The sequence below is a fragment of the Muscardinus avellanarius genome, assembly GCF_963383645.1.
Source record: "Muscardinus avellanarius genome assembly, chromosome: 1".
Taxonomy (NCBI): domain Eukaryota; kingdom Metazoa; phylum Chordata; class Mammalia; order Rodentia; family Gliridae; genus Muscardinus; species Muscardinus avellanarius.
Genome location: NC_137786.1, coordinates 62,488,233 through 62,610,128, shown reverse-complemented (window position 1 = coordinate 62,610,128; position 121,896 = coordinate 62,488,233). Strand labels below are relative to the sequence as shown.

At 36.7% G+C, this 121,896-nt stretch overlaps 1 protein-coding gene across 3 annotated transcripts; it reads left to right on the top strand.

The window, feature by feature from the left end:
- Positions 1 to 1,461: 1,461 nt before the first annotated feature.
- Positions 1,462 to 118,704, top strand: CERT1 (ceramide transporter 1; the record flags this gene model as incomplete). Of its 3 annotated transcripts, XM_080698203.1 has the most annotated exons (17): positions 1,462 to 1,815; positions 7,331 to 7,465; positions 39,849 to 39,965; positions 58,918 to 59,025; positions 60,036 to 60,174; positions 66,191 to 66,274; positions 73,324 to 73,481; positions 75,455 to 75,547; positions 82,577 to 82,663; positions 85,798 to 85,890; positions 86,420 to 86,497; positions 95,735 to 95,830; positions 99,392 to 99,524; positions 100,465 to 100,535; positions 102,529 to 102,657; positions 103,215 to 103,344; positions 104,369 to 104,496. In XM_080698203.1, the coding sequence occupies 17 exons, from the start codon at positions 1,720 to 1,722 to the stop codon at positions 104,494 to 104,496; spliced, it is 1,875 nt and encodes a 624-aa protein (XP_080554329.1). The 3 variants fall into 3 exon arrangements, with proteins under 3 accessions (XP_080554329.1, XP_080554327.1, XP_080554328.1); XM_080698201.1 differs by lacking the exons at positions 86,420 to 86,497; positions 104,369 to 104,496 and adding an exon at positions 118,565 to 118,704 and having other exon boundaries at positions 1,720 to 1,815; XM_080698202.1 differs by lacking the exon at positions 86,420 to 86,497 and having other exon boundaries at positions 1,720 to 1,815.
- Positions 118,705 to 121,896: the final 3,192 nt, after the last annotated feature.

Below are 121,896 nucleotides of genomic sequence, written 5' to 3'. Positions count from 1 at the left end.
CCATAATTCCTGATTTTTCCTAAAAGAGACCAGTAAAGTTGACGTCTCTCCATTGCTAACAGAGTTATTTCTGGCCACTGTACATTTTCCTTCAAACTTAAATTTTACTCTTATCCTCCATCCCCATAGGAAGCAGGTAGAATCATGGAACGAATGGTTGAATAAGGAATTCTCCTTTTGATGATTATCAGGAATTTTATGGTATAAAAGCAATAACTAGATGAAAGGACTGAAGCTACAAAATCAAAGGTCTCAACAATAAGATACTCTTATAATGTACACAAAAAATCATTTATCTTCACTCTTTCCAGTAATTCCAGCCTTAAGACAAACCCCATCCCTTATTATCCAATACAACTATTACACTTTAGTCTTTCTTATGCTAAAAAGTTTCCTATCTTTCATGGAGAGGTAAATAGGTGAAGATGGTTAACAGGTCTCAAGAAGATACTAATTTACAGCTAAGAGAAAACTCTAAGTTATGGTCTGACCTCACTTTACTTAAAAAAAAAAAAAAACCTCTAACGTCATTTACTGACAACCTTAAAATGACTTCTCACGAAACAAAAACTCTAGGAATCTGTGAAGTGCTTGCTTGTGAGAATGAGGGAATTCTTCCTTCAAAGGCGGGAAATGTCAAATATGAAGTTTAACTTGTAAAGGGCAAGAGCAAAAATCCGTGAGGTTTATACTGATAGTTTGGGAGAAAGAAAGTCTCCTTGTTCCTAGAGAAGTCTCAAACCCCTGCCACCTAGTCCATGGTTGAAGCGAAAGGCTGATACTTTCTTGCCCAGGCAAGCCCCAAGATGTTCCCGGGCTTTCCGGAAAGCCGCCATGGCTTTCAGGCAACCTCGACATTCTCACAGAAGAGTCATCTCACGTCCGGCCTGCAAGCCAGGTTCGTCATAAATACGCTGGGCAGAGGCAGAAGCGAAGCCGAGGGGACTGGCCACGCAACTGTCAAACGAAGCCCACCCGCTGCTAAACCGTCCCCAAGGCTACGAGCCTTCCGCACGCCTGACACTCACCAGTTGCCTAGGATCGCGACTACAACTCCCAGGAGGCCGCGCGGCTGCCGGGGCAGCGTCCTTCCCAGAATGCAGCGCGGCGGCGTCCCTACCCCACCCTCCCCGCTCTCCGCTCCTCCTACTTTTCTACCGTCGTCCCCCGCGAGGGCCGGAGGTAGGGTGTGGGCGGGGGACCCCGAGCTCGCGGCGTGTCGCGTCAGACGCCGGGAGGGGGACGGGGCGGGGAGTCGGGGTAGAATGGGAGGACGCAGGGGAGGGGAGCGGGAAGGGGAGGGGAGGGTAAATAGTGGGCCAGGCAGGAAGATGGCGGCCGCAGCGGGGGTGTGAGTGGACCTGGGTCTCTGCAGCTGGATTTTTCCCCCCTTCTGCCTCCTTTTCCCTCCGCTCACTGAGGTTGGCACCGAGAGGGGTCAGTTGGGGCAGCGGCGCGGGGGTCACGGCGACGGCGGCTGACGGCTGGAAGGGCAGACTTCCTTCGCCGCTCGCCCTCCTCCCCGGGTCCGCTCGGCGTCAGGCGCGGCGGCGGCGGCGCGGCGGCGACCGGACTCCGTCCCTGCGCCGGCTCCCTCCAGCCCCGGCGCGGGCACTCTGGGCTTCGCCATCCCCCGAGCCTTCGCCCCCCGGACCGGGCGCCGCCTCCGGCGCAGCTCACGGAGCGGGGGCCGGGCTCCTGCTTGGCTGTCGCGCCTCCATGTCGGATAACCAGAGCTGGAACTCGTCGGGCTCGGAGGAGGACCCGGAGACCGAGTCCGGGCCGCCTGTGGAGCGCTGCGGGGTCCTGAGCAAGGTGAGCCACCGCGGCGCCCGGGGCCGGCTGCGGACTCACCTGCCGCCACCGCGGCGGGGCGAGCGGAGCCCAGGGCTCGGGGTGGGGCTGCGCTCCCGGGCTCGGCGCCCCGGCCCGGGCGGGGGCTGCGGCGGCAGAGCCGCTGAGTACCTGGGGCCGGGGCGGGGAGGCGGGGGAAAGGGGTAGCCCTGCCCGTCTGCCCTGGGACTGAGCGGCGGCCCGCGACCTGGGGAACACGTAGGAACCCGAGATCCGGTTTCGGAGGCGAGATGCGCACCGTGACGACGCGGGACCCCGGGCGCAGCTGTCCCGGGTATAGGAATCTGGGTTGGGCCACTGTGGTGTCAGTACTACTGGGCGTGGGGGCGGTTCAGATTAGACCTTTCAGAGGAGATTACTCTGGAGGTTCCCAGTAGAAGGAGGCTGAGGGCTCTGTTGACTGGACTGTTCTAACAAGCCATTTGAGTCGGAATTGTTCCCGGAATTTAAGGTAGTAAAGTTATTAGGTGGCAGTAATCCTCGGTGTCGAGAGAGATGTAAATGTGGAGCACTTAACGTACTTTCCCCCCCTTACTCCAAATTTAGAAAAGAGCTATTGAATTGGCATGTGATGAGTATAAGAAATAGTAACTTGGAACATGTCAGAATGGAGACCGACCTTTAAGTCCAGGAGAAATTGCATTTTATTATAAAATATTTTTGGCCGTGATGAGTAAGGAATAGGCATTTTACTTTTTTTTAGCAAAGTGGATAGTCATTTGTCAAACTGAAGGTGGGTGATCTTTTGATAGTATATGGTGTTTTGTTTTTTAAAAGCATTTTTGCTATGAGAAGACTCACGTAGCTTTTTCACTTCCTCTCCTTTTCCTGTTAAACTTTTAGAAATGGCTGGAGCTAGCAGTTAACTGGAAGAGGGGGAGTTGAAGCCAGTCCTTCAACAAGCTGGTCATAAGATACCAGGTCATGTGCAACCACTGGCTATTAAGAAATCACTCTGCTTCCGGTGTTCACATGAGAGGCATTTGGATATCGTTTGTGGAATTGATTTGTATTAGGCTTTTATAATGTCTTTAGAAGACTACTGAGAAAGGGCCTAGGACAGGCAGGGATATGTCAGATGTAAAGCTTAACTTTTATTTTTGTAGCAGAAAAATCATAGTGTGTTGGTACTGTGATCCTTTTTGGAATTTCAATACAGTATTTTCAGAAAAGTGAAACTCTCCAGGGTTTCTTTATATTAATGCATCTTATAATTCAGGCATTTGTATAAAATACAGTGTGTAATACTCATTTTGTGATAGAGATTGTTATCAAATGGATTCTTTGCTTAGTGATTCTCATCGTTTCCTCACTTTTCTATCAGATGAGAAACATATTGCCATATTAGTATTGTGATGTTAAGTATTTTATAAAACAAGCTGTACCTTTTGACCTATTGATCATCACTTGTTAGGAGGTAGGGGAACAAGAGTAGGTAGTGGGAAAAAGTCATGTGTTCAGAGTACTTACTGTTTACAGTGTACTGTAGTAGGTCTACTATAGATCAAAACGTGGAAGGCTATCTCTAATATTTAAATAGAAATGCAGTATTTGCCCACTTGTGTGGAAAGGGAGTAATGTCAATTTTGACTGTTGCTACATATGTAGAATCAACAGGAGTAATACTTTTGATGTTATTCTTAATAGCTATGTAGGAAATCTCCCTGAAATTTAACAATTAATGGTGACATATAATATTTTCTGGAAGCTTTTATTCAAGGATTTTTGGTTTGGTTTGGTGGTAGTGATGATACTGGAGATCCAACCCTGGACTTGGTGCATACTAGGCAAGTGCTCTACCATAGAGCTATAACCGCAATCCCATCAAGGGTGTTTTATATTGAATATATATTATTATCATGCTGAGGGTGGTACATGTTTTTAAGTTTAAAGTACATGTTATATATTTCAAGTCCTTTTTGCTTACCTGATAGTTTAAGCAAAAGTTAGATCTTAGCATCTGTTCTTTTCCTTCTATTAAGTAATAGTAGATGCATTCCAATACTAATTTGTTTTACTTTTTTCTCCCTTACAATGGAGTGGCTCTGGAATGGTGTGTGAATTTACATAAAAAATATACCAGTCCAAAAGTTTTTTCCCCCTCCTATATGCTAATCTGAAATACAGGGAAATATGTATGAAGCATATTTTTTAGAGTCACTTCTTAAGAGACTAGGCTCTAGAAATAATGGATAGACAATAATTCTAGATGGTTAAAACAAATATCAGGGTGGCTTATGGCTAGGAAGAGATTCATGCTTTTGTAGAACTTGAAAGTAACCAAACCTGGATTAAATAAATATTACCCACCTTTTTCTGAATGTCCTCTATTCTTAATAGATTACCTTACCTTTCCACATACCTATTGGCTGAAATTCTTTTGATTCCATCATAAATGCCCTCCTTACTGTTACACCTTTTCTTATTTCACCAATCATTTAAGATTTCCTTCTGAATTCATGTAGTATTTTGTTTGAAACTTGCTTTTGACTCTTATCCTAAATATATTTCGTTTTTCTGAATTTGTCTTGTGGGACCGTAGGTGACAGTTCTTTGATTCTCCTGCAGTGTCTAACATACTGCCTTGTTGGTATTTGTTAAAAGGGGAAGTGAGGAAGCAAACATAAGAGAGCAGAGCGAAGGCAAAAACCTGTCTTCCAGGTGTAATAATAGCAGGTAACATTTACTGAGTAAACAGTCCTAAAGCTTATGTTATTTGTCAGTTCCTCTTTAGGAAAATAATACACAGTTATAATGAACACTTGCTGGGGCCCCTCCTCTCACTTTGAAAGGAGTCTGTTCTAGTGAGATTGAAGCTTAAGCTTCATTAGCTGTGTATAACTCTGCCTCAAACTGAGAAAATAATATGTGCCTACCACTGTTCTCATTCTATACTTGTTTAATCTTAATTCTGAGAAAGAACTAACAAAAAGAAATAAACACATAGGATGATAAGAAGCTTGACCACAGTCACAGTTACTAGCCTCATGAAAAGGGAAGCAAGGGAGGGTTAATCTATATAATCTCTTCAGTGCCAATCTTTGCAAAGTGGAAAGTTGTTCAGGTAAGTTTTGGAGCCGGATTCTCTGTAAGATGAGCTTGTAAGATAAGTAACTAAATGTGCTTAACAAGTAAATAAGATTATGTAGGTTGTGACAAAGCAGAAAAAGTAAGGAGTCCAGGAACCTCATAATTTGATTAGAATAATTGAAAATTGGGAAGAGAAGGCAAATTTAAGGGTTTAATATGAAGAAAAAGATGAGTAGGATTTGGTGATAGCTATATGGAATAAGAAGGAACAGTCATATTGAGTATCTTCGGTGACTTTGCTAAGCATTTTCATTGTTTTTTTAGTCACTCAGGCAACAGGCAAAGAAACAGAAGCTCACAAAAGTTAAATAACTTGTCAAAACTCACGCAACTAATAGAATAGTTGAGTCTGTTTAATTCTATATCCATTACCTTCTTCATGTATGTACTAATTCTGAGCTAGATTTGAGTTTGAATAACTGCAAAAGTAGTTAATACAACCAAAAAAATAGAATATGGAGAAGGAAGTACAGGGTAGGTGAATTGAGTTTTGTTACTATCGTTTATTTTAAATTGGTATCTAAATGATAGAAACTCATAGGCAGTTAGAAATAAGGAAATAGTAATTAGGGAGCCCATAGAAAAAATGAGTTAAATTGTGGGCGTGGGTGAACTCTCAGGCTGGGGTGATAATAATAGGACTTAGAAAATTTAAGAGTTAAACCAATCTCAGATATGTTAAATTAGGGAATAGGAAAATAAAGATTTCTCAGTGGATAAAATGCCAGAGCCAGGGTATTAGTTTTTAACAATCCACTTGGAATTAGTTTTTGGAATTAGCAAATAGTTTTGGAATTGTTTGTACTTAAAACCTTGGAGCATAATAAAAACATGTAAATATATTTCCACAAAAAGTTACATTTCCCTTTTCTAGTTTATGAAAAGTTGTAACCTTTATGTACATTAAAACTTTAATATCATGGAAGCCACTTTTAAATATAGTACAAGAGACAGATAATCTTAGTATGGTTTTGTTTTGTTTTGTTTTGTTTTGTTTTGTGGGACTGGGGTTCCTGGAAGCCCTTCTACCTCCAGGCTATGCTCCCAGACCCATTTTTTTTTTTTAATATTTTTTATTTGGAAACAGGGTCTCTTAAGCCAGCGTGGCTGGCTTCGAACCTGCGAGATCCTCCTGTCTCTGCCTCCCAAGCGCGGGGATTACAAGCGTGCGCCACCACGCCCAGCAATCTTAGTATGTTTTTGAAATCCAACTTTGTATTATTACTCCTGGGTTAAAAATATATATTCTCAAGTTGGACATGGTACACACTATAATGCTAGTACCTGGGAGACTGAGACAGGAAGATCTTAGGTTCCAGGCTAGTGTGTAGTAACTTTAGTGAGACCCTGTTTCAAAATAAAAAATAAAACATAGCTGGGGTGTAGCCTAGAGGTAGAGCCATTCCTGAATTCAATCATTAAATCCCCAGTATCCCCTCACACACACTATGCATGTATGTATTTGTGTGTGTATATATATATATATATATATATACACATACATACATACATATATGTGTGTGTGTGTGTGTGTGTGTGTCTTCATGTGTGTGTGTATACATGAAATTTGAAAAATGAATTAACTTTTTTTGGGGGATAGGGATTGAGCCCTGGAAAGTTCTACCTCTGAACTACACCTCCAGCCCTATTTTATTTATTTTTTATTTTGAAACAGGGTCTCACTAAGTTGTGGAGGACCTTACTTAAATTACTGAGGTTGGCTGTGAGCCAGCAATCCTCCCTGTCTCAGCTTCCCAAGTACTGGGATTACAAAGTATGCATAACTACACCCAGCTATTTAACCATTTTAAATGTGTGGTGTTGAGTTCTGTAGGGAAAGATTAAAACTGATGTGAAATTACTAAAGATTAATAATCTAGTATTTTTACTTTGATACAGTTATTACCATAAATTTCCATATGAGTATAATGTACAGTAAAAGTAGAATTTTGTTATTCATATCAAACTACTATTGATTTAGAAGACTGTATGCAGTACTTAGTATAGGAGAAAGGCTATATAACTGAACTTACATTTCTATAGATTATGTTAATTATGACAGACCAGAACGATGTAAATGTCATGAGGTGATAAGGGGAGGATACAAAGCACAACTTTTAACTGAAATCCTGCTATAGTTTTATTCTTTAAATGTTAGAAGAAAATGTTATATTGCATTTCTTATGTATGTATTTAAAATATTATAAAATTACTGAAGATCATACAATCTAGAAAATTTCTACTTCTAATCATTTTACTTTTGTGCGTATCATTAAGTGAAGACTTTTCATATTGGTTTTAAAATTTGATTGCTGTTTCAAAAAGTTTGGATTTCTTAAATACTGACTTGTTATTTTTTGTTTTTTTCTCTCTTTTCCATCTTTAGTGGACAAACTACATTCATGGGTGGCAGGATCGTTGGGTAGTTTTGAAAAATAATACTCTGAGTTACTACAAATCTGAAGATGAGACAGAATATGGTTGCAGGGGGTCCATCTGTCTTAGCAAGGCTGTGATCACGGTAAGTTGCAATTCTTCAGTAAGTATTCATTGAGCTTCATCTATATACCAGGAACTTTTTATGTTCTTGGTATATATTTGTGAACAAAATAAAGATTCTGATCCTTGTAGAGCATATATTCTAATACTATTCTCATAAAGTTGTTTTGAAGTGCTTATTACTCATGCTATTATTTTAGATAGACATGTAGGATTTCCTGTCAAATGAGATGGGACAGCTACTTGGTAGGTTATTGAAAGTATTAAATCAGGAAAATCATAAAAGTATACATATCTTTTACAGAATTTTAACTCAAAATATATTCATTTGCCAACATTTCATGTAGAGCTAATTCCATCTCTTTGTGTTGAGAGACGTTATTCCTATGTTAACTATATTTCTAATGCATGATCTGCCATCTCCAGCCTAATTTCTCTAAAATATAATAAAAGCTTAATGATACTTTTGAAAAATCTTTAGTATAGGCTCTTTCTGAATTTTTATTCATTTATTTTTGATGGTACTGGACTTGAACCCAAGGGTGATCTACCTTTGAACCACACTCCCAGCCTGATTTTATTTCTTATGTTGAAACAGAGTCTTGCTAAATTGCTGAAGCTGGTCTCAAACCTGCAGTCTTAACTGTCTCAGCCTCCCAAATATTGAGATTATAAGCGTGGACTACCACACCTGGTACTCTTACTGAATTTTTAAAAATTTTATTTGTAATTTTGTCACTTTTATTTAACTTAACACCTTTTAAAAAGAATCACTCATTTTTATGAGTCATCCTACTTAATTTCTAGTCAACTTAGTTTACCTAGAAATATTTTTTCTTTTGTTCTCTAGTCCGTAGGCTTAAATAATGTTATATAAGGACTATTACAAATAAAATAGCATAAATAGGTTTGGGAACAAACAATTGACTGGTTAAGCATATAACTACTAGGTCAGAAGTGCTTGATTATAATAAAGGACAACAAAAGTATAGACTAAGGCAGGAAAGTTAAATGTAGGTCAGTTAAAGGAGCTTTTATAGTAAAAATCTAAAAATGGCCAGGCATGGTGGCGCACACTTGTAATCCCCACACTTGGGAGGCGGAGACAGGAGGATCACACTGATTTGGAGCCAGCCTCGCTGGCTTAAGAGACCCTGTTTCCAAATTTAAAAAATATAAATTAGGTTGGGAGTGTAGCCTGGAGGTAGAAGGGCATCTAGGAACCCCAGTACCACCACCAAAAAAAAAAAAAAAAAAATCTAAAAATGGGTATGATATAACAAAAATAAATATTTTCTGGACTCATTCAAAGAGAAGTCACATTTTCTTCTGAGAGAATTTATATTGCCTACAAAAGTGAAAAGTATGCTTTGTATTTCTGTTATTTAAATCTTATTTACATGTTGTTTATGTTAAACATTTCAGGAAAATCTTACTGTATTTGTATGTATATCAGGGGAATGGTACTGGAGATTGAACCCAGGGGCATTCTACCTTAGAACTACAAGCCCTTTTTAATTTTGGTTTTGAAACAGTGTCTCACTAGATTTCTGGGAGTCTCACTGTGTTGCTGAGCCTATCCTTGAACCTGCTATCCTCCTGTCTTGGCCTTCCAAATACTGAAATTATAGGTGTGCCCACAGTGCCCAGTGTTACTGTATTTTTTTTTTTAATATATTCTGCCCCAATCTTATATTCAATGTTTAAAAGCAGAAGCTGGGTTCCGTATCAATCAAGTTGGAAAACAGATGAATTATTTGTAAGTGTTAATGAACTACTGTTCCCCATTCTAGAGACAGTTTTAAAGAAATATTTTGAACATAAAGGCTTAGTGTTTACTTTGACTGGCATGTGGTACACTATAATGTATGATGAAATTGTATTTAGTTGAGTATGTTGATTGTTTTTTCTCTTTTGATATAGATCATTATTCATGTCAGAGGATAGAATAATGAATGGAAATATACTTTATGATCCTTTTTGTGTGTGTGTGTGGTACTGGGGCTAGAACTAAGGGGCCTTCCACTTCTGGGCTACACTCCCAGACCTATTTTATATTTTTATTTGGAAACAGGGTCTCACTGAATTGCTAAGAGCCTCACTAAGTAGCTGAGGTTGGCTTCAAACCTGTGTGATCCTCCTGTCTCAGCCTTCCAATAACTGGGATTACAAGCATGCACCACCATGCCCAGCTTTACTTTATGATCTTGAAGTATCTTTTCCCGTTCCTTCCCAGCTCTCCTTCTTTTGCATATTAATTGCAATATTTGACTTTTTAAAAACAATACAATGATTGTTGATAATAGAAAAGATAAAAAGATGGATAAGGCAACAGAATAGAAAGAGTGGCGCACGCTTGTAATGCCCACGCTTGGGAGGTGGAGACAGGAGGATCGTGCAGGTTCGAAGCCAACCTCGCTGGCTTAAGAGACCCTGTTTCCAAATAAAAAAAAAATATAAAAATAGGTCTGGGAGTGTAGCCCGGAGGAGAAGGGCTTCCAGGAACCCCAGTACCACCAAAAAAGAAGAAGAAAGAGAGGGTAGTTTTTGGACAATGAAACAGATGATAGGTGAAACACAAGTATTTATTTTCATCCATTTCATCAACTTTTGTTCTGTTCCACAGTTGTAGTTTCACAGGCTCCATATTACTTATTTCAAAGAAATCACAAAATATACACAAAAACTGAACTTTTGAGGATGTAATTTATAAATAGAATGTGTTTCAGTTAAATTTAAAAAGTGATGGTAGTTTTTATATACTTTATTGGTTTATTGTATTCTCACATCATAATGTAGTTGAGAGTGATAGTGACATACAGCACTTAGTGCATAGTAATGGTTTTTGTTAAATAGGTATGCTTTGCCTTAAGTATGGGCTCTTACTCTTATTTACTTCTGAAAACAAAGAAAAATATTAGTTGAATTTGTTTACATGGCATCTTTATGAAATTGATAGTATTTATATGTGAAGAAACCTGGGCTTGAAGATTTTGCTGTGACCTTTTACTAAATATTATTTGTTGTTGGATCTAGTATCTAAGGCCATCTTTTCTGATAGTCTAATTCTTTATAGCCTAAATCACTCCTATTTTAGTTTAACAATTCATTCTTATAAGAATTTATTATATAAAAAATAAGGAAAAAGGCTGACTTTTTAGATTTCTCTTAATTAGAGTTGATTATTGATGGTACTAATCATCTCTGGTGATATAAAAATTATTTCAAAGAATTACAAAGTACCAATGAAAATAGTGAACTTCTAAAATTATGTTATTTAGCTATTTGTCAAAAATTAGATGAAACAATTTCAAGGAAGAAAGTATTTCCTGAGAGAATTTACTCTTTACTGTGAAGACATTGGGGATATGTGAGTGAGAAGAAAAATAGTACTCCTTCACTATATGAAATGAAGTGCTTTGTGTATAATGTATGTTTGAAAAAAAAATTGGGTTTCTCAATTATCAGTTTAGTAATTACTTGCTTAAGACCCAGCCCCTGCTACAAAACTCAGCTTATAGTGGATATGCACAGTATGTTGGCTGTAATTATTTCAGTCAAAAGCAAATGTTCATGGAGCATTTAAATTGTCCTTTATTGGTGGAGAAAACTGTCACCCTGAATGAAGTGCCACTAAAGGTGTTTGTTTTTTTTGTTTTGGTATCATTGGGGTTGACCCCAGTGACATTCTACTTCTGAACTACACCTTCAGCCCTATATTTTATTTGGAAACAGGGTCTCGTGAGTTTGATGAGAGTCTTACTACTTACTGAGGTAGTCTTAAAACCTGTGATCCTCCTGAATCAGCCTCCCAAATACTGGGATTACATGCATGCACCACCACATCCAGCTAATGAAAACTTCTAAGTAGGGGGACTAGAGGGCAAAGAAAGATTTTTTTTTTTTACTTCATTCCACAATGTCCAATTTTTTTGTGAACGCATTCTGTCTACACTGGTGTATCAATTTGTATGCAAGGAGCTGCAGGTAGCCAAGCAATTGCAAATTAAATTTATTCAAACAAAAAAATTAATTGTCCTTTATTTTTAAATTGTTTTTCAAATAAAAATGCTTATGATAAAAATATAATTCTTGGCTCTTGGGAGGCAGAGACAGGAAGATCGCACTGGTTTGGAGCCAGCCTCGCTGGCTTAAGAGACCCTGTTTCCAAACAAGAAAAAAATAAATAGGTCTGGGACTGTAGCCCGGAGGTAGAAGGGCTTCCAGGAACCCCAGTACCAAAAAAATACACACACACACACACACACACACACACACACACACACATTTCTTGTCATTTAAAAGTTACAAAGTGAACACTTTTTAGTTCTGTACTCAAGAAGCAACCAAAGATAAATTTATGGTTGTGCTTCCTGAACATATATATGCCTACATAAATATTTATTTGTTTATATCCTTTACTTTCACTTACACAAGTAGTATTATACTAAGCCTATTGTTTTCAATACATCTTAGGCCTTATCTACTACATTCTGTTTGAATTTTGTGATTTGCTCTATATCTTACTTATTTTCCTCTTCTGTATTCTTAGACATTTAGATGATATCTAATTTTGTTTTACTACAAACATGGTTGAAACAAATAAATGTACTTTAACATTTGTTTTTAATTACTGTCAAATGTCCTTTCAAGAATATCACTTTCTATTCCTACAAGCAGTACATGAGTGCCCATATTTCCCCATATCCTCAAGTACTAAGAGTTGAGTTTTAGCAAATGTTAAAATATTTGTCAAATTATGTCTTATTATTTTGAATTGCATATTTTATTCATGAGATCGTATGTTTATAGCCCATTTATATTTCTTCTAGTTACTTCATTTATTTCGCTATTCATACTGATTTCTAGAAGCTTTGATATGTAATCTGATATTTGTCATATTTATTGCAAATTTTTCCTCCGTGTTGTCACTTGTCTATTCTTCTTATAGTTCTTCTTAGGCCTTTTAGGAATTTAAAAGTTTTATATACCTTTAGTGCCCTTTTCATTTATGGTTTCTGTATTCCATTACATTTATATAGGTGTTTCCCCTCAAAGACTGTGTGTCCATGTAAATGTAGCTGTATTTTCATTCAGAATTTACACTTACATTTTGCTTCCTGTTATTTTAGTTTAAGGAGTGATGTGAGATATAATTTTTTAATTTAAAAATTATTATCCATGTATTCCAATACCATTAATTGAATAATTCACACAACTTCTCCTTTCTTTGAAATGCTCTTTTTATCGTAAATGGTAAAATGTGTATTGAAGGTTTTTTCTTCACTTTTTCTGTTCATTTAGTTTGTATGTGCTTTCTTCCTGTATCATGTTTAAATTTACATTGCTAGTATTTCATCAGCCAGTTCCTTAAACTAATAATCTATTAGTGAATGAAAGATGTGATTTGTTGGCATTTACTGAAAACAGATGTTTTGTGTAATAAATGTAAGAGATTTTTTATGTAATGGAAACATTAGTGTCTTACCCAAGTTCTATAGTCCAAGTGTCACTTTAGGCATCTGAATTTATATATCTAGTGATCTTGAAGACCTTTTAGAATTATCAGATAAGCAGAATTTTTATTAATATTATCATGGATTGGTTATAGGGAAATTTATTCACTAATTTCATGTTTTGGTATTTTCAGAAGGAAACCTGAGTAGTAGTAAAAAAAATTTTTTTTACTGTTGGATTAAATCAAAACATTAAAGCCTAATAAAAAGGGTTAGAAGTGTAGCTTAGAGGCAGAATGCCCCTGTATTTAATTCTCAGTACCAAATTAAAATGAAATTGTAGAGAACTGTAAAAATAAACACATTTTAGAAGTGTCATGTGAAGGGTAGTCAGCTCTAAAGAGTTTTTAATATACAATTGTAAAGTAAGAAATGGTACTGTAGACATGATCAACAAAATGGATATCACCAAGCATGATTAGTGCCATCAGTAGTCATTATACAAAGAACTTTGATTAAGAGAAATCCAAAAAGTAGGCCTTTTCTCGAATAGTTTTTTAAAATATAGTTTTTCTAGCCGGGCGTGGTGGCGCTTACTTGTAATCCCAGCACTTGGGAGGTTGAGACAGGAGGTTTGCATAGGTTCAAAGCCAGCCTCAGCTACTTAGTGAGTCTCTCAGCAACTTAGTGAGATCCTGTTTCCAAATAAAACAGAAAATAGGTCTGGAAGTGTAGTCAGGAGGTAGAAAGCCCCTGGGTTCCATCCCCAGCACCTCATACAAAATAAATAAAATAATATATATATAGTTTTTCTGTATTGAACTGCACTAGTAAGAACTAAAGGAAAAGGTTCACACAAAAGTAAAAGACACTAGATAAAAAATTATTTGTAATATTCATTTGAGAAGAATTTACCAATGAATTTTCTTTTCTTTTTTTAAATTTTATTATAATTATTTATTTTGAGATGGACGTCACACTATGCTGCCCAGGCTGATCTTGAACTCCTGGGCTCAACAGATGGTTCCACTTCTGCTTCCTGCATAGCTAGGATTTTTGATTCCTAGTTCTTTGTTAGTACATTTTTAAGGAAATCAGAATCTTACTTGAGTAAGATTTATACCTTGAGAAACTAATAATACCTGTTTAACTGTTGACTTGGAAATAATATCTTTTATTTTTGATGGTTTTGTTACTCAAATAATCTAAAGCAAATGTCATGAATTTATAGGAACTATTTAAGGTATTTGGTAACTTGTCTTGGAAGAGAAATAATACATAAAAGGATACCTATTGAAATGTAGAGTGCAGAGTGTTGAAACAGTTTGCTGCAAATTATATGATTCCAAAATGTGTTAGATTTCTAGGTCTGCCATAGCAAAGTAAGCTAAGTGGCATAAACAGTGGAAATTTATTCCCTCACAGTTCAGGATGCCAGAAGTCCTTATTAAAGTGTGGGCAGGGTATGTTCCTTGTGTTGGCTGTGAGTGGAGAACCTGTTTCATGCCTCTCTATTTCTAGTGGTTTGCTGGCAGTTTTTAGCATTCCTTGGTTTGTAGATTCATCACTCTAATTGCTGCTGTCTTCATGTTTACATGACATTCTCACTGTGTATGTATGTGTAAACAAATTTCCCCTTTTTATAAAGGACCCCAGTCTTAATGGACTAGATGGTTACTAGATGGTATCATCTGAATTATATCTGCGTGGCTCTATATCTAGATAAAGTCACATTTTGAGATTCTAGGTGTTAAGACTTGAACACAGGCATTTGAGGGGACACAGTTAAATTATCATTTAAGACTAGGACCCAAATCTCATTCCCATCTGGTATTATTTTGCCACATGCCATGGACATAGGAAAATTTCATATATGATGTGTTTTATTTTGCATAGGACTTGCAGGAACATGACTGTTAAATATTTATAAAGCAGTTCTTTAAAATTTGAGACTTACTGTTAATGCCTTCTGTTAAGTCTTCTGTAATCTGTTAAGTCTCTGTTTTAGCATTCAAGTTTTCTTAAAACAAGGGATACATGTTATCTTCAAGGTTTGCCTGCTTGAATTAGCTAGCAAGAGACTTGCTTTTTTTTATTTTTTCTTTTATGCTTTCTTTTAAGCTTCTCAAACATCAGTTGTTACTATTTTAAAATTTAGCATTTTATATTAATTTATAAAGTACTTGAAATATCATGCATGGACTCTGAAGTCAAACCTGGGTTCAGATCTTGGCTCTGTTTCTTATGGCCAGATAGTACCTTTGGGCAGGTTACTAAATTTCTCTGAGCTTCAGCATATTTAAGTGATTAAAATGGGAGCTAAGATTCCAGTATGGAATGATTATGTGACTAAAAGAGATAGCATATAAAGATGCTTTGTACAGTTCTCAGCACATAGTATGGGGTCAGCTATCTTTATTTTTGTAAGAAGTTTATATTGGAACAAACCCTTAGTTCAAGAAAGATGATGATAAAAGATAAGAGTGTCTGGCTTTAACTAGGCTCAGTGGTACAAGTCCTAGTACTTGTGAAGCTGAGAGGAGAATTCCAAGTTCAAGGTCAGCCTCAACAATTTAGCAAGACACTGTTTCAAATTATAAATAAAAGGGTAGTGCCTGTGAGTTCAGTCCTCAGTAACACCCACATACATACATACACACATACACATGTGCATTTGCATACACACACAGAATCAGACTTATCAAAGGGTAATAAAAGATGCAGTTGATTCATTATAGAGTAAGGATATATGGCATGTCCTGTTTCATAGATTTCCATGTGTTTCCTGTAAGATTTCTTTAGTTCTACTTCACAACTTTAAGAAAAACATAGGTGTATATAGTTAGCTCTTTATATGTTTTGTACATATTTTTCTAGGTGCTAGGGATGGAACCTAAGGGCACTCTGCCACTGAACTACAATTTCTGTCCCTTCTGTTTTTCATTTTGAGATGGAGTGTCATTGAGTTGCCCCGGTTGGCCTAGTCCTTGGGATCCTCCTGCCTCAGCCTCCTGTATAGCTAGGATTTGAGATGTTTCCACCATGCCTGACTACTTTTTGCATATTCTTGACAGACTTTTTTTGTTTCATCGTTTTATTGTTCTACTTATTTTTAGTTTTGATTTTGCTCTGGTATTTTTTAAAGCATGCTGTATCTTTTTAAAAATCAGATTTATTAAGGTACAATTTGTGTACAGTAGAATTTACCCTTATTTACTTTTATTTGCAAATTATAATTATACATCATAATGAGGTTCAGAGTTAGAAACATACATGTACACAGCACTTGGTGTGTTTCCCTCCAAATCCCACCCCCTCTTCCTCCCCCTTCCTGTACATGCTACTGAGACTAATAGCGATAATTTTTTTTATGTATGTAGCATTATTTAAACTGTTTCTTTCATTTGTTCTCTTCCCTACATCCTCCCAATCCTCCCCCATAGTATAGTTCCACTGTACTATCTCAATCCCTTTTGTTTCCCAGGTTCTCTCTAGCTTTTTCATATAAGAGAAACCATACAACCCTTCACTTTCTGAGGCTAGCTGATCTGATTTAGCATAATATTCTCTAGTTCTATGTACTTTCCTTTATTTTTTTTTTTTTTTTGTTTCACAGCAGTTATTTTTATTTATTTTTTTTAATGTTTTTTTTTTAATTTTTATTTTATTGGTGCACTGTATTCATACATCATAGTGGGATACAAACTTTTGTAGTCATACATGCACACATCGCCCAGTCAGCCCCCACCCAATCCCCACCCCATTCTCTCCCCATCCCTCCCTCCCATGTTTGGCTTAGTGGTTGACATCTAGTATTATAGCAATTTATCCAAAATTAAAAATGATAATCTCACATAACAGTTTCATTTGTCTGATACCAAGCTTTTGATGACTTAAAGATAACATTTCAATATTTCTTTTTGCTTTCTTTCTTACCAGAGAATATTTTTTTCTTTTTTTTAGGTGAAACCATCATATATTTATTTTTCAGAAAAAAATCTATCCTGATATGGAATATGGACTCTAGATACCCAAAACAATCTCGAAGCAAAAACAAAGCTAGAAGATGTATATTTTCTGATTTCAAACCATATAAAGCTACAATAATTGAAACAGTGTAATACTGTTCTAAAGGCAGATATATAGACCATTGGAGTTAAATACAAGCCTAGAGCTAACTTCTTCCCTATATTGTCAAGTTATTTTTGACAAGGTTTCCACGAACATTTGGTGGTGGAAATAATAATCTTTTAACTAAATATTGTTGAAAAATAATAATTACATGGAAAAGAATAAAATTGGACCCTTACCTAATCCCACATACAAGTATTAACTCAAACTAGATAAAAGACCTAAATATAAATCTTAAGACTATAAACTTTTAGGAGAAAATCTGGGTCATAAAACCTCACAACACTGAAATTGGCAGTGATTTCTTGGATATGATTTCAATGGCACAGGCAACAGAAGAATATACAAACTCCCTAAAAAATAAAAGAAAATATTGTATATCCAAAGACAATGTAAACAGAGTTAAAAGTTACTAATAGAATTGGATAAAATATTTCCAAATGCTATATCTGAAGGTATATTAGTATTCCAACTAGAAATCCTAAAAATTAACAACAATAAAGGCAAACAATACAATTTAGAGATAGGTAAAAGACTAACATAAATAATGAATCTCCACAGATAACCAATCTTAGTTGTCTGTTGGATGGAAAGTCTTGTTTCTCTGGTTCTGGTGAGTGTTACCTATTTCTTCTTTGTAGTTAATCTCTTTGAGTATTTTCTCTAGCGCTGGTTTTGAAGACACAAATTCCTTCAGTTTCTGTTTGTCATGGAAGCTTCTTATTTCTCCATCTAATTTGATAGAAAGTTTTGCTGGATAGGAAATTTTTGGCTGGAAGTTGTTTTCTTTCAGAGTTTGGAATATGTTACTCCAAGCCCTTCTGGCTCTCATGACTTGGTTTGGGAAGTCTGGAGTGATTCTAATTGGTTTGCCTCTGAATGTCACTTGGCCCTTTGTTTTTGTTGCCTTTAAGATTCTCTGCTTGGCTTCCACATTGGTCATTTTGACAATTATATGGCGTGGGGATCCTCTTCTCGGATCCTGTCTAAAGGGAGTTCTATAAGTTTCCTGGATCTGTGTATCAACCTCTTGCTCTATATTTGGAAAATTTTCTGCTATTACTTCCTTGAAGAGATTGTTGATCCCTTTGGTATCACTTTCTTTTCCCTCCTCTATTCCAATTATTCTTAGGTTAGCTCTCTTAAGATGGGCCCATATTTCTTCAATGTCAGATTCCTGCTGTTGGATATCTTTTTCTAGATTAGAAACTATGCATTCATTTTTGGATTGCTCATCTTCTAAGAGCGAGATTCTGTTCTCCATGTGGTCTAATCTGTTGTTTGTGCTTTGAATTGAGGCCTTTACTTCATTAATTGCATCCTTTATCTCTTTTTTGCTCTCTCTGAGTTCTTTTCGAAGCACCTCTATTATTTCTACAGTTATTTTCCTGATTTGATCTTCTAGAAATCTCTGATTTTCTGTTTTATCAGGTTCTGATGCTGTGGGGTTGTGCACATTCATTACTTCAGTGTTATTCCTCTTTCCCATGATTTCGGAGGTTTGTGCCTTCTCTGGGTTCTTCCCTTGGGTCACTATGGCTTCACTTAAGGTGCTCTGGATCTCGAGTCTGTATTATCTCAGACCCTACTACTCCTTTACTGGGTTGTATCACAGAGTCTCCGACCCAGGGAGTCGATAGAGGCTGCTTTAAACTATGGGGGGGTGCCAGGTTGCACGCTCTCCTATGGTGTGATATCTCTGCCACCACCACTCCCTCACTGGGTCAAGTCCCAGGAGGCACAATACTGGGATTTCTCCTCTGTGGCCCGCAATTTGACTCACTGTTCTTGAGTACGTAGATGTAGCTGTACTGGACTCGGTGAATTCACTGCTGCTGCCGCCGCCGGTGGCAATATGGCGCCGCTGCCACGCCCTCGGCCATGAGGCTGGCGTATTTTTTCTTCTCTGGTTTTGATTTCCACTCTGAATCCCTGCAGCGTGTGCTGAGCTCAGCCACTGGGAGCTTTAAATGCTGTCTTCGCTGAAAGATCCCGCCTGGCTGTTCCGCATCGGCTCACCTCGGCTTGCTGTAGCCGTCCGCTGAGTTCGCCGCTGCCGCCGGCAGTATGGTGCTGCTGCCGCGTCCTCGGGCGCGTGTCTCCTCTGTGGCCCTGAGCTCTGTTCTCAGTCCGCTTTCTCTCTGGAGCCTGGTGGTTTTTTTGTTTTTCTGGTGATGGTGTTTTCTGGCTATGAAAGGCGCTCTTTTTGTGGTAATGGAGATTGGTTGTTAGCGGGACTCTTAAGCCCCGCTTTTCTCGGTCGCCATCTTCCCGGAAGTCCTGTACTTTCCTTTAAATGACATAATATTGCTCTTTATGGCTAAGTAAAATTCCATTGTGTAGATATACCAGTTTTATAATCCATTCATCTGTTGATGAATATCTCAGCTGGTGTCATAATGTGGATGTTGTGAAAATTTCGCCCTTTTTAAAATGTACAGCTGTAGTTTTTACAGATGCAAACAGTATACTGTTATATAATCATTACCATATTAGCATATAAATATCTTTATTGCCCAGAGTGTTCTCCTCTGTCCACTTGAAGTTATTTACTCCTTGCTGTAGTTTGAATGTTGAGTGTTGTAATGTGAATGTGTTAAAGGCTTAGTTCCCTTTGGAAGGTAGTGGAGCCTTTATGAGGTGGTTCCTAGTGGGAAGGCCTTAGGTCATGGACGGTGTACCCTTGATGTGGCTTGTTGGGCCCATTCCTGTCTAGCTCTTTGCTTCCTGGTATATGAGATAAGTGAACATTTTGGTCTGCCATGTGTTCCTTCCATGATGCACTGCCATTGCCAAAGGCCTAAAGCAGTGGGGGGGGACACTTGATCCTGGACTGGAAGCTCCAGAACCATGAATTAAAATAAATTTGCAAGACCTAACAGCAGAGCTTTTCTCAAGAGCAGAGCTTTTTTCTAACTCAACTAGATTTTTCTGTAGCCAAAACCATCTTTGATAAACTTCACCTGTCACCTTAAGGTTTCCAGTCAGCTTTGTAGATTTCCCACTTTTTGTTTTGTTTTCTTTTGTTTTTTTGATGGTACTGGGGTTCCTGGAAGCCCTTCTACCTCCGGGCTACACTCCCAGACCTATTTTTACATTTTTATTTGGAAACAGGGTCTCCTAAGCCAGTGTGCACGGCTGGCTTCGAACCTGCGCGATCCTCCTGTCTCTGCCTCCCAAGCACAGGGATTACAAGTGTGCGCCACCACGCCCGGCTAGATTTCCCACTCTTAAAATGACATGATATGTGGGGAGCCATTAAGGCTTTCCCCTAGATTAATGTTTCTGATTGATCTATCTTTCTCCCAGAGTCAACAAGGTTTGGGGTTATGGAAAGTTCAAAAAAGTCTGAGAGAAGATCAGGTGGTGATGGCATGAGGGTATTGATTACCTGTAATGTATGTGCTTTGAATTGGTCTGTATTGTATTCCGGTGGTGATGGCACGAGAATGTTGATTGACCTGTAACTGTGTATAAGTACTTCTGGAAAAACAAACCCAGCGTCGGCGCAATAGAGATGACATTGACCCAGAAGTAGGCGTTGGCCAGTAGGTCTTCGGCGCTATAGAGAATACTGACCCAGAAGTAGTCATCGACCTGTAGGAAATGACCCAGAAACGGGGGTCGGCCAGTAGAGATAGTAGGCTGGCGGCTCCCCCACATTAGAATTAAAAATTCTTAATCCTCACGCCGCTCTTGAGAACCTGTACTTTTGCCGGCTGGCTCTGGCACTGATAACCAAAAGCTGCTAATCAGATTAAGGAAGTTTCAAATATGAAAGTGATTGAGAGAATAAATGCAATACTATGCAACAAATTGGTCATTCAAGAAAAATATAGAAGAAAATATTAAAGTATTCTTAAATACAAGTATTTAGAGTCATGAACCCCAAAATATATAGCATTAAAAAAGGAAGAGGATGAAAAAGAGCTCTTGGAAATTATAAAATACAATTATATTTATGGAGGAAAAAGTAAAAAGGTAAGAAGATGAAATTATAGACATTCCCCAGAATGGAGAGAAAAGATTTTTTAAAAGGTGGTATATAGGAAATAATTTTTTTTAATTTTTTTATTGGTGAACTGTATTCATACATCATAATGGGATAAAAAAAAAAAAACATGTGTAGACATACATGCATACATCGCCCAGTTAGCTCCTACCCAATCCCCATCCCATTCCCTCCCCATCCCTCCTTCTCATGCTTGGCTTAGTGGTTGACATCTAATATTATAGCAATTTATCCAGAATTAACAATGGTAATCTCATATAACAGATTCATTTGTCTGATATCAAGCTTTTGATGACCTAGAGGTAACACTTCAATATTTCTCTTTGCGTTCTTTCTTACCAGAGAATTTTTTAAAAATTTTTTGAGGTGAAAACTATCATACATTTATTTTTCAGAAAAAAAAAAATCTATCCTAACATGAAATATAAACTCTAAATACCAAAAAAAAAATCTCGAAAAAGAACAAAGCTAGAAGATGTACATTTTCTGATTTCAAACCTTATAAAGCTAGAATAATTGAAACAGTGTAGTACTGCTATAAAGGCAGATATATAAACCAGTGGAGTAAAATTAAAAGCCTAGAAATAAATTTTTCCATATATGGTCAAATTATTTTTGACAAGGTTTTCAAGAACATTTGGTGAAGGAAATAATCTTTTCACTAAATATTGTTGAAAAATACTAATTACATGAAAAAGAATAAAATTGGACCCTTACCTAACACCATATACAAATATTAAACTAGATAAAAGACCTAAATGTAAATCTTAAGACTATAAACTTTTAGAAGAAAATCCAGGTCATAAACCTTCAAACATTGAAATTGGCAGTGATTTCTTGGATATGATTTCAAAGGCACAGACAACAAAAGAATAAACAAACTTCCTAAAAAATAAAAAAATTGTACATCCAAAGACAATGTAAACAGAGTTAAAAGTTTCTGATAGAATGGGATAAAATATTTCCAAATGCTGTATCTGAAGGTATATTAATATTCCAAATAGAAATCCTAAAAATTAGCAACAATAAAAGCAAACAGTACAATTTAGAAATAGGTAAAAGACTGAAATAAATAATGAATCTCCAAACATAACCAATCTTAGTTGTGTGCTGGATGGAAAATCTTGTTTCTCTGGTTCTGGTGTGTATTACCTATTTCTTCTTTGTAATTAATCTCTTTGAGTATTTTCTCTAGCGCTGGTTTTGAAGACATAAATTTCTTCAGTTTCTGTTTGTCGTGGAGGCTTCTTATTTCCCCATTTAATTTGATAAATAGTGTTGCTGGGTAGGAAATTTTTGGCTGGAAGTTGTTTTCTTTCAGAGTTTAGAATATGTTACTCCAAGCCCTTCTGGCTTTCATGACTTGGTTTGAGAAGTCTGGAGTCATTCTGATTGGTTTGCCTCTGAATGTCACTTGGCCTTTTGTTTTTGTTGCCTTTAAGATTCTCTGCTTGGCTTCCACATTGGTCATTTTGACAATTATGTGGTGTGGGGATCCTCTTCTCTGATCCTGTCTAAAGGGAGTTATATAAGTTTCCTGGACCTGTGTATGGACCTCTTGCTCTATGTTTGAAAATTTTTCTGCTATTATTTCTTTGAAGAGATTATTGATCCCTTGGGTTTCACCTTATTTTCCCTCCTCTATTCCGATTATTCTTAGGTTAGCTCTCTTAAAATGGGCCCATATTTCTTTAATGTCAGATTCCTGCTGTCAGATATTTTTTCTGTTATAAATTATGAGTTCGTTTTTGGAGTTATCATCTTCTAGGAGCGAGATTCATATTCTCCATGTGGTCTGATCGATTGTTTATACTTTGAATAGAGGCCTTTACCTCAGTGATTGCATCCTTTATCTCTTTTTGACTCTCTCTGAATTCTTTTCGAAAGTCCTCTATTATTTCTACAGTTATTTTCCTGATTTGATCTTCTAGAGATCTCTGAATTTCTGTGTTATCAGGTTCTGATGTTGTGGGGTTGTGGGCATTCATTGCTCTATTGTTCTTCTTTCCCATGATTTCAGAATTTTGTGCCTTCCCTGGGTCACTATGACTTCACTTAGGGTGCTCTGTATCTCGAGTCTGTTGTAATCTCAGCCGCCACTACTCCTTTACTGGGTTGTATCTCAAAGACTCATACCCAGGAAGTTAATTGAGGTTGCGCGAGACCATGGGGGTGCCGGGCTGGGCGTTTTCCCACAGGGAGCTTCGGCTAGGGTGTGGTATCTCTGCCACTGCTACTCCTTCACTGGGTTGGACTGCAGAATATCCAACCCAATGAGATTATCAAAGCTACACAAGTCCCTGGGAGTGCAGTACAGGGATTTCTCCTTTAGGGGCCGCAATTACACTCCTGATTATTGTGCACGCAGTGGGGTGTGTTGAACTCGCTATAGCTGCTGGCAATATGGCGCCGCTGCCACGCCCTCGGCCTTTAGGCTGTAGCTGCTGGCAATATGGCGCCGCTGCCACGCCCTTGGCCATGAGACTGGCATATTTCTTTTCTTGTTTTGAGCTCTGTACTGAGTCCCTGGAAGGCGTGATGAGCTTGACCACTAGGACTTTTAGGCGTTCTTTGCGCTGAAAGAACTGCTGAATTACACCCGAATGATCCCCAGCTGCTCACTTCAGCTCCTTGTTTACCTTTCCTCTCTGGAGCCTGGTGCTGTGAGGGAAGATGGTGCCGGCTTGCTCTGCTGCCACATTGCAGGCTTGATTTCTGGTCTCTGGTTGTTCTTCTAGTCTTTTTTTCTCTGTCCCTTGTGTTTACATTTTTTATTTCTCTGCTAATGGTGTTTTCTGGCTATGAAAAGTGCTGATTTTATGGCAACAGAGATCAAGTTTTAGCAGGACTCTAAAACGCTGCTTTTCTCAGTCGCCATCATCCAGGAAGTTAAAATTATTTTAAAAGTAAAATTAAACTAGATGTGATGGCACATGATTGTAATCCCAGTACTTGGGAGGCTGAGGCAGGAGGATCACAGGTTCCTGGCCAGCCTCAGCTACCTATTGAGGCCCTCTGCAACTTAGACCCTGTATCAAAATAAAGAATAAAATAAGGCTAGGGGTATAGCGCAGAGGCAGAATGCCCAAGTTCAGTCCCTAGTCACACATGCGCGCGCGCACACACACACTCACATAAAGATAAAATTAAAGGAATTATTCCAGCATTCTAGTATAGTAGGAATTTTGGGATGAGAGAATTGAAGAGAATTATCAGTGAAAGGATACTAGAAAAATTTATAGAAATAACGGACAGGAGCTGGGCATGCCGGCACGCACTTGTAATCCCAGAATTTGGGAGGCTGAAACAGGAGGATGGCGGCTCGTGGGCAGCTTCAGCTACTTGGTGAGGCCCTTTGCAACTCAGCGAGACCTTGTTTCAAAATAAAGAATAAAAAATGTTGCTGGAGTGTAGCTCATAGGTAGATAAAAATCTCTTATTTTGGAAATATATATATATATATCTATCTGCTTATGCTTTTTATAAATTACTTGTGAAGAGATATGCTTTGAACTAGGCTTGGAGTAATCCTTTTGGGAGGGTATGAGTTGAGGATATAGATGAAACATTATGCCATGAGTAAATAGTAGAAACTGAGCTAGGTGTGTGGTACATACTAGTAATCCCAGCACTTGAGAGGCCGAGACAAGAGGATCACAGGTTTGTGGTCAGCTTCAACAATTTGTGAGGCCCTCTGCAACTTAGTGAAATCCTATTTCAAAAGAAAGATTAAAAAATAGGGCTTGGGGTATAACTCAAAGGTAGAATGCCCCTTAGTTACATCCCCAGTACCACATAAAAAAAGTAGAAGCTGAATAGTGATAATGGAATTTATTATCCTGGTCTTTAATTGTGTGTGTGTGTGTGTGTGTGTGTGTGTGTGTGTTTGCGGTACTGGGGTTGAAACCTAGGGGTATTCTACCTCTGAGCTACATCCCCAGACTATTTTTTATTCTTTTATTTTGAATAGGATCTCATTGAGTTGCAAAGGGCCTCACTAAGTAGCTGAGGCTGTCCTTGAACCTAGATCCTTCTGTCTCAGGCTGCCAAATGCTGGGATTACAAGTGTGCCCCCCCCAACCCCTGCCGCTCCAGTACATCATCTTTAAAGTCAGCCTCTTGCAGTTTCAGAACAGGCAAAATACAGATCAAGTTTGTGGCCAAAATGTAACACGTGTAGCCTGGATCCCATTTTTCTTTCTTTCTCCCCCTCTCCCTGCCCCGGGTCTGGGATGGAACCCAGGGGCATTCGACCTCCAAACTATACCCTCTTCCCCCTTTTTTTTTATTCTTTATTTTGAAACAGGGTCTCACTAAGTTGTGGAGGGCCTCATTAAGTAACGGAGGCTTTCCGCAAACCACGATCCTCCTGTCTCAGCCTCCAGAATGCTGGGATTACAAGTGTGGGCCGCCACGCCCGGCTTGGATTCTATTTTTCTATGGAGTCCTCTGCATTCTGACATATCCTGAGCAGAGTCTTTCCCATCTGCTTTTCTAGCCACATTCTAGCCTTTCCAACTTCTCATAAACCAGTTCCAAAAACTCATAAAACACACAGTCAGACTTAGGTACAGCAGTGACCTCATTTTTCTGATACTGATTTCTCAGTTAACATTCTCATTGCCACAATCCAAAAGAACTGACCACACAATTTAGAAGAAGGAAGGTTTATTTACTCAGAGTTTGGGGTTTTTGTTTTGTTTGTTTTGAGATTGAGAAGTTCACACCATGTTAGGCCGGGGTTCAAAGCTTAGGGCATGGTGTTGGGAAGCAGAGAGAAAGAGAGCAAAGGGTCCTGCTTTTCATATGGAGGCCAGAAGCAGAGAGGGGGTGGGGGGAATGGAGACCTTATATAGTGCCCAAGGCCACACCCCCAGGGATCTCCTTAGCAACCAAACTCTGTTTCCAACCTTGCTACCTTGCTTCTGCAAGGGCTATAGGGACATTGAATACAAACTATTATAAAGAGTTTGCAAGGCAGTACTGATTAGAAGAACTGTTTATCCCCAAATAAAAATATCAGTATTTAAAGAGGAAAAATTATATTTTAGGATATACAGCTAGTTTCTTCATAGAAAATCAGTTTTTGATGTTTTTCAAATCTTCAGAGGTCTTCCTTCAGATACTATTTTTGATGAAGTGAAGAGTAAAAATAAAGAGGTATTTCTTCCCTCCTTTTATTTTTCAGTATAGGGGTGTTCTACCACTGAGCTATCTTCACTACTTTTATTTTAAGACAGGGACTCTAAGGCACCAAGCCTGCCCTTGAACTTGAGATCCTCCTGCTTCAGCCTCCCAAGTAGCTAGATTACAGGCATGTTCTACAACACTGGGCAAGAATAAAATAGTTTTTAATGAATCAGTAGTTACAGGAAAAGCTCAAGGTTTTAACTGGGAGAGTTAGAACCAAATAGGATGATTCTGTTTTGTGCCCCCCCACCCCCGTCTTTGGGTGAAAAGTATTTTTCTCGCTGTCTTTTGGATATGATGTACAGACTTACCAATAATGACACCAAACAAAGGCATAAATTGTGCCTCCCAGAAAGAATATGACACACACAAAAGGGACAAAGTTTTTATTATCTCCAGTGTTGTTTATGGAAGGGACTCCCCTTATCATTGGATGAATTTCAGTATTCCAGTCCTTCCTGTTTTGGTATACAAAACAGACTGTCATTTTGATAACCTATCTTTGCTCCAGTTCCTTATTTTCATGTAACTAAATTGAGTGGGAAGTATGTGTGAAAAGGTGATAGTAGAAGTAGAGGTTGAAATTTTAGAAATGTTAGCAAAGGAAAGGAAGTAACAGATAAGCAGTAAATGTCTTTGGAGAATGATCTTCGAAGTGGAAAGAGGAAATGCAAAAGCTTAGAGGTAGCTAGAGGCATAGAGTTATATGATGGAAAGATATCATCGAAGGGCTTTGAACAGAAAAGAGATGTGATTATGATTTTCCTTTTAATAATCATTCTGTTCTAAATATATGATAGTAGATAATGATAGATACAGTGAAGGAAGCAATACCAAGATTTCTGTGCTCTACTTAAGTCTAGTAGAGTTGGGATACATTACCTAAAGCTCCATGTTAAAATTTGGAATCAAGAAGCTGGACGTGGTGGCGCACAATTGTAATCCCCGCACTTGGGAGGCAGAGACAGGAGGAGCCGCACACACTGGCTTAGGAGACCCTGTTTCCAAATAAAAATGTAAAAAAATAGGTCTGGGAGTGTAGCCCGGAGGTAGAAGGGCTTCCAGGAACCCCAGTACCACCAAAAAAAAAAAAAAAAATTTGGAATCAAGAAAAGTTTCACTTAATATATAGTTCATATACAATTTAAAATGCTTTCCACTGCCAGATTATCTAAAATATATTAGCCGGGCGTGGTGGCGCACGCATGCTTGTAATCCCTGAGTTTGGGAGGCTGAGACAGGAGGGTCGCACAGGTTTGAAACCAGCCTCAGCTACTGAGAGAGGCTCTCAGCAATTTAGTGAGACCTTGTTTCCAAATAAAGTACAAAAAAATAGGTCCGGAGCCGGGTGTGGTGGCGCACGCTTGTAATCCCTGCACTTGGGAGGCTGAGACAGGAGGATCACACGGGTTCGAAGCCAGCCTCAGCTACTTAGTGAGGCTTTAAGCAACTTAGTGAGACCCTGTTTCCAAATAAAATATATATTTTTTTAAAAGGGTCTGGGAGTATAGCCTGGAGGTAGAAAGCCTCTGGGTTCCGCCCCCAGTACCACACACACACACACACACACACACACACACACACAAAAATAGGTCTGGGAGTATAGCCCAGAGGTAGAATGCCCCTGGGTTCCACCCCCAGTACCACACACACACACACAAAATACATATATTCCACATGTATTTGTATTTTTAGGTTATACATTTAAATAATCCCTATTGATGAAGTTAAGTAGATATTTTAGAGAAGGTTATACTGTTTTAGAACTGTATTCGCGGGGGGGGGGGAGTCCTGATTTTATTTTCCCATTGAAAAAATTACTAGTAGCTGGGCATGGTGGCGTATGCTTGTAATCCCAGCATTCAGGAGGCTGAGACCTGAGGATCATAGTTCGCGGACAACCTCAGCTACTTAGTGAGGCCCTTGGCAACTCAGTGAGACCCTGTTTCAAAATAAAGAATAAAAAATAGGACACGGGGTGTAGCTTGGAGGTCAAATGCCCCTGGGTTTCATCCCCAAACCCGCAAAAAAAAGAAAAAAAATTACTGTTTATATGTGTGCATCTGTACAGGTGTACATGCACACACATACTGTTATATATGTACATATATAAAACATTCAAATGTTTTTACTACACCACAGAATGTTCAGAATGTTTTTCATGTTTCTACATACAAAATGTGTATTGCATTTAATCCCGTGGACAACATTGTAAAATAAATACTGTTACCTCCACTTTAGTAGATAAAAGAATTAAGACTTGAGAGTTTAAGTAACTTGCACAAGGTCACAATACACCATTCTTGGATCTTTATAAGTTTGAAATTATATAATAGAAAGGAATTCTGTGTAGGGGTATATTTTATATTTAATACTATCCAGGAAGGGATCAATTGAACATAGGTAACTGCTAAAAGAAAATTAGCTAATAGCCCTCAGACCAAAAAACAGATAATTTGAAAGAACAACCCTTTTTTTAACTTTTATTTATAAGTGGAACATAATGAAAATGGTATACATTTAGACTGTGATTGGTGCCCTCTCCTCCCCACCCCGGTTCTCCTTCCCCCCTCCCAACACTGAATGTCCACATTAACCATGCTATGTTCATACTTTTACACATATTTGGATGTAGCTCCTCCATTAATCAACCTCGGCCTTCTTAAAGCATGTTCAGGAAAAGGTAACTATGGAAAGTGTTTCTCACTCTGTTTTATGAAATTGCCTCAGAAGCAATTTCATAAAACAGAGTGAGAATGACAATGATCTTGTGGCAGGGCGTGAGGGTGAGAGTGGGGGAAATGTAAAAAGCTAGCAACTCTTTTTTTCTTCACCCATCCAAATTTTTTTGTTTGGTTGGTTGGTTTTGATTTTAAGATAGAAGGAGTAGTGGACACGGTTATTTTACCTGAAAGGAAAGTTGTGAAAATGTCACATTATGTTTCTGCCACTGCCTACTAAAAGTCTTCTAACTCCCCTATTTTGATTCCATGCTGAAACTTTCATGTCTGGATAGAATTCTTAAAAGAGACTCCAGAATTTGTCTAATTATGGTATTTGTTCCTCACTGTAAATCATTAAATTGACAATATGATATACTTGTTGAAACATGACTAAATATTTTAGCAGTGTGGTTGTTTAGACTTAAGTCTTCTTGTATCTGGGACACTGGGAAAGACCTAATTTTTATATTTGCAAAGTAATCTTTTCATTCCCTGGAATGTGAGTACTTTCCCACACCTGTGTTGGTTCTCAGTATAGTCGAGTTGGCCTTTTTAACATCTCTGTCCTCACTGATGTTAGCCTGCACAGTGATGATAATCTCTTGTAGTCCATTACAAGGAGTGGCTCAACCATAGTGAGACTAAATTCAGTATTTTTCAGATTGGACAAATACCTGGAATCATTTATTTTTAACTAACTTTTATGATGTACTACTAAATGAACAAATATTTTACTTGATTAAGCTACACATTCCACTGTGAAATATTTTCATTGTCATTTTATTTGACCAAGTAATAAGATTGAAAGCCATCCCTTATTTCTTTTAATCTTTTTTTTATTACAAAAGTAATATCTACTCAGTATCAAACACTTAGGAAATATATATATAGTCTACACTCCAGGTGAAGCAGCACACACCTGCAAAATCCCAGTACTTGGGAGGCTGAGAGGGGCAGAGCTCATGTTCAAGACTAATGTGGTAACTTAGCAAGACTTTGTTTCAAAATAAAATAGGGTTGGGGGTTTAGTTCAGTAGTAGAATGCTCCTAGGCTCAGTCTCCAGTACCCACTTCCCCCATACAGAAAGAATTATAGAAGAAAATAATTTATAATTCCAACACTAAGGGACAGCCACTTTTTTTTTTTTTTTTTTTTTTTTTTTTTTTTGTGGTACTGGGGTTCCTGGAAGCCCTTCTGCCTCCGGGCTACACTCCCAGACCTATTTTATACTTTTTATTTGGAAGCAGAGTCTCTTAAGCCAGCACAGCTGGCTTCAAACCAGAGCGGCTGGCTTCAAACCAGAGCGATCCTCTGGTCTCCACCTCCCAAGCAGGGGGATTACAAGCACGTGCCACCACGCCCAGCAGAGACAGCCACTTTTTATATTTTGATTAATTTTCTCATTTTTTACTTTGAAAATCTTTAAAATTTTTTCAAATAATTATATATGCATGGAAACTTGGCAAAAATAGTAGAGATTCTCTACTCTTCCTCCAGTTTCCCTCAGACCTTAATTCAAATTTTACCAATTTTATATGCTCTTTGTGTGATTCTGCGCAGTTTTATTGTTTGCTTGGATTTGTGTAACCACTGTCAGAGTCAAAATACAAAACTGTTTTAATACCACGAAGATACTTTGATGATGCTTAATCCTATCTTTTTATTATCACATTCTTCAATCCTTCTAGTTTACCCTCTAATCCTTAACCTCTGGAAACCACGAATCTATCTACACTTGCAAATTGTGTTATTTTGTGGGTGTTATAAAAGTAGATGAATACACTATAAAGGATTTGGAAGTTGGCTTTTTTTCTACTATCATAATTTTCTTGAGATCTACCAAATTGTTGAGTAAATCAATAATTTGTTCATTTTATTACTGAGTAGCATTCTGTGTGTGTTTAGTCATTTACAAATTAAAAGCATTTGAGTTGTTTACAATTCTGGGTTGTTATCAATAAAGCTGTTATGAACATTTGTTTGCATGTTTCTGTACAAACATTAGTTTTTACATTTTATTCTCATTGTTTGATAAACACTTTTTCAGTGGTAGTCGTTGTGCTCACACAATGGCCTCAGTTATCTTGGGCTTCTAGTCTAGTGGGATTGATATGTAAGTGCAAACTAAAGTACTACTGGGACAATAGCATGATGGGTTCACATTGTACATATACTTTGGGTAACCTTATTTTTTCCTAAGTTTTTAAATCCCTAAACTTGGAAAGCACCATTTTTAATGTTTATGTAATATTTTGTTATAAGATCAACACTTGGCATTTTAGGACTGCTTATTGTTTAAGTCAGAGTTCTACTTGAGACCAGAAACTACTTTAGATATTTTAGCAGAAAGTGCTTAGTATAGGAAATCATTGTTAAGTAGACAGGAGAAAACTGATGGAATAAGGGAGAACATTGAGGTAATACAGAGGCAGTAATTCTAAGGATCAGCTGGTGTGTGTGTGTGTGTGTGTGTGTGTGTGTGTGTGTGTGTGTGTGTGTGTGTGTGTGACAGACAGACTGACTGACTGAGTGACTGAGACTGACTGACTGACTGACTGACGTATTGAACCCAGAGGCATTCTACCTCTGAGCAGCACTCCCAGCCTATTTTATTTTTAGTTTGAAAGAGGATCTCACTAGGTTGATGGAGTCTCACTATTTGCTGGGACTATCCTCAAAACTGTGATCTTCCCATCTCAGCCTCTCAGGTACTAGGATTACAAGTGTACTGCTACTTTTTACGATTGGAGAATAAAGGGAAAAAGTTGTCTTCTTAACCTAGTGGACTGGAGGACAGCCCTACAGAATTGAAACTCAGTACACTGAAGGAACGGGGTGCAATCCACTGGTACTAGGTTACCTCAGAAGCCTTCCGGAATGAGGCTGAGTTGAAAGGGCTCCCTGGTTTGTGAACACTTCTGGAACTCAGAGAAAGGAACCCTGAGGAGCTGAGACTCAGAGAGGGGCACCATTCTTTCATCTTTAGCTGTGATTCCAAAACTTTAAAGAAAATGTCATATGCTTCTGGGTCTCAGAAATCTAGAAGGCAGATTATACCTGGTGTGACTAGAACTAATATACCTCAGTACTCTGAAAGCAGGAATATTGTGGAGTTAAGTGGCCCTTTGAATAGCTGGTACCTCCCAGGTAGGTAGATGAATCTTTTCCAAGAGTTCTAAAAGAGGCTAAAGAATAGAACTGATTTCTGCTGCCAGAATTAAAAACTTTTGCTGGGTAAATGCTGAGTAAGACAGTATGAAAACAAGAAAGCACAGGTTCTGTCTATCTTCATGGCTTCTGATCTCTCTCTAGTGCCCGATATTGGCAGAACCTAGCAAAAGGTTACTAGCAAAGGAGAATGTAGTCATCAGGATCTTTGTTCCAGTAGCACAAAACCGAGTGGAAGGGCATATTTAAGACAGATAATAGGTTGATACGTGGCAAACTCATTGTCAAAATCCCCTTGCTTTTGAGGCTTTCCATACTGTATCTCCCACATGTAATCTTTAAAAGTCAGATACTTAATTTCTCTCCCATCCCACATCACTGTATGGTCAACTTCCCTTAGTTACATATGGGCATATGGACTAGCCATTTAGATTGCTGCTATGCTACCCTCCTCCACTCCCCCTGTTTTTCTCTCTAGCCTTACTTTCATTCTGGAACTGTCCCATACAAAGAAGCACAGACAGGAAGTCCAGCAGCATCTAGTTTCCTTTAGCAGTAGTGACTTACAAGGTCCAAAGGGGGAAGTGTCCTTATCCATACAAATGGTACCTGTGGTGCAATCTCAGCAGGGGTTTTGTTGCCTAACTTACCTTGGCTTCTTTCCATTTTCTAATTTTAACTCTTCATATTTCTTAGCAATGTAAACTTCTAGATACCATCTAAATAAATTCCTTAGTTAAGCAAGTCAGTTTTTATTGCTTGTAATTTAGAATACTAACTCATGTGGCTTAAATCTAATAGGATTTATTTAACTGTCTTACTGGACACAGAAATTTTAGTGCTTTGTGTTTGTGAAAAAGAGATTCTAAACATAGATAATTATGCGTGTTGTTTTGGTCTTTTATTAGTGTTTAGCAGTGTAGTTGAAAACTGGGTAGGATTAGAATAAACTCTTCAAAAGAAAAGTAGACAATCATCTTTTTCACTAAAAGAATCTGGAAAGTTACCTGGTACAATCAACATTGCTGGAAAATGAGGTAGGGACCCCAAAAGAACAAGAAAAGGAGAGCCCCAAATTCTGAGTTTAAAAGTCTGCCCAAGTCTGCCTCACTCAAGGGCAAATTGTGTGCAAGCCAGGTTGAAAGCAATCTGAACTGAGATCCTAGTTGTTTTTTGTTAATTTGACACACTTGACAATTTGAGACTAAGCAAATTAATTGCCAGATAAAGCAAAAAGCAATATTTTTGAGTAATACAATAGAAACCGTTGTTCACATCCTAGCATTTACAATGTTTAGGATCAACCCAAAGTTACTCAGCCTAAGAATTATCTAGGTAACTGCTGTTATCTCAAAAGACCTGAACAAATGCCAAACTCAAGATGAACCACATGTCAGAATTATTTGACAAGGATTTTGAAGTAACTATTATATTTAGTGAAGTGAAAGAAAATATGCTTGTACTGAATGAAAAATAGACAATTATAGAAGATAATTCAGTGAATAATCTTTCTATTCTTTCTCCTCCCACTAGAGAAATTCCTGTCATATTGTGCTAATCTAGATTTGGGGGCTTTCTACCTAATTCTGCTGCTGACATTTTTCCTTGTTGTTTTGCTGCTTCTCTCCTGTGCTCACTCTTCTTTTCCTATATCTGAGTTTCCTTTTTCCTCTTGGTTATTTCATCATTTTGATGAAGCATAGCTTCCAGTTCTGCAAAGTAAATCTTTCTTCATAGTTTTGAACTTTTATACAGATACAATGGGTGTGAAACCTTCAAATATCTTTTTGTTGTTGCTGTTCTTGTTGATGATTATGTAATTTTGCTGTAGAAGAATATTTGTTACAGACAGAAAGGTTTTAGAGCATGTACAGGTCCTAGCCTTCTGGAAGGCAAGAAAGGAAAAGATTTTAATATGAAGACTTTATTTCTCTGCCCCTTTTCAAAGATCTCTCACCCTGTGCTGCGTAGGAATATCTGATTTAATCTCTCTGTGTGGGGAATGGAGCTTCTAATTATTCCACAGTAGGTAGGTAGTCACCAATACTTGGATTGAGCATGTGGAGTTCATGAAGCCTAGATGCATCTTTTTTTGTGTGTATGGTACGGGGGATTGAACCCAGGGGCATTCTGCCTTTCAGCTACACCCCCAGCCCTATTTTTTAATCCTTTATTTTTGAAACAGGGTCTCCCAAGTACTGGGATTACAGGCGGGCGCTACCACACCCGGCTCTAGTTGCATCTTTTAATGACTCAATCATTTCTTCTATTTTCAGCTCCACCCATGTTTTTACTTAAGGCTGCCTAATAGCTTCAGTTTCTTTCCTTTATTACCATTGCATACAAATTGGCTTGGGGTATGCATGCGTGCATGCGTGTATGTGTGTACATGTGTGTGTGTGTGCATGTGTGCGTGTGTGCGTGTGTGTGTGTGTGTGTGTGTGTGTTTTCCCTTGTGGATGTTTATGGTTCAGCTTTCTTGGGCCTACTAAGTCAGTTAGTACATTACTTTGTTTTGTGTTTGTATCTGTGTATCTATGCCTCTTCTGTTTCTCTGCGGTTACTTTAGTAGATAGTGGATATACATTCTATATATTTATTTCACCTTTCAGAATAATTTTTTTCTTTAAAAATTAATGCTGACATGACAAAATATGAAAACTTTTTGCAGGGTATTTCTTAGGGGTTGAAGACTTAGAGATTACAGTGGTTTGTGACTCTAAAGAAATATACCAGACAAAATCTTCTTCTGTATGTATGGTACTGGAGATTGAACCTTGTGGCATTCTACCACAGTGCTGTACCCCTAGCCCTATTTTATTTTCATTTTGAAACAGTATCACTGAGTTGTTGACGGTCTTGCTAAGTTGCCCAAAGTCTTAGGATCTTCCTCTCTAAAGCTCCAAGTATTGGGATTACAGGTGTGCTCCACCATGCCCAGCTAATCTTATTCCTTAATATTTAATTTCTTGGAGGAAGGAGGGGTTCCAGGAATAATGCAAAATGTTTGAGAAACAATCACTAGCATTTCCTTCACAGAATGTCTCTCAATTGATTGTGGCCGTTTTATCTGGGCAGATTATATCGCGCTGTTAGATTTGTTAAGTTCTCATTTTTAAAAACACCAATAAAGTATTTGCTTTTTCCTCCTTTGTTTACTACTTATAGTCATGTGTTGCTTAATGCAACATTGTTCTGAGAAATATGTCATTAGCAATTTTGTTGTTATGTGAACATCCCAGAGTATTCTTATACAGACCTTGATTGTATAGGTCATTCAGTGTGGCCTCTTTGATACAGTAAAGAGACTTGATCAACTAGATGTATGATGTAAGGTGGCATATTATTTTAGGTAATTTTTTTTTTTTTTTAGTAAGCAGTTGGAGTACTTCAAAACATTTGCTATATTAATCAAGTATTATGTCCTGTACATATTTTCTGGTGCTATACTTTCACATGATTAAGAACATCATTGAATTATTCACTACAAGCATGTGAATAGTGTGTTGTACTAGACAGCTACAGACTTACTGGGCAATAGGATTTTTTTTTTATCTCCTTTATAATCTTAGGTACCACTCTAGTATTATATCCAGTCTGTTATTGAATAAATGTATGTTGCGCACAGCTGTAGCTTTTTTTTTTCTTTTTTTTTTTTCATTTTGTGTCTTTCTCAAATCTGTTTACTATGCTCAGGACTTTTAGCCTGGTTTGCTTTTATTGATGCTTTAATTCTGATTTTTGTCTTATTTAGCTATTTTAGCTTAACTTTTCATTGCTAGTTACCTTAATTTTTTTTTTTTTACTTTTTCCCACCCCCTAGGTTGTATATTTTACTTACTGTGTACGCATGAAGTTTTACATCTAATTTTGGTTTTTATTCCATATTTGTTTGTTTCTAGTAATTATGTCAGTGCCAAGACTAGTGTGACCAGTGAGGGATTCATCATAGTCACAAAATTTAAGACAGCACCAAAAAAGTCAGTAATTAAGATAAATTATATACTTGTTTAATTTTTATTATTTTGTAGTACTGGGGATTGAACCCAGGGGTGCTCTACCACTGAGTCACATCTCCAACCCTATTAACTTTATTTTGAGACAGGTTCTTGCTAAGGTGCTTAGACTGGCTTTGAAATTGTGATCCTCCTGATTGGTGGGATTACAGGTATGCATGACTGTATCTGGCAAGATAAATAATATTTTAATGTAATATTTTCTAATATTCAAAATTTAAATAGAGTCAAGCAATCTTATCTGCTATTACTGTTTAAAATTCACTGTGGACTCTTTTTCTCAGCCCAGTACAGAAATAAAGAGGTGGAAAAACTACTTGAAATGCTAGAAGGTTTTGGGGGGGTTTTGTTTGTTTGTTTGTTTTTGTTTTGGTGGTACTGGGGGTGGAACCCAGAGGCTTTCTACCTCCAGGCTGTACTCCCAGACCTTTTTTATATTTTATTTGGAAACAGGGTCTCACTAGGTTGCTGAAAGCCTCACTAAGTAGCTGAGGCTGGCTTCCAACCCGTGTGATCCTCCTGTCTCAGCCTCCCAAGCGTGGGGATTACAAGCGTGTGCCACCACACCCGGCTGCTAGAAGGTTTATTGCAAACCAAAAGTGAAGTGCTCCACTAGAGAAAAGTAAGTCAGAGTGGTCAAGGGAGGCACTCCCACCCTCTGGACTTTAAACTTTATATCTAAGTTCTATGTGAGCCAGGAAGCTCCAGGGTATGTCTTTATCAGCAACCTGGATTGAATAGTCACAGGGTCCTTCTTTAGTCTCAATTACCATGACCAGAACATTTTAAAATATTTTGGGGAGTATTATAGAATGAAACTTGATGGAAGCTTTATCATTTTAGCATGTGCGTTTTTTCGCGCTCACACTCTTTCTTCTTTCTCTCCTCTCTCCTCTTCTCTCCCTCTCCCTCTCTCTCCTCTCCTCTCCTCTCCTCTCCTCTCCTCTCCTCTCCTCTCCTCTCCTCTCCTCTCCTCTCCTCTCCTCTCCTCTCCGTACTTGGGATTAAACCCGGGGCATTGTACCTCTGAGCTACACCCCTAGCCCTTTTATATTTTTTACTTTTGTTTGGAAACAGCATTTCTCTAGGCTGCTGAGAGTCTTCCTTTATTGCTATGACTGTCCTGAAAACTGTGATCGTCCTGTCTCAGCCTCCCAAATACTGGGATTACAGTTGTGTGCCACCACACCCAGCAGTTCATTCTCTTAAACACATACTCTTACCAAATTTGTCATTTCATGTCACCTAATGACTCAGTTTCTCTTCTATTTTTTTCACTTTGTTTGGATATACAACATCTGTGTTCACAAAATGTTTATATATCTACACAGTTGGTACATTGCTTCTATGTTACTTATTCCTCAAATTGTTGGTGAAACTGGCTTCCTTGCATGCATAGAAAGTGTTTAGAGCTACCAAATTATGAACTTTTATTTGTATGAATCTTTAATGAGGATATTGAACACAATACAAAATATAAAATAGTTTCAAAAGTAGTGTCTGGGCATGGTGGCACACGCTTGTAATCCCAGCATTCCGGAGGCTGAAACCAGAGGATCGCGGTTCGCAGGCAGCCTCAGCTACTTAGTGAGGCCTTCCACAACTTAGCGAGAGCCTGTTTCAAAATAAAGAATAAAAAAAGGGCAGGGAGTATAGCTCAGGGGTCAAATACCACTGGGTTCCATCCCCAGACCCGCCCAAAAAAAAAAAAAAAAAAAAAGTAGTTTCTGGAAATATTAGAATGATCACGGAGAAAAAGCTTGAAAACTTCTAGGGTCCTTAAAACAATAGATCCATCATCAATCTCTTTACTTGGCTTTTTATATAATAGAGTATTTTACTTTCTCCAAGAAGCTTTTCTCAATTACTAGACTCCATTATTAAGATCTCTGAATATTTAAATGTATAACCATTACTTTATAAATGTTAAATGTCTTTTATGTCCTTTTGTATTCATACTTAATGCAGTAGTTGTCGTGTTCTCTTTTGCTTCTTTCTAGCACACTTTCCCTTCCTCTATAGTAATAACCAACTTGTTGTTCTGAATATAGTTACTCATGAAATGCTTAATTTTTTGTATCCTTTGCCAGTCAGAACTATAACTTTTTTTGTCTTAAAAAAATCACTCTCCAGACCTGGTGGTGCAGTACTTGGAAGGCTAAGAGGATCACAGGTTTGCGGCCAGCCTCAGCTACTTAGTGAGGCCTTGTGCAATTTAGTGAGACCCTGTTTCAAAATAAACAATAAAAAAAAGGCTGGGAGTATAGCTCAGAAGTAGAGTGCCCCTGGGTTAAGTCTCCTCCCCCCCCACACACACACACACAAAGAAATCGGGCTGAAGAACAGCTGGGCCTGGTTGCAAGTGTTTGTAATCCTAGTATTTGGGAGGCTGAGACAAGAGGATTGCAGGATTGCATCTAGCCTCAGCTACTTAATGAGGCCTTCCTCAACTTAGTGAAATTCTCTTTCAAAATAAAGAATAAAAACAGGGCTGGGGGGGTGTATCGGAGATAGAATGACCCTGGGTTCAATCCCCAGTACCACACACACACAAAAAAAAAGGTTAAAGAACATTACAAAATTATATTGTTTTGCCAGATACATTGATAGGAAATAAAAGATTGATGTCATTAAAGGAAGGACTAAAACAGTAATCCCTAAAAAGACAATATATAGATTATGTTCATCAAAAAAATTTATTATTACACTAGCCAGAGAAGATTATCTCCCCTCTAAAGATAAGATTGCTTACAAGAAAAGAAATTAACTCTACCCTCTCTGGTCGTAGAGGTGGTATTCATGTGATATGATTGTGTCTTACATTAATTCATTCATTGGGGGTAGAAACAAGAACATAAAGCATTCATTTTGTATGTTCATATGAGGAAGTAAAACACTGAATCAAGCATACATTTTTACTAGATGCTTATACTTGGATGCAGAGAATTTCCTCTGGCTTTGTCACATCGGTCTTATAATGTTCATTTTATTTTTGCTTTTTATTGGAAGCTTTCCTGGCTGTTACTGACAAAGACATACAAAAGCTTAGAAGTTAATTTTAGATAATTTGAGGAGAATGTTAACACTATTTTATCTTGTTTTGTTGAATTTCATTAAACTTAATGAAATAAAAGTATTCATAATAGCAGTTAACTTTTGAATAAAGGAATAAGAAAAAAGATAGTAAATGCCTTTCTAATTTCGTTTGTCTTTTTTAAAAAATACTGCTTTTGGTGGTGTTCCCATTAGTTAAGCTAACTTAAAACACTTGATAAGGCCGGGCATGGTGGCACATGCTTGTAATCCCCACAGAGACAGAGACAGGAGGATTGCTCAGGTTCGAAGCCAGCCACGAGTGCTGACTTAGGAGACCCTGTTTCCAAATAAAAATGTAAAAATAGGTCTGGGAGTGTAACCCGGAGGTAGAAGGGCTTCCAGGAACCCCAGTACCATTAAAAAAAAAAAAAAAAAAAACCACTTGATAAAGCTAAATTAAAATATTTGATGAAAAATATTAAACTTTAAAAAAAAACTTTTATAATTTCTGTGCAACTTATTTAGTAGTATCTGAGGCATCTTCAAAAAAGTTAAGTAGAAAAATTAAAGAATAACTCAGCAGCACAGAATCAGTATGCTCATTTTTTGTTGTACAGTACACTACTTCTAAGACTATAATTTTGTCTTTCATTTTCTATTTTTTCTCCACAGCCTCATGATTTTGATGAATGTCGATTTGATATTAGTGTAAATGATAGTGTTTGGTATCTTCGTGCTCAAGATCCAGATCATAGACAACAGTGGATAGATGCCATTGAACAGCACAAGGTAAGATCTCTGATGTTTACCTGTTTATGGAGGACTAGATAATAGTCTTGGTGAAGACTGCTTTTAAACAATCTTTATAGCCGTGTGTGGTGGCGCACGCTTGTAATCCCCACACTTGGGAGGCTGAAACAGAAGGATTGCGCAGGTGCAAAACAGCCTCAGCTGGCTTGAGAGACCCTGTTCCAAGTAAAATATATAAAATAGGTCTGGGAGCATAGCCCGGAGGTAGAAGGCCCTTGGGTTCCATCCCCAGTACCACAAAATAATAATAATAATAATAATAAAATAAAAATAAAAAATAAATAAAACAATCTTTATATGTATAGTAATAAAAAAAACTGAACATTGGGTGGTAAGACATAACATTTGAATTGATCGTTTGAATTGTGTCCTTGTTATAATAAAATTTTTCATTATTGAAACAAAAATATACCCTGTTCTATTATATATACACCTTCATTTTTATATTTATGATTTGCTTTATAATAAATACCTTTTTGAGCCAGGCGTGATGGCATACACTTGTAATCCCAGTATTTGGGAGGCTGAGACCAGAGGATCACAGGTACAAAGCCAGCCGCAGCACCTTATTGAGGCTCTCAGCAACCTAGTGAGACCCTGGTTTCAAATTAGAAATAAAAATGGATTAGGGTTAGCCGGGCGTGGTGGCGCACGCTTGTAATCCCTGCGCTTGGGAGGCAGAGACAGGAGGACTGCGCAGGTTCGAAGCCAGCCGCGCGCACTGGCTTAGGAGACCCTGTTTCCAAATATAAAATGTAAAAATAGGTCTGGGAGTGTAGCCCGGAGGTAGAAGGGCTTCCAGGAACCCCAGTACCATCAAAAAAAAAAAAAAATGAATTAGGGTTATAGCTTGGAGGTAGATTGCCTCTGGTTTCAATACCCAGGAACAAATAAATAAATAAATAAATACATGAATAAATACATGAATAAATGATATAGGTAAAGAATTTTTAAAATAGAATTTAAAATTTAAAAACTTCAATGTTAATGTTATAGTCATCTATATACATCCAGTTACTTAGGTAAATTTGAAAATTAATCTTATTTTTTAAATATGAACCTATTTAATGATAAACATAAAATTTTTCTGATTATAATATATAAGTCAGCCAGGTGTGGTGGCGCACGCTTATAATCCCAGCATTTGGGAGGCTGACACAGGATTGCAGTTCTCCGACAGCCTCAGCCACTTAGACCTTTGCAACTCAGTGAGATCGTGTTTAAAAAAAAAAAAATAGGGCTGGGGGTGTAGCTTAGAGGTTCCATCTCCAGTACTAAATAATAATAATAATAATTAATAATAATAATAATTAATAATAATAAAATAGGCAAAGCTCAGAAATCACCATTCCATCTTGATTGTGACTTAAGCATACTTTGTACTTGATCATATTTCTTGTCTGTACTTGTTCATATGGATTTCACAGACTTATAGTTGAAACACCTGTCTTATTTTTATCAGTTGCGGAATACATATACAAAATAGAACAAGAAAAACCTGTTTGGGCTGAGATTCTATAAGCACATTCTTCATGACATCAATCATTTGTTCTTTTTTTTTTTTTTTTTGGTTTATTGACTATGAGTTTTCCCCAGCCTAAAAAAAACTATGGTATATTTCTTTTTTCTCTGTTTTAGCTTTAGTGTTACATTGGTTATAAACATTTTCTAATTCTTAATTATCTTGGGCTTATTATTGCAGAAAAGAGTCAACAAGAACAAAAAATGAGAACTATTTTTGTATTATTTAGAATAGGTGAACCAGAATCTAAGTGCTTTGGAGCTAGGCTAACCTGGATTCAAACACTGTAGTCACATTTGTGACTGGACTTGGAAATTAACTTAGGGTGTGTTCTCAGCTCTTAGTGGTAGTATTTCTGCTCAGCGTTGTTAGGAATAAATATATAAATACATACATTGGTAAGTAACTTTACCTATATTACTTATGTTGCTGATACATATCCTCATTTATGGTATAGTGGGAAAAACAAGAACTTTGGAATCACAACTAAATTCAATAAATTAATACTGTGTTGTTTGTGGAAGAAGAGTTCTGCATTCAGCAAAAGTAACTAAATATACATATAAGGAGAGTGGACACTATTTTCATGTATTTAATCAGTACTAATAGTCCTCCCATCAGTGATTAAAGATGTTATTAGGTAGAATTATTTTCTATATTTTTTAACTGAAATGACCTTTAAAGTCTTAAACAGTTGATTTTGATTTAGGGCTAGTTTTTTTTTTTTTCAGTTTTAATTAAGTAAATTTAATTTTCCTCACTTTCCTAGGTAAAGTCCAGCTAGAATTCCTTTGCAGAGTTCCCATTGTTATTTTCTCTTTTGAGCAAAGGTAAATGTGTGAAGCATACATTTCTTTTATATTTTTTATTTCTTTGCCTTGTTGAATAGTGAATAGATCAAATCTTTGTTTTGTTTTGTTTTTTTGGTGGTACTGGGGGTGGAACCCAGAGGTTTTCTACCTCCGGGCTATACTCCCAGACCTTTTTTTATATTTTATTTGGAAACAGGGTCTCACTAAGTTGCTGAGAGCCTCACTAAGTAGCTGAGGCTGGCTTTGAACCCGTGCGATCCTCCTGTCTCAGCCTCCCAAGCGCGGGGATTACAGGCGTGCGCCACCATGCCCACCTTTAGATAAAATCTTTGTCTCTCCCCCAGAACAATGAGACATAGCTAAGATAATAGATTTTTGATAACTTTTAAGGTGTTGGTAAAAAGACTCAATTGCAAGGTTGCAAATAGCTTTATATAAACTTTTCTTCTGGTAATGTTTTATTCAAAGACAGAATTTTTTTTTTTCAATACTAGGGATAGGACAGGGGCATTCCACCTCCCACTACACTCCCAGCTCTATTTTTTATTCTTTATTTTGAAACGGGGTCTCACTGAGTTGCAAAGGGCCTAAGTAGTGGCGGAGGCTGTCTGTGAACTGCGATCCTTCTGTCTCAGCCTCCCAAATGCTGGGATTACAAGCATGTGCCACCATGCCCAGTTGTCTACTACTTTTTGAAGAGTAAAGTCCTAATTACTGTACTGTTTTATATTTTCTCTGGCATCTTGAGAAGTAAGTAAATATCGTTCTATAGAGGAGGAAATAGGTTTAGATTAAAATTAAGTACCTTGCCAGAGACTATACTATCTCTTAAATTCATGTTTTAGGATTTTATTTAGTTTAATTCTTTTTCTTTCATTGGCAGTTGCTAGAAAACAATTTGTATAAGCTCACCTTTTCATATTAGATTATATTGCCTGAGTTTATCTACCTTATATATATGCAAAATAAATATGAACTGGTACTTCAGAATAGAGGATATCCAAGTAGATAATAAATATATGAAAAGGTACTCTCTACCATTAGTCATACCTGTAAGGCAAATTTAAACCTCAGTGAAATACCACCATATATCCACTTGAATAGTTTTCAAAACAAACAAAAAGCTTAATACTAAGTGTTGACAAGAATGTGGAGCAACAGGTAATCTTATATACTTCTAATATAAATTGTAAGTAGTGCATATACTTTGGAAAACAGTTTGACAATATGCACTGAATTTGAGCATATGTGTCTAATCAAATCAATCTTAAAAATTTGAAAATCCCACCAATGTTGATGTCATAGGTTCATTAACATTTATTTATTTATTTATTTATTTATTTATTTATTTATTTATTTATGGTGGTACTGGGATTCCTGGAAGCCCTTTTATCTCCGGGCTATACTCCCAGACCTATTTTTTTATATTATTTTACTTGGAAAAGGGGTCTTTTAAGCCAGTGCCGCTGGCTTCGAACCTGCGTGGTCCTCCTGTCTCAGCGCGGGGATTACAAGCATGCGCCACCACACCGGCTAACTTTTATTAAGCCCTTTAGGTCTTAGAAAATATAGGCCAAGCTACTTTCCATGAAAAATGGTAAAAGTTGACCCAAGCCACAAAGTTTAGAGTGCCCTACCTGCAGAGAAAGCTGAAACTATACACTTAATTTTTTAGTGTTTTTGTTAATAAAGCTCATTTATATCTAACCACCTTCCCTAGCTACACTTAATGTAGGTTAATATTACATTCCTTTTTTTAATATACAGTACTTGAATCCAAGGGTGCTGTATCACTGAGTTATATCCCCAATCCTTTCTCTATTTTTTTATTTTGAGATAGGATCTCACTGGGTTGGCCAGGCTGTCCTCACTTTTCCATCTTCTTGCCTTCACCTCCCAAGGTCCTTGGGTTACAGTTGTGCACCACAGCTTTTAGCTAATTTTATACTTCCTTCTTTTCTTTTTTTTAGTACTGAAGATGAAACCCAGGGGCAATCTACCTCCAAGATACACTCCTAGTCCTATTTTTTTTTTTCAATACTGATAATGGAACAACCCAGGGGCATTGTACCTCTGAGCTACACCCCCAGCCCTATTTTTTAGCCTTTTTTTTTCCTAAACAGAGTCTCACTGAGTTGGAAGGGCCATGCTCATCCTCCAGTCTCTGCCTCCAGAATGCTAGGATTACAAATGTGTGCCACCACACCCGGCTCCTATTTTTTAGTCTTTATTTGGGAACAGGGTCTCATTGAGTTGTAAAGGGCCTCATTAAGTAGCTGAGGCTGTCTGCGAACCGTGATCCTCATTTCTCAGCCTCCCAAATGCTGGGATAAAAATGTGCGCCACTGCGCCCAGCTCCTATTTTTTATTTATTTTGAAACAGGGTCTCACTGAGTTGCAAGGGGCCTCACTAATTAGCTGAGGCTGTCTGCAAACCTTGATCCTCCTGTCTCCACCTTCTGAATGCTGGGATTACAAGTGTGTGCCTCCACGCCAGGCACATACTTCCTTTTTGTTCATAACTTTTGCTCTCCCATCCTAGTCTTGGTTTTTGTTTGCTTGGTTTGTCATGCCCATTTTTCTGTCTTCTGTTATCTTTTCATTTCAGTATCTTCTGCTGCTCTAATATCTTGGCATTTTTTACATGAGATAAAGTTTAAAAAAGAGTCAGATTGCCTTTTCATACCAGGTTGCTATGAATTGGCCACCCTTTGACCAATTTTAATTACTGTTATAATTTTTTGTGTTTAATGGAAAGGATGAGATTGGCAATTATACAAGTATAATATGCTGTAAATGTATTTTATAATTTAGTTTAGAGTTTACTAGATTTATACATTTTTATAATATTTAGCCACATGTTTGACACTAACAGATTAGGTATCTACTATTAGATTTTCAGCTTATTTCTCTATTTTTAAAATTTTACTTTATAATTTGATTGTAAAATGTTTCTTGAGATAAAGGGGAAAACAGTTAATCAGGAATTAACTATTCCACATTGTTACTATAGAACCTATCAAAGAAAATGAAGTTATATGCTACAGACATTAAAAAAAAAAATCACTCAATGTGTTTACATTTTTGTTTAATCAGTAAAGATTTTTGACAGTTACAGGACAGATGGGATTCTGCTCTTTTCTATGTTTGATGTGGAAAAGTAACAGTGGGTGGGATGGCTTACACATAATGCACCAGAGGAAACTTTTTTTATTGTATTTGGTTAGTATATTGGACAGTAGCCTGAAGAAAATGCTTAAGAAAAATAAGAATACAAAACTGCTCTTTTCCATCAAATCTTTTTAGTAAATTTCCTAAAAACTTTTGTTTATATTGTCTTATTGACTGGTTTGTTTAATACTGATTTGTGAAAGACTACAGTGGGGTAAGAATAAGAATAGGCAGTCAAGTAAATGAATATCCTGTATACCTTGAAATAGTTCTGTCAGTTTTCAATCACATAGAAGTCTATGTACTTAACAGACACAATGAGGTAAGTGATAAGAATCCTTATATTAATGTTCAGTTCCTAGCCCTTTGTTATTTTCAGTAGTATCCCTCTGATTTTTTTTGAGGAATAGAAGAAATAATTAGATATGGTAATGTGTTATTTAATTCTCATGGAAGCCTTTCAGTGTTGACATTCCCATTTTATATACAAATGATCATGAGAACATTGGTCAATGACTAGTAACATTGTCCCAAGAATGGTGTCCTAAAATGTTTATAATATCCCCTGTTTTTTTTCATGATTGCATAGCTCAAAACTAAACAGTAAATCAACCATATTTTTAAAATTTCCCTATATAGAAAAGTTTTCCTGGCATTCTTAATCGAGTCATTTATTGATTGGTTGATTGATTCATTTGTGGTACTGGGGATTGAACTCTGGCATTCTGCCTCCAAGCTATACCCTCAGCCCTATTTTATTTTTATTTGGAAACAGGGTCTTGTTAGGTTGATGAGAATTTCACTATTGGTGAGATTCCTCCAACTATTCCTCCAACCTGCAATCCTCCTGTCTCAGCTTCCAAGGTACTGGGATTATAAGCGTGTGCCACCACGCCTGGTTCTTAAATCAAATTTTTTTTAAAACCATTCCTGCAAATATTTTTTTTTGGTGCATTATATTCATACACCATATTGGGGTCAAATAGTTTTCTTACATGAATTCCCCCACCCTGAATTTTTTTTAATTTATTTTTTATTGGTGCAATGTATTCATACATCATAGTGGTATAAAGAAAATACTTTTGTAGACATACATGCACATCTCGCCCAGTTAGCCCCTACCACTATCCCCACCCCATTCCCTCCCCATCCCTCCTTCCCACGCTTGGCTTACTGGTTGACATCTAGTATTATAGCAATTTATACAATATTAACATTGATAATCTCACATAACAGTTTCATTTGTCTGGTACCAAACTTTTGATGACTTAAAGATAACATTTCAATATTTCTTTTTGCTTTCTTTCTTACCAGACCCACCCTGAATTTTTAATTGATTATCATTTCAAAAGGGGGAATACAGAAATTACTTTGTCTTTTAACCCAGTTACTCTTCATTTTGGTGTACATCCTTATTTTGTGTACGTTTTTCTCAAAAACATGATGGTGAGCCGGGGGTGGTGGCTCACGCTTGTAATCCCTGCGCTTGGGAGGCTGAGACAGGAGGATCGCACGGGTTTGAAGCCAGCCTCAGCTACTTAGTGAGGCTCTCAGCAACTTAGTGAGACTCTGTTTCCAAATAAAATATAAAAAAGGTCTGGGAGTATAGCCCGGAGGTAGAAAGCCTCTGGGTTCCACCCCCAGTACCACCAAAACAAAAAACAAAAAAAAAAAAACATGATGGTGAAGATTTATGGAAGAGATCAGAGTAGGAAGGACCAGAAATCTCTCTCTCCACCTATAAAATAATTACACTGACAGAATATGCCTCATGTGCCTAATTTGAAACTCTGAAGTATGGAAGGCTTACAAATTCTGGAGGAAAAGGGAGCACTTGACTGTTAATTCTAGCTCCAGCTCTTGGTAGGCAGCTGTGCTCGTGTTCCTGGAGCAGCTTATAAACAGGGTATGCGGGCCTGGGTCAGTATGAAGAGCCCTGTCCTCCAAGTATTGGGGACCTATACTTTAAACTCTAATTGCTAATTTTTATCACAAAAGTTTAGACAAATACTTGGATAACCATTATTCTACCTGCTCCTCTGATAAAAATGGAGTTTTTACCTCCTCGTTTATTTAACTGTATTTCCCTTTTTGGGAGTCAGACAATGAAGATTAAGGCATTTAGAAAGGAACTGGAGAACATTATGCTAAGTGAGATTAGTCAGTCATAAAAAATAAAAAAAAAATGGATGCCCTCCCTAATATGCAGAACCTAGGGAGAAAAAGGGTCATAGGAGGAACTCTGCATGAGGAAGGAGAAACTGTAGATGAGCAAATAAAGCGACCTGACTGAGGGGGATGGGAAGAAGGAAACACCCCATGTACATGCACAAACATATCAAAGCACTAAGCCAAACATGAGTGGGGAGGAGCATTTACATATATAGGAGAAATTAGAAAGTGATTACAGCCGGGCGTAGTGGCTCATACTTGTAATCCCTGGCCTTGAAAGGCTGAGTCAGGTGGATTGCACAGCCTCGAAGCCAGCCTCAGGTACTTAGTGAGGCTCTCGGCAACTTAGTGAGACCCTATTTCCAAGTAAAATATAAAGTAGGTCTGGGAGTATAGCCCGGAGGTAGAAAGCCTCTGGGTTCCACCCCCAGTAAAGGAAGGAAGGAAGGAGAGAGGGAGGAGGAAGGAAAGGAAGGAAGGAGGGAGGGAAGAAGGAAAGATAGATAGATAGATAGATAGATAGATAGATAGATAGATAGATAAAATATTGCCAGGGGCTCAGAAGAGAAAAATTGAGTCATTGTTTACTGGATATACTAAATATTCTCAAACTGTGTGCTTAGGAATTAAGATAATTCCACTATTTCAAAATAAGTATTACCTCCTTAGAACAAATACATGTTTGAACAAAATAGCCATTATTGCAATACTGATGCAAAATAAGTAATGGGTAATAGATGGTAGCTTAAATAATGGATAGTAAATGATAGTTTAATGTAATTGTATTTCACCACTAACAAGACCTTATGTGCACTTGATCCTAGGCGAAGTAGGGAGCTGAACAGGAAATAAGAGCATTAGATGTTTGTTTTTAAAGAATCACTCTGAATACACTCGGGAGAATTTTGAGGAGGAGTGAGGCTAAAAGCAACTAGAAACCTGGTGGATTAATACTAATGAGTCACTCAGTGGTCAGAACTAGGGAATACTTATTGATAGCAATGGAAAGAGAGAAAGGATTGATTTGAGGGAAGTAGAAAAATAGCTATTGAGACCACATAGCACAATGACTTAACATTATAAGCACTTGAATTTAGGCTCCCTTACTTTCTAATTCTGTGACTTAGAGGACATTACATAAAACCACCTGTAAAATGAGCATAACAATCTATTCTCATCTCACATAGATGAGAAATTTGTAAAAGAATTCAGAGAGAAAGCATACCTAAAGCATTTAGCATCGTGCTTGCTACAAAGCTAGTATTAGCTATTACCACTGTTGTTATCATTTCCAAGGTTGCTTTCTGCTCAAACACTGTTAGGGAGCCAGGTGTGGTGGGTACACTTGTAATCCTAGCATTTGGGAGACTGAGACAGGAGGATCACGGTTCTGGGACAGCCTCTGCTACTTAGGTCCTTTGCATCTCAGTGAGACCCTGTTTCAAAATAAAGAATAAAAAATAGGGCTAGGAGTGTAGCTTATACACCCCAAATATACATGTATATTTGATAATAGTTTTTAAATTATGACATTGGAATGACTAGGATTTGTAAAAAAAAAAAATCTTTATAGGTAGCTCATATGCTAATTCTCTTAGCAGAATGCTCTGTTTTCCAGCACAATTAGACAGAAGTATTTTATGGGTAAGCAAATAGTAAACCTCAGTGAAGTTAATTATATTGCCAGGTGATTAGAATATACAAATTCTCTTTAATCTCCCTTTTTCCTTGTGTGGTGCCAGCGATCGCACCTATGACTAGACAAGCTCTCCACCACAGAGCTACATCCTCAATGCAACACCAATTTTTAAAATATTCTAACAGCCAGGCATGGTGGCACATGCCTGTAATATCAGTACTTGGGATCTCACATTCAAGGTCAGCCTCAGCAGCTTAGCGATTCCCTGAGCAATTTGATATGAGACTCTTTCAAAATAACAAAAAATTAAAAGAGCCTTATTGTTATATTTTAAAAATTGGTATTTGGCTGAGGAATACCACAAAAATAACAACAACAATGATAATAAGTGGATATATTTTAAACTTTTTTTATTCTTGAATATTTCTCTTTGTGAAAATTATTTTAGGCTGAATTTTTTTCTACCTGACTTAAAGTTTGCTCTTGTAGACAAATTATATTTAGTTCAACTAGGGACTTTTATACTCGGTTTCCACTGTATATGTACATTTTTGCCTAAATTTTGGTATTTATAGACCAGCCTTATTTCAAAGATTAGAAAATTAAGCCCAGGAAAGGTAGTAATTTAGTGAGACACTGTTTAAAAATAAAGTAGGGCCAGGGATATAGTTCAGAGGTAGAATGCCCCTAGATTAAACCCCAGTACCAAGAATAAAATGTTGTTATTGTAACATATTTTATAGTATAGCCTTATTAATTATGTTGTTTCTTGAATATACAGTCTTCTCATATGGTTTGCTATAACATAATATCAAATGTAGATGTATAGATGCTGACAACACATGCTTATTTGGTTTTGTTATGGGTCTTAGAGTTTCAATTTAAAACCAGTTCTTCATGGTTCTTTTAATATTTAATTTTGTATTTTTTCATAATTAAAATTGAGGCAAACTGTGTACTTTGGGCAGGGAGAAGAGAAAGAAACCTATGAAACTAATATCTTAGGTAAATTTGACACAATGAGAAAATTACTTAATTTCTATCTCAAGTTCTCTGCTTTGCTTCTTGCTAGAGATTGTTATTGGAAAAAATAAGTTTTTCAAAACTGAATGCTGGGATTACAAGCATGCACCACCACTCCTGGCAACAGGTTCTATTAAATTTAAGAACCAATCTTTTGGTCACTGTTAATAGTATAGCACTATTTGCTTACCTCAGTGAATTTTATACCACTTCTTTTAGGGGTTAAATAGACCCACAGACAATTAAAAATGGTAATATTTAAGTTTATTTCCCATATGATTAAGCTATCAATTTTAACAATGACTTTAGGGGAGTTTTCTTTTAAAATCAGTTTTAGGCATTTCTACTATTTTATTAAAATTATAACTTTAAACTGTATGACTTATTTGTGATAATTTTAGTTATTCTTAAAAAGTCAAGAAATACAGGATAAAGATTTACTTTAAGGAATCAATCCAAAGGTTACTGTTGTACTTTGACCAGTAGTAACCTTTGTATCAATTTTCCATTTGAAAAATAGTACTGACTCCCTCTACTGGCTGAAAGATCTCTCTTCTCCCTCTCCTTCTCCCTCTCTCCTCCCTCCCTCCCTCCCCCTCCCCCCCTCTTCCTTCTCTTTAAAAAGGAGTATTTTAATATTACAAAGGTTTGGTCTCATTACTGTAGTATTTAGAAGATAAACCTTGTTCTATGTAAGATGCTTTCAATATTTTATTAAACCAAAATATGTTCAGGAACACTGCTGACAAACACTGGTAAATTTTGGGAAGTATCTTTTGTAAAAACCATGGCTTGTTCTGTGTGTGTGGCACTGGGGATTGAATCCAGGGATGTTCAACCTACAAACCACTATTTTATTCAACCTAAAAAGCCCTATTTTATTTTTATTTTGAAACAAGTTTTCGCTAAATTGCTGAGTCTGGCCTCAAACTTAAGACCATCCTATCTTGAACTGCCAAGTCCTGAGATTACAGGCATGCACCACTGTGCCCCGCATGTATGAGGGATCTTAAGATATTTTGAAAGGGAAAAATATCCCTTTGGTAGCCATATTTTAATTTTAGATTGTTAATTTGGAGTAGAACTTAGTGTTTCCTAAAATACTCTGTCAGCGCTGGGGTTGTAGCTCAGTGGTAGCTGTAACTTGCCTGGCTTGTGTGAGGCCCTAGGTTAAATCTCCAACACTGCAATAAATTAAATAAATAAAATATGACTTTGGCCGGGCGTGGTGGTACACACTTGTAATCCCCGTGCTTGGGAGGCGGAGACAGGAGGATCCCGCAGGTTTGAAGCCAGCCTCCTCTGGCTTAAGAGATGCTGTTTCCAAATTTAAAAAAGGTCTGGGAGTATAACCAAGAGGTAGAAGGCCCTTGGGTTCCATCCCAGGAGAGAGGGGGGAGAGGGAGGGAAAGAGGAGGAGGGAGGGAGAGTGAGAGCGAGAGCGAGAACTTTGTCAGTGATTAGAGGTTGTAAATGAGTTCAACTTCTTATGGAAGAGTGAGTGAGATTAAGAACAAACATGCCTTTAAAATCTTAGCCTCTTGCTGGGCGGGTGGTGCGCATTTGTAATCCCAGCATTGGGGAGGCTGACTGGAGGATTGCAGTTCGCAGTTCATGGACAGCCTCAGCTACTTAGCGAGGCCCTCTATAACTTAGTGAGACCCTGTTTCAAAATAAAGAATAAAAAAATAGGGCAGGGGTTGTAGCTTGGAGGTCAAATGCCCCTGGGTTCCATCCCAGACCCGCAAAAAATATATATAAACAAATAAAAATTAAAAAATTAAATCTTGCCGGGGGTGGTAGCTATGCTTGTAATCCCCGTGCTTGGGAGCCAGAGACAGGAGGATTGCGCAGGTTCGAAGCCCGCTGCGCTGGCTGCGTAAGAGACCCTGTTTCCAAATTTTAAAAAATAGGTCTGGGGGAGTGTAGCCCAAAGGTAGAAGGGCTTCCAGGAACCCCAGTACTACATAAATAAATAAATAAATAAATAAATAAATAAATAAATAAATAAATAAATAAATAAATAAAAAATCTTAGCCTCGGAATCCACCAATAAGATTTTTTGAAAGCATTTTATAATTTTTAAGAATATTTAACAGTGTCAGTTGTGACCATAAAATAATTTCTTCCCATTACCATCCTTACTTCCTTTATCCCATTCCCCACTCTTGGAAATCCAAAATATGTGTGTTGAAAACATTGCCACTTTTCAAAAGAGTTTGACAGCTTCTCTTATAGAATTGTTTTTGGACCCCTTATGATAGCAAAGGTGTTTTTTGTTGTTGTTGTTGTTGTTGTTGTTGTTGTTGTTGTTGTTTTGGTTTTTATTTGGATTTTATGGTACCAGAGGTTGAACCCAGAGGCTCTCGGCCTCCAATCTACACTTCAGCCCTTTTTATTTTTTATTTTGAAACAGGGTCTTGGTAAGTTACCACCGACCAGCCTTGAACCTACAATCCTCCTTTCTCAGCCTCCCAAGTACTGGGACTACAGGTGTGTGCCACCATGTCTACTAAGTTTTTTTTTTTTTTTAAATATTGATATCTTTCATGATACATTTGTTTTTTGAGATAAATGCAAAGCAAATTCAGAACTGACTCATATACATAAGGACAATCAGTTTAAGCTATTTTTTAATCTAATGAAGTTATTTTTTAATTTTCTTTTTATAACTCATTTTTGTTAAAAACTCAAAGTATATTTATTAGTTACTGAAGTAGAATAAAACTTTCATTGTTTACATTGAATAACAGTTGAATTTGGATTCATGAACACATTTTATTTTATTTTTCCTTAGAATGATTTTTATAATTTTTATGGAATTTATTTAAATAAAATTTTATGAGTTAGAAATACAATTACTCTAAGCCAGTCATAAAAAACTCATTTATTATTCATTACTTATATTAATATGGATGTAATATGGAGTCTTTTATTTATCATGTCTTTGTTATAAGATGTTACCTATTTTGAAATGGTAGAACATAAAGAAATTGAGAAGAATATAAGAAGTTGGATAGTGAAGAAACCTTTAGTAAAACTTTTTTTTTGGTGGTACTGGGGGTGGAACCCAGGGGCTTTCTACCTCCAGGCTATACTCCCAGACCTATGTTATATTTTTATTTGGAAACAGGGTCTCACTAAGTTGCTGAGAGCCACTAAGTAGCTGAGGCTGGCTTTGAACCTGTGCGATCCTCCTGTCTCAGTGCGGGGATTACAAGCATATGTCACTACGCCCTGCTAGTAAAACTTTTTTTGTAGTACTTGGGATTGAACCCAGGAGCATTCTTCCCCCAGCTTTTTTATTTTTATTTTGAAATAGGGTCTCACTAGATGGCTAAGAATCTCACTATTTGCTGAGGCTGTCCCCAAACTTACAATCCTCCTGTCTCAGACTCTCAGTACTGGGATTACAGGTGTGCACCACCACACTCAGCTTTTTAGTAATACTTTTTTATTTCAAGACCTTTAAAAAAAATCAGCAGTTTTGATTTGCTCTGTTTTATGACTCATTGGCACGAGCAGGTATCGAAGGTGGATTCTTTGAATTAAAGTTTCAAATTATTAAATTTTAAATAGTTTTCAAGAGAATGTCTAAATCCTGCTTTCAGTATTATAAAAATAAGATTGTAAGTTATAGGGAGTTGTATTTAAACATGTAATACAGATTAAATTCTGTTTAGAAATGAGTCACATAACTGAGATACTTTAATTTTTAAATTTGTTTTGTTTTCATCTATTACAGAAATTCTGTTTTTAAATGTAGCCCTGAATATTTAAATGTAATAGGAAAACTTTACGAAACTCATAAAATTCAATGTAGAAATGCTACACTTAGTAATTTATCATGATTGTCAAAAAGAGAGTAGGAAGAAACCATAGATGTTTTAGGTGAAAAAACTGCACAGTACCTTTGCTTTAAGACTTTTGGAATCATTTGTTTGATAAGAAGTCTTAATTTTTGTGAACAATATTATAGCTGTAATTTAAAATACTGTTTTGGTATAATTTATGATACTAAAATATGCTTTTTATCAGTTTTATTGAAGTTCTATTTATATTCTTAAAATGTACCTACTTTAATTTTACAGTTTGGGGTGTGTGTGTGTGTGTGTGTGTGTGTGTGTGTGTGTGTGTGTTTTACTGGGGATTGAACAGAAGGGCATTCTACCTCCTAGCTACACCCCCAACCCCATTTTTTTTTTCCTTTTTCTGCATTAATGCGGATTGAACTCAGGGACACTTTACCTCTGAGCTACACCCCCAGAATAAATAAAAGAATAAAACTATTTTTTTGTTCTTTATTTTGAAAAAGTCTCACTAAGTAGCTGAGGCTGCCCAAGAACCTGTGATCCTCCTGTCTCACCTTCCCAAGTACTGGGATTACAAGCATGTACCACCAGCTCCTAGCCCTATCTTTTATTCTTTATTTTGAAACAAGGTCTCACTAAGTTGCAGAGGGTTTCACTGAATAGCAGAGGTTGGCTGCAAACCTATGATCCTCCTGTCTCAGCCTCCCAAGTACTGAGATTACAAGTGTGTGCCACTGTGCCCAGCATACAGTTTGAGTTTTTAACAAATGTAATCTATACCCCTAAAATACTCTTTACCTGTTCGTAGTCAGTACCTTCGCTGCACCCTGGCCTGCTCTCTATCTTCATAAATTAGTTTTATCTTTTTAGAGTTTTCTTGGTTAATTTACATATAGTTAAGTTAATGCTTTACCCTTTCATTAATACTTTTATTTTCACCAAAATACTTATTTTACATCATCACTAAGATTTTGCTTTGCAGCCAGATGTAGTAACACATGCCTTTAATCTCAGTTTTTAGGAGGCTGAGACAGGAGAATTGCAGGTTCAAGACCATCTTCAGCAATTTAGTGAGGCCATCCTCAGCAATTTAGCAAAGCCCTCAGTAACTTAGTGAGATCTTTTTTCAAAATAAAAAATGAAATAAGGCTGGAGGTGCAGCTAGAGGTAGAATGCCCCTAGTTTGATCCCTGATACCAAAATAAAAAATTAAAAAAATAATTTTTAACATGTGTAGTGGTATGCATCTTAGAGAAGAGCTTTAAATTCATCTAGTCTTAAGTGTATATATATTTTAGATAGATAGATCCCAAACTGTAATTTGTTGGCAAATTCAGAGTGAAGAACTTAATTGTAACTATACCTTTTGAACATGTTATAAACAACTATTGTCATAATGTGACAGTTTTACTTTGATGACTGGTATGGGCTGAAAGTTGAGTTTCAAGAGGCTGCTCATTTTCATATAAATAAATTTATGTCTTTGCCTGAAGATACCCATTATTATGAACTTTATTGCCATTTTTATTATGAATGCCTTTCTACCTCCTCTTTTTCTTCTTTCCTTTTCCTTCCCTCCTCCTCTTTTCCTCACCAAATCTGTCTTTTATTGATGCTGGCAGGTAGTAGTAAATTTGCTCAGGCTTTGAGGTTATCACTGTTATACCTTCAAGATATCATCTTTTCTATTTCTTGTCACTATTAACTGCTTCTTGTAATCTCTAATCCTTTTCCATTATTATATTCTTTTTCATTTTCTCTTCCATTTGAATGAACTTAGGAAGTATGTAATTCTGGTTCTTATTGAGGCAACTTTATAGTAACCATGTACTCTTAGAGTTCTGAGGTAACAGAGACAGGCTATTTAAAGAATTCTGAGGCATTTTATCTCATAATGGTCTCGTAGGAAGACCATAGAGTAGGCAGGTAGTGACTTATGGAGTATTTATCTTGTCTATATACTCTTACTAATATCTTATGCTATGTGTACTTAGGCCCTTGGAGAACTCACTTTCTGTATAGTGTTAATATGATTTACATAAAAAATGAGAGTATAACATTTTTATTTACTAAGTCAGTATAGCTTAATGTTCTTCTGCTAAAAGAGTATTTTCCAAGTAGGTTAACAAATAGTTGTAAAGGACATTATGATTTTTTTTTTTTTTTTTTTTTTTGGTGCTGGGGGTGGAACCTCCGGGCTATACTCCCAGCCCCTATTTTATATTTTATTTGGAAACAGGGTCTCACTAAGTTGCTGAGAGCCTCACTAAGTTGCTGAGCTGGCTTCGAACCTGTGCGATCCTCCTGTCTCAGCCTCCCAAGTGTAGGGATTACAAGCATGTACCACTATGCCCAGTGGACATTATGATTTTTGAGAGTTAGAGTATAGACGGTATAAATATTAGCATTATTGTATATAATTTTAATGTATTCTGATTTTTTTTTTCTGGTACTGAGGTTTGAACCCATCTACCTATATATCCCCAGTTCTTTTATTTTTAAAAAATTATATATTATTTGTGGTACTAAGGATTGAACCCAGGGGCATTCTACCTCTAAGCTAGATCCCCAGACCAATTTTATATTTTATTTGAAACATGGTCTCACTAAGTTGCTGAGGCTGTCCTCCAACCGGTGATCCTCCTGTCTCAGCCTTCCCAATTACTGGAGTTACAGATATGTGTCACCACACCTGTTGTGTTTCCTAATATTAATCTTGAAATTCAAATAATCTAAAGCAGATAGTATTTGTTGGTATAGTTTAATAGCAGAAAAAATTGATATTATTTTACTTCTTAAATTTAGTGACTGGTCTTAGGATTATACATAGTATAGCATTTGTTTTTTTTCAATACTCATCTCTAATACTATAAAAAATGTTTAAGAAGCCTATGGGTTTCCCCACTCAAATGCATAAGTCTGTTAAATATAATTATCTATTTAAAACATAATAGACATAAGATATTGTATTAAATGATGTTATACAAATACCTGGGTTTTTCCACAGAAGCATTTGACTTACTGTACTTTTTCTAGTTTTAGTAATATGTATTTGTATATGGTGCTGGGGTGGACCCAGGTCATTATTCATGCTGATATGCTCTCTACCACTGAGCTGCATCCCCAGCCCAACTTACTATACTTATTTTATTGTGGTACAACAGGAGGATTGGACCCAGGGGTATTCCACCTCTGAGCTATACCCTCAGCTGGCTGCAAACCTTTGATCCTCCTGTCTCAGCCTCCCAAGTACTGAGATTACAAGCATACAGCACCATGCCTGTCTTTTCTGTACTTTTAAAAAGTAGCAGTAAGAAAAGCCAGGCATGGTGGTGCACGCTTGTAATCCCAGCATTCAGGAGGCTGAGACAGGAGGATCGCAGTTTGTGGACAGCCTCACTACTTAGGCCCTTTGCACTCAGTGAGACCCTGTTTCAAAATAAAGAATAGAAAATAGGGCTGGGGGTGTAGCTTGGAGGTAGAATGCCCCTGGGTTCCATCCCCAGTACTGCAATCAATCAATCAATCAATCAATCAATCAAATAAATAAATAGTAGCAATAAGAAAGCAATCAGAGATCCAAAATGCTTAGTTTCAGGTACTTGAAAGTTATCTTTTCCAAATATTCTTTTGTCTAGGTTATTAGTAATACATTGTATTAGGGAGAGAAGAATATCAAATGATGCTCTGAAAAAATAGTAGTCTCATTAAAATGCAAGTATTATCACAATGCTGAGTTCATACCTAAACATCCAGGAGTTCCAGTTATCTTTCATAGTGTGATGCCTTAACAGATTGGCAAAACTGAATTGTCAAGGTGGCCACAAAAATAAAAAAGATAGTCTGCTTCCAGAAAAATCTAAGTAAAGTAGTAAGTATAAAATATAAAGTGCTGTAATTTAGTGGCAAATTCTATAATTGTGTTAAAAATGGTTGAAAATATAGATTGATATAATAAGAAAAGGTGCACTGAAACAGTGACTGTTGAGCTGTCTGGATGTGACTCAACTATAAAGAAATAGTAGTAAGCCCACTTGTAAACCCAGTACTTGGGAGGCTGAGACAGGAGGATCTGAGTTTTGCAGCAGCCTCAGCAACTTGTGAGGCTCTCTGCAACCTCGTGAGACCCTGTCTCAAAAGAATAAAATAATAGGGCTGAGTGGGGGGTAGCTCAGAGGCAGAATGCCCCTGCGTTTAATCCCAGTACTGAAAAAAAAAGAAAACAGTATTCTAAGTTTTGTTATCTTTTTGCCTTGTCCTATTTAAAAAATATAAAATATACATAAAATTTACCATTTTAAACATTTTAAGTATACAGTTCTGTGGCATTAATTACATTAGCACTGTTGTTGAACCATCACTACAGTTCCAGAATATTTTCATAATTCACAGTTGAAACTCTGTACCCATTAAATACTGACTTTTATTTACCATCCCGCTTTGCTCCCCTACTCCATCTCTGGTGACCAGCTGTCCTGTTTTCTGTCTCTGTGAATTTGACTAACTTTCATAGTTAATAATAGGAAAGATAGGATTATTAAACACTGCTTTATTTCCTATTCTTGAACACTTCATTAGCCTACTAGCCCCGTATGAGGTGTAGATATTTAATAAATTTCTAACTTAAATGGTAATTAGCAGTTGAAAAGCATGGCTGTATCAGTGGAATGACTATATGAATCCAAACTGCCAATTATTGTTATAATAATCCAGTTTATTTCTTTGTTTGCTTTCAAGTATTTTTATTTAAAATTTTTTGTGTACTTTATTTTCTTTTTAGACTGAGTCAGGATATGGATCTGAATCCAGCTTGCGTCGACATGGCTCAATGGTATCACTTGTGTCAGGAGCAAGTGGTTATTCTGCAACATCCACCTCTTCATTCAAGGTTTGTTTTTATGAATAAGTTAAGGTAACAGAATGTTTGCTTTAGTGTTGGCTATTGCAAACAGAACTTACTTGATAGTTTTTTAAATTTTTTTATTGATGCATTGTAGTCATACATCTTAATGAGATGCAAGATGGTGGAGACATGCATGTACACATCACCCAATTAACCCTTACCCAGTTCCAACGACATTTTCTCCCCCTCCCTCCTCATGTTTGCTTTAGTGATTGACGCTTATATGTTTGCTAAAGTACAGCCTTTGCATTAATTTCTCTCTTCCCCTTCCCATCCCCTACTTGATAAGTTTTTGAAAAACATTTTCTACAATATAATTTATTTGAAATTGTTATAGAATAATTTTTAAAGGGTAAAATCATGACTCATACAACTATGAAATCTGAACACATCAGATTTTATTTCATTCATTAATAAGGTAATATATAATTTAGCATGTTGATTCAAAGGAAAAACTGAAGAATACTGAAGTAAATTTGATACTATAAAACTGACCATTATCCACAGATTAATAATCAGTGCTTGTGTACAGGAAAAAGTTCATTTATATCTATAGGGACAAGAATTATATTGATTACTCAGTTTTCTATTAAAATAGTTGTAAAAATAGCTCAAATACAATGAAAAGCAAACACTTAAATGATAATCACCCTCCCCTGAGGATTCCATAGATAACACTCACCAATATTGTGAAAGTACACCAACTAATGTTTTCCCCCCATTTCAAAGTCAGACATTTTCACAGTGTCTAATTTGAAAATACTCAGTTATATTAGCAACTTGTCAGGCATTACCATTCCGTTTCCTGTAGATTTGTCACTACTTTGGGCAACATCAAATCTTTTCCTCTGAATATTAAACTTGATTTTACAGTTCTCTTTTTCTCATTTCCGCAGTCATAAGGCAGACTCTAAAAGGTGATGAAATACTATGGGAACCATTTTTATTTCACTTAAATTACAACCACCCCTCCCCTTTTTGCCTCTTACTTACAGAAAGGCCACAGTTTACGTGAGAAATTGGCTGAAATGGAAACCTTTAGAGACATCCTATGTAGACAAGTCGATACTCTCCAGAAGTTCTTTGATGCCTGTGCTGATGCTGTCTCCAAGGATGAACTCCAAAGGGATAAAGGTTAATTAGGCTATTACCACTATTTTTACTTGGAGAATGAATGGATTTAAAGCCTCTTAATCTTAACGGGTAATGTCTTAAGTAATAAAGGTAATTGTAGTCACTTCTGCTGCAAACTCTCAGTGTTAACAGATTTCAGTATTTACATAAATAGAGTATTTAGTAACACATTCTAATTTTTTTTCTGATTGTCCATACCAGGTGCTGTCAAAGGCTCGATTGATTAGTCCTGGGGATTGAAACCAGGAACATTCCACCTCAGGCTGCACTCCCAGCCCCTTATATTTTATTTGAAACAGGACCTCACTAAATTGCTAAGGATCTTGCAGAGTTGTTGAGGCTGGCCTTGAACTTGTAATCCTCTTGTCATGGCCTCCTATGTAGTGTGATTATGGTATGTAGCACCATGCCCAGCTCAAAGATTTTACATGATACTCCTTATTCCGTTGAAAAATAGTATTTTGTATCTTGTTAATACTGTACGTTTTACCTTATTATGTCTAACAGATTTATTCCTTGATAAATCTTAAAAGAGATAAGCATATATTAAATTCTCCAGATCTAGAGCCAACCAATGGATCTCTTTCTTTCTCTATCCCCCTCACTCATTCCTGATTCTTTTCCTTTCTTTCTTTCATACTTTGTCTCTCTCTCATTTTTCTTCTTCTGGCCTTTTTCTCATAGAAGAAACCAATGATGAAGTTATAGATACTTAAAAATAATTTTAGTGAGTTTTAAAGAAGATGTGGTCTTCAGTGAACGTTTAATTTGAGGTGTAAAGTTAGATTTTTTGGTGCTAAATATACTGCTCATATCAATGGATGTGATCTTAAATTTTCTTTTACTATGAAGGCAAAAATTAACACTCTTATCAGCATTACTACCTACCACTAAGTTCATTCCTTCATATAATTAGGTTGCTTGGCACAGTTGTATTTCTTGCCTTGTTTAAATGGGTTTAACCACTTGGGCGTGGTGGCGCACGTTTGTAATCTCCGCGCTTGGGAGGCTGGGACAGGAGAATCGCGCAGGTTCGAAGCCAGCCTCGGCTACTTAGTGAGGCTCTCAGCAACTTAGTGAGACTCTGTTTCCAAATAAAATAGAAAATAGGTCTGGGAGGTAGGAAGCCTTTGGGTTCCACCCCCAGTACCACCAAAATAAATAAATAAATAAATAAATAAATAAATAAATAAATAAATAATAAACGGGTTTAACTAAGTTCAAATTCTTTTTGTCTTCTCTGTTTTTTGTTTCATTGAATTATTTTTCTTTATAATAACTAACATGTTGCCTTTTTTGTTGGCTTCATAGCTATAACTCTTTGCTTTGATATTTTAGTGGCTACTTTGGCATTATACTTTATAAAAATTATATGTGCTTTTTTATCACATTAAACATTACATGTTACTTTTCTTATGCTTACAGATTTATAACCCTTTAGACCAAACAGAATACATGCAAAACTGAGGTTTTCTTTTTGGTTTTGTTTATCTTAAATGACCCACACCAGTATTTAAAGGAAAATAAGGCTGGAAGGGGAAGTTATGGTGCAGAGGAAATTTGAAAAATAATTTTAAACAATACACTGAATTCTTTCTGTTACATGTTTGAAAAAAATGGTGGCAATATAGACTAAGATATTAGTTTTTAGGGCTGCCATAAGGATTAGCACCAAAGACTGAGTGACTTAAACAACAGTTTGTTCTCTCATGGTTCTTCTCAGGACTGTGCAGGAAATACCTGTCCCAGGCCTCTCCCTGGGCCTGTAGATGGCTGTCTTCTCCGTGTTATCACATCATCTTTCTGTATGCATGTATGTTCATCCAGATTTCTTCTTTTTATGAGGACAGCAGGCATATTGATTAGGGAACACCCTAACGATCTCATTTTTATTTGATTAATGTCCAAGTACAGTCACATTATAGGGTACTGGGAGTTAGGACTTTAGCATAGGAATGGGGGAAGCAGTTCAACCAAAATCTAGTGTTTTTACAAATGCTATTTAAGAAATACTGATTTTTCTGTAATCCCAGTACTTGGAAGGCCGAGACAGGAGGCCACCTCAGCAACATAGCCAGATCCTTAACAACTTAGTGAAACTATTTCAAAATAATAACTAATAAAAGCTGGGATATAAACTAGGTGGAAAAATGTTCCTGGGTTCAACCCCCAATACCTCCCCACCAAGAAAAATAAAAGCTTCATTTAGGGGAAACATCACTATGATTAATTTTTATAGTTTTTGTCATTTAGTACTGTGTTAAGTATTTTACATTAATGATCGTATATAGTTTTATAATAGGCTTATTATATAGTTATTTTTTAGCAAATGAGAGAATTGCACAGAAAGAAACTAACTGGTAGTGTTTGTATATGTAGTCTGTTCATGGAGCACCTTTTAGGTATGCTGAGTTTTAGAAGCAGTCATTCCTTTGGGCAAATTGTATGGAAGATGTGAACCTAGTATAAGATGTCATATGACATTAAATTTGAAAGGCATTAGCATAACAATTTAACAATGGTTAAATTCCCATAGTGTGGAAAGACAAATATCTGAGGAAAGATACCTAAAGCATGCCCACAACGAAGAAAAAAGGAATTTGATTTTTATCTGGTTATGAAGATTTGAGATCCATCAAAAGTCCTGGCAAGTAGAGACTTCACTGAAAGCATAAGCAATGTTAAATATAGCATAGAGGCCAAGAAGTCAAGAAAAAGTGATAAACCATAAAAATACATTGTATTAAAAGCTTGCTAGCAGTCAGGCGTGGTGGCACATGCTTGTAATCCCAGCATTTGGAAGGCCAAGAAAGGAAGATTGCAGGTTGGAGGACAGCTTCAGCAAATTGACTCTCATCAACCTCACGAGACCTTGTTTCAAAACAAAAATAAAGTATAGGTCTGGGAGTATAGCTTGGAAGTAGAATGCCCCTAGGTTCAATCTCCAGTGCCCAAAAAAAAGGAGGGGCTGGGGGGATAGCACAAAGGTTTAATGGCCCTGGGTTCAATCCCCATACCAAAACAAAGATTGCTACCTTTTGAAAATGCCTTTTTGTGTCTGTTTTGAGGGTGGAGGCTGTGGTGAAGTAGTTTGCTGGCGTCTGAGAAATATTTAGGAACTGACTAGATGTCTGACTAATTATATGAAGGATCTCAAGAAAAAGAAATAATTTATCATACTCTTTACTGTATCCCTACTGAACCATAATACTGAAGAGCATAGAGTTTTAAGATTGTAATTCTTAAAAGTTCTTAAATGAGTGTGGATAGCCTTTTTAGTAGAAATCGGAACAAGCTTTCTTAAGTCAAAGGGAAAAACCAGTAAAAAGGGAAAAACAGTATATTACGGGCTTTTGAATTTTCTAAGGAAACATTCTTCAAATTGAGATACTAGATTGATCTAGTACAAACAAAATTAAGTATCTCTCACAGTAGGAAAGATAAAGGTAGAAATGGGATGTGGATAATAAACTATTCATTTTCACTGATAATATACAAAAAAAGGAGGGAAATTTTTAAAACCTTGGCAAGTGAGATAAGGATGTTAAAAGGTGCTTGAAGGTTATCTTTGTGAGATTATATAACCAGAAAACTAATTTATGGGTAGCTTCATTGTGATTTCAGTTGAAAGTAAGCATGGCTTTTATTTGAGAGCAAAGATGTAAGGAAATAAAACTAAGAAAAAGGAAATAAAACTAATGTCAATTCTTAATAACAAACACACTTGTTCAAAGGCAACTGATAACCTAAAAGATCTTCAGGAATTTTTTTCATATATTAATACCTTCCACAAAGAGGAGTATTCTACAAGATCCCTTCTTAGCCGTCATAGTGGTACATATTTATAGTCCCAGTTACCTAGGAGGCTGAGAGAGAAGGATTGCTTTAGTACAAGCACTCAGCACCATCTTGAGCTACATGGCCAGACCCAATCTCTTAATGGTCACCCCCCAATAGTAATTAATTTTTAATTTATTTTCTCTCAACTAGCTTGAGAGAAATGAACCATTTTTTTTTTAAGTGAGATGAGTCTCTATTTATAGAGCTTCATTTAGCAACTGAATTTGAAGATTTAGATTTAGTTGAAAGCTTGGTTGATACATAACCCAGGCATGTAAAGTTTATGAGCTTATTTGGAGATTAAAAAATTGATATCTTAATGGATGATGAAGAAAACAAAAGTAAGTAATCATAGAGTTATGGTTATAGAAATGAATATATTATTACTCAAAGTAGAAACTAATGAGGTAAATGAAGTATAAGTCATTAAGTAGCACTTAACAGCTGTTAATCAGGATACTATTGAATAAAGGTCAGGATCTTGTCTGATGATGATGAACACTGATATAAAAACAGTAGTTTTCTGTGTTCAAGGATTTCTTAGAACTCTCCATATTTACAAATGATTGCAGAGATAAAGACCCATAAACTCTGGAAAAATGGTTAATTGGGACTAAGATGTCTGCAGAGGTGCCAGTATGGATATTGATGTCTATAAGAGTGATTGAAATGGAAGAGAAAAATGTTAGTTGGATATTGATGTCATTCTCCTGGTAGAAATGAATACAAGCTGTTTTAAAAAAATACCAGGCTTTGATAAGTTAGTAGCAGAAATTTTAAGTGATACAAAATGAAATAGTCCAGTATTTAGAAACTGGTAATATAAAAAGAACATGGTGATTACTATTATTTTAGTAGAAATTCAGGGAGATTAATAAGGTATCAAGTTGGGCTCTATGGCCATTGTAGAGAGAGGTTAAGAGAATAAGACATACTTTGGCTCTATCTTGAGATAAATAATGTGTAAGACATTAGTTTAGAATGGGATTCTTTAGGTAAAAAGAGGGTTTCTTAAAAGATAATACAGGTTGAGTCTCCCTTATCCAAAATGTTTGTGCATAGAAGTAGTGTAGATAGATTTGTTTGAATTGGGGGGTATTTTCATGTATATATTGAGATATATTTAGAATAGGACCCAAGTCCAAACATGAAATCCATTTATATTTCATATAGGCCTATACATTGTGACCTGAAGATAATTTTATACAATGTTCTTCATGTACCTGAGATCGGGTGTGGGATTTTTCACTTTTAATATCATGTCAGCACTCTGAGTTTGGAATTTGGGAACATTTTAGATTTTGGATATTCAGAATAGAAATGCTCAACCTATAAAATAAAGAAGCTACGAAAGTCTTGATAAAAACAGTAAATAAGGTTGACTGCTAAGGTTCAGAAATATATGTGGAATACATAGTACGGAAGAGTAAAGTATATCAAGCAATACAAAAATACAATAGTGCATAGAAAAAAATGTGTACAAAAAGAAAATACAAAGGATTCTGTTATTTTGTTTTCTGGAATTAGAGAAGTTAAAAAGGGATACCCAGGCACACATGTACATTGGAATGAATGAAAATTTATTATCACATTTTGAAGTAGTTATATTCTCCCTGCATATGCAAAAATAGCAGACTTAAGAATTCCCAGATGCTAGATAGATCTGTACAGTTCTGCTTAGCCCTTTCAGGCCTCTTGAAGAGTTATAAAATGCCCCAAGGTAGATAGGAAGAGATCAGAACGCTAAATGGTAAAGTATTTATAAATCAGTAACCATAAGCGAAATGTAGTGACACACACTTGTAATCCCAGTACTTGGGATCCTGAGACAGGAAGATCACAGCTTCAAGACCATCCTCATCAACTTAGTAAGGCCATCCGCAACTTAGATCCTGTTTCAAAAGAAAAGGCTAAAATAGGGCAAGTGGTGAAATGCCCCTGGGTTACATCCCCAGTACCACAAAAATAAATAAATAGGCATCCTTACACAGTAACAAATACAGTTTTAAAATTATATATTTAATGATATTCCATAACATATACATTGAGCATACCTTTATAACCAGTGAAGATACAAAAGAAAGATAAAATCTTACACTCACAGAATCTAGACGGTTTAAAATAAGAATAAAGTGATTATTTTTCATTCTAATATTCTTAAATGTATTTTATTTAGTGGTTGAGGACGATGAAGATGATTTTCCTACAACACGTTCTGATGGAGACTTCTTGCACAGTACCAATGGCAATAAAGAAAAATGTAAGTAATAAATTTTTCCCCTCAGCTGGAAAATACATACTTTCTGAAGTTAGGTGATAACTGGAGACATAACAAAGAGTAATTTATAATTGAGTATTTTTTTTTAAAGCAGTAAAACAAACCAGGCATGGTGGCACACGCTTGTAATCCCAGCATTTGGGAGGTTGAGACAGGAGGATCTTGGTTGCAGACAGCCTCAGCTACTTAGTGAGGTCCTTTGCAACTCAGTGAGACCCTGTTTCACCGAGTGAGAATAAAAAATAGGGATAGGGGTGTAGCTCAGAGGTAGAATGGCCCCCATGGGTTCCATCCTCAGTACCGCCAAAAAAAAAAAGGCTGTAAAATTCCTGGAATCCAAGTAAAAATGTTTTCTAAGAAAAGTCATGTAGGTAAAATATACATTTTTATATTGTTTAATAATGACCACTCATTATGTAAAAACAAAAACTCATTTTATTTTATTTTTTTATTTATTGTTTATTATTTTTATATTTATTTATTTGTTTATTTGTTTATTTATTTATTTATTTTTGGTGGTACTGGGGTTCCTGGAAGCCCTTCTGCCTCCAGGCTACACTCCCAGGCCTATTTATATATTTTTATTTGCAAACAGGGTCTCTTAAGCCAACGCGGCAGGTTACGAACCTGCACGATCCTCCTGTCTCCGCCTCCCAAGTGCGGGGATTACAAGCGTGCACCACCACGCCCAGCCAAAAACTCATTTTAAATGCCAGACATTAGCCCATTTATTTCATCAGTATTATCTAAATCAGTTTCTAGTACTGGAGAAGTTTTCTTAGAGGGAAAACAATTATTGAATTTAACTAAGTTGTCTCTTTATGATGTATTTTTCTGTTTAACCTACTTTGCTTTTGGTATTCAAAGCATTTAATAAGTGTTATTACAGGAAAATTATTGAAATAGTTCTAATTTCACAGCCTAATTACTTATAGACCCAGGAGCATGATGGCTTGTGCTTTATTATTGTTGCTCTATTTAATGATAGCTAATTCAGTAGAAGAAATTTTGAATTGTTAATTCCTGTGAATCAACAATTATAGTCAGTACTTTTTCTAAGAAAAAGCTAGAGTCGATTTCTAAAATCTTTTAAGATACAAAAAAGCCTTTTGGGGAGATAAAATGTTAATGTTCTAGTGCTTATTTTTGCTGCACCAAGAGAAAGTGGGTTGAACATAGTGGTGCATGCTTATAATCCCAGTACTTGGGAAGCTGAGACAGGAGGATCACAAATTTATGCCCAGCCTCAGTAACTTAAGCAAGGCCCTCCAGAACTTAGTGAGACCCTATCTCAAAATAAAAATAAAATAGGACTGGGGCGGGGGGAGAGGTGTAGCTCAGAGGTAGAGTACTCCTGGGTTCAATCCCCAATACCACCAAAAAAAAAGTTAAATAAAATCTGCAGCAATAGCACATTCTCAAATTTTTAAAAACTTATGCATGAAAATTTGTTTTAGAGATCATACTAGAATAATCCATTATTGGTGGTAAAAGCTAATTCTTTTCTCTTACCTTTTCTGTCTTTTTCTTATTTTCAGCATGTCTCTCCTTATAATGTGCTTCCCTCCTATTCTGGCAGAATACTAGCTTAATATTATAGTTATAATATAGTTATAGTTGTCCTTATAACTTGTGACTGAAATGTTGAAACTTATCAAGCCATTCAAATTAATAAGTCTTTATGGAATTAGAGAGCTATTTTGGTAAGTTTCTTTCAGTTGCATTTTAATTTCACAATGAATAATTTAATAGAAAAGTGTTTTTGCTTGGATTTTGGAATAAGTATTAAAAGAAGTTTTAAAACTACCAGGCCTGATCTTCTATCCCATATATCCTCAACTATCCTATCTACAATTCCAAAACAGAATAAAAGCTTATTTTCTTCAGAAATTGAACTAGAAAGTTCTAGATTAAGTGATGGTTGGCACAACAAAAGATAGATGTATTAAGTGATTAAGTAGAAAATGTACATGTTGATGATTGAGATCTTACTGCCTCTTGTTCACATCTCCAAGAACTCTGATAGCTAAGGACTGTATGAAAGTCTACATTCTGAAAGATGTAGTCCCCTGCCCCTTCTCTTAGACTTAACTATTGCAAGAATACTCATCAGCATCTACCAGACATGTATTTTCTGACACACAGTTAAAAAGCAACTCTGGAGAAACCAAATTGCCGGGGGCTGGGGGGACTATAAATAGAGATTTGGGAGATTCTACAGTGAAAAAGCCTTTTTTACTACTAAGTCACTTTTGATGAGATCCACTGGTCAAAAGCCCTCCTAGAGGATACAATTCTTAAATTTGAATAGATCCAGGCAAATCTCTAGACAAATAGCAACATGAACACAGTGACAAAAATAAACAAACTAGAAAAAGAAATTCAGACAATGAAGAAAGCAAAAGAAAACTTCACTTAGGGTCTTCAATAAGGAAACAAATGCATTCAAATTTAAAAACATCTCTAGATGCTATGATCTTATATTAAAAATTATAAGAAGTCCACTGAAAACTACTGTAAATGATTTCAGCAAACTTGCAAGTTATAGTTATTTTTCTATACTAGAGATAGAACTGAGGGCTGTCCCCCCAGCCCTTTTATTTATTATTTTGAAACAGGGTCTTGGTAAGTTCTTAAGGCTGGCCTTGAACCTGTAATCCCAGTACTTGGGAAGCTGAGACAGGAGGATCATGGTTCGAAGCCAGCATCGGCAGCTTAGTGAGATTCTGTTTCAAAATAAAAAATAAGCCAGGCGTGGTGGCGCACGCTTGTAATCCCCATGTTTGGGAGGCAGAGACAGGAGGATCGCGCAGGTTCCAAGCCACCTGCGCACGCTGGCTTAGGAGACCCTGTTTCCAAATAAAAATGTAAAAATAGGTCTGGAGGTAGAAGGGCTTCCAGGAACCCCAGTACCACCAAAATAAATAAATAAATAAAAATAAAAAATAAAATAGGACTGGAGTTGTAGTTCAGAGGTAGAATGCCCTTGGGTTTAATCCCCAGCCAAAAAAAGAGAAGGGCTGAATTATAGCCCAGTGTTAGAGCATTGCTAGATTCAATTCCCTGAAAAAAGACGGAGGGGAAATAAGTGGAAAGACCATGTTTGTGGATCAAAATACTTAACATCATTAAGAATTCAGTACTCCCAGCTGGGCATGGTGACGCAGGCTTGTAATCCCCACGCTCCGGAGGTGGAGATAGGAGGATCATGCAGCTTCGAAGCCAGCCTCGCTGGCTTAAGAGACCCTGTTTCCAAATAAAAAAAAATATAAAAAATAGGTGTCGGGGAGTGTAGCCCGGAGGTAGAAGGGTTTTCAGGAACCCCAGTACCATAAAGAGAGGTGGGGGGTAGGGGGGGGGGGAATGAATTCAATACTCTCCAAGTGTCAGGAGCTTTTGAATTGTGTAAGGTCAGAATTAAACTACAAATATGAATATAATCTTTGGAGCCTAAATACTTACAAATCTAGCTGAATAGATTATTTTGTAATTTCTTCTATCACTGCCCTTTGTATGCAGGGTTACACACTTTCAACTTTTTACTCTGGGTTGAGGGGGTCGGCTATCATCTCCCCCTGGGAAATTAAGGCATGTGGCCTCCTCTCTCTAAGAATGTTTTCCAGTCAGGTGTGGTGGTGCTTGCCTGTAATCTTTGTACTTTGGATGCTAAAACAAGAGGATCACAGGTTTGAGAATAGCCTTAGTAAGTAGTGAGATTCTCATCACTACTAGCAATACCCTGTTTCCAAATAAATAAAAATCAGCTGGGGGTGTGTGTAGCTCAAAGGTAGAATACCTCTGGATTCAATCCCCAGTACCCCCAAAAAATAAAATAATGTTTTCTTCTGACCTTCAGTGGAGACATCCAGATGAGTAAGCTCATTTAAAACTATCAAATACTAGCCAGTTGAAGCATGTCTATAATCCCAGTCCATAGGAGGCTGAGACAGGAGGATCACAGGTTTGTGGCTAGCCTGAGCAACTTAACATGGCCATTGGCAACTTAGTAACATTTCTGTTTTGAAATAAAGAATAAAATAGAGTTGGAGTTTTCAATCAGAGGTAGATATCCCTGTGTTCCAAACCCCAGTACTCCCCCCACACAAATACAATCAGTACTGTCAAGCACTTTGGAGTTTTTCTTAATATTTCTCATTAAAATTAATATAGTCACACATTATAGAGTATAAAAAACTTAGAGCAAATATCCAAGCACTGAGTTTTAGGAGAGCCTTGTATATGGCAAATTGAGATGAGGTTTTTGTCTTTAAGACTTTCATTATCTAACAAATATAACATTAGAAAAGTTAATTTTAAAGACCATACCATGTGAGATCCTTATTTTCAGTTATTTGAAAAACTTTTAAAATTTATTATCATTTTGAAAAAGATTCGAGGTAGTTATTTCTGATTGTAGTAAGTACAGCTAAATGGACATCTCTATATTTCTAGGGTTTTTCCCAAAGATATTTATGTTACTTATCTTGTGCTGACTCTTAAGTATATAAATTAGCAAACATTTAGTCATGAGGAGGACCCATTATTACCCTTGCACAGATTCTCTTATACAAGTATCTTTGAATTTCTAAGTTGGTAGGAAAAATAATTATAATAAAACCACAACCTTGCTAAGACTAATGGAAAATAGAGAAATGTAAATGATACAAAAACATTTTGGCTGAGCACAGTGGTGCATACCTGTAATCCTAGTACTTGGGAGTGTGAGACAGGAGGACCAAAGGTTCAAAACCAGCGTGCTGTAACTTCAATGAGACCTTGTTTCAAAATAAAGTAGGGGTGGGATGTGACCCAGAGGTAGAGCACCTCTGGGTTCAATCCCCAGTACCACCAAAAGGAGGAGAACAAGAGGAAGAGGAAGAGGAAGGGGAAAGGGAGGAACTAAAATGATAGAAAAGGGATTTAGTCTTACAAAGAAAATCTGTTTTTTAAAAAAGCTTCATTGAGGTATAGTTAACATACCATTTGAAATATACAGTTTTAAAAGTGTCCATGAAACAATGCAAAATAGTTAACATGTCTTTCACCCTCAAAAATTGTCTCCACCAGTTTGTCATCCTTCTTCATTCCTCATTCTTAACCACTGATCTATTTAAGGCCATAGTAGATTACTTTGCATTTTCTAGACATTACTATAAGTGGTTTCTATATATTCTTTTTTGCAGTTTATTTTTATAGATTCATTATTATTGTTATTATTGCACATATCAGTAGTTTATTTCTTCTCATTGCTGAGTAGTGTTTCATTGTGTGGCTATTACCACAATTTGTTTATCCACTCATCCATTGGTAAACATTTGGCTTGTTTACAGTTTGGGCTTCTGCAAGTAAAACTGCTATGAACTTTCATGTATAAGCCTTTACATGGGAATATATTTTATTATTTTGGGCAAATAGTAGTAGAATGGCTGAATCACATGAATAGTTTTAACTTGAAAACAAAACAAAAAAAGGGCCAGGCTGGGTGTGGCAGCACATGCCGGTAATCATAGTACCTAAGGAGGCTATGACAGGAGGATTGCAGGTTCAAGACCAGCTTCAGTACCTAATGAGACACTCATCAAACTAAATGACACACTTTAAAAAAAAAAAAAACTGCCAAACTATTTTTACCAGCCATAAATTGAGAGTTCCAGTTTTTCACGTCCCACCAACAATTAGTATAGGTGGGTGTTCTTCTAAATTTAAAAGTGAGGCCTTTTAAATTTCAGACATTTTAATACATGTATGGTAGTATCTTATTAGTGACTTTAATTTGCATTTCCATAGTAACTGGTAATATTAAACATCATTTCAACTGGGCATGGTGGCAGATGCCTGTAGTCCCATTACTTGGAAGGCTGAGACAGGAGGATTGCAGGTTTGCAGACAGCTGCAATAACTTAGGCCCTCTGCAGCTTACACCCTGTTTCAAAAATAAAGAATATAGCCAGGCATGGTGGTGCACGCTTGTAATCCCAGTACTTAGGAGACTGAGACAGTAGGATCACAAGTTTGTGGCCAGCCTCAGATACTTAGTGAGGCCCTCCACAACTTACTGAGACCCTGTTTCAAAAATAAAGAATAAAAATAGGGCTATAGGGGTGTAACTTGGAGGTAGAATCCCCCTGGGTTCAATCCCTAGAACCACATAAAAATAAGTAAACAAATACTGTTTCTTGTACTATTTGCCATCTGTTTCTCTTTTCTGGTAAAGTATATTCTTATCTTTGCCATTTTCAGGTTACTTAATATATTTTAGATAGAAGACCTTGATTAATATATTTCCATGTAAAGATTTTTCTCCAGTCTGTGGCTTATCTCTTCATTTTCTTAACATCTTCAAGAGCAGAAATTTTACATTTTGATGAAGTACAATTTATCATTTTGTCCTTTTGATGATTGTACCTTTACTGTCATATCTGTGTATGAGTTTTTGAAGTCAGGAGTGTCAATACTTCATGTAAAAGGGCTTCATCGAATGATTTCTTATTAGCTATCAAATAAGGGCTTATCAACTCTCCTTTTAGTATCTTGTGAGTTTCAATATGTCCCATCTAATTCAAGGCTAACCATGGAGTAAGACTGAAATGTGGCTACAAAATTATTTAGTGTGTGCATTGGCACTGGACTTAAATTTGAATACTTATTTTTTCAATTTTATGTTACTTTATTAAATTCTACAATTTTAATCTTCAGATAGTTTTAAAATTCTAGGTTTCTTAAAACATGAAGCCCTTCTCTGTTAGAATGTTATTGTTTAAGTATTGCTCCTTTCATTTACCGGGTACAGCACAACAAATGGATTTCAGGAAATAGAATCTAGAAAAAAGGCCTTGAAAAGTGTGCATGCTGCTACAAAGCTTTCTTTGCTCAGAGCATGGGTGGGACATGTTTAACTGTTGGTCCACAGAAGGACATTATCATCCAACACCTGATCTGATTTGCTAGTTTAATAGATGATTTATAATCATATGTTATGATGACTTCTTTCTTCATTTGGAAGATTTTCAGTGAATTACTTTCTTTTTCAGTATTTCCACATGTAACACCAAAAGGAATTAATGGTATAGACTTTAAAGGAGAAGCAATAACTTTTAAAGCAACTACTGCTGGAATCCTTGCTACACTTTCTCATTGTATTGACTTAATGGTAAAACGTGAGGAGAGCTGGCAAAAGAGACTAGATAAGGTAAGGGCAGATTTTTTTCTTTTAATAATAGATTTTATTTAAATTTTATATATTGATGATACGTGTAAGTCAAGCTAAATTTTTAGGAAAGAATCTATTGGGTTTTAGAAGTAGCAGATATTATTGCTTCTCTGATACTTTATGGGAATCTTAAATTCATTTTCCTAATAAGACTCATCAGTTATTTAGTTACTATACAGTATGCTTTCTTGATTGGATTTAATAGAAAAATACTTGTGTTGAGATTAGTAATGCTTTGGAATGGAAGTGGTAAACCACTGAACATTACTTATTTAATATTTGACACATGAAATTATATTTAAGTTATATGAACTTACTTAAACACTAGTTTATACAGTTAAATATTTGCTATTACATTCATAGCTGTGTATTTTTCTGAAGTCAATGTGATATTGCTTAACATACATTATGTTTGAAAACATGCCCTGTGTCCCCATTTTCCCACCTTTGTTTACTCAGTGACACTGATAGTATTATTAACCCCTTGTTTTTAGTAGGAAGTATGGTTTGCTGAATTTGCTTAGTGGTCATAAAACTTCTGCTTATAACTCAACTTTAGTAAAATAGTAAAATTTAGGTTTATGCTGGGTGTAGTGGTACACATTTATAATCTTAGTACCTGGGAGGCCAAGACAGGAGGATTATACATTTGATATTAGTGTGCCATAACTTTAGTGAAACTCAAAATATAAAAAGGATCACGGGGTATAGCTCAGAGACAACACCCCTGGGTTCAATAGTACAAAAAGAAAAAAAAAATGTTACATGCCTTAGAAAGTACAGTTGTAGTCTAGTACCACCATTTCAATACAAGAAGGAATTGGGTCCAAAAACTTGTAGAAAATTAAGATTTAGAGGGATTTTGCTCCATTCTGATATCTTAGCTCTGGCTACCAGGCTAGATATTCAGCAGAATGTCATCATTTACCAGAAAGTTCTATTGTTTGCATTGGTTAAAGGTCTTACAATTCAAGCAAGACTAAATAAAGCAGTGTCATCTGATGTACTGGCAAAATGGCCATAAGATTTGAATAGAACTTTGTGTTTAAGAAGGTTTTCAAATTTTAGAAGAGAACTATTCAGAATTCCCAAGTGCGGGTGATAGTAACATACATTGGCTAGGGCTGTAGCAGGTGTAGCTCAGTAGAAGAGCCCTTGCCTAGCAGGCTAAAAGCCTTGGGTCAATCTCTAGCACCACAAAAAAAGGGGGGGGATGCATATTGATTAGCAATATGTTATCCCTTATCTGTGTGGTAAATCTTCCAGGACCGCTTATGTATTCCTGAAACCTTGGATCAACAAACCCTATACATGCTGGTTTTTTTCTGTACATACACACCTATGGTAAAGTTTAATTAATAAGTACAGTAAGAGATTAATAAAAATAATAAAATAGAACAATTATAAAAATATGCTGTAAAAAAGTTATATGAGCCAAGCAAGGTGGCACATGCCTATAATCCCAATACTTGAGACACTGAGACAGGATGATCACAGGTTCAAATCTAGCCTCAGCAACTTAGAAAGACCTTCAGTGGCCATGTTTCAAAATAAAAAAATAAAAGGTGCAGGGGTGTAATTCGGAGGTAGAATGCCCCTGGGTTAATTTCCCAGTACCAATATATATATACATATATTACTTACTATACCTATATATATGTTTGTGTGTATGTGTATATATATTGCCGAGAAAACTGTTTACTTGGGAGGAATAATTCTCTTATTTTTCACAGGAGTGGAGCTATTTTTTATTGAATTATAAAATTTCATTAGAATGCAGATGAAACTGGGGATGTGGCTTAGTGTTAGAGTACTTGTCTAGTACATGCAAGACCCTGAGTTCAACCTCTAGTACTGGGGGGGAAAATACAAAGAAACTCTATCTAAAAGACTTTGTTGTAATTAAAATGCACACTTCAGATTATAAATTTTTCTTTTTTTTTTTTTAATAGGAAATGGAGAAGAGAAGAAGAACAGAGGAAGGATACAAAAATGCAATGACAGAACTTAAGAAAAAATCCCACTTTGGAGGACCAGATTATGAAGTACAAATTTGTATTTTGGTCTTATAAAAGGAAGACATAAGCCCTATCTACCACAAAATGATTGAGTTTAAATAATACTTTCCCAACCTTTTAATAATATTCTAAATATATAATTTGTTTCTCAGTATTAATTAAATATATTAATATATATTAATATTAATACTGTCATGCTTTCTCTGAAATAGGTACTTTTTATTGCTTATAATGGTTAGGCCATTAAGTCACAAGTTTTCAGGTTTTTCAATGAAGCTGACATAGGTGCATTAAAATAAGTTGTAAGTCACAATCTAGAATGTATATATATAATTAATTGATATTAATATAATTATATAATTGTATTCTTTTTTTTATACACTATATACAGTATTTAAGTTTTCATAGGTTACCATTCTACATCTGGGATGATAAGACAAAATGGGTTAACATAGACTGTCCACTTTATATGAAGTTTTCATCTCCGCTGTGATAATGATCCTTTTTTTTTTTTTTATTGGTGCACTGTATTCATACATCATAGTGGGATACAAACTTTTGTAGACATACATTCACACAGCGCCCAGTCAGCCCCCACCCGATCCCCACCCCATTCTCTCCCCATCCCTCCTTCCCATGCTTGGCTTAGTGGTTGACATCTAGTATTATAGCAATTTATCCAAAATTAAAAATGATAATTTCACATAACAGTTTCATTTGTCTGATACCAAGCTTTTGATGACTTAAAGATAACATTTCAATATTTCTTTTTGCTTTCTTTCTTACCAGAGAATATTTTTTTTCTATTTTTTTTTTAGGTGAAACTATCATATATTTATATATTTATTTTTCAGAAAAAAATCTATCCTAATATGGAATATGGACTCTAGGTACCCACAAAGATCTTGAAAAAGAACAAAGCTAGAAGATATATATTTTCTGATTTCAAACCATATAAAGCTACAATAATTAAAACAGTGTAGTACTATTCTAAAGGCAGATATATAAACCATTGGAGTTAAATAAAAGCCTAGAGATAAATTCTTCCATATATTGTCAAGTTATTTTTGACAAGGTTTCCACGAACATTTGGTGGTGGAAATAATAATCTTTTAACTAAATATTGTTGAAAAATAATACTTACATGGAAAAGAATAAAATTGGACCCTTACCTAATCCCATATACAAATATTAACTCAAAATAGATAAAAGACCTAAATATAAATCTTAAGACTATAAACTTTTAGAAGAAAATCTGGGTCATAAAACCTCAAAACATTGAAATTGGCAGTGATTTCTTGGATATGATTTCTATGGCACAGGCAACAGAATAGTATACAAACTCCCTAAAAAATAAAAAAATATTGTATATCCAAAGACAATGTAAACAGAGTTAACAGTTACTAATAGAATGGGATAAAATATTTCCAAATGCTATATCTGAAGGTATATTAATATTCCAACTAAAAATCCTAAAAATTAACAACAATAAAGGCAAACAATACCATTTAGAGATAGGTAAAAGACTAACATAAATAATGAATCTCCACAGATAACCAATCTTAGTTGTCTGTTGGATGGAAAATCTTGCTTCTCTGGTTCTGGTGTGTGTTACCTATTTCTTCTTTGTAGTTAATCTCTGAGTATTTTCTCTAGCTCTGGTTTTGAAGACATAAATTCCTTCAGTTTCTGTTTGTCATGGAAGCTTCTTATTTCTCCATCTAATTTGATAGAAAGTTTTGCTGGGTAGGAATTTTTGGCTGGAAGTTGTTTTCTTTCAGAGTTTGGAATATGTTACTCCAAGCCCTTCTGGCTCTCATGACTTGGTTTGGGAAGTCTGGAGTGATTCTAATTGGTTTGCCTCTGAATGTCACTTGGTCCTTTGTTTTTGTTGCCTTTAAGATTCTCTGCTTGGCTTCCACATTGGTCATTTTGACAATTATGTGGCGTGGGGATCCTCTTCTCCGATCCTGTCTAAAGGGAGTTCTATAAGTTTCCTGGACCTGTGTATCAACCTCTTGCTCTATGTTTGGAAAATTTTCTGCTATTACTTCCTTGAAGAGATTGTTGATCCCTTTGGTTTCACTTTCTTTTCCCTCCTCTATTCCAATTATTCTTAGGTTAGCTCTCTTAAAATGGGCCCATATTTCTTCAATATCAGATTCCTGCTGTCGGATATTTTTTTCTAGATTAGAAACTATGCGTTCATTTTTGGAATGATCATCTTCTAAGAGCGAGATTCTGTTCTCCATGTGGTCTAATCGGTTGTTCGTGCTTTGAATTGAGGCCTTTACTTCATTAATTGCATCCTTTATCTCTTTTTGGCTCTCTCTGAGTTCTTTTCGAAGCACCTCTATTATTTCTACAGTTATTTTCCTGATTTGATCTTCTAGAAATCTCTGATTTTCTGTTTTATTGGGTTCTGATGTTGTGGGGTTGTGGGCATTCATTGCTCCAGTGTTATTCCTCTTTCCCATGATTTCGGAAGTTTGTGCCTTCTCTGGGTTCTTCCCTTGGGTCACTATGACTTCACTTAAGGTGCTCTGGATCTTGAGTTGTGGTATCTCAGACCCCACTACTCCTTTACTGGGTTGTATCACAGAGTCTCCGACCCAGGGAGTCGATAGAGGCTGCTTTAGACTGTGGGGGGTGCCAGGTTGCACGTTCTCCTATGGTGTGATATCTCTGCCACCGCCCCTCCCCCACTGGGTCAAGTCCCAGGGAGTACAGTACTGGGATTTCTCCTCTGTGGCCCGCAATTTGACTCACTGTTCTTGAGTACGTAGATGTAGCTGTACTGGACTCGGTGAATTCACTGCTGCTGCCGCCGGTGGCAATATGGTGCCGTTGCCACGCCCTCGGCCGTGAGGCTGGTGTAATTTTTCTTCTCTGGTTTTGAGTTCCACTCTGAGTCCCTGCAGCGTGTGCTGAGCTCAGCCACTGGGAGCTTTAGATGCTCCCTGCGCCGAAAGATCCCGCCTGGCTGTTCTGCAGCGGCTCACCTCGGCTTGCTGTGGCCGTCTGGTGAATTCGCCGCTGCCGCTGGCAGTATGGCGCTGCTGCCGCGTCCTCGGGCGTGAGGCCAGTGTATCTCCTCTGTGGCTCTGAGCTCTGTTGTCAGTCCTCTTTCTCTCTGGAGCCTGGTGATTTTTTTGTTTCTCTGGTGATGGTGTTTTCTGGCTATGAAAGGCGCTGATTTTGTGGTAATGGAGATTGGTTGTTAGCTCTAAAGCCCCGCTTTTCTTGGTCGCCATCTTCCCAGAAGTCCGATAATGATTGTTTTTAAGGTTACTCACTTAACTGATTTTTTTCTTAAATAAAAGCAACATTTGGAGGAAAAAGCTGAGTACTTTGCAGAGAGAGAATTTAGCCCATACTATACTGTGATTTGTGTGTGTGTGTGTGTGTGTGTGTGTTGTGTGTGTGTGTGTGTGGTGGTGGTGGTTAGGGTTGAACCCAGGGCAGTCTACCTCTGAGCTACACCCCTAGTTCGATTTTTTTATTTTTGAAACAGGGTCTCACATAAGTTGAGGAGGGCCTCACTAAGTAGCTGAGGCTGGTTGAGAACCTGGATCCTCTTGTCTCAGCCTCTCATGTACTGAATTACAAGCGTGAGCCAACACATCCAGCTGTAAAATCTTATTCATAACAGCACATGAGTTATTGTAATAAATTTAGACATTTAAAAATGTCTAAAATCAACTTATTTTCTCTTTTGTTTGCTAAACTATTGATGAAATCTCCATACACACACACTAAAATTTTATAAGCCTCTTTATTGATATTCCTTTATTTTGATTATTGTCAGATTTTCATCATCTGATTAGCCAACAAATTTTAAATGCTTCTGTCATCTGTAGCCTCAGATATATCCTTTTTTTTTTTTTTTTTTTTTGGTGGTACTGGGGTTCCTGGAAGCCCTTCTACTTCCGGGCTATACTCCCAGACCTATGTTATATTTTTATTTGGAAACAGGGTCTCTTAAGCCAGCGCTGCTGGCTTCGAACCTGCATGATCCTTCTGTCTCCGCCTCCCAAGCACAGGGATTACAAGCATGCACCACCACGCCCGGCTATATCTTTAAAGCCTAAACCTGTTCCGTAAGACTTAATGTAAGACACGGGGCTAGGTATGTAAGGTGTAGCAAGGAACAAGGCAGACAGAGATCCTGCTTAAAGCCCAACCTGCTTATAGAGTGAGAAAGACTGATTAATAGACATCTTTTGTAATAATCTATGATAGCACTTTTAATTAAAGAAGGTATTGAGATAGGGATGGCCTCCAAAAAAAATGTCCTTTTAGCTAAAACCTTAAAAATGAATAAAACCCTTATTAGCCAGTGGAATATCTTCCAAAGATTGTTTGCTCTGGGGGATGAGAAGGAAGACAACATTTGTAGGTTTAGAGCATTTGCCTTAGGAGAACTGAAAGTACTTTCCTATGAAGGGTGTTACCTCTACATATTGAGGAGAGTGAGCAGTAAGAAACTGGCTAGAAAGGTCTTCAAGAACTAAGCAGAGGTGCTGGCCCATACCTGTAATCCCCATACTCGGGAGGCTGAAACGGAGAATCACAGGTTCAAAGCGAGCTTTAGCAACTTAGACATTTTAAGGGAAAAAAAAAAAAGAAATGAGGATGTAGCTCAAAAGTAGAATGCCCCTGAGTTCAACCCTAGCAGAAAAAAAAAAAAAAAAATCAGTTCCATTCCTGAAACAGTGGCTTTTCAGCAAGAAAGTGAAGTTTTTATGGAAGACTGAGACAGGAGGATCACAGATTTATGCCTAGCCTCTACAAATTAGTGAGGCCCTCTGCAATTTAGTGAGACTCTATTTCAAATAAAAAGTAAAATATAGCCAAGTGTTGTGGTACACTTGTAATCCCAGCATTTGGGTGGCTGAGACTGGAGGATCACAGTTCGCAGATAGTGAGGTCCTTTGCAATTCAGTGAGGACCAGTTTCAAAATAAAGATAAAAAATGGGGCTGGGAGTATAGCTCGGAGGTAGAATGCCCCTGGGTTCTATCTCTAATATCGCTTAATTAATTAATTAATTAATTTTTTTTAAAAAAAGAGTAAAATAGGGTTTGGGGTATTGCTTAGAAACAGAATGCCTCTGACCTGAATCCCTAGTATCATGGGGAAAGGGGGACATTCAGATTTACTATTTAAGAAATCATTCTTAGCCTGGCATGGTGGCACATGCTTGTAATCTAAGTACTTGGTAGGCTGAGACAGGAGGATCATGGACAACTTCAGATACTTGGACAACTTCAGATACTTAGGCCCTCCACAACTTAGTGAGACCTTGTTTCAAAATAAAAAAATAAGACTGGGGGTATAACTTGATGGTAGAATATCCCTAGCTTCCATCCCACGTACTGCTAATAATAATAATAATAATAATAATAATAATAATTACTATTATTATTATTATTATTATTATTATTATTATTATTATTATGTGGGTATGGTGGTGCACACTTGTAATCCCAGTACTTGGGAGATTGAGATAGGAGGGTCACAGGTTCGAAGCTGACCTCAGCTACTTAGTGAGGCTCTCAGCAAGTTTAGTGAGACCCTGTTTCCAAATAAAATATAAAATAGGTCTGTGAGGCCGGGCATGGTAATACATGCCTGTAATCCCAGCAGTTGGGAGACTGAGACAGGAGGGTGGTGGTTCACAGATAGCCTCAGCTACTTAATGAGGTCCTTTGCAATTCAGTGAGAACTTGTTTCAAAATAAAGAATAAAAAATACGGCTGCGGGTGTAGTTCGGAGGTAGAATTCCCCTGGATTCCATTCCCAGTACCGCATATAATTAATTAATTAATTTATTAATTAAGCTGGTCTGGGAGTGTAGCCCACAGGTAGAAGGCCCCTGGGTTTCATTCACAGTACCAAATAAATAAATAAATATAAAAGAAATCATTTTTGCTTTCTGCAGTGAGAAAAAAGGGTTAGATATGACAGTTGTGACCAGAGGTTTTGAGACTTTTTCCACTAATACAAATGAGAATTGAAGATAGATAAATTTAATTAGAGGCAGGAAGAATAGAGAGACATTGACAGATGAGCTATTTGAAAAGTAGAATTGAAAAGTGTGGTTATGCCGGGCGTGGTGGCACATGCTTGTAATCCCCGCGCTTGGGAGGCGGAGACAGGATCATGCAGGTTCGAAGCCAGCCACACTGGCTTAAGAGACCCTGTCTTCAAATAAAAGTATAAAATAGGTCTGGTAGTGTAGCCCGGAGGTAGAAGGGTTTCCAGGAACCCCAATACCACCACCACCCCCTAAAAAAAGTGTGGTTATTTAATGAGGGAAAATGGAAGAATCCAAGATTGGGTTCTCATATCTGCAGATTAGTGTAGAAGTAGAAAAGTAGCTTTTAGACATCCTGCAGCTAAATTGAAACTTTCACATGAGGACATCTTCATATTATTAGTTTAAAGCTCTCTTAGGTGTGTACCACAGTGCCTGGCTCAGCTTTTCCTTTTCCATGAAACAGTAGCCTCCCTTAGGAAGATCCTTCTTGAATTTTTGTCCTTCAGCAGTTCTGTTGATTATCTTTTTCAAGTACTCAGCTCTGCTACTCTAGCACAAAAGCAACTGTGAATAATACATAAACATATGCATATGATTTTTTTTCTCTGAAACTTTGTTTTTTTGGAATTAGAATCTTAATTTCAATTAATTCCTACCATACCAACCTTTTAAAATTGAAATTTTAGTTCACAGGCCATATAAAAGTTACAACAGATTAGATTTGGCCAATTGGCCATAGTTCACCAACTCCTGCTCCAGATTATTGCCCTAAACAGTGTAAACCAATATACTGCAAATACATGAGTGTTGACTTAATTATAGTAGTCAAATGAGTTTACATACATACATACATGGCATATATTACTCATCTTTGTGATAGTATTACCTCATACACATATTCATTCATACATATGTGCTCAGTAATTTTCAGCTTTATTCTAGAGTTAATACCAGAGTTACCAGTATTTTCTGCTTCCTTAAATGAAATGCGTCTCTCCCTGTGTATTTGAATAGGAAGGCCCAAACAGTCTGATTAATGAAGAAGAGTTCTTTGATGCTGTTGAAGCTGCTCTTGACAGACAAGATAAAATAGAAGAACAGGTATATCTATCATTAAAAATTCTAAGCTGAAATTCATTAAAACACTAAAGGCATTCTTTGATGTATATTTCATATTAATAGGACTTGAAAATGGTGAACTTAATTACCTAAAAAATTAACTGTCTATAGTGAGTCATAAATGTAGAAGAATCTTTGTCAGTTTCCTTATTAATTTCCAAATAATAGAATGAAGCCCAATATCTGTTTAAAGGAAGTATGCATAATTCACATTAACCTATTTGGAAATGTTTTGCCTATTCTCCTTTTAGTGTTCAACTTTAATCATTCTTTAGTCATTATTAAATCAAGCATATATTTAGTCTGAGTAAAAGGTTCTTTGAATTTCTCTTCACCAAATATCATATGAATTCAAGAGAAAGAATACCTAAAATTTAAGGTTTTTTATGTTTGTTTCATTCAGTTTTTATTATGAATTCCTTTTTTGCCATTCTACCTTCACTATCTATTTTATTACCATGATTAAATTACTTCTTCAGAATTTGAAGGAAAGCATTTTTAAGATCCTTTAACTCTAGTTTCAAGATTAGAGCCTGGCACCATGGTATATGTTTGTAATCCTAGTATTTGGGAGGCTGAGAAAGAAGGATCGCAAGTTTGTGGACAGCCTCAGCAACTTTGCTGAGGTACATACCTCTAATCCCAGTACTTGGGAGGATCGCAGGTTCGCGGCCAGCCTCATCAACTTAGCACCATGGTGTATGCCTGTGATCCCAGTACTTCAGAGGCTGAGACAGGAGGATCGCAGGTTCATGGGCAGCCTCTGCAACACAGTGAGACCTTCTTTCGAAGTAAAAAGAATACAGTAGGGCTAGGGGTGTAGCTCAGACTTAAGATGCTTCTGTCCTCAATCCCTAGTACCACACACACACACACACACACACACACACACACACACACACACACACACACACACAAATTGGTTTCTTGTTCTTGTAATTCTATGGCAATGCAGTTATCATATTCTACCACTAGATGGTGCTTAAGGATGAATTTTTATTATCTTCTCCCATCCCCAGCCCCCTCGATCTATATTTTTATATAGTATAGTACAAATTGCCTCTTTATTGGGCAAGCATGAATAAACCATGCTATATATTATCTTGCAAATAATCATGTGTGTAATAGTTTTACATGAACTTGCTTAGAAATGTTGGCTTATTCATTCCCTGTTATTACTAAGGCAGCTGTGGCAACTATGCCCATTTGCTGGGCTAAGTAGCAAAGAGTACATCACCTAAAGTAAATCACCTATATTCTTTTTATGCTTATTTCTTATAAAATCAGTGACGAAAAGTTTATGTCACATTAATGTGTAAAACTTAGTGCTTTTTTTTTTACACCCAAAAGATGTAACATAACAATAAGAGTGAGAATTTTCAGTTCTTAAAGGTCTCTACCTTTGAACACCTAAAATATTTTCTGAAGTAGCATCATTGTGTTTTGGAAACCTAAAATACTACCTGAATATCATTTTTTTGTTGCATTTACTTTGTCTTTTGTGCATTTTGTTTTTTCTCTAGAATATGCTTTGGGGAAGAATAGTAAATCATATAATTAAGACACCTGAATTTTAGTCTTGATTTTTACCACTGACTACTTTTGTGTCTATAAATTTAATTCTCTGGGTCTTTTTCTCCTAATATGTGAAAAAGGAGCTAGATAAAATAATTCAAAACATCCCTTCTGGCTCTAAAGTGCTATTCTAGTAAATATCAATACAATGGTTGAGGTAGGTTTGAAAGGCTCAGTGAAAATTTCTGTATGCTTTAGAAAGAGGGGCTCTCATGTATTTCATTCAGCCCTTGACATGCTGGCAGGTGCTCTATAAAGCATTCATGGAACAGACCCTGATTTTCTTTGCCTACTGGTCAGGTACACCACTATGACAAAAATAATTATGATATAATACAATATAATTACAATATAATGCAATAGAGTAGTAAACCTTAGAAATCCATGAAATCAATTCCATAGGTTCAGATAATTTTCCTCTTTGTACTCAGAGTATATTGTACAGAATTTTTAACAAAACAGTCACTGCCAAGATATTCTCCAAATGACACTTATATGACACATTTTTAAGTTTACATTATTTGTTAACATAGGGAAAGATAAATGAAATAAATTGGTAGTGAGAAATGAGATATTAATAGTTTATTCAGATTGAATAGAAGTTACAAGCTGTCTTCTGTAAAATTAGAAGATGAGCACACACACAATACAGCACAGTTTTTGGTACATTATTTTTAATTAACTGTTGAATAAGTGAGAAGAAACTAAGCAAGCTGACGAGGATAAAGGAGATCAAGTGTCACTTTAACCAGGAGTAAAATGATGGGGTGAAAGCAAATATACCTTCGTGGAAAGGAGGCAGAGACATATATATGATCTTAGAAACAACTGAAACAAATATGATGTTGATTCTATTGACACACAAGCCATTGGCCAGACCTGCAGGCCCCTGACAAAGCAAAGTGATTGGAATGATTTGTCCAGAGTTTGAATAGAAGAAAACTGGCAGCAGTTTTAAGATTGATGATAAATGATGCTATGCAGGTAGTTGGATGAGGGTGCTGAGTAGGAGCCAAATAAAAGAACTTATCCTTATCTATTATAATATTTATACAGTCAGAAAAAAGAGACTAAATGAGGATATTTGTTTTTTGGGTTTTTTTCTTGTTTTGTTTTGTTTGTTTTTTTTGCGGGTCTGGGGGTGGAACCCAGGGGCATTCGACCTCCGAGCTACACCCCCTGCCCCCTGCCCTATTTTTTATTCTTTATTTTGAAACCAGGTCTCACTGAGTTGCAGAGGGCCTCACTAAATAGCTGAGGCTGTCCACGAACCGCGATCCTCCAGTCTCAGCCTCGCGAATGCTGGATTTCAAGCGTGCGCCACCACGCCTGGCTTTAAATGTTGGGATTATTTGAAATGTTAGGATTAAGCAAGCAAGACATGTCTTTGGATTTTATTATTCAAATAGTTTTCCTAATTAAATGTTAGTAGTTCCACTGCTTACTAATTAAATGTTGGTAGTTCCAGGTTATAGTATCCTTTCTTAATCTGCAGGCACACTTTAAAACCATCTCATCTTAACATTATATGATTTGTTTAGTCACAGAGTGAAAAGGTCAGGTTGCACTGGCCTACATCCTTGCCATCTGGAGATGCCTTTTCTTCTGTGGGGACTCATAGATTTGTCCAAAAGGTAAGACAATGTCAGAGTTTAATGAAAGTATACCTTATTCCTCACTGTTGATATAGAACTGTCTTATAGTATAAATTTTCTCCCTTTCTCATGAATTTAAGTAGTAATGTTGGTTTTTTGTTTTGTTTTGGGGGTTTTTTTTGTAGTTTGTTGTATTCTATATTCATTCTCCAAAACAGTTAAAAAATTTTGGTCCTAACAGGATTTTTTTTAAAGGAGGAAAAAGTGGGGTCAGTAGATAGGGAGTAGTTGGTCCAAAATAGTTAAGCAGAAGTATAAGATTATATTAAATCTCTCTTCTGTAGGGTTAAGTGGTGTTATTCGGTATTATTGGAAGCACTACATTCTTTTTGGAATGGTTTTGGAACATAATACATAATAGGTGCATGAAGTCAGCACTTGCTGCTGTGCTTGTTTCATATAGTGCTTTGTTTTCTCTTTCTTTATCTTGTGTTTGGAAGTTGGTACTGAATGCTCTGTTGTGCCTTTGTTCTGATTACTTGGTTTTTTCTTTGTCTGTCTCTGGTAGCCCTATAGTCGCTCTTCCTCCATGTCTTCCATTGATCTAGTCAGTGCCTCTGACGATGTTCACAGATTCAGCTCCCAGGTACTGTATGAATGTATAGAACGGACTTGAGTCTTTCTGTGCTATATTTCAGCCTGCTTGCCCAGTTCCTAGAAACCTTTTGGTTAGGCCACTTGTTTTGATTTTTAATTTTAAACAATAAGCATTAAAAAAGGCCTTTATCTGCTAAGTAATTCTTCTATCAGGCTTGCATGTGCCCTTTACTTTGTATCTTCTGCTGTGAGTAGCTGAGAAATTTGTTTTATAGGAAATACTCAAGAGTTTCAAGTTCAATTGAAACTAAAATTACCTGGTTTTTATATGTCATGTAATATCTGTTTCTTCAAACAGGATTCAACAGCTTGCATAGCCATGACCTGTAGAATATATTGTAGCATCAGAGTAGATTTTTAACAGTTTCACTTTTAATCTAATTTAAAGTTTTTCCTACTATGTTCATCAAGGAAATAATTTTTTAATATTTGTCTCATTACCCTTATAATACTAAGCTTGAGTAGATTGTATATTCTTTCTACATATTGTCTGTGGATATTATAAATTAATATTCCTATGTATGCAAAATTTATAGAAATTGTTTTAAGTTTATTTACCATCACTAAGGATTTAGGCATAGAAGTCAGGAAGCTGGGTATACAGTCTACCCTCAAAATAAAATTGAATTACTACTAGAGGAATTATTTTGTGTGTCAGCATTAGGTGTTGTTTTTTGGTTTTTCTTTATTAGGATAGGTATTTTTGTTTACTTCTTTACATATTTTTATGTAACATACATTGAGAGTTTGTTTCTTTGAGGTTTTGAGGTTTGTTGTTTTGGTTTTTTTTGTTTTGTTTTGGTTTGGTTTTTTTTTTTTTTTTTTTTTTTTTTTTTTTGTAGTACTGAAGTTGAACTCAGGGGCATTCAACCTCTGAGCTACACCCCAGACCCATTTTATTTTTTATGTTGAAAGAGGAACTACCAAATTTGTGAGATGTCACTAAATTGTTGCGGATGGTGCAAACCTGTGATCCAATCCTCCTATCAAGTAATGGGATTTTAAGTGTGTGCCACTATACCTGGCTAGAGAGAGAAGTTAATTTTGCTGGTAGATTTTTTTTTTCTAATATATGATGTGTGTGATTAAGTCCTGTTTTTGTTTGTTTGGGTTTTGTTTTTGGTACTGGGGATTGAACCCAGGAGCATCCTACCTCTGAGCTATACCCCAGCCTTATTTTATTTTTTGCTTTGAAAAAGCATTTCACTAAGTTGCTGGGAGCCTTGCTAAGTTACCGAGGCTGTCCTCAAATCTGTGATCCTCCTGTCTCAGCCTCCCAAGTACTGAGAGTACAGGCATATGCCACACCCAAATTTCCAGTCCTGTTTTAACATTGATTATTTTAGTTTTATATACCAAAAGAGATAATAAGCAAATAATGCTGATGGCTTTAAGTATTTATTATCCTTGCTAAAAGCATTTATGTCCTTAGCAAATGAGCTTTGCATTGTTGGTTAAACTATATTTTATGTTCAGGAACACCTTTAGAATGAAGAATTCCAAGTTGTTAAGATTGCTTATTTCATGGCGGGCATGGTGGCACACACTTGTAATCCTAGCATTACAGAGGCTGAGACCAGAGGATAGCAGTGTGCAGCCAGCCTCAGCTACTTAGGCCCTCTGCAACTCAGTGAGACCCAGTTTCAAAATAAAGAATAAAAACTAGGGCTAGGCGTGCAGCTCAGAGGTAGAACTTGCCTGGGTTCCGTCCCCAATAATGTTAAAAAAAAAAAAAGATTGCTTATTTCAGAGAATATTGTACTGCCTTTATATTTATCGAAGTATCTAGCTAGTTGATTCTGTATAATAACACTTGAAAATGCAACATTGGGTTATCTGGAACTCTTCTATTTCAACCCAGTGTGAAATTACACTAATGTTTAAATTGAGTTTGGTACATTTTACAGTTTTCACATCTAGAAGAGACATATATTAAGCAAAATAAGAAGTTGTAAAGCTATTTACTTTTAAAACATTCTTTTATACTATACAGGTATTTTTTATGTGTGTGTGGTACCGGGGATTAAACTCAGAGACATTTTGCCTCCAAATTATACCCCCAGCCCTATTTTTTATTCTTTATTTTGAAACAGGGTCTCACTAAGTTGTGGAGAGCCTCACTAAGTAGCTCAGGCTGGCTATAAATAAACCTGCAATCCTCCTGTCTCCGCCTCCCAAGTACTGGGATTACAAGTTTGTGTCACCACGCCCAGCTTGTAATATCTTAATAATTAAAAATGAAGTCAAAGTTTGGTGTGTGTGTCTGTGTGTGTGTGTGTGTGTGTGTGTGTGTGTGTGTGTACTAGGAATAGAAACCATGGTTTTTCTACCACTGAGCTACATTTCTAGCCCTTTTTATTTTTCTAAATTTTGAGAGAAGTTCTCACTAAGTTGTCAGGGCTGGCCTTCAACTTGGGATCCTCCTACCTCAGCCTCCCAAATTGCTGGTATTACAGGTATGTCCTACCACATGGGGCTTTGTCATCACTTTTTTTTTTTTTAATGAGTAGAGATTTTTATTTTTTTATTTTTTAACAATTTTTTATTGAACATAAATAGTATAAATTTAAACTATATTTGGTGCCCTCTCCCCCTGCCCCCATTTTCCCTTCCCCCCTCCCACCAATGGTTGTCCAGGTTAACCATGTCTTATTCATAATTTTACACATGTTCAGATGTAGACCCTCATTAATCAAGGTCAGCCTTCCTCTTCTCCTATCTTTCCATTCAAACTTTGTTGTATTTTGTCATCACTTTTAATAATTTGCCATTGGGATGGGAGTGTAGCCCAGTGGTATGGTAGAGCACTTGCCTTGCCCTGGGTTTAATCTCTAGCATGGACATGCATGGGCATGTGCACACATATACTGCCCGATATTATTTAAAGATATATTATAATCAATTCATACTTGCTCCAACAGCTTTTAAAAGTCTGGATAGACATAGATATTTTATCTAGTAGTTTTTTTTTTTTTAATCATTTCTAACATAGAAGTCATTTTTTTTTTTTTTTTTTTTTTTTTTTTTTGCGGGTCTGGGGATGGAACCCAGGGGCATTCACCTTCCGAGCTACACCCCCTGCCCTATTTTTTATTCTTTATTTTGAGACAGGGTCTCACTGAGTTGCAGAGGGCCTCACTAAGTAGCTGAGGCTGTCCGCGAACTGCGATCCTCCTGTCTCAGCCTCCCGAATGCTGGGATGACAAGCATGCGCCACCACGCCCGGCTCACATAGAAATCTTTTAACCCCTGATAATTTGGCTTTGCTGTCTACATAAGTATTGGCTCATTACTGTTTTGTCCTTTTGAAGTGATATTTATAGGCCTAATTGGGCAGGATAAGGAAACACAGAACTAAGAGACCCTCAAAATAACTTCAAATAAAATATGTGCATGTATATGGAACTTAAAGTATCAACACAGGAATCTTGATGGACAGATAATAGGAATTGAGTTGTTTCAAAACTGAGAAATTTTGATATTATAAAGGACTGCGGGTCTTGAAATATGTCTATAGTCAAAACTGGAAAATAATTTCAGGTGTCCAGAAAGTAGAAAGAACTTAGATTTATAAATGGATCTTTTGGGTCATATATTTTTGCAGAGTACATTTACCATTTAAAGATGTTTCCTCAGCCAGACACAGCGGCACATGTACTTGGGAGGCTAAGACAGAAGGATTGCAGATTCAAGATTAGCTTCAGCAACTTAGCAAAACTTGTAGCAACATAGAGAGGCTGTTTTACAAAATAGAAAATAAAATAGGGCTGGGAATGTAGTTCAGAGTTAGAAAGCCCCTGGCTTCAATCCTCAGTAGCACAAAAAAATCATAAATCAAAGAGGGGATAATTATCCTTTGTTGAAAAGGAAAAAAACCAAACGATAAGCAGGTTATTTTGGCATGAGCATCATTGCAGAAAATAGTTCTATATAAAGCTCTTTCCTACTCTGTTTCCATAGCAATACACTAGCATGGTAATTATTTCACCCCTCCCTTTGTTTATTATAAAATAATACATTCTTATTTTAGAAGAATTAAAAAGTAGAGTGATTACTGGCTGTGCTGACACACCTATAATCCTAGCACTTGGAAGGCTAAGGTAGGAGGATCACAGGTTTGAGGCCAGCCTTAGCTAACGTGACACTTGGCAACCTAGCAAGACCCTCTTTCAAAAACAAAAATTAAAGAATAGGGGTATAGCTCAGAGGAAGAATGGCCCTAGGTTCAATCCCTAGTACCACATATACCAGAAAAGTAGAGTAATTAAAATAATAAATCACTTAACTTTTTTTGTTTATCATGTATATAAAAAAATAAAAAGCTAGAGCTGGGCATGGTGTCACATGCCTCCCGGCTAACACAGGAGGTTTGCACATTTGCAGCCAGCCTGGGTAACTTAGGAAGAGTCACAAAATTTAAAAAGGGGGTGTGTCAGCCGGGCGTGGTGGCGCACGCTAGTAATCCCCGGGCTTGGGAGGCAGAGACAGGAGGATCACGCAGGTTCGAAGCCAGCGCGCTGGCTTAGGAGACCCTGTTTCCAAATAAAAATGTTAAAATAGGTCTGGGAGTGTAGCCCGGAGGTAGAAGGGCTTCCAGGAACCCCAGTACCACCAAAAAAAAAAGGGGGGGTGTGTGCATGTAACTCAGTGGTAGGGTGCCTGCCTACCATGTAGTCAGGGGTTTCCTCCCAAGCACCGCATTAAAAGAATATATATATATATATATTTTAACAGTTGAAGTTCATTTTGATAAATACATGTACCTTAACATTACCTTTTAGCTGGGAGTGGTGGCGTATGCCTGTAATTTCCACGCTTGGGAGGCTGAGACAGGAGGATCATACAGGTTTGAAGCCAGCTTTGCTGGCTTAAGAGACTGTTTCCAAATAAAATATAAAATAGGACTGGGAGTGTAGCCTGGAGGTAGAAGGCCCCTGGGTTCCATCCCCAGTACCACCAAAACAAACAAACATTACCTTTTTCTATCAAAGTAAATAATTCTATCTAAATTGTTGTGTAAGCTTTTTTTTAAACTTGTTTGGGTTCATCTTCCCACTAGTTAACATAGGTCTCTATGTTTATACTATCAATATGCATGCTGGATTCACCTACCCACCTAATACGAAGCATTTAGGGGATTTTTTTTGTTTTGTTTTAGTTTTTCTCTATGGTGAGCATCCTTGCCCATGCAGTATGCTTATATATACATCTTTGTATATATTGTTATTTATATTTGTATATATGTTGCATGTACTTGTATATACGCAAATATTTACCCGCTTACTCAATTATTTACTTTGAAAATATTCCTGGAAATGAAATTGTGGGGACAAAGACCATGAGCATTCTTAAGTTGTTTTTATTCTTTTTTCTGAACTGTTAATTAAAAAATTGAACCAGTCACATTCTCAGGCCAGTATTTTGCTATACTGATACTGAATATTATATTTCAGTTAATTTTTGCCAATCTGATTGAATATAGTTAATATTTTTGGTTCTGAGCTATTGGATTTCTTCAGTGAATTGGCTATTCCTGTTCTTGGCTATTTTTCTTCTGGGTTAACAGTGCACTCTTAATTGGTTATTAATAAATTATTCTATCCAACAAGCCCCCCTAAGGCTTTGTGACTGTGTAACAATCAGCATAATTGTATTCCTTTTACATGGGTAAAAGAAAGAGATCTGAGCTAGGCTTTTGTTTGTATTATCAAAAGGCAATATTCTTTTCAAATTCATGTGTTAATACTGTTAGAAAAATCCAATTTAGTAGCTTCCCAAAAGGCTTCATACAGAATGATTTAAATGAGAAGTGGGAGAAAAGGTTAGAATTAGAGCAATAGCCCCTCTTAAATGTGTTTTATATCCATTTTTTTCAATGTCCCTGGATATTAAGATTCTACGTATGTGGGTTTGTTTTCAGCTCTTGGTTCAGAAAAATCAAGGGCATGATTTCTGAAATCACACGCAGCCCAATTAAAACTTGGGGACACTATTCAACTGCTTCAATGGTTTTGATCCAGTTATTTATTTAGAGTGCTAGCAGGTGTTACTGGTAACAATATTCCCTGGAATATTAAGTTTTGAGCCTAATAGTAAACATGGCTTGTATTTATTTTTATCATTAAAACATAATGGCTCCTTGTTTTTCACATCTTTTTGACAGTCATAACTATACAGTAAACTGAGCAGATCATTAGGTTGGATCTGAAGTGGCAGTGTGATCACATATGCCCAACTCACTGCTCATAATGTCATTTACTTTATATTTTATTGTAGTGAACATAAAACCCATTTTAGTGAGATTTTACATGTATTACCTCTTTTTTGGGGGGGTGGTATTGGGGTTTTTGGAAACAGGGTCTCTTAAACCAGTGTGGCTGGCTTTGAACCTGCACGATCCTCCTGTCTCCGCCTCCCAAGCACAGGAATTACAAGCGTGCGCCACCACGCCCGGCATGTATATTACCTCCTTCTTAATCTATTACCTTAAGGAAGATAACATAATGAATGAAGACCCCATGGGGTTGCCACAGTAATGTAATACTTTCTTTAATTTCCTAGGAGCATAGCAACGAATACATTTTATTTCTTTGTTTAACTTTATCAACCTCTCATATCAAAGAATTAAACAAAAGATTAAAACTATTTTAGAACACTGGCAGCTGTTGCAGAAATATTATTTTTGAAATCTAGAAAGACAATGTAAATGTGCTTTATCTACATTATTTAACTTGTTTTAACACCTATGAACTTATAGTAGTGGAATCGGCTGTCTTTGGGACCAGAACACAAATAGAAATACCTAATTTCTCAAATATTTGAACTACCTAATTCAGAATAATCTCCCAAATCAAAACACAATCACCTACTTGGTTTGTGGCAAAAGAGCCAAATGCCACTAATTTTTTTTTTTTAGCTGACCACTTTGTTTTAACAGAATAAAATCTTGTGTTTTTGCCATACAAGTAAACTATTTAGAGTTTTTCTGGAAAGCATTTCTTTCTGCCTCTGCTTCTATAATAAGCACAGATGTTCCTAATTCATCTAGTTTCTCACCTAAAACTATATATTAAGATATAAAGATTTTTAAGATCTTGAGATTTAAAGACTTAAAAATTTCTTCCAATCACAGTATGACAGACAAATCAAGGTAAAACTAGTGTGATTGCTCTATTTATGCCTATTAAGTTTAACTTGCATTATTCTTCCTCTTGGTAATCTGATAAATGAGAGGGGGAGAGTTGGGAGAGGGAAGAAGAAAGACATAGAGAAGACAAACTTGGAATCCTGCATTAATCACCTTTACCTTCTCAAAGCAGATTTCAAAGTTGTGACACATGCCAGACATGGTGATATATGCCTATAATCACATAGTATTTGGGAGGCTGAAACAGGAGATTCAGAGTTTTGAGGCTAGCCTAAGCAACTTTGCAACACCCTTTTTTCAAAATAAATAATAAAAGAGTGGAAATATAGCTCAGAAGTAGAGCATCCCTATGTTCAATCCCAGTACCAATTTAAATTTAAATTTTAAAATTTCTCAAATTTGAAACCCAGTGTCACATTGTCTTAAGAACTATGATTAAAGGAATAAAATGTTAGTGTTTATTTAGTACAAAAATACATTGTAGATTCTTACCATTAACCATTTTCACCACCATGCCCCAGCTCTCAAAAACTGAGCCAGGCCTGGTGGACACACTTGTAATCCCAGCACTTGGGAGGCTGACAAAGGAGAATTGCAGGTTTGTGATCAGCCTCAGCTACTAAGTGAGGCCTTTTGCAACTCAGTGAGACTCTGTTTCATAATAAAGAATAAAAAATAGGACAATGGGTGTAGATTGGAGGTACAATGCCCCTGGGTTCAATTCTCAGTACTGCAAAAAAAGAAAAAAAAAATTTTTAAATGACATGTCTACTTTAATGACCAAAGAGTTTCTGCCTCAAAAGTCATGAATATATTTATTTATATGTATAAACTAGTTTCTTGTTCATTATCCCTAATGAACGACTTTATATAAAATAAGCTTCAGAATAAATTTTTAAATAGAAGTATAATAATATATATTTCCCAACTCTTTTTTGACCTTCAATGCATTTATTGCATAAGATTATTTCATTGTCACTGTGTTTCTATGACTTCACTCTGTTTCAAACTGGGAGACTTTGCAAAAAAAAAAAAAATACTCTCCTGAAATCTTGATAATAAAGGTGATTGAGGATCCCAGGAAGTGTGAAGTATATATTCAGTACTTGGGAGACTAGAGACAGAAAGATGACGTTCAAAGCCAACCTCAGCAACTTATCAAGATCCTGTTTCAAAATAAAAAGAGCTGGAGGTGTAGCTCACAGGTAGAACCTCATTTCTCTGGGTTCAATCCCTAGTACCCTTCTACATACACACAATGTATAAGGGTAATCTGTGATGATAATTAGGAGCTAAAGTTGCATTTAAACTTCAGTAAAGAAATTTTAATGATATAAGGACTTTGGATATAGTGTATAATAGTATATATAGTGACAGACTACCCCTGGATTCAGTCCTCAGTACCACAGGGGGAAAAAAAGAAAAGAAAGGAAGAGGAGGAGGGAAGGAAAGAAAGAAGAAAAAGTTAGACATTTTGAAAGAATAAACTAAAAGGTGATTAATATAAATGCTTGCAAAAGAGTATTATTAGTATTGTTCCTAAAAGAAAACTGAAATTGGAATCAAAAGGTGATTTATTTATTTTTTAGTTGGATGATAAAAGAAGTTTATTAGTGAAAGGAAAGTTTTGTCACCTCTTTGTGGGGAAATCTTTGATATATAGCATGCTGCCTGACATCTCTACATACCGTTTAATATAGGAACACTGGACTAGATGATTTCTTTGTGCTCCTTTCACCCTTAGTGTTTCATGATTTTATGCTTTACAACATCATTTGTGTATTTCATAATAAAGGATGCAATTTTATTTTCCCAGAAATTTTTTATTTTGGTCACTTGAGCACATTAGGCCAACCTCTATCACTTGAGTGAAGCATCTTCCTCCCCTGCATCACTTCATCCTGTCATTAACCGGATATCTGGAATGTGGACTAAACTCTTCAGCACTATGTAAAACATACTGACTAATCCCAGCTTTCTAAGAGTAACATTTTTAAACCTCAGTAAAATGAATACATGCTGCTTTAGGAATTAGAACTATTAGATGCAGGTTTTTATGGCTTTATTTTTCTTTTCAAGGTTGAAGAGATGGTGCAGAACCATATGACTTACTCACTACAGGATGTAGGCGGAGATGCCAATTGGCAGTTGGTTGTGGAAGAAGGAGAAATGAAGGTGAGTCACACTGGAATGTTATAGGTTGCAAAGTGCAGGTCTGTTTCAGTGATGTTGCTACTAACAGTATGACTAACAGTATGCATACTAACAGTATGATAACAGTATGCATTTTCAGATTACTTTAAAGTAAATTACTAAGCCGGGCTTGGTGGCGCATGCATGTAATCCCCACACTTGGGAGGCAGAGACAGGAGGATCGCACAGGTTCAAAGCCAGCCGCGCGCGCTGGCTTAGGAGACTCTGTTTCCAAATAAAAATTTTAAAATAGGTCTGGGAGTGTAGCCTGGAGGTAGAAGGGCTTCCAGGAACCCCAGTACCACCAAAAAAAGAAAAAGAAAAAAATAAATAAATTACTATATATGATCAAGGAAACAACTGATACTGAGAAATAAAATGTCTTTTTATTTCCCTTTTACTAATTTCTTTATGATCATAATGTAAATCTGTGACTAAAACATTGTTTTGCCTAGGCCATGGAGAAAATAAAATGTGGAGGTTTAGATGTAAGCAAATCACAATTACTTAGTGGCCCTCTATTTGGATGTTTTTGCTATATTTTAAATACTGAATGTTGTGTCCAGATGTCACTTTCTGGGTATATAATTTACTTTTGGCCCTTGCTTACAATGTACCCTTTTTTTTTTTTTTCCACATTGGTCAACTAATCTTGTTCATATTCTTAAACAGAAGGGAGAGGATAAGAACAAAAAATGGGAGACACAGAGATTGAAAAGTAGCAGCAGCATTTCAAATTATCTTATGCCCAAGATACTATGCTGAAGATAGAAAGATATTTAATCACACTTCCTCTAAGCTAAAGTTTTAGTTGAGGAAAAAAATTAACATTGAAAATATTTTATTACTTGGTTTCATCTGAGAATGCATTAAATGAACAGTATAGATGAGTGGGAAGGAAAATTAGAAGACAGCTCTGATTTAAAAGAACCAAATTATTTTACAATGAGGAGAAGCATTTGAGCTGCAGAAACAAGGCTGTGACAAAGGTGAGGAGAGGGCATTTTTAGATAAGAACAAAATCTTGAAAGCAAATTTTGTTTTCAAGATTTTTGCATAGGTTGTATTGACCAGAATATTCTAGCAAATGAGGTACAGCATTATTGCTGAGATGTCCTCATCTCTTGGTTAGGGGACAAGTTAAGAAATAAATGGAGGCAGACAGACCTAAAGAAATAAATGGAGGCAGACCTAAAGAGTTTTAATTCTGGTAAACTATAGAAAATGGCTTTACATCAGTGCCACAAAGTCTTGCTAATACATTACCCCAGAATTAAGCATAGTGTTCGTAACCTAGCTGGATTATCACAGTCCTTCCCCTGGGAGCAGGCCCCAAAAGCAGACCAGGATATATGTTCTCTGAAAAAGGGATTGAGCCAAAGTTACCTTGTTCTTTTTGTACTCACCATTCACATAAATGATTGGCCCTTCCCTTGAGGAGAAGGAAATGAGGAAGCGAAGAGAAACCAGGTATAAGTCTAGAGGAAGTCCCTCTACCTGAAGTGAAGATTGGAGGGTATCTGCTCCTACAGCCCCATAACACTAGAGACAGAGAAACTGGGGTGAGATTGTGGAGATCTTAAAAGTAATTCATAATGGAGACTCTGTTGTCTGTAGCAGGTTAGCTATTACTCATTTTAGGAAGATGATAGAGATACAGAAGAAACTAGAGACCAAAAAGATTAATTACAAGAGTAAGGTACAAAGTGATGAAAGCCTACCTAGTCTAGGTAATCAACAATAGGTCATGTGGGGAAGCCAAGAGCCACACACCTGTAATCCCAGTACTTGGGAAGCTGAGGCAGGAGGATCTCAGGTTCAAGGCCAGCCTCAACAACTTAGCAAGGATCTATTTCAAAATAAAAAGGGCTGGGGGTGTAGCTCAGAGATAGAGCATCCCTGGATTTAATCCCCACGACCACAAAATAAACAAGGAAACATACAAGGAAAGAGTTTGGTAAAAGATTGTAAAAAAGAAGCTAAGTGAATGCCTAACAGATATCTGGCACCGTAAGCACTCTGTAGCTTGAGAGCTAGCTCTCCCCATAAAATGTTTCTTCATTTCTTGGAAGAATGTATAATAAGAGTGCTCTTAAGCTGGGCGTGGTGGTGCACGCTTGTAATCCCTGCGCTTGGGAGGCTGAGACAGGAGGATCGCGCAAATTCGAAGCCAGCCATGCTGGCTTAAGAGACCGTTTCCAAATAAAAATAGAGAAAGAGCCGGGCGTGGTGGCTCACGCTTGTAATCCCCGCACTTGGGAGGCTGAGACAGGAGGATCGCACAGGTTTGAAGCCAGCCTGATACTTAGTGAGGCTCTCAGCAACTAAGTGAGACCCTGTTTTCTAATAAAATATAAAACAGGAAAATAAAATAAAATATAAAAGCCCCTCCTCTGGCTTCCACCCTCAGTACCACAAAAAAAGTCATAATCCAAATTTAAAAAAAAAAAAAATATATATATATATATATATATATATATATATATATATAATAGGTCTGGGAGTGTAGCCTGGAGGTAGAAGGGCTTCCAGGAACCCCAGTACCACCAAAAAATAAAAAGAAAAATTAAAAAGTGTTAAGTAGCGAACTCTGTGACTTTGAAATATTTTTGTGTATGTATGTGTGGTACTAAGCATTGATCCCAGAGGCTTTCTACCTCTGAGCTGTATCCCCAGCCCTTTTTTTATTTTTTGTTTATAAAGTTTCACTAGGTTGCTGAGAGTCTTGGTACACTGCTGAGGGCTATCTTTCAACCTGCAAGGGGTGCAGGCATGCATCACCATGCCCGGCTGAAATAATTAATTTTACTTAGCACTTAAGGTTTACAACCTCAATAAAGCAAAATAAATCTGTGTTTATGATCTTTTTGCCATTTTAGCTTTAAGTGTTTGATTTAGCAAACACTGAAAAATAAATTTAGTGTCTACTGTGTTTCTGATACTGTCCCACCTGCTGAGGATATGACATTGTGCAAAGCAGCCTTAAATATCAGGTGTCCTTAAGGAGTTTCTAAACAGTCTTATTTGGCTTTCTTGGCCATGTTAAACAGTCTTTGAGAGTGTTTAGTAAATAATGCCTAATTTAAATTAATAAATTTGCCAGGCATGATGGTACGCATCTGTAATTCCAGTACTTGGCAGGCTGAGACAAGATGATTGCAGGTTCAAGGCCAGCCCCAGCAACTTAGGAAGACTTGACAGTCTAAGGAGACCTGTTTCAAAATAAAGAGGAGAGAGGGGTGTATCTGAGAGGTAGAATGTCCCTGGGTTCAATCTTCATTACCAAAAATAATTAATTAATATATATTAATTCATAGTCATTAGTCATTATGTATACATGTTTTTATAGTTGAGTTTTACCTTTGATTTATTTTAAGTATTTTATTGTGTGTTAATTTGAAATTTGTCCTCTCAGCAGGATGTATTCTATAAGTAGATTTTCATAAATTTAATCCAAAAAGCAGCTTAAAGTCATTCTTTCAAGTTTGTGCTTTGGGGATTTGATTTTTATTTTTCAAACAGCTTTTTAAGTGTTTTCTTTAGGTATACAGAAGAGAAGTAGAAGAAAACGGTATTGTTCTGGATCCTTTGAAAGCTACCCATGCAGTTAAAGGTGTTACAGGACACGAAGTATGCAATTATTTCTGGAATGTTGACGTTCGCAATGACTGGGAAAGTAAGCTGTCATCCGTAATATATTTTTATCTAATTATTGTTTTGAATTTAAAATCAAATTCAACCTGGTCTTCTGCATCTGATATATAGTTTACAAAGTCAATTTAGAAAATACTTGGAGAATAATATTGAGGGCTCTCATAATACCTTACTTTTATTTATTTTTGGTGCTGGGAATTGAACCCCGGGTCTCAAGAATGATAGGCAAGCACTGCACCTTACAGCTGCATTCCCAACCCCATGCCTTACTTTTAAATCTTTTCACTGTTCACAGTGTTTCCCAGATGTTGTATCAAATGACATAATCTTTCATGATAGGTAGTTATTTTACATACAAATAGAATAAAATAAAGATCAGTTCATGACTGAAATTGAAAATTTCTGTTACAGACCACTCATTCCTAACCTATTTTGTTTCCATGGTAAATCAGAGGTGGTTAGTTATTCTTAGTGTCTATATTTTCCCCTTAGACATTACATTTCATAAACAGATATTTGCAAACATTGTAAGGTACTTATCATTGATGGTTTTACATTCTTTTTTCACAAACATAGTCACATAAGCCTAGATAGAACAGTTTAACTTCATCAGGGAAGTGGGAGAGGTTATAGGGTTGGGAAATTATTTGAGCCTAAGTAATGCAGTAGTGGTTAGAATTACTTTCTTGCTATGGAAGATAGATACTGGGCCATATAAAAATGAGACTTCCTTCCTAGTAAACAGACCTCACAGCACCATGTACAAAACGAAATATATAACAGCCCCAGTACCAAGTATTGACTAAGTATTGGCTAGCTTCCATTTAGCCTAGACAGTGCAGAATCCTGTTCATTTTACATAATGTCCATTTGTAATTGGTTTTGAAGATAAGTGAATTGATTACATTCTAGGAAAAGGCAGTATATCTTTTTGGCTACTAATATTGTTCTTTTTATTTCAGCAACTATAGAAAACTTCCGTGTGGTAGAAACATTAGCTGATAATGCAATCATCATTTATCAAACACACAAGGTAAAAATTTTTCAGTCCATTCCAAAAGGTGCCTTGTAATCAAATGCAAACATAGAAAGTTTCAAAGATAAAATTTGGCAGGAATTTAAATGCCACAAATGATCCAAAGACTTATAATTCATGGATGGTCATATATTTGAAAAAGTTATCAATTCATTTAGAGCAGAAATATGTGCAGCAAAGAATCTGAGAAAAATAATTTTGAAACAGTGATAAAAATCTATGATTATTCTCTATTCACATTGTAAGTCTAGAAAAGAATCTCCTGAATTCCATTTAAATATTTCTATATGTTATAAGTGATAGTTAATTATGAAAGTGAATCACAGTTTGCTATGACAAGTAGTAAATCGTAGGAGATTGTATTAACGTATATTGAAACTAATAGATCTGAAAGTGATTTAAGTGTATTATCTGACAGCAAGGAAAGATTGCTGAATTTGCTGAGAAGTTGGCTTTATATCAGAGAGCATAGAAATATTGTGACTTAAATTGGTTCCCTTTCACATAATTTTTTACCTCTGCTCTTTAAGTTATTGAATTAATATTTATTTTGCCTTATTCTGCTGTTTCCCCTCTGAAAAATGCTGAATAATATTATGTTGAATAATAAAAGGAATTAAAATTTTGGAGAGACTCACCAAAAACAATACTATTAGTTATATAAGAAATGTAATGACTCAGTAGTTCCTTCATTTTCAATTCAGTGGAGACCTCTCCCTCTCCCTCACCCCCCCCCCTCTTTTTTTTTTGGTTTTTTTTTTTTTGGTGGTACTGGGATTCCTGGAAACCCTTCTACATCCAAGCTACACTCCCAGACCTATTTTATTTTGGAAACAGGGTCTCTTACGCCAGTGCGGCTGGCTTCGAACCTGCCCGATCCTTATGTCTCTGCCTCCCAAGCCACGGGAATTACAAGCATGTGTCACCACACCCGGCTCCACTTTTCTCTTTTTTTTTAAATTGTTTTTAATTGAGTATATTATATGAAAATAGGCTTGTTATAAATTTTCTAAGCCTACTATTATATGAGATATCTTATCTAATAATTATGAGATATTTTCCATTTTACCTGGTAGCTACTCAAGAAACATAAAACAGTGGAGATTCTGTTTTACCATACAGGTTTGGGGATCTAATGTGAAATATAAAATTTAATAAGTGTTCAAAATATCAATTGATTGCCCTATAATTTATAATAAAGACAAATGGCCAATAATTTAGAATCAGAAGAACCTCATTACTTGAAGATAATTCATTGATCCTGGAAACAACGTGTTGAAGGGTATTCTGCCTAGTAAAAGTAGATGGAGGAGAAGTTCTATAGGTTAGATTAGGACTGAAAATAGAAGCCGGGCATGGTGGCGCATGCTTGTAATCCCCGCGCTTGGGAGGCAAGACAGGAGGATCACTCATGTTCGAAGCCAGCCACGCTGGCATAAGTGACCCTGTTTCAAAAATATAAAATAGGTCTGGGAGTGTATCCCGGAGGTTAGAAGGGCTTCCAGGAACCCCAGTACCTCCAGGCTACACTCCCAGACCTATTTTTATATTTTTATTTGGAAACAGGGTCTCTTAAGCCAGCGAGACTGGCTTTGAACCTGCACGATCCTCCTGTCTCCACATCTCAAGCTCAGGGATTACAAGCATACCCCACCACGCCTGGCGTTTATCTTCCTTTTATATTTGCATTCATTAGTTCTATTTTGTTTGTTTTTGAGCCAGTTTTACAATAAAAGTGGTCAAAATGGCAAATTCAGTGTAATCTTAAAAATACGGTATTTCTTTTATTATATTGGGCTAGAAAATCATTAACTCATTGTCCATAATTAGGCCTTTGGTGGGTATCCTCTGATGCTTTCCATTTAAAATTTGACAGATTTCACCTTCAACTAAGACACTTAATTGGCTTTACATTTGTTTCTCTTTTAGTTCTATGTAACAGCTGAATAAAAAGTAAATAAAATTTTCAAAAGATTTAATTCTTCCACAGAGAGTGTGGCCTGCTTCTCAGCGAGACGTATTATATCTTTCTGCTATTCGAAAGATACCAGCCTTGACTGAAAATGACCCTGAAACTTGGATAGTTTGTAATTTTTCTGTGGATCATGACAGTGCTCCGGTAAGTACAGTATATAAATGTGTTCAGTTATCCAGTATAAAGTTAAATATGCAATGCAGGGCAAAGGGGATAAACACATTCAAAACACACGCACACACGCACGCACGCATGCACGCACACTGATTTGATCATGCTTCTTAGGTTTTGTTTTATATTAGATTGACTGCTTGGAAAAACATAGCACATGTATTATCTGAGGGCAATAGTCATGGCTATGAACAGTCCACCAAGACTACTTTCCTGTCCTTCTAAGGGTTTTAAAGCAGTGCTAACTGAATAGTATTTGTAGGCTGCTTCCCGTGCTTATCTCTTAAATCATTATCAACTACCACAAAACTTCTCTGCTTATTACCTTAATTTAGCTCCACTTAGTACTTTAAGGAGGGAAAATCTTGGTGTCAGATCAATTTGGCATGTATTATATATTGGTGCTTATAAGATTCTGTTGGAAATGTTGATGTCTTATGGTTTTGGTTAAACTGTTATAGTCTTAGGCCAGCAGAGATTACAAAACACTGATTATCTACTATACTCGTCCTTTGTTTTTGTTTTGGCAGCTAAACAATCGATGTGTCCGTGCCAAAATAAACATTGCTATGATTTGTCAGACTTTGGTAAGCCCACCAGAGGGAAACCAGGACATAAGCAGAGACAACATTCTATGCAAGATTACCTATGTAGCTAATGGTGTGTATATTTTTGTTTCTAATTGATAATGTGTAGGTTTTTGATCGTGATCTACATAAAAACAGTTTGGACAAATATCTTTTGTAGTTTTTATCATTTATAATGTTATTTTAAGTTTTAAGAGTCTCATGGTCTACAGACTGAGCTAACCAGCCAGAGATTCTGGGAGACTTTTAAAATATGTATATCTAGCTGGGCGTGGTGGCGCATGCTTGTAATCCCCGCGCTTGGGAAGCCGAGACAGGAGGATCGTGCTGGTTCGAAGCCAGCCTTAGCTGGTTTAAGAGACCCTGTCTCCAAATAAAATATAAAAATAGGTCTGGGATTATAGCCTGGAGGTAGAAGGCCCCTGGGTTCCATTCCCAGTACCACCAAAATAAATAAATAAATAAATAAATAAATAAATAAATAAATAAATAAAATATGTATATCTGAATTTCCCTCCTAAACTAGTACATGAGAATTTTTGAAGCTAAATCTAGATGGGTAAATTTTAAAACTTTATCTCTGAGTCACTATCACATATATACATCTACATACATATATATACACACATATACATATATGTGTATATATGTATATGTGTGTATATATGTGTATATACACATATGTGTATATGTGTGTGTGTATAGATATATCTAATATATATATCTATACAGATATATCTAGAGTTGTTTTATAGCTGATCATGGTGATGCACATTTATATTCCCAGTACTTGGGAGGCTGAGAAAGGAGGATCATGGATTCGCGGCCAGCCTTAGCGACTTAAGTGCAGCACTGCAACTTATGGAGACCTTGTTTCAAAATAAGGAATAAAAAATAGGGCTGGGGATATAGCTCAGAGGTAGAATGCCCCTGGGTTCAATCCCTGGTACCACACACCCAAAAAAAAAAAAAAAAAATGAGAGAAAGAAAAGCCATTTCAACATAAGGACTTTTAAAAGCAAAAGAACAAAGTGAGTGTTTCATATGTATATGGAGAATTATATCTTAATAGGACTTAATTTTCCTTTCTCTTGCAGTAAACCCTGGAGGATGGGCACCAGCTTCAGTGTTAAGAGCAGTGGCAAAGCGGGAATATCCTAAATTTCTAAAACGTTTTACTTCTTATGTTCAAGAAAAAACTGCTGGAAAACCTATTTTATTCTAGTATAAACAGGTACTGAAACATATATTTGACTAGAATGACTCTTCAGATATTAAAATTTTGTTAGTTTGTAAAAGTAGTTGCAATCCGGGCATGGTGGCGCACACTCATGATCCCAACATTTGAGAGGCTGAGATAGGAGAATTGTGGTTTAAGGACAGCCTCAGCTACTTAGCGAGGCCTTTTGCAACTCAGTGAGTCCCTATTTCCAAATAAAGAATAATACAGGGCTGGGGCTGTAGCTTGGAGGTAGAATGCCCTGGGTGCCATCCCAAATAAATAATGAATTAATTAATTAACTAATTAATTAAGTTGCTATGTTTCATGATCTTCCCAAATATAGAATTGTAGTTTGTAGCCTTTAAAACTTGTTTCAGGCTGGGTGTAGTGGTGCACACTTGCAATCCCAGTATTTGGGAGGCTGAAATAGGAGGATCACGGTTCACAGACAGTCTCCCCTACTTAGTGAGACCCTTTGCAACACAGTGAGACCCTGTTTCCAAATAAAGTCTAAAAAACAGGGCTGGGGATGTAGCTTAGAGGTAGAATGCCCCTGAGTTCCATCCCCAGTACCACAAAAAAAAAAAAAAAAAAGTTTCATTTTTTATTTTTTCTGCTAATGCTTAAAGAAATTTAAACAATATAGAACTATAGAATTTCAGAAGTGCAAATTCCCTGTAATTTCTCCTTTCCTAGAAACTATTGTTATTCTTGGTGTGTTTTCTTCTAGATTTGTCTATGCATTTATTTACTTATTCTCGAGTGTTTAAAACAAGTTTTATTCTCTACTCATTTTCTTTAACACCTGTTACATGAATGTTACATACTTTATTGACCAGTAACCTGATAATGTCTGGATTACTGATAATGTCTGGATTAGTTCCATATTTTTAGTGTCATATAATGCTACACTGAACATCTTTGGGCAAGGAGCTGGAATCTTTCTTCTTAAGTGATACTATTAATAATAATATATTAAGTAATAGTATTAATACTATTAATTACTTAGTAGTAAAAATACATTACTGTTTTTCACAGGTCAGAAGTCTGGAATGGAATTTGTCCCACCCTCACTCACCCATTTTTCCCACACACACACAAAAAAAAATATGTAATTATATGCTATTAGTTCTATGCATATTATGATATATGATGTTATTCATCTCTTATCTCTTGGATAACTTCTCAAGTATTTTTTTAATGCCTGGACAAACAAATGCAAGTGTCATAGCCAGATATGATAGCTCATGTACTTGGAAGGCTGAGACAGGAGGAGTGCAGGTTTGAGGCCACACTTAGCAACTTAGTGAGTTCCTGTTGCAAAATAAAATGTAAAAAGAGTCAGGATGTAGTTCAGAGGTAGAATGCCCGTTGGTTCAATCCGCAGTACAGAAACAAAAAGCAAAATGTCTTCTCTCTTACAAATATGCATTTTATTGTTGAAGAAAAAGCAGCATGCTAATATACTGTTCTATTTATATTTGCACTTATTTTATCTTGAAGTTCTTTACTTATTGGGAAAGAGTATAGTTATACAATATCACATTGTATGGATGTACATAATTTATCTAACCAACCCTGTACTTGGTAGATAAAAAGGTTGTTGCCAGTTTTTAGTAGGACATTGTTATAATTTTATCCATGTCATTTTGAACTTAAAAGTTTACATGTAGGATAAATTACTAGATGTGCTACTGCTGGCCTTGCCAAGGATTTATACAATTTTAATTTAGATACTGCCTTCCAAAGAGGTCATATAAATTTTTGTCTCACCAGTAATGGATTGGAGAACCTATTTGCACATTACACTTTTCTCACAATGTATGAAACAGATTGTCAGATTTTTTTCCCAAATTGATAGGCAAAATAAAAAAAAGTTATCAGTAGAATTTGCTTTCACTTATCTTAATGAATTTGAGCATATTTTAGTTCATTAAGTATCGTTTCGAATTATTGTGGTACTGGGGATTGAGCCCAGGGGCATTCTACCTCTGGACTATATCCACAGCCTTATTTTTTTTTTAAGACACATAAATACAAAGAATAAATTTGTTGTCAGATACTAACACAAGGTATCTTATTGATGTCTCAGATATTTAGTTGTCGGGGTGGGGGGAAGGTTATTTGAAAATGTTAAATAGATTCCAGTCCTAGTTACTCAGATGAATAGTGTTTTAGAATATAACCAGACCTACCAAATATTTCAGGATTTCTTTCTTGAAATATTAAGTGCATTGCATGAGTGCATTGACTACTTGGGCATCGTGGCACACACCTGTAATCCCAGTACTTGAGAGGTTGAGACAAGATCACAGGTTCATAGCCAGGCTCAGCACTTAGCAAGGCCCTCCTCAACTTAGTGATACCCTGTTCAAATTTAAAAAAAAAAAATAGAGCTGTGGATATAGCCCAGAGGTAGAATGCCCCTGGGCTCAATCCCCAGTACCACAATGAAAATTAAAAATACATAGAGGTAAAATCAGTGGGTTTCAATCCCCAGTACCACTAAATAAATAAATGCATTTACTATTCTTAGAATTTTTGTGCTTTAGAATTGTTATAGCTAGATCTGAACACATTATTTGTTGATTCTGTGCCATATTTATGAAATAAACCAGAAAATTTGGCTCATAACCACAGCAGACTTGTCATCTTACTTACCTCTCTGTCTCTTGCCATGACCTAAAGGCTTCTAAAATATTTTTCTTTCACCCCCAACCAAGAGAAGGATCTCCCTTCCCACTTACTTGCCTTGATCTTGCTGACAGAGCCTCTCCTCTTTTGTGTCTGGATGACTTTCCAAACACGAGGCCTGGATATTCAGCTAAGAAAGGCAGAAAGTATAACCTCATGTTAAGCAAGAGAAATCAGAATGTAGTTATATGTTGAACATGCTCTCAACTCTGAGAAGAATAATTATTTTTAAACATTTGAAATAAATATGCTATGATATTAATGGCATTTGCCCCTAAAATGTTGGGTTTGGATCTGTGTTAATTATTGACTATGAAATAACAAAAATTAGCAGTTTGTGGATGTATGTGTATGCATACAAAGAGATGACTGAAAGGTTCACTGGCTAAAACTCTGCCATGGTTCTTTTAAGTGCAGGTTGAGTTTCTTCCGGACAGGCATCCGTATTTAAACCGTACCATGTAATGAAAATCTTTATTAACCTAGAATAGTAGCCAGGCATACGACACACCTGTAATCTCAATACTTGGGAGGCTGAGACAGGAGGATCACAGACAGGTTCAAGGCCAGCCTCAATAACTTAGCAAGACCCTCAACAATTTAGTGAGAACCTACTTCAATTTTCTAAAAAAGACTGGGGGGTATAGCTCAGTGATAGGGTGCTCCTGGGTTATACTCCCAGTACCTAAACAAACAAACAAAAAAAAAACTAAACAAGAAAATTTTTTCACAATTACTAATGGAAGTTAAGTTTTAGAACTGGATCCTGCCACTGAAACCCCTAGAAAATCTCTCTTTAATTTTGGTGATGGAGAGAATAGCAACATTTAATAGTGTTATCACCTTTAGAGAAGCTCTTTAAAGAGTTGGTAAGGCCAAGCGTGGTGGCACATGCCTGTAATCCCAGTGTTTGAGAGGCTGAGACAGGAGGATCACAGGTTTGAGGCCAGCCTCAGTAATCTAGCAAGACTGAACAACCTAGTGAGACCCTATTTCAAAACAAAATTTAAAAAGAGCTGAGGCTGTGGCTAGGAGTTAAAATGCTCCTGAGTTCAATCCCAGTAATAGATAGAGTAGGTAGATAGATAGTTGGTAACTTTCAGACATGTTTTGTTTGTTTGATGATTCTGGGGATTGAACCCAGGGTCATTCTACCTCCAAGCTACACCCCAAGCCCTTTTTATTTTTTGTTTTGAAACAGGGTCTCACTAGATTGCTTAGAGTCTCATTGCTTGCAGAAGCTGTCCTCGAACCTGCGATCTTCTTGGTCAGCCTCCCAAATGCTGGGATTATAAAGCCCAGCTCCCAAGGATGTATAAAACGAGCCAAGCGTGGCAGTTCATTTTTGTAAACCCAGTACTTAAGAGGCTGAGACAAGAGGATTGCAGGTTCAAAACCAGCCTCAGCAACTTATCGAGGGTCTACAACCTAGTCAGACCTTGTTTCAAAAATAAAAAATAGGACTGAGGTGCAGCTTGTAGGTAGAATGCCCCTGGGTTGTTCAGTCCCCAATACTGAAAACAAAAAAAGATGTTTAAAACAGTTAAACTTCTTGACAAGGCTTTTGAGAAGAAGGCAGACCTCTTTTTCATAGCCTCTGTAAAATTTTAAAGTTTTTAAAATAATTTTATTTGCACATTATAATTTTACCAAATAATGAGATTCAAAGTGATAAATTTATATATGTACACATCACGTGGTTCTGTCTCCCTCTGAATCCCTTTCCACCCCCTACTCCCAGTCCTTCCCTGTACATGTTAGTGATATTTTTAGTGATACATTCTTAAATGAACATAACATTATTAGATCTGTTTTTCTTCCTTAATCCTCTCATCTCCTTCCCTCTTCCTCTCACCTCATCCTCTTCTGTTCTAATTGTGTCCGTATTTATCTGGTCTCTTTTCCCCCCTATTTTTTTCTCTAGCTTTCAATATATGAAAGAAAACATATGACCCTTGACCTTTTGAGACTAGATGATCTCAGTTAGCCTGATGTTCTCAATTTCTATCCATTTTCCTACAAATGATACTTTGTTGTTCTCTGTGGCTGAATAAAGTTCTCTTGCGTGTATATATCACAATTTATTTTCCATTCATTTGTCGGCAGACACCTAGGTTGATTCCTTAATTTCCCTATTGTGAATTGTGCTGCTATAAACATGAGTATGTAAGTATCACTTTAGTACTCTTAATTCTTTTGAAAAGATACCAAAGAATGGTATGGCTAGATTATATTGTGGTTCTATTCTTGATCTTTTGAGGAGCCTTCATACGTCTCTCCATAGTGGCTGGTATTCGTTTACATTCACACTAACAGTAGGATTTACTGACATCCTTTCCAGCATTTATTGTCTATATTCTTGTTGGTTGCCATTATAACTGGGGTTAGATGGAATCTCAGGGTGGTTTTGATTTGCATTTCCCTGATTGATCTTGAACATTTTTCACATATATCTTAGACATTTATATCTTGAGAAGTTTCTTTTTTTTTTTTAGTTTTTTTTTTTTAATTTTATTTTATTGGTGCACTGTATTCATACATCATAGTGGGATACAAACTTTTGTAGACATACATGCACACATCGCCCAGTCAGCCCCCACCCGATCCCCACCCCATTCTCTCCCCATCCCTCCTTCCCATGCTTGGCTTAGTGGTTGACATCTAGTATTATAGCAATTTATCCAAAATTAAAAATGATAATCTCACAGAACAGTTTCATTTGTCTGATACCAAGCTTTTGATGACTTAAAGATAACATTTCAATATTTCTTTTTACTTTCTTACCAGAGCATATTTTTTTCTGTTTTTTTTAGGTGAAACTATCATATATTTATATATTTATTTTTCAGAAAAAAAATCTATCCTAATATGTAATATGGACTCTAGGTACCCAAAACGATCTTGAAAAGAACAAAGCTAGCAGATATATATTTTCTGATTTCAAACCATATAAAGCTACAATAATTGAAACAGTGTAGTACTGTTCTAAAGGCAGATATATAGACCATTGGAGTTAAATACAAGCCTAGAGCTAAATTCTTCCCTATATTGTCAAGTTATTTTTGACAAGGTTTCCACGAACATCTGGTGGTGGAAATAATAATCTTTTAACTAAATATTGTTGAAAAATAATAATTACATGGAAAAGAATAAAATTGGACCCTTACCTAATCCCACATACAAGTATTAACTCAAAATAGATAAAAGACCTAAATATAAATCTTAAGACTATAAATTTTTGGAAGAAAATCTGGGTCATAAAACCTCACAACATTGAAATTGGCAGTGATTTCTTGGATATGATTTCAATGGCACAGGCAACAGAAGAATATACAAACTCCCTTAAAAATAAAAGAAAATATTGTATATCCAAAGACAATGTAAAGAGTTAAAAGTTACTAATAGAGTTGGATAAAATATTTCCAAATGCTATATCTGAAGGTATATTAATATTCCAACTAGAAATCCTAAAAATTAACAACAATAAAGGCAAACAATACAATTTAGAGATAGGTAAAAGACTAACATAAATAATGAATCTCCACAGATAACCAATCTTAGTTGTCTGTTGGATGGAAAATCTTTTTTCTCTGGTTCTGGTGAGTGTTACCTATTTCTTCTTTGTAGTTAATCTCTTTGAGTATTTTCTCTAGCGCTGGTTTTGAAGACATAAATTCCTTCAGTTTCTGTTTGTCATGGAAGCTTCTTATTTCTCCATCTAATTTGATAGAAAGTTTTGCTGGGTAGGAAATTTTTGGCTGGAAGTTGTTTTCTTTCAGAGTTTGGAATATGTTACTCCAAGCCCTTCTGGCTCTCATGACTTGGTTTGGGAAGTCTGGAGTGATTCTAATTGGTTTGCCTCTGAATGTCACTTGGCCCTTTGTTTTTGTTGCCTTTAAGATTCTCTGCTTGGCTTCCACATTGGTCATTTTGACAATTATGTGGCGTGGGGATCCTCTTCTCTGATCCTGTCTAAAGGGAGTTCTATAAGTTTCCTGGATCTGTGTATCAACCTCTTGCTCTATGTTTGGAAAATTTTCTGCTATTACTTCCTTGAAGAGATTGTTGATCCCTTTGGTATCACTTTCTTTTCCCTCCTCTATTCCAATTATTCTTAGGTTAGCTCTCTTAAGATGGGCCCATATTTCTTCAATGTCAGATTCCTGCTGTTGGATATTTTTTTCTAGATTAGAAACTATGCGTTCATTTTTGGATTGCTCATCTTCTAAGAGCGAGATTCTGTTCTCCATGTGGTCTAATCGGTTGTTTGTGCTTTGAATTGAGGCCTTTACTTCATTAATTGCATCCTTTATCTCTTTTTGGCTCTCTCTGAGTTCTTTTTGAAGCACCTCTATTATTTCTACAGTTATTTTCCTGATTTGATCTTCTAGAAATCTCTGATTTTCTGTTTTATCGGGTTCTGATGTTGTGGGGTTGTGCGCATTCATTACTCCAGTGTTATTCCTCTTTCCCATGATTTCGGAGGTTTGTGCCTTCTCTGGGTTCTTCCCTTGGGTCACTATGGCTTCACTTAAGATGCTCTGGATCTCGAGTCTGTATTATCTCAGACCCCACTACTTCTTTACTGGGTTGTTTCACAGAGTCTCCGACCCAGGGAGTCGATAGAGGCTGTTTTAGACTGTGGGGGGTGCCAGGTTGCACGTTCTCCTATGGTGTGATATCTCTGCCACCACCATTCCCTCACTGGGTCAAGTCCCAGGAGGCACAATACTGGGATTTCTCCTCTGTGGCCCGCAATTTGACTCACTGTTCTTGAGTACGCAGATGTAGCTATACTGGACTCGGTGAATTCACTGCTGCTGCTACCGCCCGGTGGCAATATGGCGCCGCTGCCACGCCCTCGGCAGTGAGGCTGGCGTATTTTTTCTTCTCTGGTTTTGATTTCCACTCTGAATCCCTGCAGCGTGTGCTGAGCTCAGCCACTGGGAGCTTTAAATGCTGTCTGCGCCGAAAGATCCCGCCTGGCTGTTCCGCAGTGGCTCACCTCGGCTTGCTGTAGCCGTCCGTTGAGTTCGCCGCTGCCTCCGGCAGTATGGCGCTGCTGCCACGTCCTCGGGCGCGTGTGTCTCCTCTGTGGCCCTGAGCTCTGTTCTCAGTCCGCTTTCTCTCTGGAGCCTGGTGGTTTTTTTGTTTTTCTGGTGATGGTGTTTTCTGGCTATGAAAGGCGCTGGTTTTGTGGTAATGGAGATTGGTTGTTAGCGGGGCTCTTAAGCCCCGCTTTTCTCGGTCGCCATCTTCCCGGAAGTCTTGAGAAGTTTCTATTCAGTTCAATTGCCCATTTTTGGTTGGGTTTTTGAGAGTTCTTAGTATTAAGTTTTTTGTGTTCTTTATGTATTCTACATATTAGTCCTCTGTCAGAGGAGTCACTGGCAAAGACTTTCTCCCATTCTGTAGGCTTTCTTTAGGCTCTTGTTTCCTTTGCTGTGTAAAAGCTTTTTAATTTGATGCTATCCCATTTATTGACTCTCAGTTTTATTAGCCTCAAAAATTCTTAGGAATAAATCTAATTAAGGAGGTCAAAGACCTGTACAATGAAAATTATAGAATACTGAAAAAATAAAGACTTTAGGCCAGGCGTGGTGGCACACGCTTGTAATCCCTGCACTTGGGAGGCAGAGACAGGAGGATCGCACAGGCTTGAAGCCAGCCACACTGGTTTAAGATACCCTGCTTCCAAATAAAAATATAAAATAGGTCTGAGAGTATACCCTCGAAGTGGTAGGTTTTCCAGGAACCCCAGCACCACCAAAAATAAATAAATAAATAAATAAATAAATAAATAAATAAATAAATAAATAAATAAATAAAAGTAAAGACCTTAGAAGATGAAGCAGCCTTCTGTGTTCTTGTGCTGCGCCTTCAACCCAGTCTAAAACTGAGCAGGGCTCGTTTTAGCAGGAATGCTGCACGGCAGACGTTCCCTGGAACGGGTGTGCAATGTCTCCTTCTGGGGAATAGTATTAGGCCTGGGGATTTGGGAATTTTTTGGAATTGGCCTTGTTACCAAAAAGATACCTGAGACTTATGTTATTAATGGCCCCAAATTGTTTAAAATAATTCAAGATTTACTCCCTGAAGCTTTAGCATTTATGTATGGGTTGCACTTAAATTTCCTAATGACTGATCTAACAAGAATTCTATAAAGACTCAGACAATGACAAGCAGAACAAGCGTTAAAGGCAGCCGATCCTCCCCAGGCTTTTCCCAAGCAATTATTAACAATAAACCTAAAACAGAGCCAAGACAGGTTGTTCCCACCGTCATGAATTCTAAAAAGCCAGCATATTTCATTAGAGGTAGGCTATGGTAGAGTGGCCACTGACCCCAGTAACCCTACCCCCTTTGGTTGTACAGTGGATACGTGGACAGCAGCAGAATAGATGGGTACCCCGCACAGCCTTGGGACATGGGAAAGTATGAAACATTCCTCTCCTCAGTAGTGCCTATTGATTAAAAAACAATGATGTCTATCAATCAGAGAGTATAATCCTTAGAATATGATATTATTTTGATATTACATTAGTAGTTAATAATAAACTCTGATCTTTTCCATGGTTGCTTGTAAGAGGAGATGTTCCCTTGAAAAAGCAACTGGCCATTTGTCACCTTGCCTTGATGTATTAGTTCTTTGTATACTTACTGATGTATTAATTCTGGAAAAAAATTGTAAGAGTAGAATGTAGCCAAAAAAGAAAGTATAAAATACTTGCCAAAACTGAAAGTAGAGAGAGCAAAAATGGAAAGTAAATACAGCAGCTTCACTCTCCATTGCTGTTTCTCCACCAAACTTCACCGACTCCTCCACCGCTCGCAGACCCCGACTCTTGCTAAGGCTGGACCCCGGCAGGGATAGAAAGATTAATTCTTTTCAAAATAGCCATGCTAACAAAAGTAATCTACAGATTCAATACAACCCTGTCAAAATATCAATTTTCCCAGAACTAGAAAATAATAGTCCTAAAATTCATATGGAAGAACAAAGAACCAGAATTATCCAAAGCAATTCTAAGCAATAAGAACCATGCTGGATGCATCACAATTCCTGATTTCAAGTTATACTACAAAGCTGTAGTAAAAGAAATATCACGGTGTTGACATAAAAATAGATACTTAGACCAGTGGAATAAAGTAGAAAATTCAAAGCCAAGGTGGGCACATTGGCACACGACTCTAATCCCAATACTTGGGAAGCTGAGACAGGAGGATCACAGATTCGAGTCCAGCCTCAACAACTTAGGGAGACTCAGGATTCTACCAAGATTCTGGTTTTTTATTTTTATTTATTTATTTTTGCGGGTCTGGGGATGGAGCCCAGGGGCATTCGACCTCTGAGCTATACCCCCTGCCCTATTTTTTATTCTTTATTTTGAAACCGGGTCTCACTGAGTTGCAGAGGGCCTCGCTTAAGTAACTGAGGCTGTCCACGAATCACAGTCCTCCGGTCTCAGCCTCCGGAATGCTGGGATTTTACAAGTATGCGTCACCACGCCCAGTGATCTTATTATTATTTTTTTTTAATGTTTTCATACAGGGCTAAAGGTGTATCTCCGAGGTGGAATACCCCTGGGTTCTATCCCCAGTATCACCAAAGAGAGAGAGGGAAAGAGAGATTGATTCAAATATTCACACTTAAAGTCAGTTGATTTTTTTTTTTTAATATTCTGGATATAAATTCTTTTTTTTTTTTATTGGTGCACTGTATTCATACATCATAGTGGGATACAAACTTTTGTAGACATACATGCACACATCGCCCAGTCAGCCCCCACCCGATCCTCACCCCATTCTCTCCCCATCCCTCCCTCCCATGCTTGGCTTAGTGGTTAACATCTAGAATTATAGCAATTTATCCAAAATTAAAAATGATAATCTCACATAACAGTTTCATTTGTCTGATACCAAGCTTTTGATGACTTAAAGATAACATTTCAATATTTCTTTTTGCTTTCTTTCTTACCAGAGAATATTTTTTTCTATTTTTTAGGTGAAACTATCATATATTTATATATTTATTTTTCAGAAAAAAATCTATCCTAATATGGAATATGGACTCTAGATACCCAAAATGATCTTGAAAAAGAACAAAGCTAGAAGATACATATTTTCTGATTTCAAACCATATAAAGCTACAATAATTAAAACAGTGTAGTACTATTCTAAAGGCAGATATATAAACCATTGGAGTTAAATAGAAGCCTAGAGCTAAATTCTTGCATATATTGTCAAGTTATTTTTGACAAGGTTTTCACGAACATTTGGTGGTGGGAATAATAATCTTTTAACTAAATATTGTTGAAAAATAATAATTACGCCGGGCGTGGTGGCACACGCTTATAATCCCCGCGCTTGGGAGGCAGAGACAGGAGGATCGCGCAGGTTCGAAGCTAGCCCCGCGCGCTGGCTTAGGAGACCCTGTTTCCAAATAAAAATGCAAAAATAGGTCTGGGAGTGTAGCCCGGAGGTAGAAGGGCTTCCAGGAACCCCAGTACCATCAAAATAATAATAATAATAATAATAATAATTACATGGAAAAGAATAAAATTGGACCCTTACCTAATCCCACATACAAGTATTAACTCAAAATAGATAAAAGACCTAAATATAAATCTTAAGACTATAAACTTTTAGAAGAAAATCTGGGTCATAAAACCTCACAACATTGAAATTGGCAGTGATTTCTTGGATATGATTTCTATGGCACAGGCAACAGAAGAGTATACAAAGTCCCTAAAAAATAAAAAAATATTGTATATCCAAAGACAATGTAAACAGAGTTAAAAGTTACTAATAGAATGGGATAAAATATTTCCAAATGCTATATCTGAAGGTATATTAATATTCCAACTAGACATCCTAAAAATTAACAACAATAAAGGCAAACAATACCATTTAGAGATAGGTAAAAGACTAACATAAGTAATGAATCTCCACAGATAACCAATCTTAGTTGTCTGTTGGATGGAAACTCTTGTTTCTCTGGTTCTGATGTGTGTTACCTATTTCTTCTTTGTAGTTAATCTCTTTGAGTATTTTCTCTAGTGCTGGTTTTGAAGACATAAATTCCTTCAGTTTCTGTTTGTCATGGAAGCTTCTTATTTCTCCATCTAATTTGATAGAAGGTTTTGCTGGGTAGGAAATTTTTGGCTGAAAGTTGTTTTCTTTCAGAGTTTGGAATATGTTACTCCAAGCCCTTCTGGCTCTCATGACTTGGTTTGGGAAGTCTGGAGTGATTCTAATTGGTTTGCCTCTGAATGTCACTTGGCCCTTTGTTTTTGTTGCCTTTAAGATTCTCTGCTTGGCTTCCACATTGGTCATTTTGACAATTATGTGGCGTGGGATCCTCTTCTCCGATCCTGTCTAAAGGGAGTTCTATAAGTTTCCTGGACCTGTGTATCAACCTCTTGCTCTATGTTTGGAAAATTTTCTGCTATTACTTCCTTGAAGAGATTGTTGATCCCTTTGGTTTCACTTTCTTTTCCCTCCTCTATTCCAATTATTCTTAGGTTAGCTCTCTTAAAATGGGCCCATATTTCTTCAATATCAGATTCCTGCTGTCTGATATTTTTTCTAGATTAGAAACTATGCATTCATTTTTGGATTGCTCATCTTCTAAGAGCGAGATTCTGTTCTCCATGTGGTCTAATCGGTTGTTTGTGCTTTGAATTGAGGCCTTTACTTCATTAATTGCATCCTTTATCTCTTTTTGGCTCTCTCTGAGTTCTTTTTGAAGCACCTCTATTATTTCTACAGTTATTTTCCTGATTTGATCTTCTAGAAATCTCTGATTTTCTGTTTTATCGGGTTCTGATGTTGTGGGGTTGTGGGCATTCATTGCTCCAGTATTATTCCTCTTTCCCATGATTTCGGAAGTTTGTGCCTTCTCTGGGTTTTTCCCTTGGGTCACTATGACTTCACTTAAGGTGTTCTGGATCTCGAGTCAGTAGTATCTCAGACCCCACTACTCCTTTACTGGGTTGTATCACAGAGTCTCTGACCCAGAGAGTCGATAGAGGCTGTTTTAGACTGTGGGGGGTGCCAGGTTGCACGTTCTCCTATGGTGTGATATCTCTGCCACCGCCCCTCCCCCACTGGGTCAAGTCCCAGGGAGTACAGTACTGGGATTTCTCCTCTGTGGCCCGCAGTTTAACTCACTGTTCTTGAGTACGCAGATGTAGCTGTAGTGGACTCAGTGAATTCGCTGCTGCGTCCGCCGGTGGCAATATGGCGCAGCTGCTACGCCCTCGGCCGTGAGGCTGGTGTATTTTTTCTTCTCTGGTTTTGAGTTCCACTCTGAGTCCCTGCAGCGTGTGCTGAGCTCAGCCACTGGGAGCTTTTGATGATCCCTGCACCGAGAAATCCCGCCTGGCTGTTCTGCAGCGGCTCACCTCGGCTTGCTGTAGCCCTCTGGTGAAGTCGCCGCTGCCACCGGCAGTAAAGCGCTGCTGCCGCGTCCTCGGGCGTTAGGCCAGTGTATCTCCTCTTGGCTCTGAGCTCTGTTCTCAGTCCGCTTTCTCTCTGGAGCCTGGTGATTTTTTTGTTTCTCTGGTGATAGTGTTTTCTGGCTATGAAAGGCGCTGATTTTGTGGTAATGGAGATTGGTTGTTAGCGGGGCTCTTAAGCCCCGCTTTTCTCGGTCGCCATCTTCCCGGAAGTCTTTTTTTTTTTTTTTTTTTAGAAAGGTGCCAAAAATATACCCTGGAGAAGAATGAAATTAAACTCCTATTTATCACATTGCATGAAAGTTAAGATGGATCAAAGACCTAGAAATGAGACCATAAAGATTACAATTATTAGAAGTAAACATAAGACTAATTCTCCAACATATAGGCACTAGTAGAGACATAGTAAAGTTTTTTCTAAATAGTATTGTGTGGCATACTTTTTTTTAAGATTTAAAGAAGTTTATTAGAAAGATAGAAATACAGAAAATAGAAATACAGCCCCATGCCAAAATGGCATGGGGGGGCGTGACTCAAAATGAATACACCCTGTGGCATACTTTTTATTGAAGGCTAAGAAGAAGGAAATAACAGTTTATGAAGTAAAAATATAGAGACCTCTGGTTGATTTCTTCTCTTTTTACCTGCAGCACACTGACCTTTTCAAATTTTCTCCAACTTTCAAAAGATTCCTTTATATCTTGACCTTGCTAAGGGGATCAACTTCAGATATATGTTAGCTTACTGGTTTTATGTTCATGAAGGTGAAAACCCATAAAAGATACATTTTAGTAGATAGTCTATTACATAGATACTCTGTATATATTCCATGATTTGAAGGTTGGGAAATCTGGTAGTTTTGCAGCTGTTAGTAATAATATTGTTGAAGTTTTTACTTGTGGTTTTATTTTCTGCAGTGACTGAAGCGAGGCTGTGTGACATTCCATATTGGAGGAAAAAAAAACTGAATACTCTGAGCTGGAACATAGGATCTACAGCCTTGTCTGTGGCCCAAGACCTCGGCCTCGTGTACAGAAATGAAGAAATATTGCAATAGCAAAGCTGAACATCTAACACTAGCTGTCACCTGCTAGATCTCCTGGCTCAGCATATAACTATAAATACATGTTAAAATTACATGTATATGGCTATATTTTTATTTGCTTGCTCCTAGAAGAGAAAAAAATCAACTCTGAATCACAAGTAGAAATTGATGCTTTACTTTTGGGGAACTTTTTCAGAATTCTTAATTTCCTATGATCCAGCCTAAAATTCTCAGTTGTATCAGGTTTTGTGCGCAAAAGAAAAGCACAAAAGTTGAATGCACATGGGGCATGTGCTTTCTGTGCACCAATATCCAGATAGGGTTCTATTTTCAGGCCTGTAGTCAAATTTGTGTCCAGAATCTTTTGACTTTTTTGCTTTGTATAATCAATTCATTGCTGCTTGTTTCTATAATGATTCATGTTGTCATATAAGTGTCTCTTAATAGCTTAATCACAATAACCTGTGATTTTTGCCTTTTCTATAGTCTTATTCCCATGAAGAACCTTGGTTCTGATGGAGAAAGAGTGAAAGGGTTTATTTTCCCCCAGATGTTTTTATATTGCTACTGTATTTTTTAGTTGTGTACTCTGTGTTACAGATTTTCTTTCAGTTTGTGACAAACACAATTTGGCAATTCCTAAATTGGTTCTGCCTGCCTCTAGACAGAAACATCTGTAGAAATATTGTGGGTATAAACTACTTTCTGGTAAAATGGTCAGGATGAAGTGAGCTCATAGTTCTTGAAATGTATAAGGTATTACTTTCTAAAGTATTACTTTCTAAAGTAAATCAGACTGAATTTGACATTTGATTCAGTATTTTCTAGAATTTAGTTAAGGTTTGGATTAGTTTAAAACATGTGGCAAGGTATACATAGAAAATCTACATAATGCTACTATTTGCCTCAAACAGAGCAGTAAAAAATGCTACATGATTCAAACCGAAATACTTAGCTGCTATAAGACCTTAGCAAGCAAAATTCCTTTTTATTTTAGTCCTCTTTGAGAAAGCCTGAAGCATGGAGTTGAGGCAAGGACTGGCACTCACTGGAGTTGAATGACTGCCCACCTCAAAGTCTTGATTGTGTTTACACACAGACGTATTTATATGAATCCTAGGCACTTTGTAGATGCTTTGCTGACTTGTTCATCTCTTTAGAAACACTGAAATCAGACCCATTTTGTAAAGCAGAAAATCATGTCATGTAGAACATGCCCTGTATATATTCCATACATGGCAATGGAGTCTTAATGATAAATGCAAGGTGATAATTTAATGATGGGATTAGTCTGATCGTTTAATGTGCACAATCCTGGAAGTGAATTACTTGCATCAGATATATCGATATTTATTATTCTGTACAGAGAGAAAAATACATATAAAGCATATGCTCACATTACATGCACGCAGATTTCACGCTCCATAAATCTTTTCTATTTTTTAATTTACTTTTCTCTAAATGATGTGCATGGAATATGCCTTATTACAGAAAAATGCTGTTCATAATTTGACTATTTAGAAAAGTGCCTATATGGTGGTAATGCTAGTAGGGCAAATAAGACAAATTATCGTACCAGTTTACTACATCACCAGTTAACATTTTATATTGTGATGTTTAAAAAAGTAAAGTTTATACCTCAAATGTGTATTTTATTTTACAATCAGCTATGGGTTTGGGAAGGGAGGATGGGAGGGTTTGGGAGGGAAGGTTTATTCACCAGAAGCGGTGATGAGAATCTTCAAAAGAGTTCTCTATGCCCACTATAAATGTTGCTCTGTTTGCTGTTTTCTGGTAGCTATCATGAACACAAAGTAACTCTTTCATAACTAAATTGGATAACTTTATTTTACAAAGATATGGAAAGTTTACAAAGCAGTACCTAAATCTAATCATTAGTGGCATTTGCACTAAATGTGATGTTATACTTTTGCAATTTATTCTGTAAATAAAAGTTACACTAAAAATATTTGTATAAAAAAAGGAAGAAAAGAAAAGATACATTTTACCTTTAGATAACTGCACTGGTACTTAACTGGAGTAAATCCTGCCCCATCAGATTTAGAAATGAATCCAGGAATATGGAAAGAGTTTAAAAGAGGTCAAATTTGGAGAGGTGTTGACCTTTTTGACAATATTCAGACCCTCTAGAATTATTTTCATTTGTCCAATTTCTTCATAGTGATTATTCATGATGTTTTCTCACCCACAGATTATTATCTTTCCACAAAACCAAAAATAATATTACCCTTTGCTCTCTTCTCTATTCAGCTACTCTTGCTGTGTTAAAAACTTGAAAAACATTGGTGATGTGAGGGGTTTTGTCCCTGAATATCTGCCAAACAGGATGAGAGAGCAGTGTTTAATTTGGAGTCCTTATTGACAGGTGGAGAAGAATTGCTTCCAAGGTAGCCAGACTAAGGAGGAGAGTGTCTCTAGAAGAAGTGGGAAAAGGCAAAGCAAGGAAAAGGAACAATGGGTTTCCGGCTGGTTCAGTTTCATCTACTAATTTGTATGCCTATACATCAGTGTCAATTGGTATTGAGAAAATTTTAGTTGGGCTGAGCTGGTTTTCTTGTGAAATTGTACTGGTTTATCTTTAAGCTTTTATCAGTTGTTTGTCCAATTAAACACTTTACCAGTATTTAGTCCAGGTTGTACAGATGATGTATTTGGATTATTGTCATTATTCATCTACAAACTCAAAACATAATCATTTTAAAGTACCTTGGGAGTGTGTAGAGTGTAACTATAATAGCTTTATGATTCTGATGATGTTTTTTAAAAATAAAGTTGGATCTTCCATGTTACAATCACAAAATTAAAATCAGTATTTAAAAGTGGAAAAGTATTAAAATATTATGGACAAATGTTGTTGCTTGTTTTCTTTAACTCCAAAATGTTCTCCCATATAAAGCTCTGAGTAGTTAAAAGTTTTCTTGAAACTGGGTGTGGTGGCACACACTTGTAATTCCAAACTTGGGAGGCTGAGATGGGAGGATTGCAGGTTCTCAGCCAGCCTCAGCTACTTAGGCCCTTCACAACTTAGACCTTGTTTCAAAACAAAAAATAAAAGCTTTCTTGAAATATTCCAAGTTAGTGTTCTTCAAACTGTTGACTATAATTCAGGAATCAAGAAAATCACTTGTGAGTTGCAACCTAAATATTTTCTAAACAAAATACAACAGAATGGAATATGTGGTG